Below are 143,620 nucleotides of genomic sequence, written 5' to 3' on the forward strand. Positions count from 1 at the left end.
ACTGAATTGCTGTGATTTCATCCTTTGACAAATCGGATGAAGAAACATCAGAGTTCCCTCCTGGTGCCTCCATTGCCCCAGGGTCTGCTCCCAGTATGCATAGAGGGCACAGAGGTCTCCATCCCAAGAGGTTTTAAGCCAGCAAGTTTTGGAGTGGTTGGCTTCTGGAGGAATAGGTAACTGAAATGTTCTTGCTCATCAGACTATTGGTCCCCTCAAAAGCACAATGTCCTATCCCTCTGGATCTCTGGTCCCAGCCCAGGGCAAGGTAAGGAACAAGTGCTCATCAAATATTCCTCAAATGATTGAATGAAACCCATCAAAACTCATGTTCACCCTGAGATAGAATAGATTTATTAGCAAGAGGTAATCAGGAAACATATATTTTTACAAAAATGGAAATTTCTTTTTCCAAACAAGCTGTAAGTTGAAATATTTTAGGACTTGAAATAGAATTCTCATACCACTAGGTATTGCTTACAGCAAAAGTTGTCTGTCTGTTGTAGTGGAGCATGCCTGCCACTTCTGAGTGAACCTGTGTTCTCTATACTGTACAATGTAAAAAATACATGGTAATATTCACAGAATAAGCACTACGTTACTATATTCCTGCTAGAAGGCGTTTAGACAGGACTACAGTATATGCAATAAAAACACTTGGTTATTGATTTCCTAATTCTACAGTGTGGTACTAATTATCACAAGGTATACAGACTTAGAGCATCTCAAGGTAAGCTTGTAGTGACCGTCAAGGCGGCTCAAAGAGGAAAAGTGACATTTTTGTGTTCCTGACTTCCAGTGAGTGCTGGGCAGCCGTCGCCAAAGGTCGCGACTTGGTGTTGTGACTTCCGTTTTCCTCGGGAAGTTCTAGGGCCTTGTCCACTTTGACTGAGACTGCTTTTCATGCTATCTAGTGTTAATCCTAGAGCAAGGAAGGATGTGGCGCCTGAAGTGGCAGCGTTGGTGCGGAGGCGTGGTTCTCAGCGGAGAGGACTCCCTTCCAGCCAGGTTACTGGGGGGACTTTTGAGACCTGCAATTTGGGGCTGAAAAAGCAGCTTTGGAAGTTGGCATCGCCGTCAGCGGGAAGAGTTGTCAATGACTGGACTTGAGGGTATGGCTCCCCCCCTCCTCCCCCCACCCCCCACCCAGTTACAGCGACTACATGGAACATGCTGGGAGGGTGCCTGGGGCGCCAACCCCACCCAGGGGCCCGGCCGGGAAGGACGAAGCAGGACCGGAGTGTAAGACTCGTGTTGGCGGGGTTCTGTCTCCCCTTCCAAGAGGGACTGGGAGTACAGCTGTCTGGGGGCAACAGGCACTGCAGGAGAGGGGTGGGGCGGCCGAGTCTTAAACGGTGCAGAAATTCATATTCCGGTTCTACAGGAATCTAAGAACGAGAACGGATTTGTATTCTTGGAGAAGCACATACGGAAGAGGAAAATCCAGAGAAACCAAACGAATATGTACAATATCATATAGCACGTGTCCAGGGCAGCGGCTGGGTCCCCGCTGGGGTCGGCCTCAGGTGGGGAGTTTTGGTTCTATGCGGAGAGAAGACTCGTAGAGGCTTTCTTCATCCATTACAAAAGATTGGTCCAGTAAGTATTGGGTTACCTGAGGGGAGAAAAAGGACAGCAAGGTTATGGGACCTTCATGATACTATGACTGGACACTGGGTGTCTCTTGGGGCCGAACACTCTTTTTTTTTAGAGATTGAACTCAGGGTCACTTGACCACTGAGCCACATCCCCAGCCCTATTTTGTATTTTATTTAGAGACAGGGTCTCACTGAATTGCTTAGTGCCTCGCTTTTGCTGAGGCTGGCTTTGAACTTACGATCCTCCTGCCTCAGCCTCCTGAGCCACTGGGATTACAGGCTGCACCACTGTGCCCTGATTCCCAAACACTCTTATAGGGGGTTAGGCACACATAAGGTAAGAAATGTGTTCAATAATGTTTTATCTTAACATAATCTTAGTCTCATATTTAACATTGGCTTTTTCTGTGATTAAATCCCTGGGTGCAGGTACTGTGTTCAATTCCCCAGCACCACATAAAACAAAACAAAACAAAACAAACAAACAAAAGCAACAAGAAAACAAAAAAGGAAACTTTAGAACGTTGTTAGAATTTAAGAAACGCCAGTGAGTGGGGCATGGTGGCCCACACCTATAATCCCAGTGACTCAGGAGGCAGGAGGATCACAAGTTTGATACCAGCCTCAGCAACTAAATGAGGCTCTAAATGACTTAGTGAGACCCTGACTCAAAATAAAAAATAAAAACAGGGCTGGGGATGTGGCTCAGCAGTAAAGTGCCTCTGGGTTCAATTCCCGGTACCCCCTCCCCCCAAAAAAAAATTGCCAGTGAGATTTCCATTTCTCAGGTATCCATCAGGTTGTTAAAAGTCATTGAAAATATATATTAATGCCTTGATTTTCCTTAGCATTCCCCCTTTTGTTGTGGTGAAGAACACATAACACAAAACACACTATTTAAACCATTATTAAGTGCACAATTCACTGGCACTAGGTATACTGACAACTCTTTGAGTTATATGTGTCAATATATGTGTATATAATGTTTTCTCTTACAAAGGATAGTATTAATTTATCAGGATGCAAGTTTTGAGATGCAATTGTTGAATCTTAATGGCAGGTGGATGAGTATTCACAGTCCTTTCAATGTTTTTGTTGAAAAGTTTCCTAATAAAATGTTTGCAAACATTAGGATTATGTAGTACTGTGAGATATTCATTCCAAGAGAGGCAAGTGGAGACCGAGCTGCCTGAGCGAACAGCCTCCATTTTTTGACCTTAATGTGACTCACTCTGGGGTAAAGTGCTGGAGTGTAAAGTCAGGAAGAGTCACCCTTGTGAATTAGGTTCTTCTCTTCCCTTCTCCCTCCCTACCCACTCTTCCTCCTGTACAGCAAGAGAACAGAGCTTAAATCTTGTGGGCAGTCCCTGGCTCCAGAAGGTATCTTTCCAAGATTCATTTGTGAGTTGTTTGGAGCCAAATGTGCATCCCCTCCACCCTCACCCCAGAAATCCAGAACAGAAAGGAAAAATAAAGTACTTCTTATTACACATTTGAGAGTCTTCTGATAGTCAGGAAAGTCAAGCCTTGTGACTCTTGTCTTGGCCAACTGACTCTGCCATTGTGAAGGTCAGAACCAGCCGTCTAGAATGCTGATTAATAGTCACAGATGAGATGACTCTTAAGTCTGCTTAGGAGCTCACTCCCAGCACCTCTAAGAAGATGATTTTAGATGTCACAGTCTGGTTTAACCCACACCCATGGATAAAGATATGTTGATTTACCACCATGTTGAAGAGGCTAGTCTTTCAGCCCTAGCTAGTGCTCCTGGGAACAATCCTTTCTTTAATATAGTCCTTTCTTTAATTCTCTATGTTCCCAAACTCTCTGGGGTTCAGCAGACTGATTAGTTTTTCTCCATAATGAGCATAAAGATAAATTTCCCTCAGATGTTTTCCTTTAGTGGGACACTGGCTGCAGATACCACCCTGGCAAGGCTGTAATGAAAGAAGTTTGAAGAGCAATAATATTTACTTGTATATTAGAGCTTGAGGGCAAGTTTAAAGAAGTGGCTGGAGACAAGAGAACTCTGAAATTTTGTTTGTGAATTCTGAGACTTTCAGGCACTATGTGTCCACAGTACTTTCTAGATGTAGCCCCTGTTAGTCTACATGGCAATGCTCAGCTCCTGGGCAGGATGAACACCATTAAAGTCCCCCAAACACTGCTGATTACATGGAATAATTTTATTTTATTATATTACAGAAGAAATGATGTGGCAATATTAAATATGCCCCCCCCCCCCGCCCCACACTGGGGATTGAACCTAGGGATGTTTTACCATTGAGCTACATCCCCTGCACCTTTTATATTTATTTTTAAATTTTGAGATAGGGTCTCATTAAGTTACCCAGGCTGGCCTCAAATTTGTGATCCTCCTGTTTTAGCCTTCAGATTCACTGGGATTATAGGTGTGTACCACGGTGCCCTGCTAGCATAGCATTTTTCAAAAAGAGATAATTAGACCCCGTATCTCTTGCCCCTGGGGGAGATCAGACACAGCCGTAACCCATTCTTTGGGAAGTCAAATCAGAAAAGAATCACAAGATGGGTCTGATTTGAAGAAGGGACAGCTCATTTCTGACCAGGTGGACAGGGAGTAGGGACACCTTTCTCACAGGGATGGCTTTTGATCCATGAGGATTTAGGATGGGAAAGCTGGCAGGTGTGGAGGGAAATGGGCGGAAGGCTGTCCAGACAGTGCCACTGTGAAGGAGCCAGCAGATGGGTAAATCTAGCAGCTTACCTTTGCTTGGTGCTCTATTTTGTAGGCAGTTTGTTGAAATTGGCGAATCTCTCGGATGATATGGGATATCTATGGGAAAGAAGGAGAATTTTAGAAGACAGTCTGCTCTCTTAGTGCCCCCCCACCCACCCCTTTGCAGGACTGAAGGGCATTAATGCTCTCTGAAGTCAGTCTCTTCACTTCATTCCAGTTGCCTCTGGGGGGGTTCCACTGGGGTACCCTGTGGCTTTCCCTCCCTCCCTCCTGCTTCCTTTATTTTTTTTTTTTCTTTCTCTTCCTCTGTCCATTTTTCTCTCTCTCTCTTTCTCTGGTGCTGGGGATGGAACCCAAGGTTTCATACCTGTCAGGCAAGCTCTACCACAGAGCTACACCCCAGCCCACTTGTAGTTTTCTTTCTTTCTTTTTTTTTGGTACCAGGGATTGAACCACCAAACCACAACCCCAGCCCTTTTAAATATTTTATTTAGAGACAATCTTGCTCAGAGCCTCACTAAGTGACTGTTCTCTAAGTGGCTGAGGCTGACTTTGAACTCATGATCCTCCTGCCTCAGCTCCTGAGCTGCTGGCATTACAGGCATGTGCCACCACACCCAGCTTGTAGTTTTCTTTAAGCCAGCAACCTGCTTCTGAGAGTAACATGTGTCAAGACTCTATAGACTGATTATGTTAATAATTGAAAGGAGGGGAAAAATAAAAAAAGCCTCCTTCAATCAGTGGCAAACACTTCCAATATTGCTGTAGCAAAACCTTTCAACTCCAGCAAAAGTCAAAGGGATCTAGGTGTCACATGCGTAAGACGCTATGTGAAAGCTCCCCTCACCAGGATGGGGCTTCCAATACATGTTTGAGAGAGAAACACTTTTGATTAAATGTGAAGGCCCATTTTACAGGAGAGGCCCTCTGTTGAGGGGAGGGGAAAAGCCGGAAGTCCTGCTCCTGCTAGGGAAAGTCTCCTTGGACCCCCTCCCAGGTCCTAGATTTTTTTGGAGAAAATTTAGGAGGCGCTGCATAAGTGACTGCTTTAGCCACGTAAGGCAAGTGTTTCTATGAACAATAACGGATGAGGTGTGAATGAAGTCGCAGGATTTGGAGTCAGATCTGGGCTGCAGACCTGACTCCGCCTTTATGAGAAGACCTTGAGCTGATCACCTGACCTCACTGAGCCTCAGTCCGCTCACCTGTACAGTGGGGAATAATAAGAGCACCTGCCTCTCAGACTCAGCACCTTCCAAATGCTATCTTGCTTCTTATTGGAGCAGTCCACTCTGCTTCTGTTGGGGACGCCATGTGGAGCAGGCTGGACTGGGGGTGGAGCCTGGGTGGCCCCAGATTGAGTCTGGGTTTTGGTTCCCCTCCCCTTGCTTCCCCTCCCCAACAACCACACTGGGAAACACACCATCCTCATTTTGGAGAAGTTGACCAGGCCGTCCTCCGTGTAATTGGGCGTCCCCTCCTCGATGAAGGCCAGGTCGGTGAGGTACATCCCCAGGTAAGGGACACAGGGTGGGTCACAACTTAGAAGCAAATGACATTAACAAAAGTTTTTCACTTAATAAAAGAAACTTCTAAGAACAGCACACTCTCTGCCCCCCCCCCCCGCATATTTTGCTTGCTAGAGGAAAAGGGTTTCTCTTTAACAATAATAATAGTACATAATAGAACTGTCAGATAATAGAACTGTCAGGTGGGCCTGGGGTCCCTCCTCTGGAGGAGGTGGTGGGGTGCTGTTTGGGCCGCTTGCACAGGCTGGGCTGTCTCAGTTGTTTCAGTGAGTCAGAAGGCCCCCTCCACCTCTCTGCCCTCTGTCCCAGTCAAAGTCCTTGGGCTCTGTTGCCAGCTTCCTCCTGGCTCACCTTTGCTGTCTTTTCACTACTCTCCATCCAGATCCTACCCCTGAGTCGCCTCCCAGAGGGCTCTCCAGCCCCTGCCCTTAATTCTTGCCAGCCACTCTGTCTAGCACCCTGTCCCTCTCTGCTCCCTGACCTCCATCCTCTGCCTCCACTGGGCTTGGGTTACCATAGCAAGAAACCTTGGTCCTCTGAGTTCACTTTCCTGGAAGTAGCTTCTGGGTAGGGTTTGGGTGATGTTTCTATGACTGGGGACTCTTAGAGGTCTGGGTTTTCAGGAGATGGGGCCCAGGTGCTCATGGGGCCTTTGATGGAGTCCACCAGCCACTAAGCTCTGGTAGGGCTCCCTTTAGCTTTTCAGGGACTCCTCACAGAGTGCTCTCAGCTCAGCACACAGATAGATGTTGGTGGAATTGCTGTGAGTGATGTAGGTGACCTTCATTTCCAGCCCATCTCATTTGTCTCTTTGTGGCCATTTGACAATACTGCCAAGCTGAGGAGATGAGGCAGGGAAGATGGCAGAGCAAGAACAGAAACTCAGTCCTGTTCCTTGCCTGCATGCTGTGTGATCCTGGGCCTGTCCTTCTCCTCTCTGGTCCTCAGGTTCCCCATGTGCAATGGCACTGATGTCAGCTAAGACAATTTTAGGTGGACCAAGAGTTTATTATTATTATTTTTGGCACTAGGGATTAAATCCAGAGGTGCTTTACCACGGAGTTACATCCCTAATCCTTTTTATACATTTTAAATTTTGAGCCAGGGTGTTGCTAAGTTGCTTAGGGCCTAGCTAAGTTGCTGAGGCTGACCTGGAACTTGCGATCCTCCTGCCTCAGTCTCCCAAGTGGCTGGGTTACAGGTGTGTGCCACTGCAGCTGGCTCTGGGAGTTGATTATAAGTGATGTGTATATTAAATAGCATTGATTCACGTGGCAAGAAACGTGGCAAGATTTTCCATTTTTCCCCTGGTGCTCCAGAGGAGCCTCATTTAGATAGCATGTCTTTGACATTTTCAACACTCATTTCTTCTCCCTGCTTTTTCTCCTTTTTAAACAAATAGTAGCAAGTGTCCGTATCAGAGTATGGGCAAGTATCAAAATCCAGACAGAATTAAAAGACTTTTTTTTAAATGTATTTATGCTTTATGGTGACCTTGTGTTCACAGCAAAAATGCTGGTTTTTCACTGATTGTTACAATACACAATTATCTTACTTAAGTTTATTTTGTGGAATAAGTAAGTTCAAGGAGACTATTAAGTCGATGTGAGGACAGCTGGCACATGGGCATGGCAAAGCCATGATGGAGGCAGAACCCCAGTGCAAGGGGAACAGCAGAGAGGGCTTTCTGAGTCTTTGTCCTGTAATGGGGGTTGAAATCAACTTAGGGTGTAGACTGGATTGAAAAAATGTGGAACAGATAATACCTGAGTTGACTGCATGGAATAAAGGTAGATTTGTTGTTGAATTTTTGTTCTTATTATGCAATATACATTTGTATACAGGATTGTAATTTCAAATAACACACACACACACATACACACTTGCATACACACACTTTTTTGGGTGTGTGATGCTGGGGATGGAACATAGGGCCTCATGCTTGCTAGGCAAGTGCTTTACCACTGAGCTTCATTCCCACATCAAATCTATCTATATATATATACATCTATGTCATCTATATCTCTATTTTTAACTGGGCTATGATAAAATAAAAGCAAGGCTCATCCTGGCCCCTGGAGGATGATATCCTGGGTTCTTTTGGCCCTTCTAGTGGACGATTGTCAGGCGCTCAGTCTTTATTTTTCTCTATCTATCATACTCAAGTCTGAGGACTGGGCTTATGGAGCTGATGTAGAAATAACCCAAAGACCTGAGATGTGCCTTGGGGTTGGGAGGCTGGGGCATTTGACTGTGTGCAGGTTCCATGGGGTGCTCTCCCCTCCACTGGTCACCTCTGCATGCAACAGCAGCCAGGTAGCTCTGGGATGCTTGAAGGAAGAGGGGAGAAGGGGGTGGCTAGGAGATTGCCAACTGACTGTGAATGATCTAAAGATTCAGAGGATTTCTTTCTAAAGCCTTATAGGGTCTCTGACCACTTGAAACCAGAGAAAAAGATTAGGGGTAGATTTCCATGGGGTATTTATGAGGGCACAATCCAGTTGTGGGAAGGTGACTGACCTGCAGTTTAATCATTTGCAAGGGGTGCCAGCAGCCCTATCAAACTTCGTCTCTATTACTATCTCATAGTGAGGGGCCTTGAATGAGGGGGCTAGAAAACAATCTTTCTCTCTCTGTCGTAGAGAGCCCTGTAGATAAATGTCTGGGGTTGCCAGAGGGCTGGTGGAGAGCTCCAAAGGCACCATGCCCCGGGACTGAACCACTCTGAGCTTCTGAAATGACTAGGGAATCATTTTGGGGGCTTCGCAATGACAAGATATCTAAAGACTGCCTATTCTGAACCTTCATGTGGGCTTGGTCTCAGATGGGATCTAGCCTTGCCCTTGGCCAGGGTTTATCCAACAAAGCTGACATGTGGGATGCTTCCTCTGTTGGCAGAGCTCTTGTGTGCCTATAGAAAACGTTTTAGGGGGCAGAGAGGGAACATGCCACCTCCATCCTAAGAGCTGTAGCTGGTTCCCTGGGCGATGCCTCCTGGTGGCACATCAATGCCTGGTGACACCTGGCATCTGGGCCTTGCCTTTGGTCATTCTGAGTCCCTAGACTTGATATTTGTTTCTATCAAGAAGTTCTTGATGATGTCAAGTGGAATAATATAACAGATCAAGCCACCGAAAGCAAGGTGAGGCTGCCCCACCTGCTCAATGCCAAGCCTCAGGAAATAGGCTCATGATAAGCATGGTGTCCCTCTCCTTCCCCCTTCCCTACACCTTCTTCTTTCTCTGCAGTGCCCCGGCTCTGGGTTGGGCTACTCTCTCTTACAAGTCTCTGCTGGTGTGGTAGGGCACCTCCTCTCCTCCCATCTCGAGGCCTGGTGAGGGGATTCAGGGAGGACTTGAAGGGTGCTTGGAGTAGGCTGTGAGTGCTATATCCCTAGGGTTCAGGATCCAAGGGTCTAGCATGTGTTTCCTTGGACTCTGCAAGTAAAATATTACAGTGTGGTGGTGTAGAAAGCCCTATCTCGCTTTTTACCACTTAGACACCAACTGCTTTGCGGTAAAGGCAAAAACCAAGATAGAAATAGATACTTGACCTTGCTGGAGCCTCCAAAACTCCGAGACTCCAGAACATCAGCCTTTGGATTCATGGTATCCACAGAGATAAACAGATTTTTACCTCATTTAAAGAGTGTAGGGGGATGGCCTGACAGTCAGCTGGCTGTCACATTCCTTCAGGGTAGTTTCCTTTCTTAATTTAGGGGAAGAACATACAGGCTGTCCTCTGTATTTCTCTAAATCAAGGACTTCCTGTTCAAATTTAGGACAAATCGTGCAGATATGCAAATGGGGAAGTCAAAACCGGAAGTGACCAAATGTTACTGCTAAAATTTAGTTCATAGTCAAACTTCTGTTGCATGGAGCTATTCTGATCACTGAGAAGGTGACATGCGGGGACAGTCTTGTGGGCTTTGCAAGGGTGTAGGTTCAAGGAACGAGAAGTGGTGATAATGTCGTCTTGGGGTGCCTAGGCAGGGAGCTGAAGGTACACATGAAGGTTGTAGGTGGAACAGGGGATACTTAAGAGCTTGGCTGGGAGGCTGGGGTGCAAGATTTGGGAGTGAAACCTTGGCTGGTAAAGGCAATAAGTCCGTCCTCCAGCCTGGTGCTGCACAAGAGTGGAGATTTTAATGACGGGACCTAGGAATGGGGCCGAGAACCCACCCAGTGAGGCCCATCCCAGGGTCCTTGTCTGGGTGGATCACTGGCTATGCCTGCAGACTGCTAACTTGTTTCTTCTGCCCATTGTCCCCTGCCTGATGAAACAGGTTCATGCAAAGTTGCTCTACATGAAAACCTTAGAGCCTTAGGAGAAAGGGAGCAGCGAGGTCTTGGCCCAGGCTCTGATCGCCTCCTTCCTCTGCACGGCTTGCCCTCCAAGGCCAGAACCTGGTTTGCATAAGGGTCTTAGCTCCCAGAATGCCCAGAGATCCCCTCCGCCCTGTGCTGCAGGCAGCAGAGGGGCCTGGGGGAGGCACTTACACAGGCCCACAGATAACCTGAGAGAGGGAAGACAGTCAGGATGGGGACTCAGACAGAATGGGGGGCCACGGAGGCAGTGGAAGTGGCAGTGGCTGCGGCAGACGAAGAAGCCATGTGAAGGAGGCGGATGGAGCAGCGCCCCGGGGCAGATGGACAAGTTGCCGAATGCACGGTGGGGCTTTTCCCCATAAGCACAGTCCACAGGGGCTCCAGGGAGCCCGGGCGGAGGAGAGACGGCCGGACAGCACAGATGGGTGGAACATCTGTCTGAGGACACAAACAAAGTGGAGATGGTCAAGGCAATGGCACACGGAGCTGGCGAAGGACGGAGGACAGATCAAGTAGGGCGGGAAGGAAACAAGAACAGGAGGCAGATGGGGCTGGCTGAGTAGGAGTGGGCCGGGCACCAAAGCCACTGTCAAGGGCTGGCGGCTTTGGCTGTCCCATTCCCAGGTGCCAGGGGTGGTGACCTCCAGTGGGACCCCTATCGGCAGGGTTCATGAGATCCCTCATAGAAGGGAGGAGAGGATTCTGGACTCTATAGGGAACCAGGCCACTCCGGGTCTCCCAGGGTCTCTTCGAGTTCCAGTGAGTAGCCAGTCAGGTAAGGAGAGAAAAGAACACTCCATCAATGAAAAGAGGGCAGAGCCAAATGGAAGTCTGAAGGAAGAAGCAGCCACTGGCAGCGGCACATGCAAAGCCCACATTTCATGAGTGTGTGGCCACAGTGCGTACAGGTGGGCTGAGCCACTGTTTCCCTGGGAGAGGCTGCCCAGAACCTCATGGGACACAGTTCGAGGGAAACCTCAGAGCACTGACCTTGGAGGCCAGTCTGGGCCAAGTCTGGCCTCCAGTGCCATGGTCGTGTGTCCTTGGCACAGCCACTAGCTCCTCAGCTTTTGTCTGGAAAAATGGGATGGGAGGAGCTGCCTTAGGATAGTTCTCAAGAGAGGCAATTGCAGCCATGTCTGGAGACATTTCTGGAGGGTGCCCTTAGCATCTTGTGGGTAGAGACCAGGGATGCTGTTAAGGATTCCACAGTGCACAAGACAGTCCCTACAACAAAGAACTATCCTGGTCCAAGTGACAGGAGTGCTGGGTGGAGAAACCCACCTCCCAGGCAGTGTGGAGGGGTAGAGAAGACTCTTTGTAAACTGAAGGTGTGATTTTTGGTAAAACTGTATTTCTTTGATTCTGTGACGCCACTGTCTGTAATCTGCACTCTTGTTTTGATGTCTCATTCTCAAGAAAAAAGGAAGACAACCACATTAAACACACTGACTTGAAGACATACTTTGAGGTCAGAGTATTAAAAGAAAAAAAAAAGTGCATTGAGAATCAAGGAATTGGGCACCACTATGTCATCAGCATAGCCACTGTGTTTCTGGAGATTCCAGTGTCCCTCTTTTGCTTGTCCTAGGACATGCTACCAAACCCTGGATTTTCTCTGGTGGAGGACAAAGCTGACCCTTCTTTGGGGTCTGGGAATCCTAGGGGTCTTGTGGGTAGACAGAGAGACAGACAGATGAACAGACCTCCTGCTCTGGCCGGCATGTTATGTGGATGCCTCTGCAATGCGGGTCTACAACTTTAAATATAACAGTGACAAAATGACACATAACTTACTTTTTCAGAGCTTCTCTGAGATTCTTAAATCTGCCCTCTGATGACACAAGCTTTTGGAGCTTGTCAATCAAAGCTTTTGTCTAGAAGGAATTAGAAGGATTTACTAACACACAGCACACATGAAGGCCCATACCTCTGGCCCACACTCCAGCATGCTGTCCTCCAGGCCACCAGAGCTACATTTGCTTTGGATTTGGGAACTTCCTGTTCCCAAAGGTCTGACAACCTTGCCCCCCACCGCCTTAGGAGTCAGGCCTGGGTCCTTGCTACAAATGTTGGTCCTTACACACATCTCTCAGAATTTGGAAGTGGGTGTGCGAGGCCTGACTGCTATAGCATTCAGAAACACCACAGGATGCTAAACCAGGTGGTCAGAAGGATTTGGTAGGTGACTCAAAGGAGCCTGTGTTTCGAGCAGGGAATGGGTGATTTTCCATTATCATACTTCACATGAACTCTACCCAAAGGATGTGACCGTCTTCTCACACCTTCACTTTGATGTGCCAGGAACACTTCCCAGATTAAAGACTCAAGAAAAAATACGGAAGATGAATTGATCATCAAAGAAGAAAAGACCTGGGTGGAGAAGAGGAAACTCCAGGTTGAAGGGTTGCCACATGATCACCCCAGGCCTGGCAAGCCCACCTGTCAGCTGGGGCAGGGTTCCAGAGGCTGGAGATTGTCTGAAGAGACCAGATGCATTCCATGGAGGGTGTGCTGTGTTGGGTCTGGCTTGCACCCCTTTCCCAATGTGGTCCAGAGAAATCCCTGCACTTCTGGGGTTCTCATCTCTATCATTTATAAAGGGGTGAGATGATTAGTGACTTCCTTTCTGGCACTGGTCCTCAAAAATCCAGAAGGTGGCTGAGAAACTATGCTGGAGAATGGCCATGTGCCATGTGACCAGAAGCACTCGTCAGTCTGGAAGGGGACGTGGCCATAGATGCACTCAATCTTTGGTGAAGATTGGGAAAATTTCATGGCCTCCCAGCCCATGCAGCTCCTTCCTGGATAGATCCAGATATTTCCTAAGAGCATTGCTAGTTCAGATATTGTAGAGTTTTGGGAGACACAGAGAAGATAGATCAGAAGGTCTTGGTGGCCACATAGTTCTGGGTGAAGTGTCATTGAGCACTGAAGGTCATGAAAATGCACAGAGGCTGTTGTGATGTGTGGTTTTTCTGTTTTCACCTGGGAACGCTATGTCTCTGAGCTTAGAACATTTTGATTTCTTTTGTATCCCTGTGAGGATTGTGTGTGTCTGTGCCTTCTATCCAGGAAGGAACTACATGGGCTGGGAGGCCATGGAATTTTCCCAATGCTACTTAAAAAATGTGTTTCACCCTGAAGCAGCTGCCATCCTTTGATGTTCCCTGGGGTACCAGGTCCCTGATCTTGGGAATTTCTGCTGGAATATGGAAGCCAGTGGGCAGAAATGGGGCAGGGATTTAACTATGCCATTGAAACCAGGGATCAAGGAAAGACTCTGTCTTGGAGGTCGTGTCAGGAAGATGGCTATATGGCCTCCTAAATACCATCCCTTCCCGTTCAACAAATGAAAGACTTCTGGTGGCCAAGAGTGTTTTCTCCCAAAGAGGTCAAAATGTGATCTTTAGCCAAAGAGAGGCTTTTTGTCTCTATAAATACAACCATACTGGGAACAGGAAACAAAACCATGTCAGTCTATGGAGGATCATCAGATTCTTTTCTGAAGAAGCATAATTGTTGGCAAAGAGGATGGGGCAAGGGGTTGAAAGAAGAGAGGATAAATGAAAAGTATGCTTGATGACTTGATTCTTGTCCAGGACTGGACTGGACTTGACATGATGCTTTTCGGCTTTGGGTCAGCAGATTTAAGAAAGTGATAAAAATAAGCTGCTTAGGCTGCTTCAGGCCTCTAAGAAATGTGGCCATTTTGGTGGGTTACAAGTGTTCCTGGGAAACCTGTAGAGATACAATGCATTGCCCCTGGTTGGTGCTGACCAGGCCATGGCCAGGGATTCCCAGAAGCCCTTGGAGCTAGGCATTGTGCAGATGTACAACCACTGCATAAAGTGAAGGCTGGGAGAAGCTGCCACAGAGGGTGGAGGTCTGGATACACTGCTAGAGGTATCTTTGGTTTTTAGACCAGCTGCTGAATGACATCCTAGAATGCAGGCCAGGCTGAACACACTGACCACACTAACTTCCCTTGATTTTCACTCCTGGGAGTGAATGGAAGATTTCAGGATGGCCAAGGTGGTTCCCTCCCAACTCCATGAGGAGAGTGATACTGGAGAATGAGAGGCCAAGAGATGTAGAGTGTAGGTTTTAGGCAGATCCCCAAGGGGTGGGAAAGTGAAGCCTGGCCTGAAGAGCCCCTGGAAATGATGGCATAATCCTGTTACTACAGAGCAGGAGGAGAAAGATTTTGATCTGGAATGAGCCCCCCAGACCCTGTTGCCTGAACCTTGGCAGGCCAAAAGAGCCCAGAGGATGTGGTGGTTCTGCAGAGCTCAATCCCTGACTTCACCAGTTTATGAAAGCATGTGCCACACGTGACTGGATGTGGCTTGCATTCCCAAGCTCTTCTGTCCCCAGCTTCTGTTCTTTCCTGGAACCCACTAACAGTGATGGTATCTTTCATGGTCCTTATGCTGATCTTGGCATCCTCATGTGCCAAGAAGCAAGATATCCAGCCTCAACAGGATGGAAGGGGTTGTCCCTGCACACTCTGCAGCCCTGCTGTCATCAGGGGCTACAGCAACTAAGGCTTGGGAAGGGCACCAGAGATGTCCCAGGACTTTCCTGAGTTTGGCAGCTTATCAAAATAGGAAGGATTTCTGGACCTGCTGCAGGCTTGGTAGGTAGGATCACAACCTGCCATTGACATGAAGAGGGCAGTGAGAGCAGGTGATAGAGCAGTGAAGGGGATACAGTAGGCAAATCCAGAGTGGTGCAGATGAGACAGGCCCCCTGGAGACACCAGGTCCTGTGTGGCCCACCCATCTGAATGACCACAGACACTGCTGCCAAGGTATCTGTGCCTTTAAAGGCTTCCCCTATTCATGGTGGTACTTGTCCAGCCTCCTGCAGACATGCAGGCTGGGATTGGGACATCCACCATGTGCACCAGGTAAGTGATCCAAAGCCTCATTGCATCCTCCTTTAAGGACAGTTGCCCTCTCATAACCCTTTTATTTTTGAGAAGGAATTCATCTTATGGTTTTTCAGAATCATGTTCTGATGAACAAATACTAAACTCACATTTAAGATGATGAATTACCCAGTGGGTAACAGGGACCAACTAACTTTGGTGGCCAGAGGGCTGGTGAAATCAGAGTTCTGACAAGGATCATCTACCATCTCAGCTGCACTGAAGCTCTGGGCTGAGCTATCCATGAGGATACCACTTTTGTCCCAACCCAAGAAAAAGGGTGTGACTTCTCACTTCCCACTTTGGGGTATTAATTACTCATGTGAGAAGTAAACCTCACAGGGCCCACTCCCATATCTGTGGGCCTGATATCTGGCCCTGGTTGACATAGGGGAATATGACTGTCTGTTTTGCTGGTGAATAAAACATCCCAGTCCTTCACCCACCTCTGGATGCCCAGTGGCCAGCCCTCTGGTCTTTCCATCCCAACCCCAGCCCAGCCCCAGGTGGCGAGTGCCAGCCTCTTGCCCGCACCTGCTTAGAGACTTTGAGCCATGTCTTTTTGAGCCGGAAGATTGCACTCCGGTTCATGGAGGAGGTGATCTCCAGCACAGCGTTGTAGTTGTGTAAGCAGCGGCATATGTCGGCCACAGCTACCCACTTCTCGATGGCACTCACCCTCGCATTGATGTCCTCATTGCGGATGATTTCTGAAGCAATCAAGTTACTGATCTTTAAGCCAACGCAATAAGACAGGAAAAAAATAAGAGGAAGAATTACTATAAAGATGACAAAACATTATTTGCAGACACAATTGCCTGTTTGAAAATGCTAAAAGAACGAAAAACAGATTATCTTCAAAATAACAGTGGGGATTTGTAGTTACCTAGGAACTTAAATTTAAAATCGTGTAGGATGTTACATGGGGGAAAGAGATATCAAAGGGTGTAAAACTCTTGAAAAATGGAGAAAGAGATCAAGTTCCCAAATGGAAATATAAATATATAATTTTTCTCAAAATAAATACATGAGTTTTAAAGTAATCAATTAAACACCTTGTGGGAGTTTTCTCTAAAACTTGACAAAGTGATTCTAAAGTCCATCTGGAAGAATCAATAGTTATAAAGGGCCAAGCTCTGAGGGAATCTTCCTCTGTGTGGCCTGCTTGGACAGACATAGAGTTTGAGGCTTCGCTGACCTCACATACACAGTAGAAGAGACCTTAACTCAGCCAATAATCACTTTCACACAAATAATTCAAGTGTAGGTTGTATCTTGAGTAGCCAGGGGTATGGGAAACTGGGGCCAGACATCAGGAAACTTGAATTTCAAGGAGCTGGGGCAACATGAGGTACCAACCTCCTTGCACATTTCTTTGCAACTTTCTATGAATATAATTATTTTAAAATAAAAGTAAAAAGGACCTCTTATTTTTTAAAAAAGGTAATAAAAGAATATTTTCAGGTGAATAATAGTTGTAGGGTTTTACTACCAAAAAAACCTTCTCAAAAATAATTTCTTCAATTTTTTTCCAAGCTGGAGATTTAATGCAGGGCTTCGCACATGCTAGGTAAGCTCTCTACCACTGAGTTACATCCCCAGACCCAAAATAATTTCTAAAGATTTCTAAAAAAGGTACTATGCAACTACTTAAGGATGGAAAACTACTCGAGAATAAGGAGAGAATGATAACACGAAACAGTGCATGTATTATATCTCCTAATTAAATTGAGGTAGTGGTTACTTTTCCATCAAGAAAGCACTAAACTCAAAAACAGTTTTACATAAAAGTTACATTAATTTATTTTATTTTTAATATTTTGGTACTGGGGATTGAACACAAGGGCACTTTTTTTTTTTTTTTTTTTTTTGGCCTCGCCTGGCAATAAATATTTTAATTTGTTTCATTTTTATGATGATAAGTTTATTTCCTTTTTTTGTTTGTTTGCTTAAATACAAAGCTAAACCACAAACAGGTACAACCAAGACATTTTATCTCACGTTTAAATACTCCTGTCGGATCCTCCTCCAATTTGCTGACCACTGACCAGGCTAGTGGGGGTGGGGGGAAGACTTTCTTAGGTAGCACCATCATGAGGCCCAGGGTGGGGATAAGGATGAGGACAGGTTCTCACACCTGTCTCCATTCACATTTACCTGGGACCAGGGTGGATAGGAGCCCCAGCCCCACGGACTGAAGGTGGGCAGTGCGTGAGAATCAGACCCCTGGGGAGGGAAGAGGAAGCCAGCAACCCCTCCTGCTATCACATTCAAGGTGAGACCTGAGCCGCGCCCTTGCTCCCTGACTGTGGGCCCTGCCCACTCCCTGTGCTCGGTCCTGAGCTCTAGGCTCACAATTCGAGTTATGGCTGCGCTTTGCAGGAAGGACACCAGGGAACACAAGGGCACTTTATCATTGAGCTACATTCCCAGAACTTTTTATTTTTTAATTTGAGACAGGGTCTCACTAAGTTGTTGAGGCTGGCCGTGAACTTGAGATCCCCTTGTTTCGGCCTCTTGTTGTTGGGGTTACAGGTGTGTGCCACCAGGCCTAGATATACTAATTTTTTTAAGAAGAGAGAAAAAGGGAATACCTGCCAATTTATTCTACAAAGACAGCATTACCTTGTAACCAATACCAGAGATGGACAACACGAGAAAGGAAAATGACATACCTATTTGTTTATACACCACAACTACATTGGAATGGAACCACCATTTCAGCCAGTCATCCCACTCCTCAGATTATACCCAAAGGACTTAAAATCAGCATACTACAGAGACACAGCCACATCAATGTTTATAGCAGCTCAATTCACAATAGCTAAACTATGGAACCAACTTAGAAGCCCTCCAACATATAAATGGATAAAGAAAGTGTGGTACATATACACAATGGAATATTAGTCAGTCTTAAAGAAGAATGAAATTATGGCATTTGCAGGTAAATAAACAGAACTGGAGAATATAATGCTAAGCAAAATAGTACAATACCAAAAAACCAAAGTCCGAATGTTTTCTCTGATAGCAGATGCTGATTCACAGTAAGGCAGGGAGCGGAGAATAGAGGTATTCTGGACTAGACAGAGGGGAGTGAAAGGAGGGGAAGGGGGATGGGGATAGGAATGATAGTAGAATGAATCCGATATTACTACTCTATGTACATATATGATTACATGACCTGTGTAACTAAAACATGTACAACATGTGTAATGAGAAGTTACACTCCATTTATGTATGATGTGTCAAAATGCATTCTGTCATGTATAACTAATTAGAACAAATTTAAAAATATATATTAAAAATAATGTCAAATAAAAAAAGGGTGTAACTGTCATTTACCATATCATTCAATTAAAGAATGACCATTTCATATGACCATTTCAGTAGTTGGAGAAAAAAATATTTGATAAAAGTCCATATTCAGCCAGGCACGGTGGTGCATGCCTGCAATCCCAGCTACACAGGAGGCAGAGGCAGGAGGATCACAAGTTCAAGTCCAGCCTTGGCTACTCAGTAAGACTGTGTCTCAAAATAAATAAAAAGTGGGGATGTAGTTCAAAGAGTGAGGCCCTGGGTTTAATTGCCAATAACACACACGCACACACACGCACACACACACAATTTTCAACATGGGAAAAACCATGAGCACACAGGAATAGAGAGGATTAAAAACACAACACCACCTTGATGAAGAAGCAAACACCATCCTATGTGGGGAAATAGCAGAAGCATCCCCTTTAACACTAAGAACAAGGCACACTGTCACCGTTTCCATTTCACGTTGTCCTGGAAAGGATGGGGACTAGGACGAGGCACCTGAGGCACCAGAGTGACCCCCGGCCACCTTGCTGGTCTCACCCTAGGTCTGGGCCTCATGCTGGAGATCTTAGCTAGTACCAGTCAGAAGGACAAGGATATTGAAGGCAGAAGGAAAATAGCAAAAGGAACCCTTTCTGGGGGAGATCAAGAAAGCTGCCGCCATGGAGACACATGTTCTGTGTCTCTGGATGCAGAATGATTTGAACACAGATGGCCAAGTGCCAAGGAGTGACCAGGCAGCCTCCGGAGGACTGTGTGGGCTCAGAGGGGACATTCCTCTGTGTAATGTGGGGGATGCAGTTGAACCTCCTTGAGCCTCAGTTTCTCCCTCTATAAAATAATAGCAGATTAAATGAAATCATGTCTATGAAGGACTTATCGAAGCGCCTGCCAAGCAGTAAAAAATGAATGATTACTTTGTATTCTTGTCTTGTCCTACTCAGTCCTGGGCACACAGTGGGACAGCACAGGGAGGAGACAGTGTTGTGCTGCCTGGCACTGTGCGTGTGTATGTAAGGTGTGGTAGACCCAGGCCTTCAGCAGGCGGGTTTCCTAAAGCTGTCTGGTCTCCATTGCTCTCTGTCCTGGGAGACGGAGGGGTCGCCATTCTGCCCTCTGTTCACAACAGAAAGTCACCTGGTGCCCATGACTGGCAGGCTTCAGAGGGCTCCGCCCCTCTACTGCAACAGTGGGTCTTTTCTGTTTCCTCCTGGCTGCCAAGGACCCACCCCGGATGGGCTGTGTTTGCCCATCCCCTGCTGGGTTAATACTGGGGCCCCTGCAGGCAGGCGGTCAGCGTAAGTGGAATCATGTGCTTCCACCTCCGACCATTAAAGGCTCTTATGTTGATGATTAAACTCAGAGGAATGAAGATGCTGAGTGCAATTGCTCTCAGGGCTGTCACGAGGGTGGGTGTGGGTGGGTCCCAAAGATCTAAGGGGTGGAGCGAATAGGGAGAAGTTGCTGGGAGAGATATTTTCTCACATGGGCCATCTTCCACAGTGCCGGCATGGAAGGCATGTGCTGCCACACAGAGCCTCAGTTTCTCAGTCTCTAAAATGTGATAACAGCTCCCATCTCTTAGGTTTGGTGTGAGCTTTAAGTGAGATTATTATGCACATAAAGCACAGCGCTAGGCAGGAGGTAGGAACTTAGCCAGGGGCAGTTACTACAGGAAACTTTGCCAACAGTCTGTGCAGAAGAGACTCTTGCTTTAGCAGACTGTGAGCTGTTTGGCTTTTGATCTCTGCTGCTCTCATGGTTCTCTGAGGCGGGCTTCTGGAAGCCGGGTGTATGCGATGCACTCGTCTGATCTTAGTGTCCTAATCAGAGTCAGCCCAGATGCTTTGTGCCATGTACATGGGGCTGCTTTGCCATTTTGGTATTTGGTTCCATCTCTACACTTCATTCCCAGGAAAGCAGAGGGGGTGGGGTGGGGATGGACTAGCAGAAAGGGACTGGCAGAGTCAGATACCAGTCCATCCTGATTTTGCCCAGGGATACTCACAAGCTTTTGGCTTCAACCCAGTCTTGTCCCTTAGTTGCTCTGGGGTCTTTGGTCTCTTTAATGTGATCCCGGGGGGCTTGCTTGCCCGTCATGAAAAGCAGGGGGGTGGTAAGGACATCACTTCATCACTTCCAGGGCAGTTGAAACCCCTGGCCAACATTTCAGGAGGTCTGGAGGGTTCTGGGTAATGCATGTATGCATTAGAGGGAAGCGGTCTGCCATTCTGCAGCCTAGTAGTCCTTGTTTCTAGTACTGAGTTGAGGTTAAAAAATAAGAAGCACAGCAGAAGCACATCTCTTTCCTCCCTTCCTTTCCATCAGGCTCATCACACACCTGCTCTGAGATGACTCCTCTAGGAACCAAGGCTGGGCTGAGTGTCTTTCTCTGATTGCCCCTGTTAATCCTCATGTGAACTTTCAGTGTCAGCCATTTAATAGATGAAGAAACTGAGACTGAATGGAAGCAACCAGCCCAAGGTCATGTGGCTGGGGGTGGGGACACTGGAGAGGACCCAGGTGGTCTGGCTCCTGCCAGTGTATAGCCTGCCCTCCACTCAGCCCCTTGAGGGTCCTGCCGAAGAAGCTCTGGCAGAGGAAGATGCTGCCATGCATACGCACATCATTGAAGTGCTTGGTGGTTTTCATGATGTAAGGGGTCCTTTCGTTCTTCTCCAGCTTCATCCAGCCTTGTCCAAAGAACTCCCTGCAGGAAGGAAAGGGAAATCCAGGGTGGATGAGGTACTGGGGACTGAGTACTAGGCAAGCACTCTACCGCTGAGCTACAGTCCTCTTTGCTTTTTGCTTTCTCCCATTTATGGGAGAGCTACTGTCCTCGGAGCTGTGGAGAGGAAGGAACCCTGGGCTCAAGTCTAGCTCTACCTCGTTTTGGTTGTGTAGCTTCAGGCAAGCCCTTTGTGCCTCAGGCTCTGGTTTTCCCATCTGTAAAATGGGAATAACCATGGTAGTTTCCTCACAGGGTCATTGTGAGGCTGAAACAAGACAAGGCATGGGAGAATCATCCTCAACTGTGGGCACACTAGGTTTTGTCAGGGGTCTTGTTTTCTGAAGGGAGAACTCATATTTTACTGACTGAGGGGCTTGGTCTGTGGAACGGGGGCAATAGAGGCCACAAAATAGGACTGTATAGAAGGACAAGGTTGCCTTCAAGCCAACCCAGTAGCATACAGGACCTCATGGAAGCCACAGACTGCTCAGGCTCCTGACTGGACAGAATGATGAGAAGATGCAGCTGGGCAGGATCCCAAGGGCAGGAGGGAACAAGGGGAGGCAGGCTGGGTGTGAAAACCCAGCTTCTCCTCGTAGAGGAGGCATATCAGGAATAATGACGATTTCTATGACCAGGGACATGGCGGGTTTTTCAAAATGCCAACGCTCATTTAGGTGAGGCTGCACTCCTGTTGGTGAGGGCTGTGAGGGTGCCAGGGGTTCCTTTCTGGAAAGCGGAGATCAAAAGCCCTGCATGATGTGTAGCTTCTGATCTGGAGACTCCAATTTTGGAAAACTATTTTGGAACAATTGTCAGAAATTCAGAGAAATATTTGGTTACAAGGATGTTTGGTTTTAATTTCAGTTTTAAATATAAAAGTGAAAACCACCCTATGACTTTATAATGCTGTTAGGGAATTCTGTACATTTATTAAATAAAGAGGGATGCAAAATTATCTAAGCAATATGATTATCGTGAACACTGCAGATGATGACTAGAGGCCAGAGCAGGGATCACCAGGATTTGGGGTTTCATCAAAGTTCAGAGCTGTTCCTAAAGTCTGTGCCCGGAGTTTGCATGAGCACATGTGTTGCCTGTACACATGCCTGTGTGCATATTTTCTTGCATGTATATGTGCACACATACATGAACACAGGCTCTTTCTAGACCATCAGAATAGGAACTCTGAGTGAGGTTTCTGGAAAAGTGTTGTGTATGTGTATGTGGGCAGCTGAAGTAGAGAACTTTGGGGAAGGAAGGGGAATCCATACATTTTCATTCCAAGCTATGGAGAGTCCGTGCAGCTCTGGGAACCTGCTGCCCATGTCTCAGGATGTGCTAAAGAGACGCCTGAGAAGCAGGAGAGGGAGGGACTAATGCTCATGCCCACTTACTCATAAGGAATCTTCTTGAAGACGAGGTGGTCCAGCAGGGTCAGCTGTTCTGCAATCTCCAGGGCCGAGTGGTTTTCAAAGGGTTCAGCTTTCACGCCTTCTGCCTGAGGGAGCAAGGTCTTGAGTCAGGACCAAGAGGGACACCTGGAGGTTTTCTGGCCACTTCACTGAGGGACTCTGTTCAGTTCTGGTGGTGGGGGAGGCGGATGGGTGTGATAAGGGGAGGAAAGGGGATGGGGAGCAGAGCCTCAGGGTTTGTCACACCCTGTATGTGTGGCCCAGGGTTTGTCACATCCTGTACGTGTGGCCCGTGCTTCAGGATCATCCTGTGCAGTTGTCACTCACTCTGCCAGTGAGCCACCGTCACCCTAGTGTGTGACCGAGACAATGGAGGCTTACTGAGCTCAGGTCATCTGATTCCAGGGTGTGTTGGTTACTCCCTTCAGGTTCTATCTGGACCCCAAACCATCCCAATACAATTTCCTTTTGAAAGTCATTTGCCAATGTGCATTCCCAGGTAAGATTATCACCTGGGACAGTGTTCCTGTCCTGTGCCCAGAAGACAGCCATCTCACCTAGGTCCTGGGCTACCATGGCCCTGGAACCTGGGAGTCACCCGTGGACATCACCTTAAGAGGGTCCACAACCTTGACTAGGGCAAGTCCCCAGGGAAACATCAGCCAGGAGCAGTGGAGCCCATGGCTGGGCTGACAGAGGAGTGAACACAGTGGGAGGCAGGGGGCTGCTGTTCTCCAGCACGAAGGCTCACAAAAAGTCCGCTGGATCTGGAGTGCACTGGAGGGAGGGAGAGGAGGAGAGGAAAGGGATGATCTCATTGGTCTTGGGAGGAACCTGTGTTCACCGAAGGATGAGCCAGGAATGAGGATCCTCTGCATCCCTGCACCCTCTGGCCAAATGGGCCAGGCAGAAGTAGAGGGAAGTCCCTATGGCTTTGTGGGCTAACAGGGGGAACTGCCATGTACCACTCATGACTTCTGCTTCCTCATGCTCACTCCACCCTGCCCAGAAGTCCCAGTGGGCTGGACTGAGCACCCTAGACCATCTGCACTGATTGCAAGGGAAGTGGGGTCCACGCACACCAAGGGAACAAGTCATTCCTCCTAGACTAAGTGTTTTCCTCCCTCCACCCTTCCCATTTTTCCTCCAAACACTGAGGTCTGCATTGCCAGGCTTGTGCTAGACATGGAGAAACACAGACTTGAAAACACAGACCCTGACTTCAGGTGCAGGGTGCCCATCATGTGGACAGAGCAGGGATGGTGCAGGAAAACAGCCTCTGTGTATGTGTATGTGCTAGGCAGTGGGTGGGTGGGATTTGCCAAGGATGCTTCCTGCCAGAGTCACCAGGGCAGGGAACAGAAGCCCTGCTGCAGGAACACAGGTGTGGGGAACACAGTGCCTTCGGGAATAATGAGTTCTTAGGAAGGCTGAGGGGATGAAGGCAACAGGGGCTCTGCGCTGCCCTGTTGCAGGGCAAGGACACTGCATGGGACCTTTCCGTGTGTTCACAGGGAGGGGGCCCCCAGCCTCTGAAGCAGGTGAATGAATGAATACAGGCAGACAGCTCAGCCATAGTTACTCCAGAGGGGCCAGCACTAGTGTCCAGGGGCCAGATCCAAGATGGTTGTATAGTCAAGTCCAAGGGTGAGTCCAGGAGGCCAGGCTAGGGTATACCCAGGGTACTGAGTAGCCCAGAAGCTTGCACCAGGCTCTGAGCCAGGAGAAGGTGTACTGGTCACGGAGTGGCAGGTGGTCTTCTGCGCTTTAGGTGTGGCCGAAGAAGGAGGGTGACCCTGGAAGCAGAGGTCAGAGCCAACAGCCTGGGCCACATTTCATAAGGCTTGTGAGAAACCTTATGGGGGCCCCACTCAGGCTCTGGGGTGTTTGGATGCTCAGCAGCTTGGCTGCCCTTTGTTCTGGAAAAGCCTCGGGCAGTTCACGAAGGAACAAGGGCTCTCTACTCTGAGAGATAAATGTTCCAGCCTGCCCCTCAAGGAGCCAGTGCAGAGGGGAGGGTTTGCCCGGCATTCTGGCCTCAGAGGGTCAGTCTGAGAGAAGTGGTATCTGGGGCACCAACTTCCCTGCATGAGGGAAGTGCAGTGCTGCCACAGGGCAGGTATGGGTAGGGTTCTGCTGCTCCATGGGTGGCCCCCACGTGTACCCCAGGTGGGGACGGCCAGTCCTAGGAATCAGGAGGGGGATTGTGAGAGACGAGGGGATCAGGGGTGCAGGATCCAGGGTTCTAACAGACCAGAGGTCACCCAGCCAGCCTGAGGCTGAGCCAGCAGGACACAATCCACCTCTCTGGAGGCCAGAGTGAGTCTGTCTTGAGCATCCCTGGCCACCATGATTCAGGGAACAAGGGCTTTGGGGCTGGCTCATGGTGGCATTCTGGGGTGTACATCACCACCCTGAAAGAAAAAGTGGGTCCTAGCAAGTCTGGAAGTATATGAGACTGCCGTTCCCTTATGCAGCCCGTTAGTCTATGTTCCTTTGTGGTGAGCACAGCTCACCCACTGGGGTCTTGTCACTTCTGGGCAGGTGGTGAGCCACATCCTGACTCCTGGGGATGAGTGAGTTCTTGCTCTGGGGTCAGCTAGACCTCAGTGTGAATGGCTCTCACCAGTGCCACACTCCACGCACCACCTGGGGGGGTGGGGACCCTTAAGCTTCCCAGACCTCTGCTGCCTCCTCTGCAAGATGGGGATAGCGATGTCAAGTTGCTAAGCACCGCAAGCCTAACAGTCTAACATGGCGCCAGCACACAGGGCAGCCCGACAACTTACTGACCTTCCTCCTGCCCAGGGTAGTGTGACAGAAAGAGCAGAAGGGCAAGAGGAGTGATGGGGGACAATGGGTGGAGGAAAGAGAGGTGGTGGCCTTAGAGCTAAATCTTATCCACCAGTAAAGACATGCTGAGGCCTTGGGCCTGGTACATGGAAAGCGACCTCATTTGGAAATACAGTCTTTGCTGATGTAATGGAGTTAAGAGGAAGTCATGAGGGTGAGCCCTAAGCCAGTATGACTGGTGTCCTCATAAGAAGGGGCAATGCAGACACAGAAACTGACACACATAGGGGGCAGATGAGGCAGGGACCAGGGGGATACAGCAGATGCCCATGGAGGCAGAGGGAGTGCTGGCTCACCAGACCGTCAAAGAGGCAAGGACGGGCCCGGCCCTTGAGCCTTCAGAGAGCGCTGCCTGCCCATACCTTGGGTGTCTCATGATGGCTTCTTGCCTCCAGAGCTGTGAGGGGACTCATTTCTGTCATTCTAAGCCACCCAGTTTGTGGCATGTTATCACAGCAGCCACAGGAAATGGATACAGGCCTGGTTAGGGGGTGGGGGCAGGGAGGGCCCAAAGAGCTGCCTTGGTGAGTGAGGGGGAGGGTGGCCCTGCTCACCATCTGTGTGATCTCCTCCAGTGTGATCTGGTTGTCACCTGGGTCCTCCTGGGTCAGAGTCCTGGGGAGGAGAAGGCAGCTGAGCCCCCAGTTCTCCTCCCGGGCAGCCCCACCCCAGCCAGACAGAAAGCCCTGCGGCCGCCTGGAGGCTCTTCATCCTTGTTCACGCCCTTTTCCAGGAGTCCCTCTCCCCTTTCTTCTTCACTGGCCTCTTCCTGACGGTCCTGACCCTCTTGCTGGGTGAAGTCTCCTCCTGGGGCTCCCTTACCCCTGGGCTGCCTGTGTACTGCTGCATACTGGCCCCTGAGAGGCCAAGGCAGGGGGCCCTTGAGGTTAGGGCTGTGTCTGGTTCATTCCTGTGACTCTGGCCAGGTATGCAGCAGGTGCTCCTCCGTGCACATGGAAGGAGACAACGCACGAAGGAAAGGAGCTCTAGACCTGGAGGACCAGAGCGGGCAGGAGGTACAGGGGGGCTTCCAGATGGGATACCCCCTGGAAGGTCGAGTCTGGCCTTGACCAGAGAAGGGTACACAGGAAGGGGAGGTAGCAGCATGTGGTCCAGGGGCCAGAGCTGGGACTGTGCTGAGGGGAAGCAAGGAAGGCAGTAGAACAACTGAGCTGAGCAGAGTGGCACCGGGTGGTGGTGGGAAGTGAGGGTGGGTCCTCAAAGTCAGACCAAAATGCCTTGTGACAGTACTCAGAGCCACCCTCTGTGACAGCAAGGGTAAGCCAGAGGGATGGAGCTGGGGGCAGGCTGAGAGCCAGGCTTGGGGTGTGTGTGGGAGCAGTGGGGGTCTGCAGGGCCAGTCTGGAGGAAGTGGCGCTCTGCCTGGGTGTCAGCGGTCACAGCAGGCCCTGGCAGCATGCACCAGGTTCCAAGAGCTGTCTCACCTGAGGTACCGTGCGTGGTCAGTGCACTGAAGGCCTGTGGTTCATTCCAGGGTTGCATGCTCCAAGCCTACTCTCTCCACTGCACCCCGAGAGGGAGGAGTTCAGAGCATGCTCCCAGACCCAGATGGCTGGTTCAATGCCATCAGGGGCTCAGCACACTTCTAGGGGCTTCCCAGGGAGGACTGTGAGGGAGACTCCAAAGGCCTGGGGCTGGCTGTGTGTACACATATGTGCGCATGAGCCTCTGTGTGTGTGTGTGTGTGTGTGTGTGTGTGTGTGTGTGTGTGTGTGAGTAGGGAGGTGGGTACTAAAGATGAGGGAAGTCTGAGGAGATTTGAGGACTGTGAACCTGGGGTCTCAGGTTAGGAAAGGGAAGGGTTGGTAGTGGGAAGGAGGCTGGAGACTTGGGTTTCAGGCAGCAAGTGCTTTAGCAGGACTTGGCGGAAAGTCTGGGGTTGAGACAATGACTGGGGGGCAGAGAGGGGTGGCTGTTACCGGGCACAAGGTCAGGAGGAGAGGTCTGAGCTGCCACCTGGGCTGAGCTGGGAGAGAACAGCCTGTGAGTAAGGATGACAGCAGCAGGTGGGGAGGAAGTGGGCCTGGGCTGTGCCTGACACCCCCTGAGCAACCTGCTGAAGTGCCACCCACCATCGCACTTCAGCCCCACCCCAGCCCTCCAAGCAGGTACTGTTTACCCCCTTTACAGAGGAGAAAAATAAGCCTCAGAGAAGGGACTTGCCCAGGTCATGAGCACATCAGTGGCTCAGCAGGTCTAATGAGGGGGTTGCTTGGGCCCTGACTTCTACCACGGGAGGCCCCTTGGGAGCAGAAACAAGCACAGAACAGGGACAACAATTTAACTAAGGTCAGCTGAACAGACATTCCCTGAGTCTTACCAGTGCAGTTCAACAGCACTCTCTACAACGAGGGGCATGTGCTATGTCTGCTGGGTCCAAACTGGAGTCACTAGCCATGTGTGGCGCAATATGACTGAGGATGTGAATTTTAATTTTGTTCAATTTTAATTGACTGAGACTTAAATAGCCACACATAGCTGGTATTTACCACGCTGGATGGCATGGGCTACCTAGGTGTTAGTGGTGGACATACTTGGAAAAGTAGGCATGGTTCTTGCCTCAAGGAGATCAAGGTCTGGTGGGGGATGGAGAGAAGGGAGGGATAGACACACAGACCACCCACTCCCAAGTTGGGATGCTGAAGGGAGGCTGCGTGGCTCTCAGGTGACTTGGCACTCATGTATATCCTGATGTACCTGCCTGGAGCTGTCCTTTTACCTGAGAAGGACTCTCCTCACCTCCCTGGCCTCTGGGCAGGCTGTATGAGGGCAGAGGTAAGGGTCCCTGTCCCCAGCAGGTGTCCTGAGCTGGGGGCTGTCCTTACCTGATGATGTTGGCTGCAGCCTTCCGCTCCTGAGTCAGGAGCTCTGGGTCGTGCATGACCTCCTCCAGGAAACCGATCACCTTGCATTTGAGCTCGTCGTTGGTCTCAAAGTCCTTTGGGAATATGGGATGGGTGGCTTGGCTACTGTTTTCAAGCTGCCCTGCAGTGGTCTGGGCCCAGGCTAGCAGGAGAACCACTGCTTCCGTCCCGCCTAGGGGACTGCCTTACATCATTACTTTTCCACTGACTTCGTGGCAGGGTACAAGTGGGGCTTTGAGACTCTTAGGTATAGGTAAAGGGCACTGGGCCTAGACGATGAACCCCTAGGCCAGGGAGGCAGAAGCCTACTTGTTCCTCTGCTGCTGATGGCTGTGGACAGGCAGAGGCTCTTTGTCCAGTTGAATGTCTTCGATTCCCTCCTGGAGGACTACGTGGGTCCTTCTAGTAACACTGGGGTGTGGGCTTCCTCCCGCTGCCCCAGCTGGCCATCAGCTCATTCAGCCAGCAGTCACCCTGGGAGCAGCCAGCTCCTGGAGCCATGCCTGAGGTCTCCTGTAGCCCACCCAGGAGGGCTCCCACCCACCTGAGAGTGTTTGGAGACCCAGTGGCGGAGCACATTCAGGACACGATTGGTGGCCGCTCTGCGGATCACAAACTCCTTGTCCCCATTCCTCTGGTCAGGGGGAAACCCTGGTGGTATGAGTGGCAGAAAGGAGAGAGATACAGGAGGATGAGAAACAGCTCGCTCTTGTCTGGGCTGCTGGGTGGGGAACCATAAATTACTTAACAACTAGGTTCTGATCCATAAGACAGATGCCAACAGTTGTTAGTGGACACAGTCCATGAATACCCAGCCTCTGCCAGAACTCTTCATCTTTCAGAGGCTGCTGGAAGTTTCTAGTGGCCTCCCCTGACAGGGGCCCCTACTCCGGCAGGGCCACCTGCTGAGGAAGTGGGCGGTGGGAGGGTGGGGGCAGAGGCTCCTGTGGGCTTTGCTGAGTGGAAGTTTGCCAGTGGCAAAGGGGGCTGGGTGGGGAAGAAGGAGCTTCCAGCACCAGTGGAGGGTCAGCACCGGTGGATGCTGTGGGAAGAAAGTTTGGGATGGGTGGCAACAGTCTGCAGTGTGTATGGTGTCTGGGTGGGCTTGGGATGCAGGAGATAAGCCCACCCTCCTAGGGACTTGCCAGGCAGATGGCTAAGATTTTATTCCCTTGGACAGAAGCTGGGAGGGAAGAATGAAGAACAGGCTGTGCCCTAGGCAGGCAGTGGCCGTGGCTCCAGGGGTGGGGTTTCAGGCCCTGGGTGTGCAGAGCCCCAGCTAGTGCAGACAGAAGGGGGCTGTTCCCGCATCTCCATAAAAGGAAGGGGGGCAAAAGTCAGAATCATGATGTGGGAAGCGCAGCATCCAGCAAGTGAGAGCCATGAGTTGAAGCAGGTTTTCGGAGGAGGTGCTGTTAGCAGGACCCACTGCATCCCCAGCACCACACATGAGACACTGACTGTGGCTAACGTCTCTGCCTCAGGTCACAGAGGGGCTGACCTGGGAGGACGTGTGAGCGGAGACCGCCCCACACACCTGCACTGGCCAAGGACATCCTGCGGTACTTCTCCTTGTTTGGGGTGCCCTCGTTGGCTCCTGCGGTTGCTATGGCGAAGGCAGAGGCGGCTGAGAGGGCACTGCGGTTATTGTCCAGTTCGCGACAGGAGGTCATCACCACTCCATTGTTGTAGGAAAAGAGCGGGAACTCTGTGGAGAAGAGGGAACCAGCCTTCAGTGTCCCTGGTGTCAGCCCTTCAGGCAGGAGGAAGCCTAGACATCTGAGGTTGGACTAGTGTCATGAGCAGGCAGCTCTGTCTTCATGGACCAGGTCAGCTGGTGCAGGGGCGGTGTGTGTGTGTGTGTGTGTGTGTGTGTGTGTCTGGGAAGGGTCATGCTTTCACACCCCCAGGGTTGTGCTAGGGTGGGAAGGCCCTGCCACCCTACTGCTTCCAGCCACCACCACTCTGTGGCTTCCAACCCTGGTGCTTCTTAGGCCTAGGTGGGCCCTGGTCAACTTGAGGACAACACCATGAATTATCTTGCCCTTTCACTTCCAGGGAAGTGACACACAGCTTGTCCCAACCTGACATCCAACAGTTCATACTGATGGGCTCAAGGGTCATGGATGAGAATATTGCACCTGGAGTCCATCCACCTGGGTTAAAATTCTTCCCAACTACTCACAAGCTGTGTGACCTTGGGTTAGTTACTTAACCTCCCTAAGACTCAGTAATCACCTCTGGGTAATAGGGATAACACCTGCTTCCAAATGTGGATGCTAAGATTAAAGGAGAAAACATAGATGAAAGGACTTTGTATTGGGTGAAAAGCTATATAACTATCATGGAACACTGTTAATAATAATAATATAATTATTATTAATAATAGCTTTTTTGTAGTAATAGTACTAGAAAGTGATTCCAGAAACTTTCAGTTTCATCTTGTAAGTCTCTGGAAAGCAATCTATACTTGGGACAAAGTAAGCTGTGGGGAGCAAATGATTTAGATTTAGATTATATTTCTGATATTGATCCTCCATGAGATGTGTCTCTGTATGTGAGCAGCTGTGGCCAGCGACAGTGTGCCCAGGGGAGTTTCTGGATAGCCAGGGAGTTTGTATCCCAGCTGCCCCTGGCACGTGGGTTTGGGGGCTTGGGGGCAGTGCCAGGCTAGAGGGGCTGTCCTGAGAGATGAGGCTGCATGAGCTCTCTTTCCACCTCTGGGTGTCTCAGAGCTCGCTTGGGTGTGGAGAGGTGATTTACGAGAACCAGAGACCAGGATGGCTCCTCAGTGACCCTTTAGGATCATGAGTCTGAGATGTCCGGTGAGCCATTTCATCACCTTTCAGAGACTTTTTCCTTATTTGAAAAGCAGGAATAACCTGGTTTCTCCACAAGGCCGTTGAGAAGAGAGGACCTATCACAGGGCCCAATACCCAGGGCCCTAGGAAGTGCCTTTGATCTCCCCTGAATGTGCTCTACATGTGGGGCCTTCCTGCCCCTGTGTTGGCTAGTTAAACTCAGTTTCGCCTGAGTTGGGGGTGACTTCACTGAGTGGAAGAGCAGGATCTACCCAGCCAGTGCGCTAGCACCACAGCCCCCTGGGGTTACGAAACATCAGAATAGTCACTGCCCTCAAGAGTTACTCAAAAAACACAAGGATGACACCCACTCCCTTCAACTTGACCTGTTGCCCTCTCTCCGCCTGGGAATCTGTTTGTAGTGTCATGCTGGTCAACTGTACCTGAAGAATTTTTGCTTTTGACGGATTTTGGTGTTGTGGGAGATTTAGTTGGTGATGTCTCAGTATCACCTTCATCACTCTGGTTTTGATCAACATCTGATTCTTCTCTCACAGAGACTTCTGAGCCTGGGAGAAAAGAAAGAAATACTCTCTCAATTATCTAACAGTCCGGAAATTCTGTTATCAAAGCTTAGTAGGATGAAGAAAGTTTAATAGCTTTATTTGCCACTCACATACTATTGGGCACTGTGACTCTCCAGGATGGAGTTTGCTCTACTGTGCTTCTCAAACCATAATGGACAGACCGGGGAATCTTGGTAGAATACTGGATTCTGATTCAGGTCCCTTGTGAGGCCTGAGAGTCTGCAGTTCTAACAAGCTCCAGGTGATGCCCATGTGGCTGGTCCATGGACCACACTTTGAGTAGCAAGGTCTCTCTGGTTTAGTATCTTAGGATGATCATCTGCCCTGATTTGCCCAGAATAGTCCTGTTTTATAGGAACTTCTTGTCCCATGCCCTGGTTTGGGCACTCTTGGGAGACTCACTGTGTATACACTTTGGAAAAGCAGATAAATTAGATTAAAACTTAACTATGGTATGGTAAGTTCTTGGTCAAAAATTCTGAACTACCCTGGGCCTCAGTGTCCTCCACTAGAAAGAGAGTGACTTTATACTTGAACTGTTTGAGAACTCAACAAAACACACAGGTCTTCTCTTTAGAAAAGAATACACACACTCACACACACGTGTGCATGGGTGTGCACAGACACACAGGCACACAGTTAGGCTTGAGAGCCTCTGGATCACTAGACAAGAAGAAGTCTGCTGAGCTTGCCGAGCATGCCTGAGACCCTGGATTTGATCCCCAGCACAGGAGGAGGACAGTGTTCCTGCTGCTGTCCCTCCGGGGATCCTGTATGCTGCACCCATGGGATGGCATCTGGGGGTCTCTGGTAGCCTCTCACTGTAGTTATCAACTTTCAGCCGAGAGAGTCACAGGCATCACTCATTTGTTGTATGTGATGCAAGGAATGTTGCTTGAAGAGGCCTCCTGAGGGCTATACCCCTCCCCCAGGCGTGCCCTTTGCTGCGGGTGACCTCTGTCTTCCCTCTTCTCAAAGGAGAGAGATCCTCCTCCTCCAAGCCTGGTGCTTCTGGCCCGTCCAGGGCTGCATGTGTGTGTATAAGTGTGTGTGTGTGAGTGTGTGTGTGTGTACATGTTAATCAAGTCCATGCCGGTGGTTCCTCAGGACATGGCCTGATCATTTGATATAAGACAGAACCAAACCTGATCCTTCTAGAATGGTCTGGAGAAGCTCTAGAATAGGGAGGCACTGGTCTGCCTTTGCATCCTCTCTGACCACTGCCCCCACATCCAGTGTTCCAGGTGTGCCAAACTTCAAGCTGTTCCACAAGCACACAATGCCTTTCCAAGTTCCTCTGTCTTTTGAATTCCATTCTTTTTGTCTAGAATGTTCTACCTTCCACCTGGTGAAAATCTAGATTTGGTGGGTCTACCAAGGATCCTTCTCTGCCTCCCTGATGCTGTCCCCAGCCCATCCTCAGTGCCCCTTGAGCAGTTCTCCAACACAACATGTATCACATGTGTCCACATTTCAGCTTCTGGTCTGTCCTCAGTCAGACTGTAAATCTCAGTGGGCAGGAGCTAGTCTGATGACCGTTTCTCTCCTGGGCCCTGAGGATGCAGGATGCTGCTGCTTGCAGGCAGGGGATGCCTAAACTGCTGAGGATGGGAGCTGACCCCTCAAGTGGGGTGAGGAACTGTGGCCACTGGGAACTGTGGCCACTCCCTGGCAGCCTGGCTCCTGCGCGTGGCTACCTACCTGCACTGCCCACACCTACACCGCCACCACCAGCGGGCTGGGGCCTCCATGCCTCTCCCCTCCTGTGTGCCCCAGAGCCATCAATGCTGCGCCCACACACCACTCACTCTGCTTGCTGAGAGCTGAGGGGTCTTCAGGCTTCTCAGGGGTTGTATCACCCTCATCGGGAATCTTGTTGGCGAAGCTGCTGGACACGTAGAGCTTGCTGGTGTCTAGCGTGGCCTTGCTGAAGGGTGACATGGCCGAGTACATGCTGGTGTAGCCATTGGAACTGCAGCTGAGTGCGGCCAGGTCCAGGGCCTTGCCACCTGTGATGATGGGGATGTTCAGGGACAGCTTCCGCCGGCGGCTGGGTGACGAAGTGCTGATGGACAGGGGTGGTGGAGAAGAGAACTTGCGGGTGGCACGTGGAGACTTGGGAGGTTCACCATACAGAAGTTTGTTGTTCTGGCCGCTGGCAAACAGGAGCTCTAGTGACCTGTGAAAGGACAGGGAATGAAACAGTGGTCAGAGTAGGCCTGGTCACTTTGGCCTGCTCCCCATCTCTGGTAGGGCTCAGGGTGACTGACAGCAGGGGCTCTCTTGCTCTCAGGATTTCTGAGACCTGGAGCTGATCCTCTGAGTATGGACTGTGTGATTTAAGGGCTCAGGGCTGAGCATCTATGGATGTGATGAATTGAGCGGGGGTCTTGGGGGTTCGTGGCAGGGGTGGAGTACCTGATGCTTCCTCCTTTGCCTCCCTCTGGTCAGCAGCAGTATCTGACCTGAGATGCTTAGGGCCCCCTGACCTGCCAACCTGCAAAACCTCCCTCCTTCCCACCCAGGGCCTGCCCTCACCTGCACTCTGACCTCGTCCTGATAGTGGTCCTGATGGATGCTTCGTGCATAAGAAAGCTGAGGCACAGAGACAGGAAATGACTCCTCGAGGCCTCCAACTCTAAACTCAGTGTCCCCACCATGGCAAGTGGGACCTTGCATGCAAATCCGGGTTGTGGGGGGTGGGAAGCAGGAAGTGGGGCCACCCAGCAATCCTGAGACCAGGGACCTGGATTCAAGTTCCCACTCAGCTATAAACTTCTAGGGGCCCCGGGAGTCTCTTGGCCTTTCTGGGCCCAGCCAACCCAGTGGAAGAGCTGAACTACAAAGATGCAAAAGGTGGCCTTGAAGTCAAAGCTAAGGTGGCCTGCCCTCCTTATGTTGTACCCCCACAAGTATGCCAAAAGGGGCTCCCTCTTTTCTCCTCAAAGTAGGATAAGGTCTAAACAGAGTAGCCAAAGCTACTTTCCTTCCTTCCTCCTTTCCTCCCTCCCTTTCTTCTTTTCCTGGAGCCCTAGGGCCTTATGCTTCCCAGAGGGGGACTAAGAGGTGAGAACAGGGAGGAGGGAACAATGTGCATCCCTCAGACTCCCCCCATCAGGGCAGGAGTGGAGGAGGCCGAGACTGAGGGGAGGCATCCTTCAGGCCAGCCCTCCCTGGCCTTGGGAGGGGAGGACACTAAGCTCCCTTGAGAACATATTCTTAACCCTCATGGTGGTTTCAAAATACAAATATGTGCTGGGAATAGTGGCGCGCACCTGTAATCCCAGCAACAGGGGAGGCTGAGGCAGGAAGAGCACAAGTTTGAGGCCGGCCTCAGCAATTTAGCAAGGCACTAAGCAACTCAGTGCGACCCTGTCTCAAAACGAAATATTTAAAGAAGTGCTGGGGATGTAGGTCAGTGGTAAAGCACCTCTGGGTTCAATTCCCAGAAAAAAAAAAAAAAAAAAAAAAAAAGAAAAAGAGGAAAAGAAGGGGCTGGGGATGTAGCTCAGTTGGTAGAGTGCTTGTCTTGCATGCACAAGGCCCTGGGTTCAATCCCCAGCACCGCCTAAAAAAAAAAAAAAAAAAAAAGAAGAAGCAGCTGGACTTGTCCAGTATACAGGCTCATGCGATGGCCCTTCTTCCAGGGACCCCAGGGTACCCCTGGAACACAGCTTAGTTTCCCTCCAGGCCTGGAGGGTCTGGGGGCCCAGGGGGAGGAGGGAACCTGTGCCCACCTGGCAGGGATGGCACTGATGGGTTTCTTGTAGATGGTGATGAGCTTGTCCAGGACCACGACAGCCGTGGTGAAGACACGGTAGGAGTGCAGGAAGGTGTTGAGGAAGTCGATGCTCAGGAAGCGCAGGTCTGTCAGGCGCTCCAGCAGCCGCTCCACGCTGGCGTACCGGATCTGCAGCACTTTGCAGGAGTTCATGGTTTTACTGAAGCGAATGTCAACGTCATCACAATATAAGGAGGCGTCGGATCTGAGGAAGGAGGAAGAGGTGACACGGGTCTGAGGTTGTTTGGGCCCACCAGCTGGCAAGCTCATCTCTGTCCCCACGGTCCCAGACAGGGATGGTCTTACTAAGAGAGCAGGGGATGCTTTAGAAGCATGGCACTGAAGAAGGTCCTTTCTCCAGGATCCTAAAAACATTCAGCGTATACCTAGCAGCACTGGAAAAAGATGGCAAACATACAGGAAAAAATGTGTTGCTGAACTCTTGAGACACACAGGAGCTCTGTTCACTGAAAAAAATGTGCACATGAATATCCACAGAAGCAATATCTGTTATAGCCTGGAAATGGAAACATCCAGAATGTCCATCAGCTGATGAATGGACCAATAGCATGTTACATGCACAGTGGTGGGATGTTTTTCAGTCATAAAAGGGAATGAAGCACTGACACACACACACACACACACACACACACACACACACACACACACGTATGAATGAGCCTTGAAAACATCAGCCCAAGCTAAAGAAGCCAGGCACAAGATGGGTCCTATGACTCCCTCTATAGGCGATGTTCAGAATGGGAAAATCTATAGACACACAAAGTAGATTGGAAGTTGCCAGGGGATGAGGAAGGGTGGTTTGGGAGCTGATAGCTAACAGGAACTCTCTATTGGCGTGATGGAAGTATTCTGGATTTAGATCATGGTGATGCTTGTAATCCACTAAATTATACACTTTAAAATGGTGAATTTTAAGTTATGTGAATTACATCTCAATTAAAAAATAAGTAGGGGCTAAAAAGGATAATAAGACAAATTCCCAGGGATCCAAAACAAGGAGAAATCTGGAAACCAACTGTCACTTTTGCTACTTTGAGGGTGTCTGCAGCTCTTGTAAATCAGTGTCTTAGGTTTTCACAGAAGCAGGAGACAAGGCCCGGCCTTCAGGTGTGGGGGGAATTGGATGAGACCATGTGAAGATGGACTCTTGAGGGGCTACATCCTCAGAGAAGGGTGGCCTAGGAAAAAAACCTACCCACCTACAAAAGGAGAGGGCAGGTCTTTCTGATTTGGCTGGGCTCTGGGGAACACAAAGCTCCCTTGAGAATGTATATTTGCCCTCACAGTTGTTTTGAAATACAAATATGTACCACTTTTGTGGTCTAGGAGCCTCAAACAAAGAGCAAAAAATGGGGTCACAGGAAATAATGCTCTTGGGGCAGCTGGTGGAAACAATCACAAAACCTTTCTGAAGGGTACTTCTCAACCAGTTTGGTCTAGGGAGCCTTCAATGCCAAACCAGTCATATCCCTGCTGACACCCCTCCCTATTTGGTTCCAGGGGGCCAATAAGATGAAGTTGGCTTTTCAATGGGTGTTCATTATGAAATTCCAGCTCCTGTGCCAAGGTGGGTAGACTACTCAGCAGTTTATGTCTCTTCTATCTCCTTAGTCTTTGTAGGGGAAGGCCATCCTGTCCTTGACCTCACCTTGGCTTCCTTGACCCCCATCTTGGCTGCCTGTTTAGCATTAGGCGAAATCTTTAGCCATCATCCATCAGTTAGACTTTGGTCTTTGACTGAAAGTGAAACCTTCAGGGTTGGTCAGACATGCTGGATTGGATCTATCAAAGTCTTTCATCCTGGACAAAGGGATCACTGCATGGGGTCAGAATCTGACCTAGCAACACCAACTGCCTCTCAGTCCTTCTTTGGGACTTTGCAAATTGGATCTGGTAGTAGTAAGTCCCCTTCTCAGGGGATATGGGGACAGGTGCCTAGTGCAGTTAACAGTCTGGGGGACTGAGACAGAGCAGTTTCTAAACTTCCACAGGTCTTCTCTCAACTATAAGCAAGCTCAAGATCAGTAGCCTCTACTAGGCCTGGTGGGGACTCAGCAACCACAAAGGCTGCTGTAGCACGCATCGCCCTCTGGTGGCTGAACCACAGCAGGTATATTTTAATAGTGGGATCCATCTACACTATTCAAGGATAGTTTTGTTGTTGTTGTTTGTTTGGTTTTGGTACTGGGGATTGAAGCCAGGGATGCTCTATCACTGAGCCACACCCTCTCTTGCTGAGACAGAGTCTCCTTAAGTTCCTGAAGCTGGCCTTGAACATATAATCCTTCTGTTTCAGCCTCCTGAGCCACTGGGATTACAGGCGTGCCTCTGAGATTACAGGTATGAGAGTTGCTTTTATATGCATTTAGTAACTGCCTTAGTTCTTTTGTGTTCTGGTGGGATATCATTAGAAGACTATGTAAGCAAACATACGCGCTACTGAAAGGATAAACTTGAAAATCTTATAATGAATTTACAGGAGAGGAAAAATCTAAAGAAATATGAATTCAGTCCATAAAAAGTTGTCATGGCAAGAATAAGTCTAGCATCTGTGGTATAATGGGAGGAACACAAGGTGTGGAATAAGACTACATGGGTTCAAAGGCCAGCTCTACTATAGTTTCCTGTGTGTTCTTAGACAAGGCACTTATTCTCCAGGCCTCTGTTTTATAACCTGTAAAATAAAAATAATAAGATCTACCATAAAAATTCCTCAAGAATGTAATAAGTGAATTGACTGAAGGACCTAGAACAGTACCTGGCACATAGGAGGTAACAAGTGGATGTTGGCTCTGAGTTCAGAGGCCCTTTAGAGGGTATTCCCTTCCCAGGGGTGCAGACAGAGTTTGGAGAAACAGAGCAAATGGACTTATCCTTTCACTCACATTGTTCTTACAGAACTTTTTGGTAGCCTGGGAGTGTGGCTCAGAGTTACAGCACTTGCCTAGCATGTGTGAGGCCCTGGGTTCCAACTTTCTTTGGAAACATGCCTAGGATTTGAACCATTAGTGAATCAAAAAATGGTCTTTTTTTTTTTTTTTTTGGTGATATCAGGGATTAAACCCAGGAGTACTTAACCACTAAGCTACAGCCACAGCCTTTTAAAAAATACATATATTTTATTTAGAGACAGGGTCTCACTTAGTTGCTGAGACTGGCTTTGAACTTGAGATCCTCTTGCCTCAGCCTCCTGAGCTGCTGGGAGGCTGCCTTTTTTACATGCCTTCACAATGAGCAGGGAGGTGGTGATTTCCTTTTAGGATGATAAAAATAAGGAAAAAAACACAGGGCCTGTAGGGATACCGCAGTTCAAAAAAGAGACCATCCCAAAGAAACATGAGAGATGCTTCCTTCTAAGTCAGCTTTGTTGCAAAGTATGGAATGTTTGAGAAAGTTTCTGGCTTATGCTTCTACCAGGACTTAGGAAAAGTATCTTGCATCTATAGAATAATGGAGAAATATCCACAAGTTATCTGGAAGCAGAAAGATTGCCTGGTCATGGAAGACAAGATTGCTGAACTAGAAGCTAGAACAAATGCAAGAAACAGCAGATGGGACACCCAGAAAATTCAATCAGTGACACAGTAAACAAATATACAGAAGTCCCCGAGAACTCAGGGAAGGAAAAGAGATTAAAATGAGAGCAAATGGAAGCGCCATGGGGTCAATGGAGGGAGGATCCAGTTGGTTTATTACAGATCTCAAAAGGGAGAAGATGAGTGTGGAAGAGCAACGAGCACAGGAAGGCAGGCAGGAAGGACGGCGCGCCTGCAGATGGAAAGGCTCACTCGGGGGCGTTGCTGGAGAACTGCGTCCTGCCTGGTGGCTGAAGGCACCCAGGCACAGTCTTGCCCAGAGCTGTGACTTCCCCGCGGGCTGCACTGTCCTGAGGGAGTGTGCAACTCTACACCCTCACAGATGCCCACGTCTGGCATCTGAATGGTGATCATTGGACCCCTCTGCCTCAGATTTACTTCTAGCCCCTTCTGTGGGGGCTCCTGAAGTGGGTAGAGAAAGGACAGAAAGCCCTCTCCTTCTATAAGCCTCCTTTCCCTTCCCTGTTCCAAATCTCAGATGGCTGTTGGTGGCAGTGCCTCTGGTCACTCCAACATTATGTAAACCTATTTTGGACTTCGGCTTTCCTGTCTGTAAAATGGAAAGTGTACTCAAGCAGGTGGACGGGTAGTATCTGCCTGGGGTTGTGTCCATGATTCCAGACTCGGCTGAAGAGAACTGTGATTCATAGTAATGTCTATCAGGGGCTCTGGATTCAAGATGCCTGGCTCACTGGGCACAGCGGCACACACTGTAATCCCAGTGACTCAGGAGGCTGAGGCAGGAGGATCACTAGTCTCAGCAACTTAGTGAAACCCTAAGCAACTCAGCAAGATCCTGTTGCAAAATAAAAAATAAAAAAAGACTGTGGATATGGCTCAGTGGTTAGGTGTCCCTGGGCTCATTCCCAGGTATGGGGCTGGGGGAGGTGAAGCCTGGCTCACCTGCCATCCGTGCTAGAAAATGTTTTCAGTGTCTGATAGCCATGAACATTTTCTGACTGCAAATCCATCTCTTTTGCTCCTCCAGCCCTTCTTGGTGGGACCTCTGAGAGGTATTCCTGTCTCCCAGGCATCAACGAGAAGCCTTAGCTTGGTGGGAAAGGAGTCTCTCTTTCTCCTTCCCCAGGGAGATGACCTGGCTCAAGATGATCTGTCCTTGAGGGCACATGTTGGAGCAGAGCCCCAGCACCCATAAATCTGTATCAGCTCTTGGGGATGCTGGTGGTTGGCCATGCACGGCCCACCAGCATCCATCCGCTGGAGCAGTAGAGGGAAGCCAGATGCGTTGTGCCAGGGGTAAGCTGGGTGCTCAGGATTCAGGATGCTTTTGTCTTACAGTCTGGGAACGATGCCGGATACTCAAAATGGGGACTGCGCTAGGAATTCAGTGGCTTGTGGGGGACATTTCTAGGGACTGTCCCCAGGTCGATGACTCCCAAGCTGTAGCCTCAGTGCCTTTCTCCAGCCCGGATCTCCCTTCCCATGCTCCCCATTAGAGTGGCCACCAGGGGGAGCCTGACAGCCCTACCACCTGCAGAACAAAACGCAACTCCTTGCCAACAGTGCCGCTATGTGACTCCTGCCCGCCTCCCCTGCCTATCATCTCTCACCACGTAGTGTGGATTGCTGTTATTTAAGAAAGTCCAGTGTCCTCTAAAAAACTGAAAGGAACAAGGAAGGAGAGGAAACTAAAGAACAAACAGCTTGTGGGACATGGTGGACATACATATAAACTAAAGCACACACAGACTGAACAAGGAAAGGATCAGATGGGCACTAAATAGTCACGAGGCACCAAACCGTGTAGCTGCAGGCAGGAGTATGTGCCCCTACACCTGGGACAGAGTAACACGTGCCATGGGCTTCTATCGGTCGAGTCCACTTGATCAAACTTCAGCTCTGTCCTTGCACATCCCACCAGCAGGGAGGGCCAATGTTGGGGGGAGGGGAGCGAGTGGCCTGGGTGTTGTGGGATTCAGGGAGTGAGTCCTCACTTGCACACACTCTCTCCCAACCCTCTATCCCATCCCTTCCCTCTGGCTTCTTGCTATGTGTTTATAATGGATTTGCTAGACCCTATGGTTAAGCATCTTCATTTGGTCTAAGCCTTTCTGTTCCAAGGCCTCTGAGCTAGCTTAGCTGGTAGTGCTGGAGAGCATGATTCATCAAGGTTATGGCTTGTGAGATGCACTGCCCCCGACCCCTGTAGTCCTGTGGAACTACATATCACTCCTCAAACACACTGTGTACTTCCTGCCTCTGCGCTTAGGTTCATGCTGTTCCCTCTTCCCCGAATGCCCTTCCCCTTCTATGATTTAATAAACTCCAACTGGTCTTTTGAGGCCAGCTCTGGTGTCCCCTTCTCTGGGAAGCTGTCTTCAGCTGTGCTGGATGAATCAGTCACTTGTCATCGGGACTGTCCCAGCACCACAGGGGCTGTACCTTATAGCACTCACTCACAGTTTCATAAGACTTTTCTGTGTCTCTTTCACCCACTGAACGGTGACCTCCCCAAGTGCAGAGGTCACACCCACTCACCTCTCTTCCCTGGTGCCTCAGGGAAGGAGGGCATTGTCCAGGGGCTTCTGAGAGTGAGATCAGGCTTGGAGCCTAGGGGTGAATGGGTCCTGGGAGGTGTGATTTTGTTTTAGATATTCCATTCACTTTATCACCATCATAGATCAAAATTTTACTCTTTCTTTCACAAATGAGTTTATTTTGGTTTCATCGGCTCACTTTCACTGTCTCGATTTGCCACTTCAATGTGTGGTTTTTATTTGATCATTGAAACAAATCAAGGAGGGAGGAAGGTAGGTGTGATCATGTCTCACGAAGTGAGAACCACAAGCTCAGAAAGGTTAAGTGACTTGTCCATGGTCACTCACAGAGCCAGGACTGGGGACAGGGCTAATGCCTTCAGGTCTAGCCCTTCTGGCCAGCCTCAGTGCATGTGGCTGTTCAATGATGTAGCCACTAGAGGAAGGAGACCTCATCTACAGTGCAGAGGCTTAGAGGACCTGGTGGACATGGAACTGCCCTGTGGCCGCTGGCTTTGAGTCGGTCGGTCCATCAAGCACTCCCTTCGTCAGATCGGCCCTGTGTTGGTGGAGGTGTGCATGAAGGAGGTGTGGGATTTTGGACACTAAGCACTGTTGTGTACTGTTCTCTAGCACACACGCTTGGAGCAGCAGAGAGACACAGCCCAGGTGGGATCTGGGTCCTGATGTACACGTGGTGAGCTTCAGCAGGCTGGGGACTCAGAGGCTGTGAAGGGCTGGTGGGTTGCAGGGTGGGAACAGGAAGGAGGGTGGGTGTCATGTGCGCAAGTCACTGGAGGAGAACTGTGCCTGGTGCGGGTGAGGGAAGCTGCATACGGAGGCTCAAGGACTATCCAGCAGAATCCCAGGCCCTTTTTCCTGGATGTTGCTCAAACGGGCAGTGTCCCTGGGACCTGCTGTGTGAAACGGTTTTGAAATGTTCTATGTATTCATTTGTAATTAGGAGAAGAAAAATAGTTATTTAAAAAAGAGTGCATAAGGTTTCATTCTTTTTAAAAAAATTTTTTTAGTTGTCGGTGGACTGTTATATTTATTTATTTGTTTATATATATGGTGCTGAGAATCAAGCCCAGTGCTTCACACATGCTAAGCAAGAGCTCTTCCACTGTGCTACGACCCCAGCCCCAAGTTTCATTCTCAATATGTTTAAAACAGCTTAATACAAAAATAATCTCCATGTGCAAAACAAACCTCAACCCAAACTAAGCAAGAGCAAGCATCCCAACAGACGTAACTCAGGACAAACAAGAAAACAAACATCCAAAGTCTCCAAGGATGAAACCCAGCATCTTTCAAGCCCCCGGGACTGGCCCATCCCAGGGTCCTGGCTATCCCCACGTGGTATGCGATCTCTGGGAAACAGCCTGGTGAAAACAGGTTGAGGGCACTTACTTGATCATCTGTGGCACTGTGACCTTGGAATTTTCCTCAAAGGCATTCATCATGAGTCCATTGCATCGGATGTTATCCACACACTGGAAACAGAGGGGACCCCGGGGTCAGAGCCTCAGTCCGTTCCAGGATCCAGGCCCACCAGGAGCTCTGCCATCTTAGGGGATCACACGCCCCAGCTTGATATGGGGTCCTCAAGCTTCAGGGGTTGTCCAGGTAAGGACAGGGTGGAGTTGATGAGAGCCTTCCGTGTATTTAGGCTGGAGGTCAAGTCCCATCTGAATGACCTTGAGAGATTGCCTGACTTTTTTTTTTATCCATTTTATGTGGTGCTAAGGATTGAATCCAGTGCCTCACAAGTGTGAGGCAGGTGCTCTACCACTGAGCCACAATCCCAGCCCTACCCGACCTTCTTGAGTTTTAGTTTTCCTGTCTGTGAAATGGGAACAGTGACTCCTTCCTCACTGCGTAGTTTGCAAAATAGAGACATCTGACACTGATCACTCTGTTGCCCACCTCTGAGGTCCAACATCAAGGACAGAATCAGCTCTATGGTGATCTGGGCTTTCTCTCCTGGGAGGCCTTCACACCCTCTGCAGGAAAGTGCTATGCACTATTCTCTGCCCTCTGCCTACCCAGTACCAGAGCTCTGAAGCTGTGGATGGTTTTCCACACCATGCATCAATACGTGTGGGGTACTTGTAGGAGGTGAGGCAGCAGGGTGACCCATGATTGCACATTTTCCTCAGCCTCCAAAAAATTCAAAATTGAAGTATTGCTTTGAATAAAAAATCAATCACACAAATAAAACTAAGATACATCTCATTTTTCTCTGCCCCAGGACTTCACATTTCTGCCATGACCAGGTTCCTCCTTGGCTCAGGCGCATCACAGAACCTTCTGGAGTGTATGAGTGGGGGTGTATGTCAAGGTCACTGAGAAGTGGCAACCAAAAGGCTGGCGGGGTGTCTCCAAGTCCAGACTCCTGATCAAGGTCAGTTCCCCAAAGGAGCTGTCTTGCACAGGTGCCTCTCTGACATTTGTGTTTCTCAGCCCAACTTCCCCTCTGGTCACTGAGACTCCCCTTAGTGCTGCAGACTCCAGAGGCAGTGGAGGGCCTGGGGAAATGGCCAATGCTGCTCCCAAGGGGAGAGGGGCAGGGGACTCATAACCATTGGCATCTGCGCCATTGCCAGGAAAGCACAGGACCTGTGAGGACCCTCCAGGAGAGAAGCCTGAGCCTTTGACAGTACAGCTCATGGGAGATGGGAAAGAGTTGGGCTTGGGGTTCCCAGTTTTCTCCAGGGCATGCTAGGAGCTTTGAAGACCCACAGGAGAACTGGAAAGAACAGCCCGATGCTATGCATTATCCCACCATACCTTGCTCTTCTGGAACTGTGAGAGGGGCAGGTAGGTCAGAAGGCAGGCTGGGAGTGGGTGGTCAGGGAAGCTGGGCAGCAAGGAGGAAGGAGGGAGCAAGGGAGGGTCTCTTGGTATGGTGAAGATTCTGCCCTTTCAGGGTGCCCAAACCCCTGACCTATAGGAGGTGGCACCTCCTATAGGGTTTTCTCCCTATAGGCAGGAAACACCTCTTCTTATCATCTGCTCTCCTACAACACCCATCCTGCTCTACAGAGAGGACAGCAGGTGTACTGGGAGCTGGCTGCAGGGAGGGGCTACCTGGATGCTTCTGGAGCCTGAATCCCAGTGCTGCGGACAGTCTCTTTCTAGACTCAGAATTCCTGCTCCTTGTACTTCCAATGCCCACAGACCCTCTGGGTCTGCTGATTGTACCCAGGGACGCCTGTGCTTCCTGGTTAATGCTCCAAATAGGGTAAATGACCCTGATGTTTGCAGCAGGCAAAGGCCAAAACTGAATCTTCCTCCTGCATAGCCCATACTGGGTTTAATCTTAGGAGGCTGTCTGTAGGTACCCCAGCTCCTCAGGGCCATGTCTCTCTCTCTCCAAACTCTGTTGCAGCTAACCTCCTTGGCTGGTGGTGCCCAGACTTTTCTGTGCATATCAATGATTTGGGGTGTATGAAACTGTAGATTCCCAGGCCACCCACTATGTCTTGGGGGTGGGGGAAGCAGGGCCCAGGAATTTGAAGTTTTTAAGTCACCTTGCCAGGTGACTCAGATGCAAGGTGTTCCCACTTTGCAGGTGACCCAGAGGACTGTGCAAACAGGATGCACTAGCTGAGCTCAGGTTGGCTGAGGCTGTGGACCCACAATGCAGCTATCCCTCTTTCTACCAGGTTCCCAACCAGGTTAGGCATTTAGAGATCACCTGCTCTCAGGAATAGGGGACACTGCTCACCTGGCTGATGTCACTGGTCCACGCTGCCTTCTCCTGTCTGGATGAGGCCACGAGGATGACTGTGAAGGGCGGGGAATCTTTTGGTTCCACCCCAATCTTAAAATCCAAGTGGTCTACGTCTTGGCCAGATCCTTTGGCTTCCCGTTGCAAAACATGAAATCGGCAGAGTGAATGTGGGCCCCTTTGGAATTTTACTGGTCCCTGTCTTACCCACAAGCGGGGGCTCTGTTTTAGGGGCACCAGGACACTGGCTGCTATTTTCAGATTTTTTTCCCCCTAGACTAGATGTCACCATTTCAAACATGGAAAAATAATGCCCTGGAGTGCAGAAGAGGCTTACAAGAGCCCAGGGACTCTTCTGGATGCAGAGTCTGACTTCTGGAGTTTGCCCTCTGCCCTCATTGTGCCAATGGGGAGAAGAGATTCTGAGGATTTTGCCACGCCCCTCAGCAGGGCTGCTAAACTGGGGCCAGAAGTGTTCTACAGCCTCCTGCTACCCCAAGGTGGTGTGTGGGCCCGCAAGGAACTTGGACGTCTTAAACTTTTATGCACTGGGCTGGTCGTTTAGTTTGGTTTAGAGCTCCCCAGGGCAAAAGTAAATTCTAGGTATTTTTTATTACTGCTCTTCACCTGAAAATGTCCTTGAACTCTTGAAAACTGTTCATTGGAAAGACTAAGGCTGGAGTATGATTCTTTCAATACGGCTACATTAATTGGGAGTGCCCTAAATGGGGTAGAAAGTTGTGGATGTCTGCTTCAGCTCTGGGCTGCTCTGCTGCTCACTGCCGAGTGACCTTGGAGTGCTGTCCCTGGATTGCTGGGATTCAGGAGTCCTCCTGTACAATGGGACTGGGATCCAGGTCCCTTCCAGTTCTGACACTCAAGAGTTTTAGGATCTCTTGCTGAGCACAGGGGGGCTTGGGGAGCTCGATCCGTGTGGTGACTTGGAGAACCATGTTGGCTTCTCTGAGAGGTGGGGTGTCTGTGTTGCAGGTGGGGGATGCCCAGGGACCCTCCCTAGGCCCAGGAAGGAAAACAGCCTCAGGGCCTCACAGTTCCACTGGAGTCCGGCTGTCCTGTGCGCCAGTCACGGCTGACATTAGAGAAGGTAGTGCTGGTCAGAGTGCTCCAGGTAAGTCACACATATTTCCCTTGGGCAGCCACTTAGCTTGGCCCTCAGTGGAGTTGCATGATGTGTCCTGCATGAGGGCAAGTCAAGTGGATGTGGAACAACCACCAAGTCCAAGCCCAAGCCCACGCCATGCTGGACTGGGATGCCGAGGAGGTTCAGACCCAGGCCCTCCTTGAGGAGCCCAGTGGGGGGAAGAGCAAAGAGTGCAAGTCCTGCTGGGGTCCTCCCAGGGCAGGGCATCCACAGTGTCTCTGAGTCTTGGCTGGGGCCAGCAAAGAAGGGAGATGAGGACCAACTTTGGGAGTGGGTTCCTTCTTGTGGGAGTAGAGGCCTTATTAAGGATAAATTCATCCCCCTTCCCCTATCATGTGGAGCCTTCTGCCATTTTATGACACAGCAAGAAGATCCTCACCAGAGGGGGACCTTGATCTTGAACTCTCCAGCCTCCAGAACCATGAGCCAAGTAAGTTTCATGTTTATAAATTTCCCAGCCTATACTACTCTGTTATAGCAACACAAACAGACTAAGACAGCACCCCGTGAAAATCCCACCCCACCCTTTCCACTACTGGACAGAAATGGGGCAGGTGCCTCCCTGGACCCTGTGCTCGCAGCCCTGTGAGCCCTTATGCATGTAGTACATGAGTGTGTTTAAGGGGTGTTTGCTGAGATGATGTGACCCCCAAACTTAACAGTATCAATTGGGTCAAGAAGCCTGGAAGAAACCAAGACGGTGGTTCAAGGTCACCACTGCTGGGCTCCTTGTCTAAAGACCCAGACCCTGGCCCCTCTGCATCCAGGCAAGGGGCTACCACACTTCAGCATCTGCTTTTCCTCCCAACCCAACCAGCTGGGCCGTGACCCTCCTGGGTGAGCGTATGTGTCTGTATGAGCACGCACAGGCACAGGCAACTTGCACACTCACCTTCCTCCTCTGTGCTTTCTGGGTCCTCCAGTAAGGTGCAGTCAATGAGAGATATGACTCCATTCTGAAAAAAAGCAGCAGTTGCCACCTCCAGACCTGGGTGGATGTGCTGGCTCAAGAGTCCTAGCATGTCAGCTTTGGAAGGGGCTTTATAGAGAGCGTCCACAGGTACACATACAGATGGGTATGTGTTATATGCCAAGTGGGAATTTTGTTCTGGAAGTCAAAGGACTTTGTATATTTTTTACTTTTGGCACCCTGGGTTCAATCTCTGGTACCAAATATCTCTCATCTTTTTTAGATTTTTTTGTATTTCATTTAGAGACAGGGTCTCACTGAGTTGCTTGGGGCCTTGCTAAGTTTCTGAGGCTGGCTTTGAACTCGTGATCCTCCTGCCTCAGCCTCCTGAGCAGCTGGGGTTGCAGGTGTGTGCCACCATGCCTGGCCTCAGAAGTCAAAGGACTTTATATATGCAGCCTAATGAAGTGGATGACAGGAGACTGACTCAGAGAGGCCCTCTCTGGATGAAGGCTGAGGTCAGGCTATGGGCAGAGGGACCAGCTCTGCCCTGCTAGGCCACCTCTTGCCCTTGCAGCATCTCTGAGCGTTACCTTATAGTCACATCCACAGGAGTTTGCAACTCCCTATTCTAAGTCAAAGACCCCATGTTACCAGCAGGAAGAGAGGCTGGTAACATTCTTATGGACCCATCGCAGGCCTTGTTCTCATTTTACAGATGAGGAAATGAATTCAGACTTGTCTTGTGCAAGTCACCTGGTCCATTAGCTGGAGGTTTGGGGAACGGATCCCAACCCAACATCCGTTACTCATGTCTAATTTTTAGGAAGACCCACAAAATGCCTCCCATCTTTGAGTGTGTGAGCGCCTTCTGGGTGCGAGAGCCCTTACTATTGAGGGGAAAAGTGACAGAGCCTGTGGTGGTCATAAGCTCCTCCACAGATTGCCACTCCTGCCTTCTGAAGGTGAAGGCTGATGGCCTTCCTCCTGGGTGGGGGCCGGGTTTAGTGATTTGCATCTAACTAAAAGAATAAAGCAGAAGCAATGGTGTGCTGTCTAGAGACTGCAACCTCCTGCTTGCTCTCTGGCTATCACCTGTTTGGGGAGGAACCAACTGTCTTGTGGAGGGAGGTGCACAAGGGGCCTCCAAGGATGCATCATCTCAGAACAGGGTCCCCTGGCCCAGTCAAGCCTTCAGAGCACTGTGGCCCCAGCAGATGTCTTGACTGCAAACCCATGAGGGACCCTGAGCCAAGACCACCTGGGTAAGCCACTCCTGACCGCCTGACCCACAGACCTTCCTGACCTTCAGCTACTCCACTGGGAGTAACTTGTTACACAGCAACAGATAAATAATACAATAACTGACCATAATAGAGACCTGGCATATGGCTGATGGATATCTCAAATGCTTGGGGCAGTGCCCCTCTGCCACTTGGGAGGCAGAGGGGCACTGCAGAGAGTACAGTGGACTTCCAAGCCATGGGATCTGCTTCTTGCTCAGTCCTTTGGTGGTCTTGGGTGGCTCCAGACTTGCTGGGCCTTAACCTTGCCAGTGATGCCATTGTGCTTGGTCATCTCGGAAGCTCTAACATTCTCTTACTTGAGGCCCAAACAATTCTTATGGTAGTTTTAAGTCTTGCAGATTTTCGATCTCCTCCCTTCAGAAAGGACTTAAGGTGTTCTATTTCCACCTGCATTATTTAAAGAGAGGTGACTTCAATTTCACCTCTTAGCTTTGGGAGGCCATATGGCCTATGTGACTAAAAGCATAGAATTTGCAGTAGGACTGCCTGGGTTCAAATCCCCGTTCTGCCACAGGCTGGCTTCTGTCTCACTTCCTTTGTAGGTTGGGGAAAGTAAGTGTCTGCTTCAGCAGGCCTCTTCTAGGAGTTAAATACACATAAGGATTTGGGGTAGTGCCTGGCCCGCACTAATCATTATGCAAGAGCCTGCTATTATTATTATTACTATTATTACAAGTTCATTATTATACAATTGAGTGACAATGGCTGTTACCTATTGAGTATTTATTGTGTACCAGGCATTGGGATTCCTTCACTTAATCCTCATGGCATTCTTGGGAAGTAGGTACTTCCACACTCATGCAGATAAAGAAACCGAGGCTTGGTGAAGTCATGTGATTTGCCTGAGGTCCCACTAGTACAAGGCAGTGCTGGGACTGAGCAGTACTTTGATTCTATGTTCTTTGTCAGTATGCTAACATTCCTAAACTATAAACAAATAAAACAAAAACTCCTAAATAAAATAAAATTAACCAATGTAAAAGCATGTGCTTTCAGACTTTCTGAGCAGGAAGCTGCCTCAAGGTCTCCAGTGTAACCTGTGCTTGCTGGGGAACAGACCGCTGGCCTGGACAGAGATCTTTGATCTAGAAGCTCCAGAGCTAATAAATAATGAACGCTTTCCTTGATACACAATTTGGTTGGAACTGCAGTATTCAATATTGTAAATTAATTTCCCCTTGTGCAGCCAACCAACTAATTTGTTGACATGTTAACAGAAGCAGTTTATTCCCTGAAGCCCAGGCCTGCTCTAATAGCTCGACAGGAGGTTACGGGCCAGGAACCGAGGGTCCGGAAGAACAGTTTCCCCAATGCTCTGACTTAATTAAAGGCACCTTCTGGCCCTTTCCAGGCCACAGCAGGTTCAGATTTGAAATCCAAGCTGCTTCCATGGGGATGGATATGGTGTTGGGAGAGACGGCAGCTTCACAGAAACTTGTGCTTCATAATTGAGCAAATAAATTTGTGGACACCATTGGCTCACTCACTGCTAAGTCCTCTGCACAATGCCTCTGTGAGGACAGTTGTCCCTGTTCCACAAAGTGCAGACTTTTCCAGGGTCACACCTGTGACAAAACTGGGGGCCAGCTCCTGAATTTGAGTTTGGAACAACAGGTCGAGCATGAACCACTTTGGGGAGCAAAAGATTCCGCCCAAGCCACAGGCCTTACAGCAGAGGTGGTGTTTGAACAAGCCTTGAATAACATGAGGAGATCAGCCAGGGGAGAAAGAAGGTCATATATCTGGGTGGACAGCAGGAGCAAAGGCCCTGGGGTCTATGAGGAAGTAGGAGGGATCTGAGATGCTTCTTCCCTTGCACATTTAGGGACAGACTAGGAGTTTGGCATGTGCTGTGAGATTCTGTGAAGTCCTGTGGGAGTGTGGTCAGCAGCCTCCAAGGGCCACCAGGGCAGTGTTCCTGTGATGGAGGTGAGGGTGGTTCAGAAGGGCACTTGGGACAGTCTGTTTGAGCAACTTTCGGTTAGAGATGAAAGACTCTGGGTGTTGCTCTGACCCTCAGTCAGAGGTGGTCCTCCACACACACACACACACCACATACACACAAATACGCAGGTACATTCACACAAATACACACACACACACACACACACACACACACACACACACACCACAAATACATACACACATACAAATATAGATACCCCTGGCTCCTCTGTAGGAGAGTCTCTGGGGGCTTCCATACTCAACTTCCCATTTCCCATGTTTCTTTTGGTGGAAAATCTGTGTTCTGCTCATTCCAACCCTCAGGTAAGCCGGGCCCTGTGTGCATGCTCTTGTACTCACAGGTCTCTGACACCATCTGGGTCCCCGTCAGGGTCAGTCACAACCCTGTGGTCAGGGCGGAGCCTGCCATGACTGGGGGACCCCCCACCCCGGTGGCATCTCTTACCTTGGTCAGGTGAAGTTTCCCTCCAGAACCTCGGGTACAGATAATGAGATGCTTCGAGAACAGGAAGCACTGTCGCTCGCCCTCTTTCTTTAGGGACAGAGACCCCAGGCGTCCCCGGGTGATCTTGCCCTTTTCCGACATGGGCACCTGGATGAGGGAACCTGTGGATGGAGGAGAAACGCTGAGCCCATCTCCCAGGATGACTGTGAGCCTCTGGCCCTGTTTGGAAGGCTGAGGTGTCAGTGGCAGCAGCAGTGGGACAGGGCCATCCTAGTTCCTGATAGCAAATGCCTGGGGGGTTCTCCTCCCAGCCCCTCCCCAGAGCCTGGTGTGTGCTGGGGTGGGCGCGTGATCACAGAAACTATGCAGTGTCCCTTGAACTCCCAGTCAGGGCCAGGGCCTTGGCAGCAAAGGAACACTAGAGGGCACAGCCCATGAGGTGAGACTGAAGGGCTGAGGGTGGCAGGGGCTGGACAAGTGGGGAGCTGGCTGTGGCCCCAGGGGTTAGCAGGTTCCATGCACACCTGCAGCTCCCCGCAGCCACGGCAGACATCACCCATCAGTCAATCATAGCATTAGCTGCAGAGCCCAGACTGAGCCTTATAGGCCCCACGTTGTGCACTAGGAAGCCATTACTGGGCAGAGCAGGTGACTGGGAAGAGATCCATTTGCTGTCCCCGCTCTGGTCCCACCTCTGTGGGCCTCCCTCCCCACCAGCCTTGGGATTCAGGCACTCAAGGCCCCCTGGCCGGGTCTGCCCAGGGTGTGCTTCCTAGCTCCTCTCTCGTCATTGTCTCCCACCTCTGTGACAAACTTTGTTCTAGGTCACATTGTCCAAAATGCCACCCTTGGCCTGGAAAGCCTTCACTCCATCTTGACCTTGAACTCTGTCTTGTTCTTCAGGCTCTGCCCATGCTGCTGCCTGGGCCGACTCTCCCCAGCTGTGCTTTGCTGAGTTCGGCCTCCTGCCTCTGGGATGTCCATCTGGGATGCTTCCCTGCATCTGTCTCTTCCTGACTCTGCACAGGGGCTTCTGGAAGCAGGGGCTGGCTCATTCTCTGTGCAGCCCTGGAGCCCCCCGGAGGCCTGGCCTGGACAGGGCAGGTGTCACTGCTGGCTACATGACTCACACATGGGAAAGGGGTGCCGGCTCCCCCGTCCTGTCTGCAAGTCCCTCCCCACAGTGTGTGTGTGTGTGTGTGTGTGTGTGTGTGTGTGTGTGTATGTGTGTGGCTTTGGCTCAGGTGATGGAGCCAATTCTTGGTGGGTGAGGGCACGGCCCACTCCAGGAGGGGTCACATTTTGGGTCAGTTCCAAGCCAAGCCCTTTCTGGGGTTCCTTCAGAGAGGCCTACAGACACCACGGGGGACGTTTCTTGCATAGAAAGCACCCAGCACAGGTCAGGGAGGCCAGGAGACGGGCAAGTTTGACTCTGGGCTCAGCATGTCACAGGGTGAGCCTCGGGAGGGGCAAAGGGGCCACAATGGGTCCAGGGAGCAAAACTCCAAGGACACCAGACCCTTTCCAAGGACAGTGGAGCCAGAGGCAGTTGCATGGGGCCAGCGGGAGGCTCTGGAAATTTTTCACAGTCAGAGCCCTTGGGCTGGGTGGATAGGACTCAGGTCCATCTGGAGGCAGCGGTCACCTCTGGAGTGTACAAGCTGGAGCTGAGTCTCCCACAGAACATAGAAGTTGAATGAGATGACCTTCAAATGTCTTGCAGCTCTGACGTTCCTGAGCTAGAAGTCAGAACGCTGAGCCAAGGCAAGTTTCCAGGGTTCGGAAGTAGACTGGGGTGGGCCTGAAGGCAGGGAAGCCCTTCTACCAGGAGATCCACTGTGGATATGGCCTTCCCCATACACAGAGGTTGGTAAGGAAAGGACAGGGCGGACCTAGCACCCACCTCCTCTGGGAACTGAGAATGCTCGTGACTCAAGGGTGAATCAGTATCTGTCCTCATCCCCTGTCTCATACTTTCTCCCCCCAAAGACATGTCAGTGTTTACAACAGAAACAAGGCCTTCTGGGTGGACTCATGTTTACATCTGGAGAGAAGGAAACTGTGGAAACCAATCATCTCTGCCCCTGCAGGTACAGATTCCATCATCTGCATATAGCAGCCCCGAGAGACTCCACAATCACATGGGTAGATTTAGGCACAGGCAGCCAAACCAAGTGGCGGTGTCCTCAAGTGTCACCTCCTTCCAATGGTGGGACCAACTGGGGGTAGAGTGGGGAGTTGGGGTGCAGACACCATACCTTGTCTCACGAAGGTCTGGCTGGTGTCCAGGAGGATCTCGCAGCCTTCGATGATCATGCGCTCAATAGCCAGGTTTTTCCGGATGTTCTCTGTCTCACTTACTTCGTCATGCATTATTCTGTGACAACAGGGGTGACAGGGTCAGAGGAGGGCTACCCCTACTCCCAGGGAGGAGAGAATGCCAGGTCTCTGGCCAGACGTAAGAAGAAAGGCCAGCAGCTGGGATTCTCAGGGGGCCTCTAGGCATGAAGGGGAAGCAGTGTGCATCTGCTGAGCACCCACTGTGTGCCAGGCACCTTATAGATGCCATCTCATCCTTCTGAGCCAGGGGTTCTTATTTCAGAAAAAAGGAAATGAAAGTGAGCAGCTAGGAAGCAGGCCTGCCAGATTTCAAAGTCTGAGCCATGTAGACCAGAGACAGCAGGCCCAGCCCCAAAACCAGGAGGGAGTGGGAATAAAGGGGACATCATTTGTTCATTATCTTGCCCTTCATCAGTTATTCTTCTTACTCTCATTCACAGAACAAATAAAGCTCATTCGTGTCTCAGGGCCTTTGCATTTACAGCCCCCCCCCCCATATTCTCTGCATATTTTTTTTCTTTTTAATTTTATTTCATTTTCTCCCCTGGATTGAACCCATGAGTGCTCTACCTCTGAGCTACATCCCCAGCCCTTTTTGAGACAGGGTCTTGCTAGGTTGCTGAGGTTGGTCTCAAACTTGCAATCCTTCTGACTCAGCCGCTGGACTTGGTGGGATTATGTACCACCACACCTGGCTCTCCTGATTTTTATATGGTTGTCTCTTTAATGTTGCTCAAATTCTGGAATGGCTATTTTTCTGTAGTGCCTGGTAACCCAGCTGGCTCAGTGAGAGACTGGTTCCAGCTTGCTTCCAAGGGCTCTGGCCTTTCTGGGAAGGAATATGAACCACTTTCATTTGACCCTGTTCTAACTCCTGCAACACACATAATTTCCAGTAGATGGCGCCATTTAACTGCTTTTTTTAAAACAGCATTGGCGGGAAAAGGTGGGTGTTTGCGGACAATATTGCTTTGCCTTATTCCCAGGATTCTTAGGAAAGTAGTGAGTAATTTGTGTGTGTATGTGTGTGTGCATATGTGTGTGTGTGTGTGTGTGTGTGTGTGTGTGTGTGTGTGTGTGTGTGTGTGTAGGGGGACTCTGGAAAAGTATTCTACTTAGGCTAAGAAGAGCACAAAGTCTTTTGTCTGCAGTTGACTGAAATCCTATAATATTAAGACAACCCAGGGGCAGGTTAATAAGTGTGGCTTATGGAGTTCTCGTGAAGAGGTCATCTGGGTTAAACCTCACAACGATGAAAGATGACAGTCCTTGAGTGGGATCGGTGATGCACCGAATCAGCATGACCTTGAGCAAATTGCTCAAGCCCTCTGATCCTTAGTGACCTCAACTATAGGATGCTGGGGTGAAGATGGAAGAGAGAGTATTTCAGGGACCAGCCCTGAGCCACTTGGTGGGTGCTGCAGGCAAGGGCAGTGGTCACTGTCTCTGTTACCACCAGCGGAAAATAAATATCAGTTATTTTTTTTTCCTGGCTTAGGACTTGCAAATCAGGCATAAACTCACTCCATGGTTTATCAGACTGGGGCATCAAATGGGGTCTCTTCTTCAGGACCTTCAGTTCCCTCCTAGACATGGACTCCATTTTGAGAGGAGCCAGTGGTAATGAGATCTCTCGGGGCAGGTAGGGATTTTGCTGGGACAGCTGTATTTGGTAAAACTTAAAGGGGAGATTCCAAAATAGCAAAACTCAATTTTCCTGTAGTGTAAACTGTAGCTGGTGAGGGTAAGTGCTGCCCCAGGCTGGGATTTATGCTGGTGACCCTGGGTCCTGGATGTGCATAGCGAGAGAGTTGGGGGGGGCTCCTGGGGAACTGGAAGTGATGCCTTGGGATATTAGTCAGGATATAGGGGTTCAGGATAGAAGGAAGAATGAAGGCCCAGTCCCTAGAGGGGATCAGTGTTTCTGAGCATGGCTGGGAAGGGGGTTGGCCATCTGCTGGCTTCCGGCTGGTCAGGGAGCTTTCCTTAGTGTACTATGGGGGGCAGGGAGAGGATGATGAAAGGGCTATTGTCATGGTGATATGAAAACACTCGTATGTCAGTAGGGCTGGATTCTGGGTTAGGCATAGGTGGAGGAAAGCAAGCAGGGCACTGTCCTTTCGTCCTTTCCGCCAATGGTTTTGTTCCTCTGCAGGTACACCCCGATGACATCCTGGCCCTGATTCTCCACCCCGAGTCTGGAACTCAGCTGGGTCTTGGAAAGATCAGGGTGAAGCCTGCACCTGGTCCAGACTGGTCCTCTCTCTACCCAGCTGGGAGCCTTGGTTTGATTGGTGCTTGGCCCCCTGCTGAACTCAGGAAGCTGTCGGAGGACTGAGGGACCCACCCACTGCAGACCAACCTCCTTTGCAGCCTCTGCCAGCCCGCATCTGACCGCAAGGCCCGTTCTCATGTCTTGGCTTCCACCAGTGGAGACCTTGGGGAGCCCTGGGACTCAGCCTTTGGTTCTCATGCTTTTCTCCCTAAGCTCACTCAGTCGGCCATCTTACCAGTACTGTGACTTTAAATCCCATCTCTAAGCTGATGACTGACAATTTCTCTTGCTTTCAACCCCAGTCGCAAATACCCCTCCCCCTTACCATCTGCATGTGGACATCACATCAGCATCTCAAGTTCAAGGTGTTCTCCAAGGAGGCTCCTGAACCCCCCGCCCCTTCAAGTCTGCCCGTCCTGCAGTTTCCTCCATCTCAATGAATAGCAACCCTACCTCTGGATGCTCATCCTAAGTTCTGGAATCACCCTTGACTCCAATCTTTCACTGACCTCTCCCTGCCTAATTAAGAAATCCTTGGTTCCATTTTCAGGCTACATCCAGAATTTGACTCCACCCAGCCTCCATGGCCACCACCTGGTGCAGGGTGTCATCACCTGCTGCCTGAAGTCTTGCAGAGCCTCCCTCTGGTCCTTCTGCTCCTCCTCTTGAAGACGAAGATCCCTTTGGGACTTCAGGGGCTGAGAGGGGGCCAGGTGAGGGACTCTGAATGGAGGACCAGGACCTCTGGAATTGGACAAGCCATGGGCTTATCCACCACTGTCACCACCTGTGGTTGACTGGGGCCTTGGGCAATGAATGCCTGTCACCCAGGACTCCCTCTGGGGCTCCTGCCACCACAGGATTTGAAGTGCTGATGAAGAAGAAGAAATGGGCAGAGTCTCTGGGCAGCTCCTTCTTCTGGGAGATGAGCCCAACGGAGTGCCCAGGGCCCTTCCTCAGACCCCACCTGTGCCAGGGACAGAGCCCCACTTGTGCCATCCCCACCTAGTGACCACCTAAGTTTGAGCTGCTGACCCCAAAGGACACTCCAAGCGACTCAGTTTGGAGGTGTCCTCCCTCACATCCCGACCTGAGGCCTGAGGGTCCACCTCAGCAGCGCCCCGCCCACTGTCAGGTGCCTATGGCAGGGGCTCACCTGGACAGCTCCTCCAGTTTGGACTTGGCATAATCCAGGCTGTTGCGCTCCACGTGTTCATGCGGTGTGTGGGCCAGGAGCTCGTGCAGCGTCAGGATGTACCTGGGGATCTGCGGGCATCAGGGGAGAGGACAGGGGACGGGAGGTAGCCGGGGGTGGAGCAGAAGAGCGGTGGGGCAGGCAGCAAGACACAGTGATGAAGCAAGAGAGAGACAGAGGTGGAAAGCAAGAGACGGACAGGGATGAAAAGCGAGAGAGGCAAAAACAGTCCTTTCAGTGCAGGGCGCTCCCACAAGCTGACCACAGATGCGCTCTGACCCCAAGGCGCCTCTGCGGCCTGGTCTGGGCTGCGATCTGGCAGAAGGCAAGACCTGGGCGATAGGCTGGGGAGCCAGGTGGGAAGGGCCCCTCATGGCTGTCTCCGGGGGCTGCCCCCTCACTGCCCGAGTGGACAAGCTTGCTCTCACTGCCAGGGTTGGGGGTGGCCCTACTCCATCCTCCAGCCAGGGCGGGGATGTGTGCCGAGAACTCTCTCAGCTGCAGCCTTCCCAGTGTGGCTCCCAACGCCTCCTGCTTCCCCCAGGGCGCCCCTCGACAGCAGGCCTGGGCAGTCACCTGGAACATGGGGTAGGTGAGGAAGGTCTCCAGGGTCCTCTCCTCGCAGTCGGGCTTGGCCTCGTAGTGCTTCAGCAGCTTGTCGAAGTCGCGGTTCTGCTTGCAGTGGGCCAGGATCTGGAGGCTGTACTGGTGGTTGCGCACAAACTCTTGGTAGATGTTGAGCATGGGCAGCAGGATATCGAACAGGTCAGCTGGAAGGAGGGCGGGGGTCAGGGGGTGACCGAGGGCACCTTTCGGGGGCCTATCCTGAAGGCCCTTGGCCCACCCATGCCCTCCAGAGGTCGGGGCCAGGGTTAAATCCACACTACAGAGAGATCCTTGCCCTTGGGGGTGACTCATCCCTCTGCCCTCCTCAGGACCAGAGAGGTGGGATCGCTCTGGGATCACGTTAGAGTCACATGTTTAGAGACATGGCTGTCTATGTGACACCTGTGACTGGGGGGGGGGGGGAGTCAGAGAGGGCAGGGCTAGGCCTGCTGTCAGGTGTGGCCTGCACCCCGCTTCAGAACCCAGGTGTTCAACCCCCGTGACCAGGAGTGCTGGTGGCTGGGTTCTCCTCTGAGAATCGCTTTCAGCCGAAGGAAGCTGCCTTGCCCAGGTCCTGTGCCATCCCACGATCCAGGAAGGGGTGATACCTCTGCATGGCGGCCTGGCTCCTCTCTCTGCCCGTCTCACATCCTCACTCACCCACCCCTGTCATTGCTGCGGGTGCTCCCAAGAGCCCTTCCTGGGAACCCTGCGGCCTCTGACAGAGCGAACCATTGAAGTCACGGGTGAGTCGGAACTGGCCTGGAGCTGGGTCTCCTGACTTCCCCATTCCACACCTCTTCCCTGGGTCTCTGCTCCTCCATCTGTCAGGCCTCTGTCCTAGGACCTCCCAGGGTCAATGGGTGGGGTCCCTTCTGGTCCATTCTACCTTGGGTATAGACCTTGCCCTGCTAGACCCCAAGTACCAACCAGCCTCCTTAAACCTGCCCTCCCAGATTTGCCGGGATGGGCTGGAGCCGTGTGGAATTCCCCTATGAACTGGGTGTCCTACCATGGGATCTACGGGACAGCTCCCGGAGCAGGCGCCTCACTGCCTGGGAGTGTCTGCTGCCATGTGACTGTAGGAGAGGCAGGCCCTGTCCTTCCTGAGATGCTTCCCATTTGGAACCCAGGGAAAAGCAGGGGTGTTTGCTTTTGAGAAACACAAAAGGAGTGCCTGCTGCCCCAGAGGCCTCCTGACGGAGGCTTGGAAAGCGGCGTCTGGTCTGTGGCAGTGACCTGCACAACCTTAGTTGACCTGTCCCTTCCCTGAGCTGGTTTCCTGTCTCCAGAGTGGAGATGCCTTCAACACTCACCTTTACCTACCAAATTGGGGAAATGTAAAAAAAAAAAAAAAATTAAAAAGATAATGCCTGGTGGGGTCCAGGACCTGCTGTCCCTCACTCCAGGTACCCAGGCAATGCAGTCTTCTTGGACTGCAAGTAGACACAGGGTCGAAGCCGGAGCCTTTAACATATTTATACCTTTCATTTCAGTGATTCTACTTCTGGAAACCTATTCCAAGGAAATGGCCTCTAAGATAGAGAAAACTTCATGTTCAGGGACAATTATGTCTGAAAATAACAATTTGGAACAACTCTAAAAGCCAACGACAAGAGCCAGGTGCAGGGGATGATGGTCACATTCAGGGGACCATTATATGGCCATCAAAAATCTTTTGGCATGAGAAAGCTCTTCTGTTACAATGTTAAGCAAAAAAAAAAAAAAAAAAAAAAAAAAGGAAAAAGAAAATATAAAACAACCCTGTAAGAGTCATACTCTATAATTCATCATGTATGTTTGCAATTATGTAAAATGGGGGAAAAAAACCCTTAAGATTTATGCACAGAAGAAAAACACGGGAGTGTTTATAGTGGTTATCTTTGGGAAGCAGACTTATGGGTGATATTTTTAAGCTTTTTCTACTTTTATGGGTTTTTCAAATGTTCTCAAATGGGTATGTGTACATTCTTTTTAAAAAAAGGGAAAAGTATATTACTAAAAATATATTACTTCCTCCTAGAAATCTGGCTTTTGACAACTTGTCTTTCTTCTTCCACCACCGAGGGCGTCTGGGTTTGCTGGGAGACACTCTGTGACACTCTGTAAGGACAGAGCTGCCCCCACCTCGATGGGAGGCACCAGGAGGGGGATTGGCTGGGGCATCTTTGAGGGCCGGCCACTCACCCAGGACCAGCGTGGGCCAGCTGGAGATGCGGGCCTTCAGGCCTTGGTAGAAGATCTGATGCAGAAACATGATGGTTTCACTGAAAGAGAAAGCACAGCGTGAGCCCTCAGAGCTCCTGCTGGTCCCAGCCATGTGGCACTCTGCAGTGACACTTTTCTCAAATGAGACTTTCTGTGAGAACTCCATCAGCTGGATGGACCTTACAGAATGGGAGGCCCAGTGCCAAATGAACTCAGGGTCCTTGTGAAAAAAGGACTAAGCACCTCAAGATGGAACTGCAGAGCGTTCAGCCAAGCAGAGGGTCACCCACCTGCAAAGCTGGTGGAGGTGGGGGCTGCTCTGGCCATGGCCTCTGAGTCTCCTCAGACCCCCACCTGCTGGGTGCCTCCTGGGATATTTGGAGGGACCCAGGGCTCCACAGTGTAGTGGACCCTGATGATGTGAAGATTCAGGGCGTGGGACCCACACAGGGCTCAGACCTGTCAGTCACGCGACCCTGAGTGAGGTGCTTCCTGTCTCTGAAACCCAGGTCCTTCTGGGTAAAACATGAAGGTGAAATGAAGAAGCTCCTGCAAATGACGGGGGGATGGGAGTGCCAGCATCGTAGGTGCTGGGCAAACGCTGGCCCCTTTTTGGAAATTGAAGTCAGAGAAGCCAAAAGACCCTGCTTGGGTACCACACAGTGTGCCCTGGGCATAGGGTGTTCCTATTGGCAACTCAGCCCTGGTGGGGAACAGCCCCTGAGCCCGTCCCTGGATGCTGTCCTGTCTCCCAGCAGTCTGTGCTCTGACAGCAACCGGCATCCCCAGGTCTCCTCGTCTCAGCATAAGAGCAGGCAGGGAGGTGCTGACAGAGCTGAGGCCCCGAGCTGCAGAGAGGTGGAGGAGGCTGCACAGAGGGGCCCTGGGGGTTAGAGGCTCGTGACCCAGAGGGCTTGAAATGTCCTGTGCGACCTGCTCTGTAGAGAGACTGAGTGGGGTGGGAAAGAAGGGGCCAGGAAGAGAGAGAGAAATAGAACAAACAAGAACACAACATCTCTAGGCTGAAGGGCAAAGCTAGGAACTCCACGTATTCTAGAGAATGTACAGAAGGAAAGGAAAACTTACAAGACCGTCCCCCCCCTTTTAAAACTAAGTAGAGAACACTTTTCAAGTTCTCATTTCAAAGGGTGAACTTATCATTATTGTGACTTGTCTGTCATCTCCCTAAGGTTCTAAGAAAAAAGGGTCCCTTTAGGGACAGTAATACTCAGCAAGGTTACTTTCCCTCTGGGGTGGGCCTCAAACTGGACTGTTGAATGGACAAACTTGTACCAATTTTAAGATTTTTTTTTGACCACCTGTGAAAACCTTTCAAGATCAAGACACTCAGTCAGGGATGCAGGAGAGTGTAGAGGGAACAAAATGAAGAGCATCTTCCACAATAAACAAAAGTTAAAAGAATTTACAAATAGAAAGCCTGCACTACAAAACATTCTCAGCAAAATATTTTGTGAGGAGGAAGTGAAAAGCAATACAAGTCAGCAAAGGGAGGAAAAGCCAATCAAAGGAGAAACCAAGTCAGGTTAAAAACTAAAAATAAGCCAAAATGACCAGGAATACAAATCATATCACAACAATAATCCTGAATATTAATGGCCTAAACTCAATAATCAAAAGACACAGACTGGCAGATTGGATTAAAAAGAAAGACCCAATAATATGCTACCTTCAAGAGACTCACCTTATAGAAAAAGACATCCACAGACTAAAGGTGAAAGGTTGGGGAAAAACATACCATGCGCATGGACTCAGTAAAAAAGCAGGGGTTTCCATCCTTATATCAGATAAAGTGGACTTTAAACCTAAGTTAGTCAGAAGGGATAAAGAAGGACATTTTAGACTGCTTAAGGGAAGCATAAATCAGCAAGACATAACCATCATAAATATTTACGCCCAAAACAATGGAGCATCTATGTACATCAAACAAACCCTTCTCAATTTTAAGAATCAAATAGACCAAAACATAATAATAGTGGGGGACTTTAACACACCCCTCTCACCACTGGATAGATCCTCTAAACAAAAACTGAACAAAGAAACTATTGAACTAAATAATGTGATCAATGATATAGACTTAATGGACATCTACAGAGTATTTCATCCATCATTGAGTGAATATACTTTCTTCTCAGCAGCTCATGGATCCTTCTCCAAAATAGATCATATGCTATGCCACAAAGAAGCCATTAGTAAATACAAAAAAATAGAGATACTACCTTGTATCCTATCAGACTGTAATGGAATGCAATTAGAAATTAATGACAAAATAACAAACAAAATCTACTCCTATACCTGGAGACTAAATAATATGCTATAGAATGATGCAATGATAACAGAAGACATCAGGGAAGAAATAAAAAATTCTTAGAGTAAATGAGAACAATGACACAACATATCAAAATCTCTGGGACACTCTGAAAGCAGTACTAAGAGGAAAGTTATTTGCATTGAGCTCATACATTAAAAAAAAAAATAAAAATTCAACAACTAAATGACCTAATATTACATCTCAAAGTCCTAGAAAAAGAAGAACAGATCAACATAAAAAATAGTAGAAGACAGGAAAAATTAAAATCAGAGCTGAAATCAATGAAATTGAAACAAGAGAAACAATTCAAAAAATTGACAAAACAAAAAGTTTGTTCTTTGAAAAAGTAAACAAAATTGATAAACCCTTAGCCACACTAATAAAAAGGAGAGAGAAAACTCAAATTACTAGAATTTATGATGAGAAAGGAAAAGATAACAACAGACACGATTAAAATACATAACATAATTAGAAGCTACTTTGAAAATCTGTACTCCAACAAAATAGAAAATATAGAAGATGTTGACAAATTTTTAGACATATGAACTTCCCAAACTGAATCAGGAAGAGGTACACAGTCTAAACAGATCAATTTCAAGCACTGAAATAGGAGAAGCCATCAAAAGTCTACCAACCAAGAAAAGCCCAGGACCAGATGGATTCTTGGTCTAATTCTATAAGACCTTTAAAGAAGAACCATTACTCCTCAAGGCAATAGAAAAGGAGGTAACCCATCCAAACTCATTCTATGACTCTAGTATCACTCTGATACCAAAACCAGACAAAGAAACATCAAGGAAAGAAAACTTTACACTAATATTCCTGATGAACATAGATTAAAAAATCCTTAACAAAATCCTGGCAAATCACATACAAAAATATATTAAAAAGATAATGCACCATGATCAAGTGGGGTTTATCCCAGGGATGCAAGGTTGATTCAACATCCAGAAATCAATAAGTGTAATTCATCACATCAATAGACTTAAAGTTAAGAATCAAATAATTATTTCAATAGATGTTGAGAAAGTGTTTGATAAAATACAGCACTCCTTCATGCTTAAAACACTAGAAAAAATAGTAATAGTAGGAACATACCTCAACATTGTAAAGGCTATCTATGCTAAGCCCCTGGCCAACATCATTCTTAATGGAGAAAAACTGAAAGCATTCCCTCTAAAATCTGGAATAAGGCAGGGATGCCCTCTTTCACTACTTCTATTCAACATCGTCCTTGAAACACTAGCCAGAGCAATTAGACACACCAAAGAAATTAAAGGAATACAAATAGGAAAAGAAGAACTCAAGCTTTCACTATTTGCCAATGACATGATTCTATATTTAGAGGATTCTATATTTCTTCACTAGAAAACTTCTAGAACTAATAAATGAATTTAGCAAAGTAGCAGGATATAAAATCAATATGCATAAATCTAATGCATTTCTATTCATAAATGATGAATCCTTTGAAAGAGAAATCAGGAAAACCACTCCATTCACAATAGCCTTAAAAAATAAAATACTTGGGAATTAATCTAAGAAAAGAGGTGAAAGATTTCTATAATGAAAATTCCAGTACATGAAAGAAAGACACTGAAGAAAACCTAAGGAGATGGAAAGCTCTCCTGTGTTCTTGAATATGCAGAATTAATATTGTCAAAATGGCCATTATGCCAAAGGCGCTATACAGATTCAATGCAATTTCAATTAAAATCCCAATGACATTCCTCATAGAAATAGAGAAAGCAATCATGAACTTCATCTGGGAGAATAAGAGACCTCAGATAGCCAAAACAATTCTGAGCAGGAAAAGTGAAGCAGGAGGCATTACAATATCAGACCTTAAACTATACTACAGAGTAATAGTGACAAAAATGGCAAGGTATTGGCACCAAAACAGACAGGTAGACCAATAGTACATAATAGAAGACACAGAGACAAACCCACATAAATACAGTCACCTCATACTAGACAAAGGTGCCAAAAACATACAATGGAGAAAAGATAGCCTGTTCATCAAATGATACTGGGAAAACTGGAAATCCATTCGCAGTAAAATGCAATTAAACCTCTATTTCTCACCCTGCACAAAACTCAACTCAAAATGGATCAAGGACTTAGGGACTAGACCAGAGACCCTGCGCCTAACAGAAGAATTTTTTTTTGATCACCTGTGAAGACCTTTCAAGACCAAGACACTCAGTCAGGGGTGTAGGTGAGTGTAGAGGGGACAGAACGAAGAACATCTAGGCTGAGGTGGGTGGCACAGCAGTCTGGGGATTTTTCAGAAGATCCTGACAGAGCCATATGTTGGATCTTGAAATGTATCTAGATCTTTCTAGGTAATTCTGAGCACTGCTACAACAAGACTCAGGGAAGTCATTCCCAGGCACATCTGGCAAATGACTGTGGAGGACACATCAGGGAGGAGATGAATCTTCTTCAATTCCAACGCTGCCTGTAGAGAGCAACAGGATCATCATAAGGAAGAACCACAAAAATATACAGGCATGCCCTGGAGGTATTGCAGGTTGGGCTCCGGATGACTACAATAAAGCAAATAGGTCAATAAGGCGAGTCAGAAGATCTTTCGGTCTCCCAGAACAACATAAAAGTTCTGTTGACACTCTACTCCCTCAAGTGTGCAACAGTATTATGTCATAAAAGTGTACATAGCCCAATTGAGCCCTTCATTGCTAAAAGATGTTCAGGGTGATCTCAGCCTTCAGTGAGGGATACTCTGTCTGCTGCTGGAGGGTCTTGCCTGGCTGGTTGTGGATGGTTTTTGGATTAGGTGGTGGCTGCTGAAGGTTGAGGCAATTTCTTAAAAAGGATGGATTTTGCAGCATAGATTGACTCTTTTTCCTGAAAGGTTTCCTTGCAGCACATGATGATGTTTGGGGGCATTTTACCCAAGAACTTTCAAGATTGGAGTTAGTCTTCCCAAGCCCTGCTGGCTGCTTTATCAACTACGTTTATGTCAGACATTCTAAATCCTTTGTCATTTCAACAATGTTCTTGGCATATTCTCTAGGAACAGAGTCTATCTGAAGAAACCACTTTCATGGCTCATCCATAAGCAGCAACCGCCTTTCCTATTACCAGATCACAGCAACACGGCCCCATATTCAGGGTCCACATCTAGGTCCAGTGGTCTTGCTACTTCCACCACATTTGCAGTTCCTTCCTCCATGGAAGTCTTGAATTCCTCGAAGTCATTCATGGGGGCAGGAATCAACTACCTCTGAACTATTAATGCTGATACTTGGATCTCTTCCTATGAATGTTCCTACTGGCATCTAGAATAGTGAACCCTTTCCTGAAGTTTTTCAATTTACTTTGTGTTTCAATCAGTTTTTGTGTCACTGTGATCAAAAATACCTGACAAGAACAACTTAGAGGAGAAAACAGTTTATTTGGGGCTTATGGTTTCAGATATCTTGGTCCAGAGGAGGTGGACTCCATTGCTCTGGGCCCAAGGTGAGGCAGCACATCATCCGAGGAGGACCCAGAGAAGGAGAGCTGCTCAGCTCATGGCAGGAAAAGGCGAAAAAGGGGCATAGGAAGAATAATCTTCCAGGGCATGCCACCAGTGATCCACCTCCTCCAGCCACACCCCACCTGCCTACGGCTACCACCCAGTTCATTCAGACTGGGACAGACTGATTAGATCACAGCTCTCACAAGCTATCATTTCACCTCTGAATAGCCTTTAGTGGATACCGCATATTCAAACTGTAACACTTTGCCCAGAGGAATCACTACTGATATCAGTATGCATTTCTTGAATAATACAATTTGAAAGTCAATGGGCTGCAGACTGGATGTAAGGTTTGCAGGTATGAAAACAATATTAATCACATTGCACATATCCATCAGAGCTCTTGGGTGTATGGCCAATGGTGTATTATTTTGAAAGAAATCTTTTTTTTCCTTCTGAGCTGTAGGTATCAGCAGCAGACTTGAAATACTCCATAAATCATGTTGTAAATGGATAGGCTGTCATCTAGACTTTGTGGCTCCATTTATTGAGAACAGATAGAATACATTTAGTATAATTCTCAAGGGCCCTGGGATTTTCAAAATGTTAAATGAGCATTGGATTTAACTTAAAGTCCCCAGGGGCATTAGCCTCTAACGAGTCAGCCTGTCCTTTGAAGCTCTGAAGTCAGGCACTGACTTTTCCTCTCCAGCTATGTAAGTCCTAGATGGCATCTTTTCCAGTATAAAGCTGTTTCATCCAGTATAAAGCTGTTGCATTGAAATCTTTTGTGTAGCCCCTTTCACGGCTGTCTTAAGTCTCCTGGATAACTTGCTGTGGCTCCCACATCAGTGCTTAGCTTTGCCATATTATGGAGAGGGCTTCTTTTCTTAAACCTGGTGACCAATCTCTCCTAGCTCTGAATATTCCTTCTACAGCTTCCTCACTTCCATCCTACTTCATAGGACTGAAGGGAGTAATTGGGGTTTTGCTCTGGATTAGGAGTTGGCTGGCTTGATCTTCTATTCAGAACGCCCAAACTCTCCCTATCAGCAACAAGGCTGTGTTTGGTGGTTTGCCTTCTTATCACTCATGTGTTCACTGGAATAGCACTTTCAATTTCCTTCAAGAACTTTCCCCTTGCTTTCACAACTTGGCTCACTGCTGGGCGCAAGAGGCTTAGCTTTCAGATTATGTCAACTTGCAAACTGTCTTCCTCACTGCTCAAGCCTATCTAGCTTTTGATTGAAAATTGGGACACCTGTGTCTCTTGCTTTTACTTGAACACTAGGGGTCACTGTAGGGTATCATAGTATCTCAAGGATCAGGGAGGCCAGGGGTGTGGGAGAGAGACAGGGCAAGAGCCATTGGTGGAGCAGTCAACACACTTCACATTCATCAATTAAGTCCACAAATTACTCAAACAGTAACATCCAAGATCACTGATCACAGCTTAGCATAACAGACAAAATAATAATAAAGGGTGAAATATTGCAAGAGTTACCAAGCATGATAGAGACACAAAGTGAACACATGCTGTTGGAACAATGGCTCCGATCGTCTTGCTCAACAAAAGGTCGCTGCAAACCTTCCATTTGTGAAAAACACAACATCTGCAAAATGCACCAAAGCACAGGGAAACGAGGTGTGCCTGTACAGACGAAGGCTCCATCTTCAAAGTGCCAATATGGTCCCTCATATTTGATTACAGGTGAGAATGTCACCTGTAATGTTACTATCAGAAATTACCACGATTACCATCCGTAAGAAAAATCATCTTTACTCACCTTGTTTTTTGGGGGGCAGATACCAGGGATTGAACTTAGGGCACTTAACCACTGAGCCATATCCCCAGCCGTATTGTGTATTTTATTTAGTGACAAGGCTCACTGAGTTGCTGAGTGCCTCACTTTTGCTGAGGCTGTTTTGAACTTGTGATCCTCCTGCCTCAGCCTCCCGAGTGGCTGGGTACAGAAGTGCACCACTCGCCTTGCTTTTAATTTTATTTATTTATTTTTAATTTTTTTAGTTGTAGATGGACACAATGCCTTTGTTTTATTTATTCTTTTTTTAATGTGGTGCTGAGAATTGAACCCAGTGTCTCACACACATGCTAGGCAAGCGCTCTACTGCTGAGTCACAACCCTAGCCCCTAGCCTTGCTTTTAAATAATCATTGTCAGTGGGTTGGTTGAACATTTTTCTTGTGCATTGACAATTTGTATTTCTTCTTTTGGGAATTGCCTAGTTAAGCCCATTTGCTATCTTCTCTTATTAATTTTAAGTAATTCTCCCTGTTAAGCATCTAGTCCACATACCTGTTGGAGACATTTTTGTTGGGCCCTTTGCCTGCTGGCTTTTTGTTTGGTGGTGGTGTGCTGGTTTTCAATTTGCTCCTGAAGTGCGCTGTTTTCTTTCTGCCTCTGCCTGGGGCCTTGGGCCTTTCTCCATTCCAACAATGCGTACACTTTCCCCTCTGTTTTCTTTTATTGTTTCTTCTTTTGAATTTTATTTTGTGGTGCTGAGGATTGAACCCAGGGCTCATGCATACTAGGGAGGTGCTCTATCACTGAGCCACAGTGATATCATTTAACTTTTATATTTAACTAGTCTGCCAGCCCTTCCTCTGGTGTATGATGAGAATAAGGGATCTAAGCACAGTCTTCTCCTTAGTTTGATGAGCCAACTGCCCAATTCAAATATGCCACCTGTTTCCTAAATTCTTATCCTCTTGAGTCTGTCTGTACTTTTAATTTTAATTTAATGATCTACTGACTACTCTGGTATTAGTTTCAGGCTGTTTCCATCACTTTATATTGTAAACCATTATAATATATTTAAAAATCACAGGTAGGAAATGTTTCACTGTTGTTCTTTTTTCCAGAACATTATTATTGCCTTGTATGCATTATTCCATCAAATGAACTTTGAAATCTTCTTGCCAGCCCATGTTTGATTCGGGGGTGGGGAGCGGGGAAGACAGGATAAGGGGAGAGAGTGTACACATGCAAATGTGCATTTTTAAAAACATCAAATTTTGGTAAGAAGATTTTTTTTCTTCGTGTTCCAGATCAGTTTAAGTAGAAACGATTGATTCTTTGGTATGCTAAGTGTATAATGACTCTAGGAGAACAAAGCACCTGGTTTTTCTACATATGCATAACCTTTAAGATGGAAGACCTAGTGACATCTTGCAGAACCAGTGTTTCACCTAGTTGCCAAGACCTCCTACTGTCAGACCTGTGGTCAGACACTGGTCTCCCTGCATTTTAGCCACAGCGATGGAAGAACCAGTAACTGTCCCCACCAAGGCTGCTGGGTGCACATTCTAGAGGGCACTGTTCACAGCCTTGTCTGTGTCATGTGGGTCAAATCTGGCACACACCTGTTTTGGGATGACCTGAGAACTCAGAATGATTTTTATGTTTTTGAATAGTTGAAGAAAATCAAAAGAATATTTGGCAATATGGGAAAATTATATAGAATTCACATTTTAGTTTTCATAGGTAAAATTTTGTTAGAACACAGGGCCATTTGTTTATGGATTATCTATGGCTTCTTACTTACTTTAGGGACCTGATGGTCCCCAAAGTCTAAAATATTTGTCACCTGGCCCTTTGCTGACCCCTGGTGTATGCGAATGATGCCCCATGAATTGTGCAGTGTGTTGCTGGTGCAGTCGTATTCCAGAACCCTATCCCGGTGAGTTCATCATCTAGTGGAGGATCTAAATGCACACACAAAAATTATTTAAGTGTGGCTAGAAAAGGGACTGCAGAGGGGCTCTTGGAAGTGTGTAATCAGGGGACAGAGATCAGTTGATGGCAAGGGGTGTGGGGGGTGGTCAGGGACATGACATCCAAGGAAACACAAGAATGAGGAGGAGATTGCCCTGTAAAGGACACTAGGGTGGGAAGAGTCTCCTGGGTGGTGTTGGTGTGTGGCCTAATGACACCGTTGGGAGGAGCTTACCTTGTTTCTTCCCTGAGGGAATGGGGGCCTGACTTGCCCAAGGTCAGTCTAAGGTAGACAGGGCAGGGACAGAGCAGGACAGGATCAGGTCTCTTACACTGCCCCTCCTCTGCATGTTGCACTCTGCCATTTACTGATGGTGGCTTCAAGTGCCTGCTCCTCTCCACACCCCAGTTCTCACAGACAGGAAGAATTGCTGGGGCATGTTTCTCCGGGGAGCCTCATCATCCTCCCAACCCAGGGCTCTAGGCAGACCCTGTCAACCAATCAGTGTGGCATTGAGACACAGGCCCCTACCCCCGTAGCCCTTAGTGATGATGATGTTAAACAGTTGTCAAGTTTGCAGACATGGCTCAATATGCCAGAGGAGGACAGACTATGTGGAGCTCCACCAGTGCTTCCTGAGGTACTTCTCCATCTCAGGGCCCTACTGGCCCTGTGACGCCTGTGCTTACCTCAGGCCTGGGTTTCAGCGTGTCTGGGCCCAGCAGCATCAGCGGTACCTGCAAACTTGTTGGAAATGCACTTTCCTGGGATCCACCCAGACCTAGAGAAGGGTTCACGCTTGAGAATCTATGAACCCAGCTGAGCTGTCCAGGATTTATCAAGAGAGGACAGAAAAATTCCAGGTCAAAGACCCAATGGCTGGGCATGGTGGCATATGCCTATAATCCCAGTGACTCTGAGGCAGGAGGATCACAAGTTTGAGGTCAGCCTCAGCAACTTTGGGAGACCCTGTCTCAAGTAAAAAATAATAAAAAAAAGGACTGGGATGTAGCTTAGTGGTAAAGCACCCCTGGGTTCCATCCCTAGTACCAACAAAACAGAAACACCAAACGAAACCCAATGGGATTTCCTAGAGGTAATATGTCACCTGATTTTAGAACAATATAATCATTTTCTTTAGTAAATGCACAAAAGCATTTATTTCATGTTTAAAACCTGTTCAACATGCATATTAAAAAGCAACTTTGTAAGGCCCAGTGATTCAGTTTATGGAAGTCTCATGAGGCCAAAAGCTGTTCCTCCTCCTGCCTGTTTCCCTTTCTCCCTCTCTTTCTCTCTTTCTGTCCCCTATTTTGACACCTCATTCATGTCCCTGCTCCACTCCCATGACTTTGAACCTCTTCAGTCCATTCACTCACCTGGCCTCAGACCCAGTTCCGACCTGTGCCAGAGGTATCTCCCCCTGACTTAGGGTGTCCTACAGGCTCCCCAAACTTCCCATAACACCCTTGCAGGGAGATGGGGCAGAGGAGGGCCCGGGGCAGGTGTCTTACATTCCACAGAGGGCTTGCATGAGGGGCCGGTTGGAAATAGTGAATTGACCTGATGATGAGTATTTAAAAAGAAATGCAGTTGAATGAACGTCTAGGAACACCCAATGATTTACCTTAATTCCTAGATGACAATCATTTGTAATGACACTGGTTATAAGTTCTTCACTTCTGTTACTTCTATCTACTTTACCCAATTTTATCACCCAACAAAAAACTAATTTAAACCATTTAAACTAATTTAAACCATTTAAACTAATTTAAACCATTTCCTAAGACAATCTTTTAAAAAAGGGATTGACAGAAGAGCAGCCACCAGCTTCTAAAGCACAGCAAACCCCACACGGATGTCCAGAGCCACCACCTGGGAAATGGGCAGCTTTTAAAGTTGGATGGATGGTGTGACATGAAGCAGGTCTTTGAGGAGGCTAAGAATCCTGACCCTGAACCTGCCTCCAGGTCACTGTGACAGTGTCAAGGTAGAATGCAATATATTTTATTTAATTATTTTTCTCGCTTGATTTAGGCTATGATTTGCATGTAGTCTGTCCCTGCCAAAAGTCATGCTGAAGCTGGTCCCTGATGTGATGGCATTGAAAGATGGTAGGGATTTTGAGAGGGGGCGCCCAGTGGAAGGTGACTGGGTGGTGACCTCACTGGTGAAGGGATTAATGCTGGTTTCATAGAGTGGGGTCTCCCAGGAGTGGACTAGCTCCCACCGGAGTGGGTTGTTATAAAAGTGTGAGCCTGGCCTCTCCCTGCTCTCTTGCTTCCTCTCGCACGTGACACTGCTCTTTTGCACATATACCTTCAGGTGGAATCATTGCCATGAAGTCCTCACCAGGAACTAATGTTGGTGCTGTGTTGTTAAGCCTCCAAAATCATGAGTGAAAACAAACTTCTTTTTAAAAAGGTAAGTCCTCTGCCTCAGGTATTGTGTTATAGCAACACAAAATGGAGTAAGACAATAACTCTTGAACGCTGAAACCAAGGCTTCTTAACTAAGGTGCGATTTTAAGTGGAGTAATTCTTAGTTGTGGGGTTCCATCCTGTGCATTATAGAATATTTAGTAGTACTCCTTGGCCATCATTCATTAGATGCCAGTAGGAAATTTCCCCAATTTGTGACAATTAAAAATACCTCTTCTGAGAGTCTCCTGGGGGACAAAACTGCCCCAGTTGAGAGACACTAATTTAGACATATATTATGCAATATCAACCTCCATTTGAACTTCTGCCCTGGGCCCCCAAATTGTTAGGGCTATTGTCTTCCTGCCACAGACCTTGGGCCACTTCCTTCCTCTCTGAACCTCAGTTTCCTCATCTACCTTTGGTGAGGGCTTCTGTTAAGTTTGGCTTAGTATTGGGACCAATGCTTGTTGCTTTCCTTTTTCTCTTCTTGGCCCACCCTTGGGATGCTCACCTGTTCAGGAAGATGCTGCTGACATCATCATGTGTGATGGGGGGCTTCTTGGAGCTTGCGGCCATACGCAGTGGACGCAGGAAATTGTTGACAAGGATATGTAGCTGCTGCACGTACTCCGCTTCGGCCTCCAGCATGCTGAACACCACCTGGTTCCTCTTGCGCATGCTGTCGGCATGGGGCGATCGGATGTAGTCCTGGATGATGGTCTTCCACTTCCGCCGGCACAGCCAACCCCGCAGGAAGCTCTGCACCTGGGAGTTGAGACCAGTGGGGAGAGGCTCCTGTTAGACAGTCTCGATTACTCTTGTCCTTCCAGGTCCTGAGCACTTCAAGGGTAATGACCGAGGTTTTACTGGGGATATGGGGACAAGGGCTAAGACATGGGCCAGACCTGCCTCTGCTTCCTGCATGGTGCTGAGAATGGTGAACAGTCCCTAGGAGCCAATTTTCCCATCTGTAAAATGGAATTGAAGAGATGATGGCTGGACTAATGTGGACCGCAGACTGGACCAGAGTCTCTGGAGAGTTGGTTACAAATGCAGATTCTTGGGCCCTGCCTCAGACTTTTGCATTTCAACAAGATTCCTGGGTTGCTTTAGAGATACTTGCTGAAGGAAGAAAAAAACGTGGCCCCAAGTCTCCATATGAGAACAGAGGGCTGCCAGGCTGTGCCTGGACCTTACACTGTGTAATGGATCAACTGAAAGTCCAGAGGTTTCAGTGAAAGCTTTTGGAAACAGGGTGATTATCAAATTGAACAGAACATGGCAAATTAGTTAATGTCATACTTGGGCCTCAGCAGTGGCCTCTAAGCCCTGCTGACTGCCTGGAGCCTCTTCTAACTCAGTGAGCACAGACACTGGACTCAGTGGCTTTGAAGTCAGGCTGTGTGGAGTGGCCTATGTTGCCAGGAACTTAAAAACTTGATTTGTTTACACACACCCACACCAACATAAACGGTTGTTTTAAGATGCACAGGCGTCCACTCCAGGGGCCACCCAGGGCCCTGCCATTCCTGTGGCTGCACAGTGTGAAGCTCACAATCCACAGAGGGAGGGACAGAGGGCAGCTGAGCAAGGGCACTGGGCATTCTCTACTGAAAGGACACTGGCCACGAACTACAGGCCCAGTTGTGCAGCTGCAGAACTGCTGGCTGGCCCTGTGTGTTGTGGGGACCGGCCTGATTCAGGCAGCGGCTACCTCTGAAGGTGGGGAGGACTGTGGGGAAAAGCGGGTGGCTGGGAGCCTGGAGGCCCCTGGAGGGGCAGACAGCCCTGGGAGGTGGCTCTCAGCTGGTGCATAACAAATGCCCCAACCAGAGAGGCTGCTCGAAGGGAAGGGGTGGGCTGAGACATTCCAGGGACCATGGCAGAGAAGGCCAGCCAGCTGCCTGGGTGGGATGTTCCCAGACCTGGGCAGCAAGTCCCAGTGCCCATGTGCCTGGCAGGTTCTGCAGACGCATGTGCCTGGCTGGGCTGGAACATGATGGGCAGTTCCTCCTGCCTGTTGCCTTGTGTGAGAGGTAGTCTGGAACTGTTAGACGTCCTGTATTTTCAGGAAGCAGTGTGTCCCAGTCCTAGTGACCAAGAGTGTGGGCTCTGGAGTTTGAATGTGTGTGGCCAGGGTTTGAATGTTGTTCTGAAAATACTTTGCTGTATCAACTTGGCAAGTTACTTTACCTCTCTGTGTCTCAGACTTTCTGAGTGTAAAATGGAGATAATAATAAAATCTTGGGGGATTTTAAAGAAGATCCACTTAATCTGCATGAAGCTCCTAAAATAGTGTGTACCACATAGAAAGTGGCTAATGAATGTTAGTTATTTTTATTTTTGAGAAAACAGAAATTCGGATTATTTTTGGGGAGAGTGGTTACTGGGGATTGAACTCAGGGGCACTCGACCACTGAGCCACATCCCCAGCCCTATTTTAGAGACAGGGTCTCACTGAGTTGCTTAGTGCCTCGCTTTTGCTGAGGTTAGCTTTGAACTCATGACCCTCCTGCCTCAGTCTCCTGAGCTGCTGGGATTACAGGCATGTGCCGCCACGCACAGCAGTCACAGACCTTTTTGAGGGGTTGGCCAGAAATTTGGATTTTGGAGTGAGGTATTGAGCTTTTAAAGCACTAGCAACAAATACATATATACTTGTTTTTATATGTTACATACATATTTTTTATTTTATTTATTTATTTAACAAAAACCACAGTGGGCTGAACACCACTAACATGCTGGGAGGTTGAACTTGGCTTGTGGGACACCAAATTGCAGTTTCTGGTCTAGAAGGCATTGGGTCCTTTTGCACTCTCAAAACCAGGATTCTCTAGATCTTTCATTCTCCTGGGGTGAGTCAGGCTCCCCTGCCTTGAGCCTGCAGAGCTCAAACATAAGCCATGCTCCTTGCCTGTGCCAGGATGTCACCACCCCGGCCATTGGGAGACCCTAGGGGTCTCCTGAGATCTACTCCTGTGAACACTAACAAGGTCAAGGCAATGGGGCCCACTGCAGGTCCTATAAAAGCCAGGCTCCCTGCTGAGCTTTGTAGGGCAGTTGAGAGAGGTGGTGTGTGGGTGACAGAGGGGGCATGCCAGGGAATGATAATGGAGAAGTGGCCTGGGAGTCTCGGCGAGGCTGTCTTGCAGTGGGAGGAAAGCTCTTAGCTGAGACTCTCAAGGCCTTGGTTCTGGTCCTGGCTCCATCTACTCCTTCCTCTAGTGGAAACTCGGTTTTCTCATCTGCAAAATGAAGTGGAACCACCCTATCCCTCAGGGGTAAATGGAAGAAATGGCTTGACAAGCTGTCATTTGTGGGTCAGGAGATGTTGGTTCTGTCTTTGGAGCTGAGGCGAGAACGTGTGTGGCGTGCCCTGGGGACACGTAGGACATGGCCAACCCCAGGCTGGCTCTCTACAGACCTTCTTGATTTTCTTGATGTCGCTGTCTTCATCGTTGGGGGTGACAGTCTGGGTGGACTGGATGCGCTCATTGTCCTTGAGTAGGGACGCGATCTGCAACAGAAACACAGGTCAGCTAGTGGTAGAGAGGGGCACTGATGGGTGGCAGCTGAGCACCTGCCTCTTCTTCCCCAAGAGACAGGGCTACACTGGCTTGGGTCCTTTGCTCTGTGCATACAGGTCATGGGACCTGACTTGCCCTGGGCATCTGGAAGACAGTGAGTGCTGCACCAGGGAAAAGTCCACCGTGGTTTGGGGCCATCAGAGTGAACTTGGGCAAGGCCCTTCTGCTCTCGGGGCTGTAGACTTTGGCTTAAATCTGTGATTCTTCTCCCAAGTCCCCAAACCATCAATCCCTTTATTGCTAAATTTTTATTGTGGCAAAATACAAACAACATAAACCTTCTCATTTTAATGAAGTGCACAGTTTAGTGGCATTCAGTACATTTGTAATGTGTGACCATCGCTGCCATCCATCTCCAGAACTCCTTTGTCTTCCCAGACTGAAATTCTGTACCACTTAAACAGAAATTCCTTATTCTCCTCTCACCTAGACCCTGGAAACCACCATTCTCCTTTCTGTGTGTGGATCTTAGTGGGGACCTCACATAAGTGGAATCATACAATATTTGTCCTTTTGTGTCTGGCATATATATATACACACACACATGTATTTTGGTACTGGGGATTGAATTCAGGTGCACTCATCCACTGAGCCGCATCCCCAGCTCTATTTTGTGTTTTATTTAGAGACAGGGTCTCACTGAGTTGCTTAGCACCTAGTCATTGCTCAGGTTGGCTTTGAACTTGTGATCCTCCTGCCTCAGCCTCCCAAGTTGCTGGGATTACAGGTGTGCGTCACTGTGCCTGGCTGTCTGGCATATTTTATTTAGGATAAAGACCTCGAGCTTCATCCACAATGTAGCCTGTGTCAGAATTTCTTCCTTTTTTAGTTCGAATAATAAATAAATACAGTACAGACTGTATTTTATTTCTCTCTCATCTACCTGTGGATATTTGAGCCATCCCCTTACTTTTTCAAGCAAAACCATAAGCTGGTTATAAATCAGATCAGAGCAAGTAGCTTGTGGGAGGCCCTGCTGGCTTGGCTATCCTCTCCCTGGGCAGCCCTGAACTAAAGGTCTTCACTTTAGTGCCACTTCAGAACTAAAGGTCTCTTTGGGCACAATCTGTACTCTGCTGGGCACCTTAAGCTGCACTGTGACCAGAGGCTTCTGGGACTACCCTGCAAGATAGGCCGTCTGGGCAGGGCTCATTCTAGCACCTCAATTCTGCGGTCCCTGGTGCAGGTCCTGTGCCAGGGCTCCCATAGCATGATGATCCTTCCTGTCAGGATGCTGCAGCGCCCAGGTCCCCTTCCACCTCCTGCTGTGAGCTCTGTGGGGAGGGGGCTGGACCTGCTTCATTCATTAATGCGCTCCAGGTGCCTGGCATGGGGCTGAGCCCTCAACCCATTCTCACTGGCTACATGAATACATGAATTCAGAAAAAAAATCAGAGTCACAGCAGCCACCAAACCCCCGGCCAAGGGAAAACCCGGCAGGAACTGAGCCCCACACATCTAAAGATAGCAGCTCGGGGGATTCTACCAACACCATCGCCCAGCCGGTGCCGCTCCCTCTTCAGAACACGTGGCTGTGTCCCCTCAAGGCCACTCGCTGAACCACAGAATGAATGGGCTCTCACGATCCAGCAAATGCTGCACTTTGAAAGCAAAATGGAACAGTTGCTGGCTCTTCACTCCCTGGCTGCTAAAATTACCCCAGTCCAGGCTTGGAGAGCGGCTGGAAATATCTGACTGAGAAATGTGGAGCGTGGAGGTGGGCTTTTCTGTTCTCTCTCCTCGCCTGTTCTCCCCACCTCGCCCTTTCCTGATCCTTTGAGAACATTTGTACGTTGAAATAAAGACCGACTCTTGGATCTGTCTCCTAAAGGGCTAAGGAGTGCGCCTGTGCGCGCGCGCACACACACACACACACACACACACACACACACACACACACACACACACAAAATGAGCTCTGGGCAAGCTCAGAGAGGCGGCACACCTGGTCAACACCTTCACCTGGGCCTGATGTTAATCGCCTCCAGGCCGGCACACACTCTTTAGGCGTGTGCATGTGTGTGGTGTGTTGTGGGGAAAGGCGGGGCAGGTAGTCTGTATTTAAAACTGATGCTGCTTTTCTTGCTGAGAGACAATTCAAGGGATCTACTCAGTGAGGACCAGGGCAAAAAAATAGATGTAATCAGGTCAGACACTATGCTACCTGCTCTGGCGACACTGGCAGCTTTGGAGTCTTTATTTAAGGATCAGTTGGGTGGATGAAGCTCCAGAGAGCTAAGGTTGAGGGGACCCTGCAAAAGTCTTGGGCTACAGTCCAGTCCTGCCAGGAGCCCGTATGGGGATGATGATGGCAGCCACAGGCTGCTCCTGGAGGCAGCCTTTCTCCAATCCTAGGATGGCCCTTCTGGAAATAGATTTGCTCTGGACTCTGGTTTGTTGGGTTGACCTCCAAGGCCCTCTTGATGATGCTTTTCAATGATGGTCGTTGGGGATGGGACCTTTGGCTCTCTGCCCTAACTGACAGCTTGAATCCTCACTTAGCTTAGTGCCTGGTGTATCTGCTAGCCCCTTCCCACCCACCTGCTGCGCCCTGCAGACGGGTTTTGCCCATCAGAGGCAGACCCTGGCTCACCACCTGCCAATGGGCACTGTGCACCGTCCCTGCCCCACCCTGTTCTTCTCTTTGGAGAATGAGTTCAGTCAGCATGGTACTTGATCGTGGACTGAATCCAGATTTGTTTTTGTTAGTGACCTGGGTTTTATTAAAGACTGCTGCATTTCCTGCTTTTCAAACAGCTGCCACACAACTCAGCTCTCCCTCCCTCCTTCCTGCTGGTCCCTGGTCCCTTCCAAACCCAACAGGATCCCACCTCAGTCTATTCTGTGCCAACCTTGTCAGCAAACCCTGATGCTCTCTCTGTGTTGGACACCATGCTGGGCCCTGCGGTGACACAGAACTGGATATGGATGAGCCAGATCCCTTCTCTGGAGGTGTTCCTAGCTCTAAGAAGGGGTTCAGACATTCACGGAGGTAACTTTTTCTCTTTTTCGGGTATACATGGGATTTAACTCAGCTATGCTTTACCACTCAGCCATATCCCCAGTCCTTTTCATTTTTTATTTTGAGACAGGGTCTCTCTAAGTTGCTCAGGGCCTTGCTAAGATGTGGAGGCTGGCCTCGAACCTGTGATCCTCCTGCCTCAGCTTCCCCTATCGCTGGGATTACAGGTGTGCACCACCACACCCAGCCACAAATGTAATTTATAGTCCAACAAGATAGGGCCAAAACTGCTTTGCGAGGGCCTTGCCCTGGAAGTGGCCAGGGTTTTCCAGAAGAGGTTTTGAAGGACAATTAAGTCCAAAAGGTAGCCTATGGGAGGGAGGGAATTTGAAGGGAGGAAATGCTGTATACAGGGCTACGAGGTGTGATAGGGTGTCATGTGCCAGGCCAGCAGATGTGAATGCAGGGTGGGTGGATGGCAGGAGGAGAGATGGGAAGCAGGGCCCAAACTCTGGAGGGTTGCCACTGCTGAGGAAGGTGCTGGCTGAGGAGGGGTCAAGACACCCCCTCCTATTTCCCCAGAGCAGGCTTCTCCCTCCCCTATTTTACATACTGGTGTTCCATGTCAAATTTTATTTGTAAAAATGATTCCAAGGTTGTTTTTATTTCCAACCTTAAAGATAAGATCCCTGCAGTTCCTCCAGAATCGACCTTCTATGAGTTCGAGTACTTCCACACCAATAAAATATTATGACTATTCGTAAACTTCCATCCTGTCCTTAGGGCCTGTCCTAGTGCTCCAAATTTACTTCAATCATAAATAGGAGAAAAGAGCTATTCAAAACGAAATAGTGCCAAACTGGGCATTCTAGGGAAGGAGGGATTCTCAGAGGTACTGGTTCCCTTTGTTTTAGATGGCTCCTTGATGGGTCTATTCAGTTGTGAAAGTGAAGGTCTATCAGGATTGTTCACATGGAAAAGAAGAGCCTGAGACAAAACTGGATTATTTTACTTGATAAAGTGACAGGTGTGTGGGCACCATCTCCTGTTACCTACAGAGGGAGTGACTGGGGAGGGCACCGCAGGATTGGAGGGAGAAGAGACAGGCTGGCTTCATGAATGAGTGACCCGTGCATTTCCAGAGAGCCCTGGGCTTAGAAGGACCCAATGCCTGCTTTCAGCTTTTGTTATTATTGTCTTGAGATTCAGCAAGCCCCCCCCGTTTTCATTTTGCTCTGGGCCCTGCAAATTACACAGCTGATCATGAAAAAAGAGGTAGACAATTGTCTGTCCTTGGAAGAAAAACTGATGGGCAGTGTTTGCCAATTCCCCTAGTGCAAAAGCTCCTACCCTGGCCTCCTGCAAACTATCAAAGGTCGGATAACCAGCTAGCAAAATTCTTGAAGATTTAATAATTGGCTCTTGCAAGCTGGTCTGAGCTGGCTGCAGTGCTTCTGTGGATGCAGGCGAAGGTCTCAGTAGAGAAAGAGATTATGAACAATGATGACGAAATGGCATGTGTGAGTATGGGGACCGAGTGGGAAACTGCCTTAGCAGAAAAGGCTGGGTGATGTGAGGGCAGGGATGTCTTCCACTCATTTTAAAGTTGATTTCTGAATTAGCAGAGAAATGCCATTGTATCTAAAGCTTTCACAGTCTGTGCCACATGGCAACCTGTCATAGGGCTGGGGACTGAAGAAGGAGCCACCACTGAGGAGCGATTGGGTCTTTTGTGGATACTCCACTTCTCTTTCTTCATGCATAGCACTATAGGGGACCGTATTTCGGAAATCTCTTGAAATTGGGTATAGTCACATGATTTGCTTTGTCCAGTGAAATGTGAGACTTGTCCAGTGTCATTTGCCATGATCCTTTCCCCTTTGGGTGGCTAGAGAATTTCTTCCTCATTTTGCTTATTTTTTTTAAAGATCGATGAATTATACTTATACATCATATTGGGATCTGTCATTACATATTTGTACATGCACACTATTGGATTTCTTGATGGCTGAAGGTTCTTTGGCCTGTGTCCCTGTCTCTAAGGCAGGTGGGGGGCGGGGGAGAGACAAGAAAGAGAGTGGGGTGGGGGAGGGAGGGAAAGAGAGACACTACAGCTGGTCTGGTTTTTCTTTCAAAGTCATCTTTTAAAACATCTTTTGCCTCAGAGGGTAGTGCACTCAGTTGGAAGTATTGCTCCAAATTCCCAACAAATGGGCCTCTGCTGCCACTTTGAGACACACTTGCGTGCGCACCCGCACACACACACACACACACACACACACTCCTGACTGACCTCCTTTCTGTTCCCTAGCACCAGAGGGGGCTCTGCCCTTTATACCTACACCTTCTCTGGCTACAAACCCCTAAAACTTTTCCAGACCCTGTGCGCATGAACCCAAATCCTCTCAGGCTGCAAAACCTTCACTTCCTGTGGTTCCCACCACAGCTTTATGGCTCTGATCACACCCCATCACCACCAGACCTGAAAAGCAGAAACTTTCATATCCCTGGTGCCTACCACAAAGGAGGCACCCACTCACTCATCAAGTCCTTAAGGAGCACCTACTATGTGCCAGGCAAAAGAGAAGAGTTAAAGGACAATGCCCTGCCCTCAAGGAGTTCCCTCCCAGTGGGTGGAGCAACAGACACACCTGAGCCTGTTCTAGGGCTGTGTGCAGAGTTCGGGAAAGTCCAGGGAGCAGACGGAAGAGAGCGCGCTCTGGGTCTGGAGTTCCAAAGGAGGAGGTCCTTGAACTTAGTAGGATTTTACCAGGTGGGAAGCGTGGGGATGAGAAGGGCATTCCAAACAGAAGCACCAGCACGTGCAAAGGCCAGGAGGTGGATTTGCCAGGACGCAGCTATGAGGCGCTTGACTGCTGCCCCGAGTGACTGCGGGGCAGGGGCTTGGGGAAAAGGGTTAGACTCATGGTAGGTGATCTCTTCAGTGAGTGAGTGAATGAGAAACGACACTGGACTCCCTTGGTCACAGAGCTAGTCACTGGGTGCTGGGGGCCACACTCCTTCCCTGACCCCTTATAGGAGTCGGTTTGGATTCAGGGATCTGTGTTGGACTAAGATAGACTCCACAGATTCTCTCCAGAGAGGAACTGATCTCAGAATAAGTCAGGTGGGTTGAGAGGGGATGGCCCTGAGCTGGGTTCTGGGAGCCTTGGGGGACGAGGATCTGGGTAGAGTGGAAAGACTAGCAGGTAGGGGACCTGGGTACTGGGTCTTGGGTGTGTTGCTTCCCAGCTGAGTGAGCTTGGACAGGTGACTTGCACGGTCTGAGTGTGGTTCCTCATGTGAAATGTGGGTGACTGATCCTATCACCATGGCTGTGGAACAGATGAAGGAGGTGTCTGAAGGTACCTGCCACTGGGCTAGAGAAGGTGTGTTGAATCTGAAATACTTTTGAACATGAAGTTTCAAGTTGATGCTACTACTAGTTCAGAGCTTTGCTGCTGTGGGACAAGGAGGAATTGGTGGCTTTGGGTCTTTGAGCGTTCAAGGCAGAGCTGGTTCCATGGGCATGTGATGGGGTTCCATGCACAGAAAGCTCTGTTTCAACGACTTGAAGTTCTTAATAATTTCCTCTTTGAACTGTGTTTTGTAAGAGGAGCCTGTTGGGACCATGGAACACCCTGGAGGCTAGGAGCCTGCCTCAGGTTCCTGCCTCTTACTGCTCTCCTCCCTTCCTGGATGGGTTCTTGCCTGCCAGTCTCCACACTCTGCCATCCTGGGTCCCAGGACCTCTGCTACTCTGCCCAGGAGAGCATATGATCGAGCCAGCTGGAGGAGGCTCATGTCTCATCCTCTGAGGGGGCCTGGGTATAGGGGAGGGTGGGATCCAGTGGACACCCTGCATGACTCAGAAGACCAAAGAGGTGGGTCCTTGTGTGATGTGTCCAGATGGTTCTAAGCATGCTGGTAAGGTGAGGGGTGAGAGGGCATTAGATTATTCAGTGATGAGGGGACCACTAGAGAGGGCACTAAGGGACCAAGAGCCAGCACTTCCCAAGAATTAATGTAAATAGAATCCCCCTGGGATGTTGGTTAAACCCAGGAGACCTGGGGTGGGAGGATTCTGCATTTCCAGAGGCAAGTTGCCTCCTCACTGAGGACGCAGCCAGTAGCTGGGCTCTCGGGAATGCACCTGCCACAGCAGGGCCAGACCGCTGCCTGGTGAGTCTCTGAGTCAGATGCCCTCATGGCAAGCATGGGAAGGGGCCACCCTGAGACTGAGCTCCACGCCCACACTAATGATCTAACAGGGACCCTGTGCCCTCCAGAGTCCTGGCTGAGGTGCTGGATGCTTGGCCACTGTGATCCTACTCAGTCTAGGAACTTGCCCACACATAAACTCACTCAGCCCTTATCACCTTGAAAGGCCCTGTTTTACAGTGAAGAACCTGAGGAACAGAAGCAGAGGGACTTGCTCCAGATGGCACTTGGTAAATGGCGGAGGTAGAAGCTGCACCTGGCCTGACCACAGGACCTTCCCATCTGCCAGCAGCATCACCGTATTTTACATTCAGAGGCTGGAGCCAGTCCTGCTCCCATCACGTGCTCCATTCTGCAGGAGCCTGGACCCTGGCCAGCCCCCTCAGATTCCCCAGCCCGTAGTCACCTCTGCTTTCAGCCGCTCAATCTCGATCTCCCCATCCTCAATCTGCTGCCGCAGCTGCTTGGCCACCGTCTTCTCTGTCTCCACGATCTGCAGCAGGTGCAGGTACTTCTGCATCAGTGCCTCGTGCTCGGTGGCCAGAGTCCTGTAGCTGTGGATGGAGGGACATAGAAGATAAGACACTGCTTCCCTGAGCCCTGGTGATTGCATAGGCCCCTTGCAAACCTGTCTGTCACTCCAGGTATCTGAAGAAAGAGCACACACACAACTCCCTGCCTCTGGAACTTTGCACAGGTAGGCCTGTCTGAACCTGCCTCTCTCTCCTTCCCTGGGTTAGCTCCATCCTCTTCCCTAGGCTAGTTCTGGTCCCAGGTGAAATGCCATCCCCAGGAAGCCTTCCCTGGTGGCCAACAGACAATGTGAGGTGTTCCTTCAGCACTTGGGCTCCTACTACCATGGCAGTGGCTACATGATGGTGATGGAGCCATATCTGTGTTATTTGCTTCTGTACCCCTGGGGCACCATGTCTTTTCCTCAAAGGTTCTCAGTTGCATGGAAGGAATGTTTGGGGGATGGTTGTCAGACCCTGCAGAAGAGTCAGGCACATGCCTTTCACTGTTCGGGGACATGTGAATAACCTACACAGTGCACCTGGGTGCCAAATGTTGAGTCACAGGCTGTTAGTGCTGTTGGACTGGAGGGGGCAGCAACAGCACTTGTAATCAGGTAATACTCTCGGAGGAGAAAGCCACCCCAACTTGGACCGGGGCTTCTGACTCCAAGCCCAGTACTCTGGACATACACACTTTGGAAGACAGCCCTGGGTAGAAGACTTGGGTTAGTAATTGGTAATAGGGCTGGGTAGTTAGGTGGTGCTGGATCAGAGGACACCCCAAAGGATAAGCAGAGGGTGGAGGAAGTAGTCTCAGCATTTGTATATAGCAGGCCTCAGGTGTGTAGAGGTGGAGGTGAGGGGCTTGGAAGGTCAGAGAAGTGTAATGGCTTGTATAAGGTCACCAAGCCCCTAAGGAGAGAACCTGGTCCACTGTGTTCCAGTCCTGGGCCTCTCCCTGATGCCCACAGCATCGATGGGGTCATTTGAGGGTGTCAGAGCTGGGGAGGAATCTGATTCCAGTAAAGCAAATGAGAAAAAGCTCTGAGAAAGGGACCTCAATATCCTGGGGGATGTGTCTGCCCACAGGGGCCAAGGCCAGGGGTCTTGACAGGCAGGCATGTTTCCTGACTGGGAAGGAAGGCTTAGAGCTCTTGGGGCATAACAGGTCTGGGGCTTAGGCTCTTTGTCCTGCTCTTTCTGTCCCCCACATTCGTCCTCCCTGTGTCTTCAGCTCCACCCGCCTCAGAGCCACCCCTTCGCACCTTCTCTCCCATACCCCAGCTTCCCCCTCACCTTCCCTCCTCTCCTGCTCAGCACAGCTCTGGTTGGCCCCATGTCTCCCTTCTCAGTGGTGAGGAGCTCCCCACTCCCCACCTCCCCCATCTTGCCCAGATTCAGCAGGGCCTGCAACGGCCTGCAACGGTCTGCACGTCCCTGTCAGGGCCACTCAAGGCCCTCTGCCGGGTCTCTGTCCTTCCGATGCTGCCTTCTCCTCTGTATCAGCAACCGCCCTGCTCCATGTGCCTCTCCTGGCCAGCACACAAGGAAAGGTTCAAGTAGTTCAGGAAGCTCCCCTCTTAGAACATGACCGGCTGTTCTGGGCGTCCCTGACTCTCCCATCTCTCCTACCTTCCCAACGCACTTTGTGGAAAGAGGGCCTCAGGGTCCCCACTTTTTCTTTTCCCCTTGTTGGTCTGGCATTTGTCCCCCGCACTCACAGGAGCTGGGTCCCTCTGTCTCCCATATGTCAAATTGAGGGTCCTTTCCCACACTACTGTCCAGCTACCCTGGACACAGCTAGTGAGTGAGGGCCAGGGGAGGGAGGCTGGACTTTGCCCTGGACTGGGAGCCAGTTGCATAAGCTCACTAAGCCTCTGTGACTCTCAAAGCAAAGCAGGACAATGACAGCTTCCCTACAAACCCCAGGTTTGAGGGGAGGACCCAGAGGGCCTTGGCGGGAAGCAATTTTACAATAAAAGTGCTGCACCGAGGTGGTGATGGGACCAGGGCAGCGGCAGAGTCCTGTCCCCTGATGGTGTCAGTAGGTGCTTTCTGTGGGAGAGGGGAGGGGTGGGGGAGAGCTGCAGCTGTACCCTGAAGAGGGGGAGGACATGGACCCCCAGGCCAAGGACACCTGGTGCAAAGACCTAGCAGTGGGCCTGGGCAGGAACCTGAGGAAGGAACCCGATCCAAAGCGCAAACCCCTGTTCTTGCCATCCCATCCCCTAAAGCTGTAAGATAATCCTTCGATCACAATACTATCTGACTAATATGGGAAATTTTGTGCTTCTCTTAGGAGAATGAAGACCAGTTGTTAAGGTTTTTCTAGTTGCCCAAGAGACTTAATTGTCTACTTGCGAATGAAATTCAGCAGAGCATGGAGTCTGTTCCATAAGGTCAGGCTCCTGGACCTGGGCACGAAAACCTGCTTCATTAGCCTGGTCCCACTAAGGGCACCTTGGAGTGATTCAGTAGGAGAAGCCTCCTTTGCAGGGTGGTCTGCTTGCTCCTCCATTCTCCCCCCAGCTTGTCCTCCCTCCTCCCTCCCCATGTCCATGAAGAGCCACTGGGCGCCTCCTCCTGCAAGTACTGACTTTACAGACTCATGGACTCTCAGAGCTAGACAGGAACCCAGGGATCATGAAGGGCTGACAGAACTGTCACATTTGATAAAGGAAGAAACTGAGGCCCAGGGAAGGGAAGCAACAATGGGTCAGTGTCAAAGCTGGTGCTGGCTTTCATGCCTCTCCCGCCAGGTGGTCTGGTTTGGGATCTAGCTCCTCACTGAAATGCAGACTATGAAATGCAGTGATCATTCCATTTTATAAATTGCTACACACACACACACACACACACACACACACACACATACCACCGAGGCATCCCATAATATAAGAATGCTATATATGCATGTGAGAGAACATTGTCTCTACATGATATTAATATACTACAGCGTTTATTTTTGTACATAGAATGTCTATTAAGTCCATGTAAATAAAAACTAAATTGGGAATATGTAAACACACACACACACACACACACACACACACAAACACACATAACACGTGAGGTTTGAGGTTAAGCAAAGCTTCTAATTTTTAGTGTCCCCTCTAGTGCCATCATCAGCTGCCTAGGTAACCTTATGAGAAGCCTGATGAGAAGGCTTATGTTGCCTCAGGTGCTGCCCAACAGGCCTCAGCCGGGCCAGTTTGGCTGACGAATAGCTCAGGGAAGGTGACTCAGTTTCCCTTAGCAGTGACCATCACATGCCTTCCCCCAGTCTGAGTGGGAGATTTTTCTCTGAGGCTGGTGTGCTGGCCCGGACTCCAGGACTTGGCAAGCAAAGACAGCTTCCAAAAAGACGCAGCTTCCGAAAGATGCAGAATACAGAGAGGTTTCCGTTCAAAGGTAGGTGTGTCCCTTTGCCTGTCTGCTCCTTTGTGGGAGGGCAGGCTTCTGGTTTGGGTGGAATCTGCCCTGCCTGGGAGTCACGGAGCCCTCAGCTGTGAGTCAGGATCTGGGGTACCATACTCCCCACTCAAGCAAACCCCCAGCTCCATGTGACACTGTGTCTCAACTGTGGATCGAGGGACCCTCCCTCTGGGTTGCTGTAAGGAGCACATGGCACTCTGTGGGCAGCGCTTTGCAGATTCTAGAGGATCATACTGGAGACACACTGTACAGATGGGCTGCTGGAGGCCCAGACTGGCCTCACAGGTCAAGTGGTTTGTCTTTATTCCATTGGCTGCTTGGAGCCAGTTTTCTCAATTCAGTGACTTGCCTTGCAAATGACTGTCCTCTGTAAGTGGCAGGCAGGATCCTAAGACTTCCTGCCCTGCCTAGTTTACATGTCCTACGTGAGCAGAGTGGCTTTTACATGAGCCTACTGTCACTAGGTTGTGTTGATATGGCCCAGGTAACCTTAAGACAGGGAGATTATCTAGGTGGGCACAACTTGATTACATAAGCCCTTGAAAATGGGGAGCTTTGTCTGATGAGGGGTAGAAATCTGAGGCTGAATAATCATTGGCGTGAGGGTGGAGGAGCCCATGTGGTGAGGAGTGTGGGTAGCCTCTATTTGCTGAGCTCCACCTTGGCTGACAGCCAGCAAGGAAATAGGCGCTTCAGTCCTACAACCTCAAGGGACCAAATTCTGCCAACAAGAAGAAGGAGGCTGGAAGTGGATTCTTCCCTGAGCCTCCAAACAGGAGCTCAACCACCAACTCCTTGATTTCAGTTTCTCAGGGCCCCAGGCAAAGACCTTGGCCAAGTACTGACTTCTGATCCAAAGAACTGTGAGATAATGAAAGGACACTGTTTCAAGTTGCTAAGTTTGCAGTAACTTGTTATGCAGCAATAGAAAATTAAAACATTCTTTTTCTAAATAAATCACATCATATTACATATAGTTCTTTAAATATGCATACTGTGAAAAGCATAGTTTTTTTTTTTTTTTTTTTTTTTTTTGGTACCCGGGACTGGACCCAGGGGAGCTTCACTACTGAGTCACATCCCCAGCCCTTTTTTATTTTATATTTTGTGACAGAGTCTCTCTAGGTTGCTTAGGGTCTGCTTAAGCTGCTAAGACTGGCCTCAAATTTGCTATCCTCCTGCCTCAGCCTCCTGAGCTGCTGGGATTACAGACATGTGCCACCATGCCTGGTGAAAAGCACAGATCTTAACTACACAATTTGACTAATTTTGATGAATGTGTAGACCATAATCAAGATAATAAAAATTTCTACCACCCCAGAAAGTCCTCTTATGACCCTCCCTAGTAAGTCCCCACCCCAGAAGAGAATACTGTTCAGATTTCCATCATCCATGGCTAATTTTGCCTCATTGAAAATTTTATATAACTGGAATCGCATAGCTTGTATTATTATGCTACGCTCATTCAGCATATTGATTTTTAAATTCACCTGTTGATTTGTTGCATTTAACTCTAATTGACTCCTTTTAATTGCTCAGCAATATTCCATTGCACGGATATACCAATGTTTGCTTACACATTTGCTTGTTGATAGACACGATGGCTATATCTAGTTTTGGACTACTGTGCATAAAGCTGTTAAGGACATTTGCATATGAGACTTTTTGTGGACATTTTTCATTTCTTTTGGATAAATACCAGGAAGTAGAATTGCTGGGTAATAGCATAGATGTATATTTAGCTTTTTAAGCAACTGCCTAACAATGTTCCAAATTGGCTGTGCCGTTTTACACCCTCTTCAGCACTGTGGAGAGTTATCACAGTTCCGTACACTCTCCAGCAACTGGTATTGCCAATCTTTATCATTTTAGCTTTTCTATCTTACAGGTATTGATATTTCATAGTCTCTAGAAAATTTTTGTATTAATTGATATTCTAAGTCAATGTAGTCCTGGTTATCAGATTGCACAACAAATTAGTATTCTATAATGCTTCAGTACTTACAAAGGCCCTTCATGTAAATAATCTCATTTGATCCTCAAATGAAATGTTTTGACCTTTGAAACATCTCTGTTATTGGTTCTACTTTGATGTTGGGGAGACTGATGTCCAATTGTTCTTCCTGAATCTGGTTTCTCCTTCACTCAGTTCTTTCCTTGACAATGCCAGCAATTTCTATTTCAAATCATAGCTCTGGTCATGTTACTCCCCTGGCATAAAACCCTCAATGGCTCCCACTGTTCACAGAGGAAAGGTCAAACAACTCAACAGGATGTTAGAGATCACTTATGGTCTGATGTCTGCTGACTGTTCAACCTAATATGCTTTCTAACACCCAAATTTTGTCTCTTCAATAGTCTTGTAATTATCTTTCCTGTATCACTATTTTAAGTAAAAGACACTTTACTTAAAGGTTTAAATGCTTATATTTAAACCCATCAAGTCCACTCTTCAGTCTTCCACTCAGGTCAGATTTATCCTATGTCTGCCTTCCCCACAGATTCCTCATTTCCCTGCAGATGGAAGTCATGTTTCTTTCTCATAGTGTGTTATACTTAACAAAGCCTTGATACCCCAGAGATATTTGTGAGTATGTCTAATATCTTTCTGACAAGACTGTGGCATCTCAGAGTCATTTGTGTTGTATCCATCTCTGTTGACCCAGCACCACACACAGGGCCTATCTTTATTGGGTCATGTGTTAGTACCTGATCTCCAAAGGCTGGACTCTGCTGGAGGACAGAAATAGAGATGGCCTAATTTCAGGGCTGAGGTCATTGTTATGGTCATAATAAGGGTTTTTGGCTAACTAGCCTGATTCAAGACTCAAAGAAGGGTCCTGGGATTCAACCATCCATCCATATGTCCATCCATCCATCTATTATCCACATACACTTTCAATACTCCTCCACTGATCATCTATCTATCCTCCATTCACCTATCCTTCATCTTCCACAATAAACTCAACATTCAACCTTGCATCCACTCTCCATCCATACATGTATCTTTGCATTCTTCCAACCCATGTTTTCTAAGAACCATTTCTATGCTTTTATCAGTCCCCAGAAATGCAAAGAATTACACCTGGTCCCTGCCTTTGGTAACCTGCATTTTATAGGAAGACATCCATATCTAAATTGAGTCAGAAAGATCTACTGCCCAGAGGGAGAACTTGGGTGCTGCTCTTTTCCAAGCTCAGCTATGATAGGGATTGTTATTTCTGGAGCTACAAATCCATCATTTCCCTAGGACCCAAAAAAGACTCAGTCCAGCTTGGAGCCCCCACATTTACTGATATTGTCATTTGCCTGTTCTTTCCCCCAGCCCCGAGCCCAGTGAACCTCCCTCCAGAGAGGGACAGGGTACTGCCGAGAATGGGTGGAGAAGCAGGTCTAGGAAGGCTGACTGTCAAAGTTCAGAAAGGTGTAGAGAATTTCAGTATCTAGATGAGGAAACCAAGGTCTAGGGAGAAAGTAGGATAGTTCATGATCACACAGCAAATTAGTGGTTGCATCTGGGTTAGAACCCAGATGCTTGATTCTTTGGAAGCCAGAAAACCCTACAACCAAACCAAATCATACTTGGTTCCCCTAACATTAAAACAGGAATTAGTTTGGTTAGAGCAGGTTGAGAAGCCATGATGCCATTTCTGATGGGCTCTCGTTCTCTGTGGTCTGGAGGTGCAGGCCCTGAGGGTGGCCCATGCCAAGAGATGCTTCTTAAAGCAGGCAGTTTCTTCTTCTCTCCTCCTTTTCCACACCCTCCTCTGCCTGGGCGTGGGTTTGCAGAAGAACAGGGTGCTTGGTTTGGTCTCTTCTGCCTGGACTGTTGGGTGGGGGGCTTCCTGCCCTGGGGGTGGGGCAAGACATACCTGGCATGAGCGATGGCTGCCACCCACTCATCGCAATCCTTCGCATCCTCAGTCCTCAATTCCAAGGCTTTCTGATTCTCATGGGTGAAGTTCACTGTGAAGTAATGCTGTGCCAAGAAAAGAGCCCAGTTACCAGGGTGTCCACAAACCAGCGACGTCTCCTGCTGTCAATCTAGCTGTTTTGCCAAGCGTTCACTGCTGCATAAGCCAGGCACAGATGCATTATCTGTGGCTGTTGGAATGTTATTCTATTTAGTGGTTTCATACTCTTATTAAAAAGCCTTTTATATGATGTAACAAAACCTATGCTTAGGATGTAACAAGGAAGCAAAACCCACAGAACCCTATTTGCTAACAAATTACAAAAAAGCATTTTAAACCATCAGGCATGCTGGAGGGAAGTCAGGGAAAACACCAAGGGAACATTCCCTTTGGGAATTGGGTACCAATTCAATGCAGCTTGCATTTAATTCACTCTGTGAAAACTGACTAAGCACTCCTCTGAATCCTGGGGTTAGAGTAGTGAATCAACAGACACGGCCCCTATGAAAATTCACTGAAAGTCACCTCTGTTGGGTGCAGATGGACTGACTTAGAGCTGAGTCAACCGTGGGGCCTGCCTGCCCACCCATTAAGGTCGCAGGGAAGCGGAGGAGCCAGACAATAGACATGCATCTACAATATTGTTATGTGAGTTAAAGACCCACAAAGCTCTTTGAACAATGCCTGGCACTTAGTAAGCACTATCCAAGTGTTTGCTATAATTAATGCAGTGTGATCACTACTGTACTGGAGATAAGAAGAGCCACGGGGTGCAGAGAACGCCACCCACTGACTTAGCCCAGAGAAATAGGAGAGGCCTTCCCAGAGGATGGGTCATGGGTCCTGGTTCTATTTCAGTTGGCTGGAGGATTGAGGGTGTGGCATGGGTACCTGGAGCCCATGGCATGCTGGGACTAGGGGAGTGGGAGGGGTCCACTTTGCAGGCAATACAGAAGGGATGGCTGAGGGGTGCCTGGGGTGCGGAGTACTAGGAGTGCACGTGGGAAGAGAGCAGTAAGGAAGACTCCCAAGTTTTTGCTTTGGGCAACTGAAGGGTGGGGTGCCATGAACTGGGGTCCATTGGCAGGATGACAAGCAAGTTTTAGGGTGTAGAGATGGGGAAGGGGAGTGGATATGCAGACTGTGAGGGTCACACCCTAAGAGGCAGCCTCAGGGTGGAGAGGATGGCTGGGAGAGGGGTCAGTCCGAGAGCGGGCAGAGGAGCCAGTGCTGAGGCACCCTGCGGCTGTCTCCTGGGTCTGGCCTTGGTGGTGCTGGGAGTAAGGAGAAGTGGGGGAGGGGTTGCCAAGAAGAGTCCACCAAGTGCCACTTGGTGGGTGCACCAAGGGCCAGGAACAGTGTCCAGGGGGCAGGGAGCAGCAGCTCAGGAGGTGGTGTGCCAACTAATTTTAGCTTCTGCTGACATTTACTGTATTTTTGTTCATTGTCATCCTAGGTGGCAGCTATTGTGTGAGTGTGTGTGTGTGTGTGTGTGAGTGTGTAGGGGGGAGATGGGGAGAGAGACTTGTTGCAGAGTCAGTGTCTCTCCTTGTTTCCTAGGAAACAGATAACTGGGGCTGTAGAATGAAATGTCAGCTACAGCCTCAAATAACTGAATTTGAAGGTTCTACTGGGCACCCGGCCCCCTGTGAGAAGGAAGCAGGTTAAAAACAGAGCTGCAGGTGGCTACCTAGCACCTTCCTCATCTCTGGAGGGATGAGGAACAGCCCAATGCTCACCTTCAATGATCTTGTTTTTTCCCATATGCAACAAGTGGTATGGGTATTATCTGTCTGGCAGTGATAAACCTGAAACTCAGAGAAGTTGAACTAGTTGTTGAAGGACACACAGTTGGAACACAAAGGAGGCAGGCTGATAAGCCTTTCTGGACATCCACTCATACCCTGGGCTTGGTTCTAGGGTGCAAAGATGAAGAAAGCAGTGTCTCTACTTCAGGGAGCATGTAGGAGGTGACTCAGGATCCTATCTCAGACCAGATGGTGTGTTCAGGGTGGTATGGCCTTAGGTGGGGTCCTCACTCAGAAACAAGGCATGCTCAGCTCCACACAGCCACAGCAGGGTTGCTAGGCCCCTTTAGAGCCCCCAGGGGACATCCCAGGGCTCTATGGGCCCATTGTGGCTCAGAATAGGAGTGGCCCCTTCCCCACTGGACTGCCCTGGGCTTGGTCGAGCACCCCACCCACCTCCTAGAAGCTTCTTCCTAACCAGTTCTGCTTCAAGGAGAAGCAAATGGCTCCGCCGCACCATTGAGGAACCCTCCTTCTGAAACGTCAACCCCTTGGAAAACTAACCATGGAGAAGCAAGCCAGGAAGACCCCCAGGTCTGAACCCACCATCAGAGCCCTCTGGCTTCTGACAGGGGATGGCACTCAGCCTTGGGCCCTCAGGCCAGCACTGGGCTCCTGGAGGCTGCAGAAGGCTGTTGCAGGGCCTCACAGACATCTTCCCCTTAGCCTCCCCGTTGTCCTCACAGCTAGATGTTTGTCCACCCATCTGCCTATCTGACTTCTGTGTGACCTTGCTCCATCGCTGTAACCACTGATCTAGGTAGGCCACAGTCCTAGCCAGTGTCCCGCAAATGCTGTCCTCCTTGGAGATAGTACCAAGACCCAAAGTGACTGACAGGCTGAAGTTCAGAGCCCCAGTGAACACACGGGCCAGAGATTCAGACATCGGGGGAAGGGTTTTTCTGGATCTCAGGCTGGCCTGGTTCGGGCTGGTGGGGGCTGTCTGTGGACACCCCCTTTCCCCTCACTCAAGGACTGCCTTCTCCCTGAGAAGTTGCTCCTGCCTTGGGAACCTCACTGTGTGGCTGACCATGACCTTGGACTTCTTAAGGCCATGGCCTGGGTCTGCTTCATCTGGGGTCTCCAGAACCCTACATTGTGCTTGGTCCCCAGTGAATGCTAAGAAATGGTTGAAGAATGAGGGAAAGAACAGACACATGAAAATTTCACCCTACTCGAGGGTTCTGACATCTCACTCAGGTGCCAAGGAAGTTGTGGTCCTTCTGCTACCACCCTCACTAAGGTAACAATGACACTAAAAACAACCTTTCTGAGCATCTGCCACGTGCCAACCAGGCTGCTGGTGTGGCTGCCTCTCTATGGGACAAAGGGCCCTGTAGGGAGGGCAGGACCTTGAGTTTGTTGCCTTTAATTAGTGGGGATCTGGGATCATTTTTTCAGTACCAATGAATCACCTCAAGTAACCCAGAGCCGGGGGGGGGGGGGGGCACCGTGGGTGACAGAATTTTCTCTGTGTGGACCTATTTCCTGCACAGAACAGAAGAATTGGGCAAACTTCTCCAGGGGAAGCAAATTCTGTTAGTTACAGTGAGAGAAAGGGGACATTTTTGTGATGGTGTGAGAACGGCAAAGGTTATGGATATCTTGGGGTTTTAAAGGTAAGGGAAGAGGTAGAACTGGGGGGAAACGGGACAGAGGAGGGACTTTCTATTGCCTCTTACTGGACCCTCAAGGCCCCTGGTCCTCACTCCCTCCCCTCTTCCTGCTAACATTTATGGTGAAGATCTTGAGCTGTCACCAATGTTACAAGACTTTTACAGTAAAAATCCACATATATGACCACCTAGAGTCCTCCAATTACTCCAGACGGAAGACTCCCCAGCAGGGGTTGGCACAGACACCCTGAAGGCTGTGGTAGCCACCTCCCCACATCACAGGACGCTGCGCCTGGTCCCTGGCTGGAGCAATGCCCCAGCCACCTGTTTCCTAGCTCAAGTTTGGTTCTGTTTAACTGTTTCTGATCTTCCACAGGCGTGAGGCTGGGTCTGCGACAGCTTCAGATAGACTGTTGATTTTTTGGAACTTTAGAACGGAGACCTCCCAGAAGGCTTGTGGTTGGAACGATCCAGTTTCATAACCCAGTTTGGGCCAAGGATACCACACCCCACCTAGCCTCGACCCCGGGAGCTGCCCTGGCTGCTCTACTTCAGTCCTGATTTCTATGTGGTGCTGGAAAAAAAGGGGGGAGTCTGTATTTGGAGGAATTTTATTTCCTATTGAAATAAAGAGGTGGGCTTAGTCATTGGGGGAGGAGGGAAGAGGGGGAGGTTCATCTTTCTGTTTTAGTTGACAGCAAATGAAAGGCATCAGCACTGTGTTATTTGAGAACTATTGTTGGTGCCACTTGTTAGCTGGGTGACTGTGGGCACATAGCTTGACGGCTTTCAGTTTCTTCATCCAAAATGAGCAAAGAAGAGCCCCTTCCTCTCATGACAGCTACAGCTGTGAGGGCTGACTGAGAAAATGCCAGAGCCTAGCAGCTAGCGAGCACCCCTGCATGTTCACTATACTTCCTATTTTATTAATATATGGATTATATTCTTCTTGGCAACCTTGGATGAACAGGAGAGAGGAGCCTAATTCAAACCACAGGTGACTTCTTGGCTGGTATATTCTGCTGTGGGCTTAGGGTAAAAATCTGCAAGGCCTTAAATCATTCTAGATGTTTTGGGCAAAGCTTGGGGCAATAAAAAAAAAAAAAACAAAACAAAAAACAAACAACAACAACAAAAAAAAAAAAACAGTTGCAAAGTTGTGGAGGGTCTGAAATGCCCATCTCATGAGTTCCTGGTGGCTGCCCAGGAGCATGTGGAAGTCAGGGCGTGCCCTCCTCAGGGTGCTCAGAACCCCTCTCATCCTCTCCAGGAGGGCTCATGCCGGGTCCTGCCAGCATGATGTTGGTGCTGACACACTTGAGATGGACTCGCTGTCTTCCATGGTGACTTTGGGGCCCCAGGGCAAGGCTGTCTCCCCTCTACAGGGAGCGAGGCTGTCTCTGGCTTGGATGAGCTAACATTCCAGATAGAACCCACCTCGTGTTCTTTGAGTCTGGAAAGGTATCATGTCCATCCCTCTGCTATTTCCATGGCTCTCTGTCTCTGTCTTTTTTTGTGTCTTGGTTCCAGTCCATTTCCTCTCCACCTGCACCTCAGGTATCTCCTCCCCACTCTAAGTCAGTCTGGGCTGCATCTGCTTCCCCTCCCATCTCAGGATAAGCCTGGGTTTCTGAAGTCCCTGGTGCTAATATCAAAGAAACTTCCATCTCCGAGTCCCAGCTTCCTCACTGCCCAATACGCAGGACTGTAACACCTGTCTTGACCAACTCTACACAAGTGGTGTTAGTAGTGAGAATTAAACTTTTCACATCTTTTTCTGAGTGACTGATCATTCACTAAGTTGACCATGATGTATTCAGCCTCCAGGAAAAGCCAGTTTGCCTTCTGGCTTGAATGACAACATGCACACCATAGGGCGAGTACTTCCAGGAGGGCACAGGTGCTCCTCCTGACCAGCCCTTAGCTTATGTCCCTCAGCATGGCTTAGGCAGGCTGCCATGGGATCCTGCAGCCCTGTCCATTCCCATCAAGGTCATCCTCAACCTCAACTTTCTAAGTGTCTTTGCTTCTGCAGTGGAGTGTCTGCATTGTCTGCACATCAGTGATAGCTGAGAACTTAAAGAAACACTGATGCTTGAGGGCCTCCTCAGACCCATGAAAGCAGAGTGGGCAGCAGGACGCTGACATTTCTCCAAACCCCCAGCTGGTTCTGATGTCACCTGGTGCCCAGAGCCCCTGAGGGAGGAGCATTGTTTGGCACCAGAAACACAGGTACTTCTCCTCCTGCCCCTGTCACCCTCTCAGAGACCCACAAACCGAGATACCTGGAGACTGGATGGACTGGCTACCTGGAGCTGTGAAAACATGTCCAGGGGTCACCCAGCCAGGGGCTCCTGGATTCGGGAGCAGTGACATGGAGAGATCAGCCCCGGTAGCTGTGAGTGCTGAACTCCAAGTGTGAGGCAGACAAGAAGGAAGCAGAGGGTCTCAGAGAACATGCAGAGGGGAGACAATGCCACTGGAGAGATGGGTCTCAGGTGGGGCAGGAGGGTTCTTTGTCTGTTTGGGTTCCATTAATTACTGTGGTCAGTATTTTGCTTAGGTCGCTTTGAGTGGGCTCATGTTCCTTTCAAAGAAATGATTTCTGACTAAGAAATACCTCTGACGCCTGGCACCAGGCCTTGGCCTGCACATAGCAGCCCTTATTTGACGAATGGGTTGCCAAATGCGTGAGCCCAGATTATTAATTGGCTCATTAATAGTTAATAGCATAACCACAAAGTAGATGGCATGAATTTGTTCCTCAGGCATGGGCAGTGGACTAAGCTGGAATGGGGGCAGGGGTGAGCTTTTCTTCCTTTCTTTGTATTTATTTATTTATTGTGGACTGAGGATTGAACCCAGGGGCACTCTACCACTGAGATTTTTATTTTTGTTTTTAATCTTGAGACAGGGTCTCACTAAATGGCTGAGGCTGGCTTTGAACATGCAATCCTCCTGTCTCAACCTCTGGAGTGGCTGGGATTACAGGCGTGGGCCCTGCTCCCGGCGCCATCTGTTCTGTAAACCCTCTGAACTCTGTGTCTTCCCCCAGCCTCGCTGCCACACATTGTCTCCTGCCTGGACCAGTAAACAGTCCATCCAGTCTGCCTGCTCTTTCTGTTGCTGTCTCCTATTCCTCCTGCCTTTGGGAATTCAGACCCACAGTTTGGGGCTCTGCTCATTGCATTCTCCAGGAGGAGGGGTAGGCGGGGCCTGGCTGAGGATGGATGCCATGGCTTTGGGGCAAACACACCCTTTACTAGGTCCCACTCCATTGCCCTGGTCAGGTAGGGCCAGCCTCTCCCCGACCAGGTCCTGGCTTCTTCCTTCCTAGTTAACTTTGGGCTGAGGCCCCAGCTGGTCTGGCTTCAGCCAGTCTGCTCTGCCAGATGCTGCTTGATGTCCCAGTGCAGACAGCAGCTGTGTGACAGGGAACCTGGTGTTGTGTGTGTGTGTGTGTCTTGGCCTGGAGTTCACCCTCATTTTCCTTCCTTCAGAAGGGGCATCTATCCAGGAACCCCGCCATGGACTCCAGTTCCCTCTCCACCTCCCAGGAGAGTCACCAGTCCCCTGGCCTTGCAGGCTGTCCTGGGAGCATCTTCTGGCCACTCCTGCAGCCTCTGCAATGCAGTGCAGGCTCATCGGTGCTCACTTGCCCTGTATGGCTGCACCCACCTGCCACTTGGAACACCACGGGGATCTACCTGGGGGGTAGGGTTTCCTGAAGGGCATACTTGATGGCAGTGTCAGTTTTCTGGGTTCCATGGTGCTCCCACACCAATCCATGAAGGACCACCCGCCCTGCCACTCACCCCTGTCTCACCTGATGTGTCCTCAGGTGGGGTCAGGAGCCCATCTCAGGACCTTCTTCCCAGCTCCCAGTGGACTTCTTTCTGTCTAACCTCTGCCCCTAAGTTCTCAAGTCTGAGTCTTCCAGGGCCTTGCTTGCTGCACCAAGACCCCTGCTTTGTCCCCAAGCTGAGTGCCTGCCCTGGGACCCTGCCAGATCCTTGGTCTCTTATGGGGTCTGAACCATGAGGATGGAGGCCTGCTACTAGGGAGTGGCCTCCCACATGCCATCCTGTGTGCTCCACTACCCTCCCTGCCTGGTCCACTGGGAGTGGAGAGGACCTGGGATGTAACTGCAATGTCAGAGCTTAAAAGCCCTGTGACTGCCTCTCCCTTCAAGCAGCCTCCAAGCAGGCCCTGTTGGAGCCAAGGTCTGTGCACCCAATGGTCTGCTTTAGTGTATAGTATACGACTTCGTGCCCTGAACCCATGGCCACCGATGGAGTGGGTCCTGGTGGCTATCATACTTGGCTGGTCCTGCACAAACATCTTTCAATGTATCACTGTACCCCAGGCAGGTTGCCCTTCACCTTCCTACCAAACACCTTTCCATATATTTGCTGAATGAAGCTGAATGTGTCTGCCCTTCAGTTTCTGCCAACAACCTGGTTAGGAATGACCTATGCAAAAAAGTGTTTATTAATCACAGCTAAGTTTACAACATCAAAAGACTTTAAATTATCCAAATATCCCTCAAGAGGAGATTTCTAAAAATCTGTAGCACAGCCACACAATGGAATACTATTGCAACTGCAAAAAGGAATGAGGACGATCATGTTATTCTCATAATAATCTCCACCATACAATAAGAAAAACAAGGTGTAGAATAGTGTTTTCTGTATATCACAATTTGTATAACAATTATGTACACATGCATATATATGGGCATATATTTGCATATATATGCTCTCCGGGAGAATGCACAAGAAACAGGTAATGATGACTACCTGATGAGGGTAGGTGGGAAGGAGCATTGTCACTGTATCCTTTCTCAGATCATTTGAATATTGAGTCATGGGAATGTACCTTGAATTCTAAAATTTAAAATAAATAGAGGCACTGGCTATTTGAGTGAATGATGGACCCGGAGCATCTTCTGGCGACTCTCACAGCTTCTCACACTCCTGTCCATTCCCCAGCCTTCAAGCTGCACCCTGCACCATCTGGTCACCAGGACACTCTTCATTCAGACCCCATCAATCTAGCCGCCTGTGTTTTACTAGTCTTCACTGAGTATGCTCAGCATGCCCTGAGATCCAGCAGGAACAGTGGACGGGGGCGGGCCCCTGCATTTGCAGGAGCTCTGTCCTCAAGGTCATTTCCCTGCGGGTCCTTCTCATGCAAGCCCCTAGGATATAAGTACTCTTGCTCACTTCACCCATGAGGCAGTGAGAGTCTAACTAGTCTGTTTTCCTCTTTGCCCTGGCCACCGGGAAGCTCTCAGATGTAATAACTCACCTGTCCTCACCTATGTCCTTACAATACTTAACTCTCCTCCTGAAACTCTAACCACTCTCCCTCTGCCAGTTCCCACTGCCTGTGGCTCTGACCAGAGGTGAAGGGAGCCCAGGTGTCAACCGGTGTAGCTGAGGGCAGGGAAGGCCTATTCAGGGAGGAAAGGGGATGGAAAGGCAGTAGTGGGTTCAAGCAAAAGGGCACTGGGCAGGCTGAGGAACTGAGGTGACCAGCTTCTTCCAAACGATTTCACTACCTTAGTCTGCATAAGAGCCCAGGAAGGTATTTAGACAAAGTTGGTTATATTTCTCTGTGTAGTCTGACAGGCAAAGTTAGTCTAGGCTGGGCTTCTCTGCATTTCTAGATGGATTTTTGGAATACCAGCTAAGGTTGCTTAAAAATTCATCCATTCAGTCTTTTAAAGCCAGTTTTGAAAGGCTTTGATTTTTAAGATCTCAATTGGATTTTCCAATTTGAAGAAAATCAAAGTTCAACTAGGAGGTATCTTTTGGAAAATAATTATCTCATTTTCCAAAGGAAAGAAACTGCATTAGCCCTGCGGGATTAATAAGATCTAGTCTTTAAGTAAAAATTGCTTAATATAACAATCAGCCTGAAAGTCCACTGACCAATCAACTTAGAACAGGGAGGTCTGGTTCAAGTTCTGAGTCTGACATTTAGCAGCCAGAACACTAAACAGACCCTCCGCAGCTATAGGTGGGGAGAGGGGACTCCACTGATCTGAGTTTCCTCTGCCCAGTGAAGATTATGTCTTTCCTGAGTGGAACTGCACTAACTGCACGGTTTCTCTGCTGGTTGACGGAAAGGCTAACTAGATGGACTTTGCAACCTCAAACTGTGCATGGCCGGCTAAGAAGCTGTGAAGGCAACGTCTTCCCACAGGATGGGCTCTTGACACTCCCCACCATTGCCCAAACCCAGGCTGTGGGTGGCCCCAGAGCACCTGGGGCACAGCCTCCAGGCCCCCGGGCTCTAGATGGTTTTAGTGGCTCAGCACAGTGCCAAAGCCGAGGATTGAAAGGTGCATTCACAAGACTTGGGATGAGAATGACAGGGGGGCCTCTGTCACTGCTTGGTTCTGCAGCCTCTGCTTGACGGCCTCCTGCTCCTGGTGGATTTTTCTCCCGTTCCCTCTCACCTCTCACTGCTAGGGACCTTCCTAACAGAGATGGGAGCAGTGCCCCCTCTGCTCAAAGCCCTGGCGACTCCCCACACAGAATGCAGAATGGCACACAGGCTTTGGGGGTGGTTGTGGCCTCCTTCCTACCTGTAGGGCATGTCCCTTTCTTCATGGAGCCTTCTTGATCTCTCCAGCCTGGGGAAGTGCCCTGACTGGATTCCCATAGTCTCCCCTGCCCCCACCCCTGTGCTTTCCTTTGCTCCAGCTGCGATTGCACTGCCCTGCCCTTATCTGTCTCCCACCTGCCCCTTACTGGATGGTGAGCTCCTCCAGGGAGCCCTTGCCCCCGTCCTCCCAGCGCCTGGCTCCTGGGAGGTACTAGTCGATCTCCGTTGAGCAAACACTACCAATGGAGTGTTAATCTCAGGAAGACAACCCAACCTTAAAACCCGCTTCCTTGTTAATTCCGGGGAAGCCCAGTGGCCAAAATGCTTCTGTGGCACTTGGTCAAGGATGACAGAGTCCCTGAGCTTAATGAAAGGAAAGCAGGCCTGGCAAGGATCCTGTCCCTTGAAGCGTGAGCACAGTTAACTCTGCACATTCTCTGCCTCCTCAGTAACCATCACGAGGGCTCCTTCGCCTTTCTCTCCAGCTGCTGTGTGCGTGATGATCAGCTTTGTGCTTTAGGAAAAGTGTTCTGATTGCAGAGAGGACAGTGAATTGGGAGGACATAGCAGGAGATGGCAGATGCTAAGTGTGCTCTTGGGATTCCTGGTGCTCTACTCTTCAAGCACATGGTAGGTCGGCTGTCCTTGGATATAAGCCTTGTCCAGTGAACTGTGCTCACAGTAAATCCCTTCTGGTAGAAGCTTTAAAAGCGAAAGAGAGATCTGCCACATTCCCTCCCTGCAGCTGAGGTGATTGTGGGGGCTGGTGTTGGGAGGTAACCTCCACCAACCTGGGCCCCTGAGCAGTCACCATACGCATACTCCTCCTGCCAACCTGCACTGGAGATAAATCATGAGCAAGAAACATCTTAGTTGTGTTCATGGAGATCTGGGGCTGGTTGTTAATGTAGTGTAACCCAGCTTGCCCTGACCAGTACACCACAGAGGAGGCTACTGTGCAAGAGCAGATGACAGATGGTGGCATCCTAAACTAGGGTGCAGGAAGAGAGGGACAAGAGTGGATGGATCAGACAGCTATTTGGTAGGTAAAAGGATAGGGTTGGTGGCTGCTAGGAATGTCGAAATCCCCTGCAGCAATCATCTTTCCTGGTTTTAGAGGCATAGCTTGCTCTGACTTTTTCAGGAACTCACAGGTTCTCTGAGCTAAGATTTCCATCCTATCTTTATATTCAGGGTCAGGACTTGGTGTTGACTTGCTTCATACCTGCCAAAGACCCAGGCAACCTGGGCCATTGCTTTTTTGAGGAAAAGTCTTGCCATCATAAAGGCAAAAGCTGAAGCTCTAACTGCAACAATGTGCTGCTTCTCACACAGAACCCAGTTTAACACAGAGATGGGGAAACTGAGACTCAGAGAACTTGAAGACCTTCCTAAAACCAGAGGTGACAGAGCCAGGATCCACAAGTGGGGGACCGGAAACCCACAGCTAGAACTCCCTCATGCTGCTTCATCGTCAGAGGCAGAGGAATTCCTCAGTGAAGGGGCTGGGGTTGGAGATGGAGGCTGCGCATTCCTCTCTGAGTGGGGGATGGGGTGTGGGGGTGCCCGAGCCTCCCAGCTGCTCCCTGCACGACAGTCGCCCTCACGGAAGCACTTGGGCGTTGGCAGAGTTCTGGGCCCCTGTCAAGTCCACACGTCACCAGTGCTCCTGCATAAACATCAGGGGGCTGAGTTCTGTTCTTGGCTGCGTCTACGCGGGCACCAGCTCCAAGCTCCCACGGATTCCAGGGAAACCGGACTGTGGGGTGTGGATGGCTGCCTTGGAGTGTTTCCCCTTGATCATGGGATTCAGAGTTGCAAGATTTCCACCCAAGCAGAAACAAAAGCCGCCTTCACAAGTCCCAGGAGTGGATCTGACATATTTTCACTTGCTGTTGATTCTTTTTTTCTCCATCTATCCTGGCAGAGGATGGTAAGAGCTAGCTCCCCAGCAATCTTTACGCTGTCTTTGTGGTTGAAGAGCATAGATTCTAGGATTGGGCAGACTTGGGTGCGAACTTCTCCACATATTTCCTCTCTAACTTTGAACAAATTACCCAACATCTATCAATTTTGTCATTTTGCAAATGGGGTCACAGTGCTAACTTGATAGGGCTGTTGGAATAATTAAGGGAGCAGCTGTATGTCAAACATGCACTCTGGTGCCTGGCACATGGGAAGGGCTTAATAAATAGCACATATTGTTGTTATTCAGTATTTTTGGTCTTATGTTTTGAAGAATTCTACTATAAAATCAAATACATTTAAATCTGCATTCATAACATGTCAGAACTGAAGAGCATTTAGTAATAATTCTAATGAAGTTATTAATGCTTTTAAAAATCATTAATAAAAAATGAGTTCTTAGGTGGAAACCTAGTAAATAAACAGTTAAAAATGGGGCTTCTCTGATGGAAGCAGGAAACTCACGGGTCAGGGGAATTAGACAACCTGTCCACAGCAACAGGGAGGGAGAGAATTTCAAACCCTACTCTTGATGCCACTGTGGCAAAGCCTCTGTGCTCTCTGTCCTCCCCTGGGAAGTGGGAGCCACAGTACCTGCCTGCCAGGGTTGAGACACTGAAATCGAGTGTGGATGAGCCAGGAACCTTCCCAACACTGACTGCTCTTGGAGAAGAGGAAGCAGGGGCTCACGGACAAAAGTGGAAGGCAGGCAGGCCCCAAGGGACCAGGTGAGGCTCTGCCCAACTGACTCTGAACTGGGCCAGCTTGTGTGTCCCCTGCTGGGCACCTGGTGGCCACATGGCCTCATTCTCTGGCCTCTGGGCAACAGGGCAGCCACCTGCCAAGCCTCTGAACAAGCCCTTTCATTTGGTCCATCCCCCTCAGCACATATGCTACTTTCCTCATGGGGTTGTATTTGACTCTGTTAAATACCCTCATAACATCTGCCCTCAAGTTTCTCAAACTTGACCTTCTAAGATGGGACTCATCATCTCCCACTGCCCCAAGCCAGCTCCTCCCCTGACCTTTCCCTCTCTGCCACAGTGTGCCTGTCTGGTGGCCTAATGCAAAATGTGGACGTCAGGGTTCCCAACATCTGCTCTATCTCATCCAGTGGGACCAGAGGTCCTGCCAATTCTCCATCTGAGCATCTCCTGATGAAGTCTTTATCCTAGACCCCTGTTCCTTCTTCCTTTCAGGGTTTCCACACCTGTCACCTGGACTCAGTTACATTAGTCCCTGATGTGCTTCCTGCCTCAACTGCCTCATGCTTTCCTGATGCATAGCCTAATTCTACTGGGGAAAGGGCCATTTGAGTGCATGACATCATTGTGGATTGCTATGACATCATCATCACTGCTGTGAATGAAGAAGAGAGGGCTATACACGAACTCAATGCAGGAAGCTGGGGCTGTGCTGGGGCTGTACCAGCTCTGGGGTGGCAGGAGGAGATTTTCAGACCTGCAGAAGACCTGCAGAAGGAGAAGGGGCTGGCCATCTGAAGGACATGGAGGCAAGGTGAAGATCACTCCAGGCAGAGGGAAGAGTTTCTGCCAGAGAGGCAAGGAAGGGAAGGGAAGGGAAAGGAAGGGAGGGGAGGGAAGGCCTCAGGGAGTTGTGGATACAGGAGGTAGGGGAAGAAGCAGAGGACTGGCAGGGTTGGACCAGAGGGGTCAGCAGGCTGGATCTCAAGGGATTCTCCAGCTTGTGGTTGGCAGGAGGGAGGAATCTGAATGCACTCACCATAAAGAAATGATGAAAGTTTAAGGTGATGGATATGCTAATTACCCTGAGTTGATCACCACCCAATGTATACATGAATCAAAACATCACATTGTACCTCATAAATATGTACAAATATTATGTGTTATTATGTGTCAATCAAAAAATTTTTTAAAGGATAAGATGATAATAATAACAAAAGAACACTCTGGCTGCTTGCTGCCTGGAAAGGGAACTGGAACTGGGCAAGGTGGGATAAGAGGAAGCTCTTCAATAAATGGAGCAGGACAGCAGGTCGCCCTGAACTCCTAACCAAGGAGGGGCGGGGGACAGTCTCAGGCTCTTTGGGAGGAAGTGCTCCGTGCACTTGGAGCTTATTGTAGGTTGAGACTAGAAGGAGAGCATCCCACTCAATCATGGGTGCTTGGAGGATGAGGATGAAGTTCTCTTCTCTGTGCCTGGGGACCTAGCCCAGGCCTGGCACAGAGAGCCGAGCTGTGCACTGCATGAATTAATGACAGTGAGAGTTTAGCTTAGGCTGATTTCCTGAACTTCGCCCCACCGACACTAAGCAGGGGGCTGGTTAACAGGTCTGTCTTTGTCATTTAAGGCACAATCGGGAAGCCTCTTCAACCTCATTTCTCCTGGGGAATGGGGTAGGGAGATGAGTACCCTATACAATTAATCCTGGGCCCCATACCTGCTGGAATGGTGGGTGCTCTTGCTGGCTTCCTATAGGTGCAAGCCCTCTAGACTGAGCTGTCGGCACCACCATTTGCCAGTGTCCCAGTCTTCCATGTCCTGAGGGGTGATGCTTTTAGAGCAACTTATTCTACATTTGGGTTTGCGTATTTCCTTTTGGCATAGGACTTGAGCGTGTTCCAGCTCTGGGAGGTATGCTCTGTGCTGAGGCCAGCACAACTGCAGAGTGAGAAAGCCAGAAAATGAATCTCAGGTCTGCCACTGCTGTCCCAGGTAGTCACCAAGGAGATGGTTTCCTCATCTGCAAAATGGGCATAGTCATACCCTCCAGGCTGCTGTGGGTCTGATTTGCCAGACCAAGTAGGACAGTGTCCTATAAGTGATGAGGACAGTAAGTGAGGCTTCATCTCTTCTCCAGGAGAGGGTGGGTGGATGAGAAGTACTAAGAGGACCCCAATTTCCAGAGCCTCTGTCCACATTGGGTTCTGAGACCCTGGCTGCTGAGGTTTGCCATGTCCCCTCTGTCCCAGGTGAATCTGCAAGAACCTGATGTCCACACTTTGATCTCCATCTGGGTGGGAGAAGTGAGGGGAGTGCTGGGGTTGGTTGGGTTGGGTTTTGCTACAAAGAAATTGGGGCTAGAACCATTATTTCAGGGAGCTTGGAAAAGACAGTGTGGCATGATTCCACTCTACAGCAGAGTATGGAACACCAAGAGCCAATTTCTAAGGAAGCTGAACACAAATGCTAAATCCATACGACCGGGCTTTTGGTGTGTATGGGTTATAAGGTTGCAAGGAAAGGAGGTCAGGACTGAGCAAGCTGGGCCCAGGCCAGGGAGCTGCCTTGTAGCTGTCATGGGAAATGGGGAGGGCATGGCTGTGCCAGTCTGACTTCATGAGACCCTGGGATCCCAGGCAGAAGCAGTCAGACCAATCTGGGTGCAGCCAGGTGGGATGACATTAGGTTAGGATGGAGCTGGTACTCAGTGCCTGTCTCAGAGCACCCTGCAAATCTCAGAAACAGAATACCTTCTTAGGCTGAGGTACTCATTCCTATCTGTATTTATCTTCCTCAGGTGCCCAGGACCTATGACAATCAACTTCTTAGGCCTCCCAGCACAGGACCCAGCACCCAATCAGTTCTCAGGATATAAAATATGGAATTAGCATAGAATACACCACAAGTCCAGTTTAATCAACATTTCCTGTGCATCTACTATGTGCTTCATCCCTGACTCTGCCACTGACATTTGTAGGTTCCCAGCTAAGACTTGGTCTCTCTGCCTCAGACCATTCTTGGTCCTTCAAGAAAGAAGCTGTCTGTTTGGACTTGGGTAAAAATGATGCCCTACTAAAAGCAAGTCTTCACCAGATATTAGCTAAGTCAGTCAAACTGATGGTTTCTTTGAGACCTATTAGCCTCAGGCACTCCACGGCAATCCCAGTGGGTTTTGACTCAAGGATTCTTGTGAGCTCAAAACTGTCACAGGGTGGCCTGGAGCCTCTCACATCAACTCTGTAGCTTGTGCCATGGGACACCCAAGTCACAGAGAAACATGGAGCTGATGCTGGAGCCATCAATTTTACTCAAAGATTTTGGGGGAAAAGTTGTGAATTTTTGTACAGGTATGGGCCAAAGGAGCAGGATCTACTTTCCCACGTGTCAAACTTTCTCTAGAGTCAAATGTCAAACAAAACACTGTTATAAGCATAGGAGATGAAGCATGAGTCTTTAACAAAACTCACTGGACTACCACCTGCTACTCCCAACCCTACTCTCTTCCCTGTTGCTGGGAGGACTCCTCTTGGGAACCCACCTGAGGATTTCTGTCTGGCAGCGCTCTGGGGAAAGGGCTCTGAACACGTGTGCATATCATCAATCTGTTTTGCACTCCAGTCCCTCCCATGATCCACTGCCTGAATGATTCAATACCCAAACCAAGAAAGAGTTGGGTGATCTGGAATCAATGTAGTGTCTAATTTTTAGGAATTCTTAGACATCGGGTGAATTCTAGGTCTGATCCTGCTAGATTTGATCTGTGATGTTGGGTAACTCCCTCCCCTTTTTTGTCCTCAGTTTCCTAGTCTGTAAAATGGGAAGGGTAGGCTATGCAATCTCTGAAATTCCTTTCAGATTTAACATCTAATGACTTAAATAACCCTGCCCAAATGGATATAATTCATTCAATTGAAATTTATTTAGATCCCACTAAAATGTATTGTGAGCATCCTTTCATATACATTATTTAATTTAGTATTCTCAAAACCTCAGAAAGGTCTGTACTATCTCCATTGTATAGATGACAGATTACAAAATAGTTTCAGACAATTTTAGTTTGTTAACTGAAATCACACAGTCAGGAGATTATAGAGCTGAGATTCAGTCTCAGGTCTGGCTCTCTTCATGTCCAGGAAGACAACAGATACTGTGAGCCCACATCAACTTAGCTACCCTGCCTCTCCCTCCCTGCCAGCCCAGGAGCTCAGCTCCAGGCTCTGGTCTAGGGGACTGAACCATGAAGGGAGGCCCTGGTTGGGGCTGGGGCTCTAAATCACTGGTAGATGCAGTTGTACTTTGGCCAGAGAGGGGCAAGTTAAGAATGGCTGAGAGCCAAGTCTTTGGCCCAGCCTGGGTTTCTTTCCTAGGTGAATCCTTTCCCAGGCTCTATTTGGGTTTAGCTTAAGAAACTGCCTGCTCTTTCCATGTTTTGCCATCTGGCTTGACATCCCCAGAGGCCCATCCTCAAAAATACCTGTCCACACTTCCCAGTCCCCAGAAACCATCTTCTAACACCCATGCCCTGAGGGTTAAGAAGGAAGATGTGCCAGAGAAATGGAGTTCAGAGATCTGTTCTGATAATTAGGTGGGAGACTTCAAACAATGTTTCTATTTCAGCCAGTTCAATTGCCACCAGTCTGCATGCAGCAATGGTTTTTGCGATCTGATCTGGATATCTTCTCAAAACCTTGCTGTGGTATCAACTCCTGCTATGCCACTGGATAAGTGAATCTCTCTTTTTGGGCCTCAGTGTCCCCCAATAACCTGCTGATTGGGCTCCATGGATGTCAATTCCCTCCCAGTGGTGACATTTTAGGACCCACTATCATTTACTTTATCTTCCCAGAGTCAGGGGGGACAAATGCATTTGGAGAGAACCTCTCTCGCGCTGAGTGCTCCCACTTGGCGGCTGCCAATGATGCACCCCTCTTGGCCCAGGCCCGGACAGATCCAGGCCTGGCCCTTAAGCCTTGCAGCTCAGGAAACGCGAGCGCAGCGCTATACCGGCGACTGCGGCGGCGGCGCAGGGGGCGGGGGAGGAGAGAAGCGCCCACTTTTCCAGCTGCCTCCGCAGCAGCCCTGGCCCTAGCCCCGGTGCATTAGCGCTGTCTTTGGAACCCCTAGGTTTGTTGCTCTGGCCAGGGGCAGCTGGGAGCCCACGATCGCTCGATCGTACCTAACCGACCACTGCAGCCTCGCAAACCCCCAACACCGCGGAGCTAGCGCAGGTTGCTCTTGGCCCTCAACTGCAGTGAGACAGGGGCCCTTGGCACTTGGATGCCTCTGTCTCGCCCTCCCCATGCCCAAGCATAGAGAATTACACCTCCCCGGGTCTAGGAAAGACGATCGGGTCTATCAGGGTTGGGGGATGGGGGCGGGGACACCATTTTTGGCAGAACCTGGGTCCAGATTTACTGTTTCGGTCTGGTCCTTCGGACCCCAATTCCCTCTGTATCTCCAGGTCTTGGCCCCTCTGACCGCGCCTCCCACAGCGCTCATCCGGCGAAGAGCAGCCGCAGCCCACATCTACTCCCTGCCCGCAGTCCCAGCCCCCTCTGCCCGCCGCAGGGGCACCCTTCCTCCCACTGAGGCACCCAGAGCGCCCAGGGCGCGGAAAGTAGAGGGGCCAAAGTTCAGCCACAATGGCTGGTAGAGGCCCTGAACCCAGGGGACCGCGGTCAGGGCGCTGGGAGGTCAGGACGCGGCGCTCATCTCACCTGTTTCTCCAGCGGCTCCTTGGCGGAGAGCGTCGGCTTGGGGGAGGGCGCGCGGTCGCAGACGCAGCCCTCCAGCAGGTACAGCCCAGAGGGCCGAGAGCTGGAGTCGCTCTCGAAGTAGAAGAGCAGGTTCTGCAGCAGTGCGAACCACTTGGTTTGCCATTTTGTGTTGTCCGAACTCCGCTTGCTCAGGTAGCCTTTGCGCGTGCCGTCCTTGCGCGCCAGCAGTCCCAGGGACGCGACGTGGCCATCGTTCAGCCGGATCCCTTTCTGCATGGTGCTCGGAGGCCAGCGATACCCCACGCGCTTACATCTTCTCCGCGAGGCACCCTGCAACCCCCAGTCCGTGCGCGCCGCGCTGCCTCTCTCAGGCTCTCGCTCGCTCTCTAGTTCCCTCTCGCTCTCCCCTCCCCCCAAATATCTACACTCTGGGACCTAGCGCCGAGCTGAGGCTTCTTCAATCTAGATGGATCATTCCCCGTGGAATCTCTTCGCTTCGCAGAGCCGAAGGTGCGGGAGATACTGCCGGACCCTCCCCCGGCTCCGGGCAAACTGAGCGACTGGCTATCTGCTCGCTGGTGAGGGGCAGGCGGAGTCATGTGACGCCGATCCCTCGAAGAGCCGGTTTCAGCAGCGCGGACAGGGACACACGCACACAGCCCCGCCGAGGCGCAGAGCGACGCGCAGGCTGCACCTTGGAGCCTCCTCCCCCTCCACGGACACACACGCGCACACGCACTCACACAAACACTGCCCTCCCTCTCCTGGTTTCCCCTTCTCCCCTTTGGGTGTTAAAAAGCAAATCAGATCAATTTTCGTTTAACCCAATGGAACCCCGGAGGCTCGCCATCCCGGGAGTTTGCGTCTTTGCGCCTCGCCGCGGCGCACTGTAGACCTAGGGTTAAGTCCCAGTTGTCATTTTCTCCTTCATAGGCTCTCCCCGGTACTTATTTTTCTAATCCAAGGTGCATGGAGGAAGGTGGATGGCGAAACAGATATGATAGAGCCTTCTGTCCTGGTTTTTGCATAATCAGCCGGGTCAGATAAATTTCAGCATCCAGCCTCATTCCAGGAGGCTTCTCCAGAGACCTGAGGACAACACAGGGGGTGAGATGCGGAGGGGGAAGGTGAGCGTATGTTTTATTTGAGCGTTACTATAATTACCGGCGCCACCTCCTAAGCCCTGAGGTCTGGCTGGCAAGTAGCTGCTGGGAGTTTTCTGCAAATACCCCCCAAAGCCTGAAGGCGGGCTTCAAACGCAGGCGCCGGGGACCATGGGAGCCTTCAAATAGCTGCGCTGGCGCAATGATACCTTAATGATAGATTTTCCGTTCTTATTTTTAGCTCCCATTCGCCTACACAGTTACACGGCATTTATCCGAGAACGTCACAGCGCCCGCATGCTGCACCGGGAGAGCGCGCAGGCTGCCGGGCAAGCGGGGTGCTAGATAGGGAGCGCGCACCACGGTCTGCCGCAGAGGGCAACCGCCTCGCTTGGACTCGCAGCGGCGCCAGGCCCGGCCAGTTTGCAACTGGGATGGGCCCCCGCGCAACTCTTTGGAGGAAGAAAGGAAGGACACCATTTTCCGTACGGAACCAGCGGGCGCTCTTCCCTTGAGACACACACACACACACACACACACACACACACACACACACACACACACACACACACACACACACACTTCCTGGTGTGGAGCGCTAGAGAAGGGTTTGGCAATCAGGTAGCCCTGGGTAGTTCAAAGAGAATCCATAGGCTTCGCTGTGAAGGAATGGAGCTGTCCCTGTCTTGGGCACAATGGCTCAGGCCTGTGTTCCTGGGTGATGCTGATTTTTCTAAACAAGTAATGAAAGAGGGCAGATGATTAAACCTCTTCAAGCAGTTTTAATTTTCCCAAAAGGACCCTACCCTGTGATCTCCCTTCCTTCTTGTTTGCACTCGGCGGAAGCGGAATTTCCAGTATTGAGGGTCTTAATCTAGGCCCCTTTCATCTAAACTGTTATTAAAAAGCCTGTTAGAAGCCAAGAAAAATTAAGGGAAGAGACAAGGATCTAAGCGCTTTAGATGATCTTTCCCTAATCAGCCCATTTATTAAGACGGGAAACAACAGTATGGAGGGGTCCAGTGACCTGTTCAGGGTCACTCAGTTAAGAAGCGGCAGAGGTGTGAATTGAACCAGGCTGAGGCTAATGTAGGACTGAGCAAGTGATCCATAGGTTGCAGGTTGTTAAGTTTTTATCTTAAGAAGGGACAGGGTGGTCAGGGAAAAGGTCTCCCAGGGGAAGCAGAGCCAAGGTTGGGACTGAACAGGGGCAGGTGTAATACACAGACCTACAGTACATGGGTCTGAACCTGGGTTGCCGGTTCATGCATGGGTAATACACTTCCAGGAGCAATTTGAATGTGCAGTTAAGTTGGAGAAGCACAGGTATATGGCAGAACCAATGTTGGGCACATGAGTCACCTGGGAATATAAAAATGCAGATTCTCATTCAGTGGATTACAGACAGAATCTGAAAATCTGCATTTCTAACAAGCCCACTGGGTGATGCAAACCTACAGGTCTGCAGATCACACTTGGGAAGATCTCAGGTACTCAGGAGATGGGAGAGGATGGGATTCACTCACTTACTCACTCATTCATTCATTCACTCTTTCATTTATCCACACACATCTTGTTCTACTGGCTGGGCCACTGGGTTCACAATGATAAACAAAGTAAAGGAGTTTCTTCTCCATCTAGCCTTTAGTGTAGCTGAAGGAAAACCACTGTATCTGGGGAAGAGATTCTGATGAGAGGTGTAAATCAGGAGAAGAACTGAGCCCACTCCAGAGGTCTCAACCCTTGTGCACTTTAGAATTCCTGGAGAGATTTAACAAGTATTTGTATTCAGGCTATACCCAGGTCAGTGAAGCCAGAACTGGGACCTGGCATCATATTTTCAAAAGCTGCCTAGGATATTGCAGCATGCAACTGGTGTTGAGAACGATTAAAGCTTGAGGCAAGAAAATCTCCTTATAACCTCCTCCCTCCGCTCCCAGCATTGAGGAGGCTGAGGGACCCACTTTTGCTAGTCTTGGAGTTACGGGAATTCCTGATTGGCCAGGCCACGTTGAAAGGCTGAGCTTGGCTCAAAGTCTCTGTGTTAGAGAGAGAAGGGTGCCAGTGGCCTGGCACTTCAATTACTTCAGTCTGGGCTGAGTGCATATTGACTTCTCTCTAGTGTCCAAAGGCAGAAACCTGGGGGGAGCCTCTCTGCAGTCATTTGCCTCAATTCCACCCAAAGTTCAGGGCCCTTGGAAGGCCCTTACGGGAGTTGGCCAAGAAGATAATGGTTGGCGCACTCCTTTAATCCCAGTCGCTCAGGAGACTAAGGCAGGAGGATTGTGAGTTCAAAGTCAGCCTCAACCACTTAGGGAGGCCCTAAGTAACTTGATGAAATCCTGTCTCTAAATGAAAATATAAAAAGAGCTGGGAATGTGGCTAGTGGTTAAGCGCCCTGGGTTCAATCCTTGGTATTAAAAGAAGAGGAGGAGGAGGAAGAAAAGGAGGAGGAGGGGGAGAACAAGAATAATGGTTTCCAGACTGGCTGTGCTTGGACTGGGTGGGGTGCAATGGAGCTGGTAGGCAGGCATTCCTTGCCATAGCTGGCAGACGTGGGCAGGGTATCTAGCCAAGGCATGCACTGTCCAGCAGATCTGAGGTCCACTCTCCCCTTTGGGGAAGGGTGGAGAGGATGTTCACAGGAGAAACAAAAGTGAATATGGGTTTTGCCTTGTTTTGTTTCATCCTTCCAATCAGGGATTTGAACAAGGGTTAATAATCCATTTCACAGATGGAAAAGGTGAGGCCCACATAGTGTCCAGAGTCTTAGGGGAAGGTTCTGATTACTCATCTTGAGCTCATTCCAGAGGAACTGCTTTTCCACCTTCTGGGCTGAAGTCTCTGCAGATTGAAAAAAAAAAAAAAAAAAAAAAAAAAGAAGAAAGAGAATTAGGGAATATTTTGGTGGGTTTGAAATCTGCATTTAGAAATGGCCAGTTAATGACAGGGATGCTGCCTATTCAGAATCTTATGGGGGATTTCTATTAGGCTTTGAATTGGAGAATTTAGGCATTTATTAACATGGGCAATCTGTGGATCTGTCTGCCCTTCAGGCTCCAGCTAATGAGGAATTTGGTGTGTGTGTGTGTATAAGTTTGTGAGTAGCATAGTGAGTATGTGGGGTGTGTATATGTGTGCCTGTAACACTTAGAGAAACTTTGCTTTTACGGCTGCAAATTTCAAAAGAGAAATGTAGCTTCCGTGTAGCTTTAAAAATGAGGTCTTAAGTATATGCAGACAGGAGCATTTGTGGAAATGGAAACTTTGCCCTTGGGGGTTTCCTACTCTAACTTTGGGCTCAACTGGTCCACTTTGCCTGGCATCCAAATGTGGACACCAGGGGTTTACACCTTTTCTTTCCAGCCAACAAGAAGAGCAATATTATTCCAATTGATTATAAATGTAGATGCAGGTTCTTTGTAAAAAAATTAAGAGAATGTAGAAAATCTAGAGATAAAGCCTCCATTTTTTTTTTTTTTTGTTTAGGCTATGTGATCTATTTTAGTTTTTTTCTATGTAAACATATTTACCAAAATGGGTTTCTCAATCTTTTTATTTAATAATATGTGGGGATGTTTTTTCATATCACTATAAATTTAACTAGTTAGGTAACTGATGTTGGGCACTTAAATTGCTTTCTATTCCTTTTTTTTTGAAATAAGGTTATAGTTAATATCTTTTATATACATTTCCCCTCAGGCTGAATTCCTTCAAGGGGGCATTTTTGGGTCAAAGAGATGTACTTTTTAAACTCTGACATATATTACTCGTATTCTTCACGAAGCAGCCAACATTGGGTGAGAAGCCCAATTTCTTTATTTACCTGTTAATCTTGGTTCTCCCTATTGTCAATCACTCAAATATTTGTCCATTTTGAAGGGTAAAAGTAATATCCCTTGTATTAATTTTCATTCATTTTATTCATTCATCATATTAGTTTCTGAATGTTCACAGTTATTCTCTTCTGAAGTTTTCATTTATATTAAAATATTTTAAATTTTGCAGATGTGTTTCTTTTTCTTGTAGAGTTACCAGTTTTAAATATGTTAGAGCTTGCCTTTTGTTGTTATTAAATGGCATAACATACCATTTATATCTTAATTTTTAAGTGTACAGTTCATGATGTTGTGTAACCATCCCATGATCTATCTCCAGAATTCTGTGTATCCTGCAAAATTTAAACTTGTACCCATTAAACAATAACTCCCGACTCCCTCTTTCCTGGTCCCAGGGAGTCACCCTTCTGTCTGTGGATCACACAGTATTTGTCTTTTCGTGACTGACTTGTTTGTTTTTTAATCCTGTATTGCTATGTCTCCATACTGTGTATGTTTTTATATGGATTGTTACAAATTTGAAATTTGGGTGCAGACAGATCTTTTTTTAATGGTTTCTGATTTAGTCACCCTCCCCGTGCCAGTTCCTTCAAGACTGAAACCTGCTTTTCCTTGCTTGCTTTTATGTTTTTATAGTTTCATTTTTCCACTTTCAATCTTAATTTGTTTAGAATTTACTTCTGAGAATAGAGTGAGATTAGAGTCTGGTTTTATTATTAATCGTTCTGAAATGGTGAGCAAGTTGTCCTGAAACCACTTATGTCTGAATAATTCAAACTCTACCACTGATATGGAGTAGCATCTTTATCAGATTCAAACTTTGTCTATGCTTGGGACTACCCCTAGATTCTACTTTTTGTTCCATGGTCCTGTCCATCTGTTTTTATACCAGTGAAATGTGATTTTGTTTCTATGACTTTATCACGCATTTGAAATCTGCAGATTCAATGGATTGCAGAAACGCCTCCATTACTTTTATTTTTTTACAGTGTTCCTAAATATACTCATTTCATCAAGTTCCAAAAAAGGCTCATTGAGATTTTGGCTGGAATTGCTTGGACATATTTACTGGAAGAGTTAATACTATTTTGGAAGAGTTAATAATGTTTTGTCATCTTATTCAAGATAAAAGTTTTTCCCTCCTTCTTTATCCTTAATCTCTTGGTTGTAATTTCCTTTATACATATCTTGCACATTTCTTATCTAATTTTTTTCTGAATATTTCACATTTAATGGTTACTATTGGAACTATGATCCCTTTTCCTGTATTTAAAAATCCGGACATTGTTGGCTTAAAAGAAAGCTATTGCTATTTATATATTTTTAAAGCTACTACTGCCTTGAATTATTCTCATTCCTAAAGTTTTAATTCATCTGCTTGGATTTGCCAGTTAGACAAAAGGAATACATTAATATGTTTCCCAACATTGAGGCATGCTTGTGTTTCTTAGACAAACTCCTATTAGCCAGGGAGGACTTTTACATTATTATTGATTTATTTAGTCTGTGTCTTTTCTAAAATCAATTTAAAGTTTCCAAGATCATTTATTCATGTTCTCCAGTTTATTACATAGACTACCAAAAATTCTTTCTTCCCATCTGTGTTATTTTCCCTTTTTATTTGTTTTTTACTTTTCCTTCTTAAAAGGTGCTGATTTTGTGTTATCTGTCTTACGAGTATTTTAATTATATTATTATTGTTATTAAGACTTTCATTTTATTAATTTCATCCTTTCTTTAGAGCATATTGTATACCTGTATCTTTATTAAATTCTCTCTCTTGCTTTCTTTAGTTTTATTGTGTTGTTTCCCCCAAACTTCTTGAATGTATAATTAATTTATTTTCATTATTTCTTATATAAATAATGAGAGTATTTAAGACTATGACTTTTCTTTTAAGTACAGATTTTTTTCTAGCACCAATAGAAATACTGCTTTAGAATTTAGAAATAGAAATATTGCTTTATAAATTTCTGATGATCACTATGGTAAAATGTCTGAAATCATTTTATTTTTAGGTGGGTAGTTATCAAAGCTTAACTGAATGTTTCCTGGATTTCTAAGTAGACCTTTTGTTTGCTTTTTCTCATTTCTAGTTACATCTCCTTGTGCTCAGAGAATGTAGTCTGTTTTTTTTTTTTTTTTTTTTTTTTCTATATTTTGAAACGTATTGCTGTTTTTGTTGTATTCTATAGCTGGTTGATTTTGTGAGTAATCCAAGCACATCAGGGAAGAAGACATGTGCTCTGTTCACAGGGTGTAGAGTTTGACACATATCAAGTAGCGCAGTTTAATGAAGTTTGGAATTCAGGAGCAAATCTCTGATAGTGACCCCTGCTCAGGATAACTGGCAGCTGTGTGTAGAAGCTGCAGATTTTTGAATGGTGTGGACACCAGGGCTGGGAGACGCTGATGTTCTCTCCTCATACAGTCCAGTGTCCCTGTGGCTCAGGGACTTGCTAGAATTTGAAGCTCAGCAGTAGACCAGGAAGCCAATATAAAAGGTCTCCCAGTAGCCAAAAGGGCACCAGAATGCCCACGGGCTCCCAGGCTCCCAGGTCACTGAGTCATGACCCCTGGGCCCTAATTCATTACCTGCCATGGTCTGAATGTATGTTCACTGCAAAACTCAGGTTGAAATTTAATTGCCTTCATTACACTATTAGGAGGTGACAGGTTGTGAGGGCTCTGTCCTCATGAATGGATTAATGTAGTTATCATGGATTAGTGGGTTAGTCATCAGAGCTGTGAGCTCCTGGTAAAAGGATGAATTGGACACATTTTTCTGTCTCTGTCTCGTGCATGCTTACTTGTCCTTCTGCCATGTTATGACCAGCATGAAAGCCTTCTCCAGACACTGGTCCCATGATGCTGGACTTCCTTCCAGTCTCTAGAACCACGAGTCAAACAAATTTCTGTTGTTTCTAAATTACCCAGTGTGTGGTATTGTGTCATAGCAGCAGAAAGTGGATTAAGACATTGCCTCCTCATTTCAGTCTACAGTGCCTTCAGTGAACTTGGTGATTGGGTTTCCTAGCCCATCAAGTGTTGGGAACAAAAAATTCACAGGTAAGTGAGCCAAGCATATGATTGACGACAAGTGAAGAAAAACAAATGTGCATCCTCCACAGGCATGGCCGAGAGAGTGCAGTGCAGCAGTGCATGGCCAATGGCTGCCCCGGGCGGAGGCTGTGCACTCTGTCCAGCCTGCACTGGGCCTGGGAAGATGGTAGCAGGCCCTCGTCTTAAAAGGATTAAGGTTTCTGGTTGGGTTTGGCCTAAGATCTGTGTTTTCCTGGAGGGAGAGAGGAGAGTGAGGTTGGTGTCACATCTCTCCTGCCAGGGCCCCTTTTCCCCTCAGCCCTGTTCCTAGGTGCCAGTATCTAGTAGGGGTGGTACATACTCCATGGAAGTGGCTCCTCTCCCAGTCCAAACCTCTGTAAAGAGTCCCTTTATTATATTCTCCTCCCAACTTGAGCTTCCCATCTGTTTCCTGTTGAACCCTAACTGATACAGAGCTGGTAGAAAATTCAGGAATCATTCAGTCCAACTTTATCATCTTTTGATTTAGAAAATGATACTCAAGGTCATAGGGAGTTCATGGCTGGCTGGGACTAGAATCCAGGATCTTGGGATCTTAGTCTGCCATTCTTTCCTCTCCAGTATTCTCTCTTTGGATCACATTTTGTCATATATAGAGGATTAGGGTTGACTTATAGGATGATATGAGAAAGAAGTCAAAGAGTTACCACCCTATTCATTGGGATCAGGCCCAGCTAATCTGATCTTATGAATCATTTTAGGGGAGTGGAAGGAGGGTAGACATAACATGTGCGCTGCTTCTCATTTAGATTCAATGTTTTTTCACTTTGTTTCTTATCTGTATTTGCCACTCTTTGTAATAAAAAGTTTCTATAGTAAGAAAATAAGACAAGAACATGCAAAGATATTTTAGAAATGCTTTCTGTGAAAAACTTCTGGTGCTTAAAAGAGGGAACAGATCTTTTTTTGAATGTTCATTTATCTATAATGGTCTAGTTCTGGAGAGTTCTAGAGTGTCCTAGAGAAGAGATTTTTTTCTGTGTTACTAGATGGGGGAAAAACTGGTCCCAGGTCCTCTATGGATTCTTTGGGGTAGGTTTGTTGCATAATTCAAAATAAGAGAGACTTTTAAGAAACGGAATTCAGGAAGTTTTTAAAACCCATCTATTATTGTTAGGTCAATTTCAGTATTTTGAGTAAAAAAGGGAAAATCAGTGAGAGTTTCTTACTGAAATTGAGCTGCCCAAAGTGGAGAGTAGCTAATAAATAACTTTTGAGGTTGTCCCACCCTTTGACCTTTATACTTGCCAATTCCCTGAACACAGGGGAAGGAAGATGGCCCTTTCCCAAAGCCAAAATGCACAAGAAGCAAAGCCCCTCCAGCATCTCAGCTGGCACAAGCGAATGCAAAATTTTATGTCTTACATTTGATGGAAGTTTATTTCTCTTAAGCCCAGCAGAATTTTGTTTATTAACAGTCAGGATAATTGAGTGGTATCTCTCCACACAGTGACTCAGGGATCCAGGATTCCTTCATCCTGTGGTTCTGCTATTCTCTAAGCTTGTACATTATGCAGGTAGATGCTAATTTTGGCAGAGGAAGAGTGTGGAGAAGGCATCCCTTTTTCTTAAAGCTTCCATCTGAGAAGTGGCACAGTCCTTCCTGCTCATATTCCATTGGTGAGAATTGGGAAGCTTGGAAATGGAGATTAGTCAAGTTCCTGGGAAGAAGGAGATAACAGGTTTGAATGGAAACTGATTTTCAAAGAAATTAAAGAAACTGCCAGGCGCAGACCACTTATGCATGGTAGGGTCAAATTGATGTGATTCTATATTCCACGTGTTTTTCACTACATCACACTGCTTCTTGAACACTCGGATAACTGAGAGTTACTCTTAGAATAAATTTTAACTCACCAGCACGGTACTGAAGGCTCATCCCTTTCCTGCTCTGCACCCTCTGCTGTGTTCTTGCTGAGCCCCATGAGGTTCCCTGTCTCTCCTGGGCTGTCCATGCCTCTCGTGTTTGCACATGCTGCTCCCTCTGCCTGGAACACCCTTCCCTCTGAGCATAAATGTAGTCTTTTACAGCAATTTACTTTATTTCTCTTTGACTCAATTTCCTCATCTGTTTAATTACTACCTTTGCATTCTCATAACGAAGTCTCATTTTAAGGGCTGACATCTAAGCTGGATGCTCTTCTGCTGTGTCAAGCTTTAAAGACACAAGAGTGGGTTCCTTTCAATTGTGAAGTTCAGAAACAGCACTAGGTTTTGCCTTGAGTAGCCCAAAGGGTCACATGAATGGGCTGTGTGTTAGGTAGGATATGGTAGGAATCAGCATGCTCTGAGTAATAGGAGAAATTTTAATAAAAGAACTATTTAAAAAGGCATGTCAGGATCAGGGAAACCATGAGGGATGGTGTAGCACCCTAGGGCCAACAACGCTGGGAACTGTTACCACACAGGCTTGAAGACAGTGTGTGGAGAGGTTTCATCTGACAGGAGCTATGACTGTCACCTCAGAGACACAAAAATTCCATGGTGACCTGGCAGGTGAGAATAGGAGGATTCAATCCCAAATTCTTCTCTCTGAATCTCCCTTAGGACAAGCCTAATCAAAAGGCAGAGGGCCATAAAGAGCCACCTCTTGGTACATGGATCAGGATGGGGAGTGGATCTGGTGGAGATCTAGTGTCATTCATAAACCAGATCCATAGGATGCAGGTCCTGCCGGGGAGAACCCTATTGCACAGGGAGCTCGGGTTGTGAGTGGTCTTGGCTTGGGGGTTTGGGGAAGGGCAAATGCCTAGTGGAAGCCATTTGGCGGTGCCCGGGCTGGAGGCTCCAGGCCTCAGGGGTAAATTTGCCAGGTATAGACATTTGATTTGCAGAGGGGATCACAATGATGTGGAGAATTCTGTTCTCTCTGAGGTGGCTTTGTGTCTGCTATCATCGCCTTTTTTTGACCTTGCTCTTAGGCTGATGTGATGGGTAGGGAGACTGCTGGGAGGCTGCTCCCAATTCTGAACACAGGCGCTTTTGCCCTCTTTGTAGGTAGGGACAGCAGGGCTCACCTCTCCGCTCTTCTGACTTGAACCTCACACCAGGGTAGGCTGAGTGGCCCATAGGACTTCAGAAGTCTAAGATGCCAGAATTCTAGGTCTAGTGGCAACATCATACAGAAAAGTAAGGGCCACCCAGAGTTCATTCCCTGTTCTGGTAAGAATACCTCTGCTTTCTCTGGGGCTCTTCTTTTCTATGTGCCCACAGGGCTCAGATGAAAAGTGACTCTGCCCCAGCTCCAGCCCTGACCAATCAAAGCATTACATCCCCACTCACTTTAGTGAATGGATTAGAGATGGTCATGTGACCTAAGTGAGGCCAATCAGAGTCAAGAAACTCAATTCTGAAGCCCCCAGGGAATTTGTATTCTTTTCTCTTGGGGATGCAAAACTGCCTGATATAAGCCTAGAGATGCTAATAGCCAACCAAGTTGACAAGACTGAAACCATCAGGAGAAAAGCAGAGATAGTGAATGAAAGGAGAGAGGCTAGGTTTTGATAGTGTTGTTCAACTACCTGGATCCAACTGAGCCTAAATCCACTTTGTAGTTAACCAATGAATTCCCCTTTCTGCCCACGTCACTTGGAAGTTTCTAGCACCTGAAAGAACCCTGGTTAGTACAGCTGTAAGGGAAGTGAACTGAGTGACTTTGCCTTATGGATTTGCTGTGTTTTCATCAAGCATCAGAGTTACAGGCTCCTTTGGAGGTTTCTCTCTCTGCCAACCCCACTTGACAAATAAAGAAAACAATGCTCAGGAAGAGGAAGTGACTCATGGGTGCAGCCACATGTCACTCTGCAGCAGGTCTGGTACAGACATGGCAACTTGAGAGTGTCCACAAAGCGTCTGTGCCAGGTGCTCATGGCCACCCAGCTAATTCCTTTCTCCACATCTGTTGGGTGTGACATCTTTGAGGATGGTCCCTGGGGAGGAACTTTAGGGTCTTACAGTGGGGTGATTTGTCCTACTCTCTGAGGATAGATATGAAAGATGCATGTGAGGGGCTACAGTGTGAGTACAGAACTCGGAGTTGGGTCAAAGTCTGAGCTCTGGGTACATCTGTATTTTGTTCTGGGCCACTGGTTGCCATCTGCTGTCAGCCAGTGAAGGGTGAATGTACCAGGGAATTTTTTATAAGCTGGGAGAGCTGATATTTGCCTGGGCTTCAGGAATTCCTGATCTGTAATCAGTTTCTTCATCAGTCACAGGTCTATGTGGCAGATGAGAGGCTTCTTTTAAATTCTTTTGAGTTTTCCTAGAAAGAATTCTGGCACACGCCCTCTTAAGAAAATCTCAGTCTTTCTCTTTTAGGGTCCTGAATCTTAGGGTTTCTGGATGTAGGTGATGGAAAAGAGGGCAGATGGGAGCCTTGTGTTCCCTCCAGGGATCAACACTTTCCCCCAAGGTTTATCAACTTCTGGAACTCAATTCCTAAATGGCTTGATATGTTGGGAATGTCAGGGTCTTCCCACTGTTGTGATCTTTCTTTCAACCAGGGTCTTCTCTTCCCTCCTCCTTTCACTCACCTCAGGGTCACCTAAGTGGGTGAGAACTCTGATGTTTCACAACTGAGCTCTCTAGATTTCTTTATTGGTCATTCTGTCTCAGGTTGCCAAGTGACAATGGCAAATTTACATTCAAATGAGCACAGCAGTCCAACACTCAGGCCATAAGCTTATATATGAAAGCAATGTATTTTCCTATAATTGAGCTTCATTTCTATTTTGAGCCCAATTCTGACAGGAGGCAGACAGTAAATCCAATTGGTTCAGGTTTTCAATTTATTCAAGGTGTCACTTCTCTTTTCTTTCATGTTGTGTTGGTAAACTGTAGAACACCAAGTACCCAAGAGTGGGTGCTTTATTGTGTGGTGGTTGACATTGGCCACTTGAGTGTCTACTGAGAGGCTCTTGTCCTGTTTGGACCTTGATCACCCATACACGAGGTCATCGCTCTGCTTGTCTCATCCCTGACTTGTGCTCTTCAGGTCCTTCTTTCTCTCAGTGGCTTCAGTGCCAAATGGGGATAAGGAACTTTCAGCTCCTTTGTCTGCCGTTCCATCCCACTTACTGGGGAAAGGAAAATTCTGAAGCTTCCTTAGACCATTGTCTAGACACCCTAAGAAGTCAGCCCTACCCTACTGCCCTAGTGCCGGACTGCGTGGGGGAGAAACTGGGAGATGTCCATCTTCCTGAGCTCCCCATGTGAGATGAGACCTTGGCTCTTTTTGCTATAGGCCCCCTAATAGCTGAGGAGTTTCTGCCATATCCCTTTCCATAGGGCTCAGCTTCTTAGGGACCTGCTGTACCTTCTAACTCTCTTGATTGACATCTGACTCTTCCCCATCTTCCAGTGGGGATTGTAAAATAGGAATTGTAAAATAGGAAAAGAGATGGAAAAAATAAAATAAAATATCTTGGATGATAGTGATGATAGCTCTTGCTAGGTTTTTAGTCCTTGGGGGAAAATATCTAGGCTTCACCTTAAAGGATGAAGTTAACTATAGGATTTAAAAATAGATATTCTTTATCAATTCAGAGAAGTTCCTCTAAATTCTTAGTTTTCTGAGAGATTTGGTAATGAAATAATAAAGTGTTGAATTTTGTCAAATGCTTTTTCTGTATCAGTTTATATGAAAAAGTTATTCTTTTTAGCTTGTTAACATGGTGGATTATGAATTCATTGCATTGTTAGTGTGGCTGATTAACATATGAATATTAAATGAACCTTGCAATATTGGAAGAAACCCATTTAGTCCTGGTATACAAAAAAGTTCTAGTCTTTTTTACTTATTGTTGAATTCTATTTTTTAATATTTGATAAAGATTTTTTTGGTCTATATTCATGAACAAAATGGTTGTAGGGTTTATTTTTTGAACTGTTTGTCTGATTTGGCTATCAGGGTAATACTGGTCCCATAAAATGAGTTAAAAAGTGTTTTTTTTTTTTTTTTAATCTATTTTCTAGATGAGATGTGTAAAACTAGTGTTAATTTTTCTTTAAATAATGCAACATAGTACTGGAAGTCCTAATAGCTCATGAGGCAAGAAAAGGAAATTAAAAGACATACAGATCAGAAAGGAAGAATTAAAACTGCACCTATTTTTCTATGGCATGATAGTCTATTGTAGAAAAATCCAAAGGAATCTAAAAAGGAAAGAAAGCATCCTAGAACTGAGTTCAGCAAGTTTGTAGGACACATGATCAACACATAAAAATCAATTGTATTTCCACATAATCACAACAAACACTAGAAACCACAATTAAAAATACTATACCATTCATAATTGCTCAAAAATGAAATTTCTAGGTACAAGTCTAACAAAATATGTACAACGCTTGTACACCTAAAGTTTACAGAAGTTGATGAATGAAATAAAAAACAAATACATGTAAACAGAACTGTGTTCCTGGGCTGGAAATTTCAATGTGACTAAGATATCAATTCTTCCAAGTCGATATGCGGTTTTAATGCAATTCCTACCTAAGTTCCAGCACTGTTTTTTTTATAGTGTAGACATAATATTTCCAAAGATTATATAGAAAGACAAAGGACCTAATAGCTAAAACAATTTTTTAAAAAGAGCGAAAAAAAGAAGAAAGTGGGAGGAATCAGTCTACCTGATTTTATGATATTGCATACTGCACTATGACAGAGGGAGGGACAGTTACATAGACCAATGGAACTGGAGAAAAATGCCAGAAAGCTATCTAAACAACTATGACCCACTGATTTTTGACAAAGGTGCAGAGGCAATTCCATGGAATGGTAGCCTTTCAACAAAGGTACTGGAACAATCAGATATCCATAGGCAAATATGTGAACCTTGAGTTAAACCTCACACTGTATGCAAGAACCAACTCACCATGGGTCACAGATATAAATGTGACATGTAAGCTATAAAGCTTTTAACAGAAAGTGGGGGACATGACGGTGCACCATAATCTCAGTGACTCAAAAGGCTGAGGCAGAAGAATTGCAAGTTTGAGGTCAGCCTGGGCAACTTAGTAAGAACCTGTCTCAAAATAAAAAATAAAAAGGGAATCCAAATACTTTTAATACACGTGATTTAAAAAGGTTCAATTTAAATTGGTAAACTAATAGAAGTAAAATGTCTTTAAAATTAACTCACAAGTCTCTAGGTGGTCAAAGTAATACAATGTTGATGTTTATAAAATGTCGATGTTTATAAAATGTTTAACATCAATTTTTCTAGGACTTTTCTTCAACAGGAAAGAGACGGCAAATACTGTTGGTACACTTGTCTGATATCTTGGTTTTTTTTTTACAATAAGATGAGTGAATTAGAGTTGACATGTATGGGATTACTCAAACGTGTTTGTTAGAGACATCTGATTGATTTACAAAGTTATTCCATGGAGTAACATACTTAAAAACATTATTCTTTGAATATTAAATGTGTTCATATTTTCCAGGTGTACAAGCCTTTAAAGCAGAAAATTTATCAAGCTGCTATTCTTCAAATTAAACTTGTCTGTAATGGTAAACCTATCATTTAATTTTCTATTATAGGACCTGTCATCCATCAATAGGGTATATGTAAAATTTGTTAAATGTATTTCTAAAAGTTATTGAGAGCCTGATTTGTTTAAAGGTTAAACATGAAAGGTTATCACCATTTTACAGGTGAAGCACAAAGCGGCACGGTGGGTCTCCAAAGGTTCATGTAAGCTTGGTCCCCAGGATGGTGGTGTTGAAGCAGTAGAACCCTTAAGAGGTGGGACCTAGTGAGAGGACTCAAGATTCAAAAGAGGAGATATTGAGACGCTTGGGACCAACTCAAAACAGCTGGGTGACTCTCACCCCTTGGGAAGGCGTCCCGGATGGGACGGTGGTCCCGGAACGCAGGAAACTTTGTGAAGTAGAACTGCCGGCGAGACGCCCCTCCCCCCGCTGGAGCAGTGAACTCGGACAACTAGGAGCATCGTAAAGGAGGCCGCTCGGCACAGCGCTGGGACTCGGAGCAACCAGTGGGGCTCCAGCGGCTGCCCAGGGGAGGAGTGGCGAGGAGAGCTGTGTGGACTCAGGACACCGGGGCCTGCCCTGAGGAGGAGGAGGAGCGTGGCCGCTTGGATTCGGAGTGACTGCACCAGAGCTACAGGCGGTTGCCAGAGGAGAAGCTGCGCGGCGAGCTGTTTGGACTCAGAACGACGCTTCTGAAACCCGGGGCCTGCCCTGAGGACGAGGAGGAGGAAGAGGAGCGCGGCCGCTTGGATTCGGGGTGACTACACCAGAGCTACAGGCGGTTGCCAGAGAAGGGGCTGCGTGGTGAGCTGTTTGGACTCAGACCACTTCTGAACCCTGGGGCCTGCCCGGAGGAGTAGGAGTAGGAGGAGGAGGAGCGCGGCGGGTCGTTTGGACTCGCAGTGACTGCATTAGCGCTCCAGGTGGCTGCTCAGAGGAGAAGGCGAGTGGTGAGTTGTTTGGACTTAAAGTGACAGCTCCTGAACACAGGGGGGCTGCCTGGAGGAGAAGCGTGGTGGGACGCTTGGTCTTGAGTGGCCACACCAGAGCTCCGGGCGGTTGCTCAGAGGACCCGTGCAGCGGGTCATGTGGACTCAGAGCCACTCAGAGCGACCGCTCCTGAACACCCCGGGGGTTATCTGGAGAAGGAGGAGGAACGGGGAGGGTCACTTCGACTCGGAGTGATTGATTGCCCAGGGCTACGGGTGGTTGGTGGGTGGAGGAGGCACGCAGTGAGTTTCTTGGACTCCTAGTGACCCCACCGAAATACTGGGCGGCTGTCTGAAGGAAGAGGCGTGTGGCGGGTCTCTGGGATTCAGAGCGATTGTACAGGGCCCCAGGTGGCTGCTCAGAGGAGGGGCCGCATAGCCAGGCGATTAGGTGCAGAGCAGGGTCCCAGGATCTAGGAGGCTTCTTGGTGGAAGAGCCGCACAGAGACAGGCTTAGGGCGGAGCGAAGGTTCCAGGCCTGCGGGCAGATTCTCTGAGGAGGGGAAGCCTAAGGAGATTCATCTGCGAAGGGTGAGGCTCCCAGGCCAAGGAGGTAGGGCCGGGCCCCTGGGAACTTTGCAGAGGAAGGCAGCCCAGCCCAGGCGGTAGCTGTAAATTGAGGGGAACCTCTAGGAGGGAACTGACCAGCGAGACCTCCCCACCGGGTGAGTCTTCCCTGCCGGGTGAGGTTTCCCCACAAGGACGGTAAAACCAGAGACTCAGGCCCAAACAGGCCTTGTCTCAGCCCACAGCCTAGGTCCCCTTTGGATGACCATTGGTCAACAAGTGGAGGCACCTCTGCCCACTAGCAGGGAATATACCCCACCTGAAGGCCACCACTCCTAGAGAGGCAGCTTCCTTGTGGAGCACCGCATTATCAACTTCCTCCAAGACTTCAGCCTACTGAAGGCTAAGGGGGGATATATATAGAAATCTTCAGGGACATTGTAAGTCAATAGAGGAAATCTGCAATATCTCAGCAGTCCTCTGATACCTGAACAATATGAGAAAACAAGGAAAGAAAATGCTGCAAACAAATCTAGATGTTACATCAATAAAACCCAGTGACAGCATGGCAGAAGAAATGACAGAAAAGGAGTTCAGAATGTACATAATTAAAATGATCAGAGAAGCAAACGATGAGATGAAAGAGCAAATGCACGCACTGAATGATGAGATGAAAGAGCAAATGCAAGCATTGATTGATCGCACCAATCGACAGTTAAAAGAGCAAATACAGGAAGCAAAAGATCATTTCAATAAAGAGTTAGAGATATTGAAAAAAAAACAAACAGAAATCCTTGACATGAAGGAAACAATAAACCAATTTAAGAACTCCATAGAAAGCATATCCAATAGGATAGAACACCTGGAAGACAGAACCTCAGACATTGAAGACAAAATATTTAACCTTGAAAATGAAGTTGAACAAACAGAGAAGATGGTAAGAAATCATGAACAGAATCTACAAGAACTATGGGATATCATGAAAAGGCCAAATTTAAGAATTATTGGGATTGAGGAAGGCCTAGAGAAACAAGCCAAAGGAATGAACAATTTATTCAATGAAATAATATCAGAAAATTTCTCAAATCTGAAGAATGAAATGGAAAATCAAGTTCAAGAGGCTTATAGGACTCCAAATACACAAAATTACAACAGACCCACACCAAGGCACATTATAATGAAAATACCTAACATACAAAATAAAGACAGAATTTTAAAGGCTGTGAGAGAAAAGAATCAAATTACAGTCAGGGGGAATAAACCTTTAGCCACACTAACAAAGAGAAGACGAGAGAAAAACCAAATCACTAAAATTCGGAATGAACAAGGAAATATCACAACAGACAGCACTGAAATACAAAACATAATTAGAAGCTATTTTGAAAATCTATACTCCAACAAAATAGAAAATTTCAAAGACATCAACAGGTTTCTAGAGACATATGAATTGCCTAAACTGAACGAGGAAGACATAAACAATTTAAATAGACCAATTTCAAGTACTGAAATAGAAGAAGTCATCAAAAGCCTACCAACAAAGAAAAGTCCGAGACCAGATGGGTTCTCAGCCGAGTTCTACAAAACCTTTAAAGAAGAGCTCATTCCAATACTTCTCAAAGTATTCCATAAAATAGAAGAGGAGGGAACCCTCCCAAACTCATTCTATGAAGCCAATATCACCCTGATACCTAAACCAGACAGAGACTCATCAAGGAAAGAAAATTTCAGACCAATATCCTTAATGAACATCGATGCAAAAATTCTCAACAAAATTTTAGCAAATCGCATACAAAAACATATTAAAAAGATAGTGCACCATGATCAAGTGGGTTTCATCCCAGGGATGCAAGGTTGGTTCAACATCAGGAAATCAATAAACGTAATTCACCACATTAATAGACTTAAAGTCAAGAATCACATGATTATTTCAATAGATGCAGAAAAAGCATTTGATAAAATACAGCACCCCTTCATGCTCAAAACACTAGAAAAAATAGGGATAGTGGGAACATTCCTTAACATTGTAAAGGCCATTTATGCTAAGCCCATGGCTAATATCATTCTAAATGGTGAAAAACTGAAAGCATTCCCCCTAAAAACTGGAACAAGGCAGGGATGCCCTCTTTCACCACTTCTATTCAACATCGTTCTTGAGACTCTAGCCAGAGCAATTAGACAAACCAAAGAAATTAAAGGGATATGAATTGGAAAAGAAGAACTCAAACTATCCCTGTTCGCTGATGACATGATTATATATTTAGAGGAACCTGGAAATTCCACCAGAAAACTCTTAGAACTCATAAGTGAATTCAGTAAAGTAGCAGGTTACAAGATCAATGCCCATAAATCCAACGCATTTTTATACATAAGTGATGAATCTTCAGAAAGAGAAATTAGGAAAACTACCCCATTCACAATAGCCTCAAAAAAAATAAAATACTTGGGAATCAATCTCACAAAAGAGGTGAAAGACCTCTACAATGAGAACTATACAACACTAGAGAAAGAAATTAAAGAACACCTTAGAAGATGGAAAGATCTTCCATGTTCTTGGATAGGAAGAATTAATATTGTCAAAATGGCCATACTACCTAAAGTGCTATACAGATTCAATGCAATTCCAATTAAAATCCCAATGATGTACCTTACAGAAATAGAGGAAGCAATTATGAAATTCATCTGGAAGAATAAGAAACCCAGAATAGCTAAAGCAATCCTTAGCAGGAAGAGTGAAACAGGGGGTATTGCAATACCAGATCTTCAACTCTACTACAAAGCAATAGTAACAAAAACGGCATGGTATTGGTACCAAAATAGAAAGGTAGATCAATGGTATAGAATAGAGGACACGGACACAAACCCAAATAAATACAATTTTCTCATACTAGACAAAGGGGCCAAAAATACGCAATGGAGAAAAGATAGCCTCTTCAACAAATGGTGCTGGGAGAATTGGAAATCCATATGCAACAGAATGAAACTAAACCCATATCTCTCACCATGCACGAAACTAAACTCAAAATGGATTAAGGACCTCGGAATCAGACCAGAGACCCTGCAGATTATAGAAGAAAAAGTAGGTCCAAATCTTCACCTTGTTGGTCTAGGATCAGACTTCCTTAACAGGACTCCCATAGCACAAGAAATAAAAGCTAGAATCAACCACTGGGATAGATTCAAACTAAAAAGCTTTCTCTCAGCAAAGGAAACTATCAGCAATGCGAAGAAAGAGCCTACAGAATGGGCGAATATCTTTGCCAATCATACTTCAGATAGAGCACTAATCTCCAGAGTCTATAAAGAACTCAAAAAACTTTACTCCAAGAATTCAAATAATCCAGTCGACAAATGGGCTAAGGAAATGAATAGACACTTCAGAGAAGAAGATCTACAAGCAATCAACAAACATATGGAAAAATGTTCAACATCTCTAGTAATAAGAGAAATGCAAATCAAAACCACCCTAAGATTCCATCTCACTCCAATTAGAATGGTGATTATCAAGAATACGAGCAACAACAGGTGTTGGCGAGGATGTGGGGAGAAAGGTACGCTCATACATTGCTGGTGGGGCTGCAAATTAGTGCAGCCACTCTGGAAAGCAGTGTGGAGATTCCTTAGAAAACTTGGAATGGACCCGCCATTTGATCCAGCTATCCCACTCCTTGGTCTATACCCAAAGGACTTAAAATCAGCATACTACACAGACACAGCCACATCAATGTTCATAGCTGCTCAATTCACAATAGCCAGACTGTGGAACCAACCTAAATGCCCTTCAATTGATGAGTGGATAAAGAAACTGTGGTATATATATACAATGGAATATTACTCAGCCATAAAGAATGATAAAATTATGGCATTTGCAGGCAAATGGATGAAATTGGAGAATATCATGCTAAGTGAGATAAGCCAATCTCAAAAAGCCAAAGGACGAATGATATCGCTAATAAGTGGAGGATGACACATAATGGGGAGGAGGGAAGGGTTAGTGTTAGGGTTAGAGTTAGGGTTAGGGAGGGTGGCAAGTATGGAGGAAGGAAGTACTGTATAGAGGGTAAAGAGGGGTGGGAGGGGTGGGGGGAAGGGAAAAAATAACAGAATGAATCAAACAACATTACTGTATGTAAATTTATGATTACACAAATGGTATGCCTTTACGCCATGTACAAACAGAGAAACAACATGTATCCCATTTGTTTACAATAAAAAAAAAAGAAAAAAAAAAGGTTAAACATGAAAGAATTTTGCCACTTTGCCACACAAAAGGACAGTTAAAAGCTCTCTCAGCTTTTCTTTAATTCATGTTTTAGATATAATGTTAAATTGTGTTAACTAATGTTCATATAGACTCAGGAGTCAATATATGTAAACTTCTTAAAATGACATTTAATAAAGAGTGTAATGCACAATAGCAAAAATGGGACAACAGTGACTGAGACTGGGGTCTCTGACCCCATGACTGTGGCATGCCTGGTGCCTGGGAGTGCTCCTGTGCAGGTGCACAGATGCCTAACTGCTATGGCAGTACATTGATCTCAGGCACACAGCTCTTGGGCAGGAAGGAATTCTTTTGCTAGATAACCAGTGTTTCATCAGCTCCCTTCTCTGGTTCCTGCCCACCTTACAGTAACTTTGGACAGTGGACTTCCTTGAGAGCTACACAGAGCTCCTAACATTGCACTTTGCAGCTGTGAAAAAATTTAAGTAGATGTTCTAGTCTCTGTAACTTTCCTGAAAACAAAAAATAATGCTTACACAGTCTTTAACTTAATAATAAGACATATATAAAGATCACCAACATAACTCTTTAGATCTGCATTTCCATCAGAGAATAGAGCTCCATCTAATCTCAGCTTAATCTTCAAAATCTGTGTTTATAAACCTTTATTTTCTAATACTCCTTTGCTCCTCACTGAACTTAAGAATTTGGTCATGCTGGTCATGGCAAAAGAGGAAAAATTAGCTTCAGGATTATAACATTTTACCCAAGATTTGTGAGAAGCCCCACCTTACCTGAGATAAGGCTTTGCCTCACAACCCTGCTGCATGTTAGAATGGCTCCAAAGTAAACCAGACTTTAACTCATTTAAAGTTGTGTTCAAAAGTTTGATGTTTGTTGTAAAGATTACTGTGATCTCAAACACAGATCACATATAATGAATATAATGAATAACTCAGCCAAAATTCAAGATAGCTATTGCACAAACTGAATGTTTTACTGTTGGTGATTCCATTTTGTATTTTCCTTGTAAACTCTAACTGTTGCCTGATATTTTGCAGAAGTACACTGTAGATTAATTTGAAAAGCCATCACCTATAGGACAGATAATGTAGACCCCAATTAGATAAAAGGGGTAAATAACTGTAAAGTTATAGACATTGAAGTTAAAGCCCAGTACTCATACTTTATGACTGGTGAGACTGGCTTGCTTGGTGGTTAAGATCAAACTTAGAAATTGAGATTAAATACAGAGGTCAAAAGAAAAGTCCATATTTGGGTCTTTCCCTCAAAGTCAGCCTGAACCCAGGGAACAAGAGGACTTCTCTAAGGAGCTTTGCAACTCTGGGTGGGTCACACAACCTCCTGATCAAGGAGATTGATGAGGCCACTAGAGAATGAAAAGTCAATTAGTGCACCTGCTGCAGAGGAGGGTCATGGAAAAAGGGAGACACCCCTAATGCTTCCAAGGGAAGCCACCTCATCGAGGAGACCCTGCGTAACCATGGCACTAATGGAGCTAAGAAGCTGCTCTTAAGTTCTCTATAAGTGACCCCTGTGGGAACTCAGCTGACTCTTTAACAGACAGGAACAGGTCACATTGACCAGCTTGATCTTAAACATCTAACAAAACAGTTAAAATCAAAATATAGCCATTCTTGGGCATTTAAAAAAATAATAGTTAAATGTAACTTAATATGTACACTTGTGTTAGCCCGCTAGAATAAAGACTAAAAGCTACAAAAGAGAGATTCTTAGGCAAATGTGTCTGATAATTATCAAGAGAAACTGCCAGAGTCATAAGTTTTTAGTTTAAGGCCTACAGACACAGGTAGACTTAATCTATGTTTGCTAATATCTCTACTAAATGTTGTGTTTACATCCTGATAACCTAGACAATGTTAAAGTTCCCAAATAAAGGCTTTGTCCTGTCCAGCCTTTGCTAGGTCTTGTTATGGGAACAACTCAGTTCTTCCACCCCCTGGTGAGGAATTACTGACTTCTGTCATCTTTATGATAGTCATTGGTTTGTTTCAGATTCTGCAACTTTTATATTAGTCTCATTTCAGTACTCATGTCTTTTTGTTCTTCTCTCATAGAAGCAGCCATCCCCAAATGCCTTTACAACCTGCTCTTCCCCAACCAGACTTCTACCATGGACCCCTCGATTAACCTGATTTCTAAAAAGGGAACTCCAAACTGCTTGCCCCATGCTGCCCGCTTCGACCTTGAAGAAGCCAGATCGGTCATCGCCCCCCTTTCCCTACAGCAGTAAAGGAGTTCCTAAAATTAGAGGGGTGAATGAAGCCAGAATTGGGGACAGGCAGTTAGTGTAGAAATAGGGGATCAGTCAGGTTGAGGAAATGAAGTCCATGAAGGCCATCTGCCTCTGGAAGTCTGGAAGTTGAAGACTGCCCCTGGGAGAATGGACATCTCACCAGTCACTTAGGCAGGAAGGAGAGAGAAAAAGGCTTCAAAAAGAACTGGAGAACAAAAGATTTTCTTATAAAAACAGAAATGGGGGAATGTAATGTACAAAGCTGCTCTCCCCACCCTTTCCGTTGCAGCTATTTCCCCACCTCCCAACTACTGTCAGTCTGTGAACAGCCTAGCTAGCTATTGGTTCATCAGTCAGCTTGCAAGTATCCTTCTCCACTATTGGTCCCCTGTTAGCAACTGCTTAGGGGTAGCTACCCTGCTATCTTTTCTCTCTTGCTTTTCTCTCCCCCTGACTTACTTTCTTTCTCCTCCTCACTTTTCACACTCTTTCTTGTGTGCACCCTTTCTCTTTCCCTTTCTTTTCCTCTCATTTTCTCTCCTACCCTGCAGGGAGACACTCTGTTTGCTTAATAACTCCCTTATGTAACTTCCTGTGTCTGGCGTGGTTTTCGTAGGATTCCTTACAGTTGGGGTGCTAACTCCGTGGTAGAGCACCTCTGAGTGAAAACAACCAAAAAAAAAAAAAAAACTTTAAGAAGAAAACATAGAAGCATAGAGGTATAATAAAGAAAGAATGATTAAAGAAAAAAAATCTGTAACTCAAACTTTAAAAATGACCTTGTCAAGAGGATAAAAAAGCAAGCTCTAGATGAAGAAAAAATATTTGCAAACCACATATTTGACAAAGGAGTTCCTATCTTTTTATCTTACTCCAAAACTCAAGAGTAAAACAACAAACAATTCAATTAGAAAATGGACCAAACCCAGGAAGGGACAGGGATGGCAGATATGCATGTGAAAAGATGTTCAGAGCCACTAACTGTTAGGGAAATGCAAATCAAGAACACAATGGCATCACTTCACACCTAATAGGAGAACTTAAAAAAAATAAAAATAGAAAGGAGAATATGACAATGCTAAATTTTGGCTAGGCTATAAAGAAACTGGGGGAGAATAGAAGTCACTGGATTAAACAAAGGGGAATGAAGGGAAGGGAGAGAGGATGGGAATGGGAGACAGTAGAATGAATCAGACACAACTCTCCTGTGTTCACATATGAATACATGACCAGGGAAACTCCACATCATGTACAACCACAAGAATGGGACGTTATACTCCATGTATGTATAATATGTCAAAATACACTCTACTGTCATGTATAACTATAAAGAACAAATTTTTAAAAAGGGTATAAAGAAACTGGATCTCGCATACATTGCTGGTGAGAATGTAAAAGTGTACAACCCTTCTGGGAAAACAGTTGGTCAGTTTCTTACAGAACTAAACCTGGGCTTACTATAATACCCAGAAATCATACTCCCGAAGGAAATGAAAACTCTTTTCCACATAAAAACTTGTGCAGAAATAACAACAGCAACTTAATTTCCATTGTCCTCAGCTGGAAACAACCAGAATATCCTTCAATAGGTGAATGGCCAAAGCAGATGAGATCCAGCCATACCATATTGAATGGTGCTCAGCAATAAAAAGGAACCAACTTTGGCCAGTTGAAAGCTTGAAGAAACTCCAGGCTGTGATGCAGTGTGCCAGTCTCAAAAGGCCAGGTGCTTTATAATTTCATTTATACAACTAGAAATATCTAAACAATCGAGATGAAAACAGATGGATGGTTTAGGAACTGTGGGGTAGCAGGAGAGAGAGGTCTTTGTAGTGATGGAATAGTTCAGTATCTTCCTGACCATGGTTTTTCTGTGGATTTACATGTATGATAAAACGGCATAGAATCAAACACACAGGCTGTGACCGCGTGTCTCCTGTGTTGATTTTTGCTAAGTCACACAGATGTGACACTGGGGACTGCTAGGTCGGAAATTAGGCGACTGTAGGGGGCACAGCTGAGCAGCTGGAACAAAGACCAGCCCACCAAAAGGTGACCAGAAAGTTCGCAGCAAGGTGGATGGAAAGTTCCACTGACCCTTCACACCCACCTGTCACTCAACAGGACCCCCTTCCCATCCCAGTCTATAAAAACCCTGGGCAGCCAGGGCCACGTGCGATTTTCTCCGAGTCCCTATACCCCTGGGGTCTGGGAATTTTGCCGGAGAGCCAAGTTCCAATAAAGCTTGCTCCGGCCACTTTCTGTCCCATTTTATTTGACCACTAACTGTGCCCACCTAGCTTATATTTGGTCCCGCCGCTGGGACCCGCCGAGCTTACAGAGACAAGGGGGTAAAGGGTGTATGGACCTCTCTGAACTCTTTTTGCAACTTCCTGTGCAAAACAATCCATCATTGCTTCGAAATAAAATGTTAAAAATATACGTGGGATAGAAAAAAATCCACTCTGACCAATCATAAATGTTTTCGAAGTCTACTGTTTGTGCCTTTAGGGACTTGGCTTTTAACAATTAATTAAGACTTTGTTTTATAAATTTAAACATAACTTTTTATGATCAATAACAAATATAGAGCCAGCAACCTGTAATCCCAGCGGCTCCGGAGGCTGAGGCATGAGGATCTCGAATTCAAAGTCAGCCTCAGAAAGGATTATAGGCGTGCACCGAGTGCTCTGCTTTTGTCCTGGAGTAGACAGTGTCCTTTGCTTGTCATTTGCCTGCTTTTCTCTGTACCCATGGTTACAGATTTTCTTATATGCTCCATCTCCTGATAATTCTTTGTGGCTCTCCAGCATTGGATCCCCTGCTTCCTGGATCCTGTGTTTTTCTCCTTCTTGTTTTACACTTGTGACCTAAGCAAAGGTGTGTGGGAGATGGAATATTTGAGTCTTTGGAGGTCTGACGGTGTCTGCTATCCCTCTTGACTAGTAATTTGGCTGGCATAGGCATGTAGGCTGCAAATGATTTTCTCACTAAATTTGGAGGCTTTGCTCCACTGTTTTCTAACAACTTGCTCTTGGGTACCCGGAAGTCATTTGGATTTTTCTCCCTCTTTTGTTGGTTTTCTGTTTTTGCTCTTTGGAAACTTGTAGGGTCTTCAGCTGATTTGAAATTTCACAGTGGTATACAGTCCTCAGGATTCTGAAATTTAAAAAAAAAAAAAAAAAGTTTTTCTGAAAGTTGTATCTTTGTTCTGAGTTCCAAAAGTCTATTTTGCAACACAAAAGCCACGATTTGGCTCTTCTGATTTTTGCACATTAATTCCCAGGGGTCATTAATGCCATTGACTGGGTGAAAGGCTGGGAAGCAGAAGAGCCCAGGGGTGAAAGAAGGATCTCAGGTCTCTGGACTCCACTGCATACCACTGTGTTATCAGGAAGAGGCTCATGAGTGACAGCAGGGGAAAGAGATCTCAGAGGAAACTTAAATCCTCAGAAACCTGACCAAGCAATTCCAGAGCTGTGATCTTTCTACCTCAGTGCCTTTGCCAAAGTTGTTCCTTGGCTGGACTTCTATTTGGCTGCCAGCTCTGGTGATCTAAAGACATAGGGGGAGAGGGTTATTTTTTCCTAAAAGAAAGTCTGAAAATAGGTGGTCCAGGGTGGTTATGAGGTCCATGCTCATGAGGGACCCAGCCTCTTTCTACCTTTCTGCTCCAACTTCACTATCATGTTGCTTTCCTCTTCAAGGTCACAAGATAGCTGTTAGCACATTCAAGTTCCAGGCAAGAGGAGAAACAGAAAGAAGCCTGCCTGTCTGATTTTTTTTTTTTTTAAAGGAGCCTTCCTGGAATTCCATCCAACAATCCCTGCTTAACTGTATAGGCCTTTGGGAAAGGGATACTGGCACTAATTCCTTAGTTGGAGATACTGCTGTCCAAAGTGGGTTTGCATTGCAAAGGAAGGAGGGGAGAATGGATACCGATGAAGGGATGCTCTGTTTCTGACCATGTCTTTGCCTCTTAGACTATGCTCCAGTACTGAGCCCTTGTTGCTCTCTGTAAACCCAGATGAAGTGTACCTCCATTTGCCTGATGACCCAGTCAGAACTACAGCCAACCCCATAATACCTCAGAGACCTCCTACTTCATGTTTATATTGTTGTCACTTCTGTCCAAAAATGTATCCCTCTCCCTGCCCTTGACCCTCCAGGTTTCCTTCCTTGACTTCCCAGGCCCTGGCTCAAGTGCCTCTTCTCCCTTCTCTGAGTTCCACAGCGCTCTATGTAGCTGCAGGGGGCAGGGGATGAGGGCAAACAGGTGTTCCAGTTTGACTTAGGTGCTTGACACAGGCACTCCATGTTAAAGCCAGTTCTGGTTTTCCTGGAATTGAGGAATTTCCTATGATGCAGGACTTTCAGTTCTAAAACTGGTTGTGTTGGTCACCTCTTAGGGGATGGGACATGGAGCATGAAGACAGAATACAGAAAGGAGGGTGCTGGTTTTTGCACTGGGGGGGCCACATGGTTTTGGGTCTCTTTGACCTTCGGTATCTGGATCTGTGAAATGGGACCATAATCAGCTTGGCAGGGTCATAAGGAAGTGTCCTGGAAAGCTTTTTGCAAATGTGATTCTATATAAATGCACGGCGATCTTTTCATACTGGTATTCCTTCTTTTGGTTTATGCCACAAGCTACTTGAATGCATGCTTCCTTTTCTCTCCTACAGAGAGAAAACTGAAAGCAGAGACCCTGGAGTTCTGAAGAACCCAGCCATTTCTTCATAGCAGGTATGAATTTGCATCCTAACAGTAATGTGCAAGAACCATGCCAGTATTTTATTTTTGTAAATCAAATTGAATCTGGCTGTGAGCTTCTAGTCTCCATGGTTGAGTCACTGCCTGGAGCACCCCCTCCTTAGGGTGGGCATGGGTGGCTTACATAGTCTAGAAACTTCAGCAAAGTCTGTGTTCTTCAGTCCCATATGGTCGCTGCTGGAATCTCCTGTTTAAGTCCAAACGGTTCACTCCAAGGAAGCCTAGCTCTTCTCTGGTGATGCCAAGCCAGCCTCCAAGATCTCTTGCAACAGCTCATGAGGAAGGCAGTAGAGCTTGGATTTCAGTCCCTGGCACCAGAGGGCCTCCCCATCTGAGGTCCTGCTACCTCCTGAGCTCCTGCATGGAGATGGGTGAAGGTTTCCATGGTAGTGTGCTGGAGCTGGCTTGTGAGAGTCCATCATGAGCCCCTCTTCCTGCTCAGGGTCATATAGTTGGTAGTTTGAAACTACCACCATTTACCATTTACCACCATTACCATGGTGGTAATATTCATACCACAGAAATCAGTAAACACACAGATAGGGCCCTGCTCCCACCATGCTGAGAACAGGTCATTAAGTTTTGCTAGCACAGGGCCACATCTTCCTGTCTCTGAGGGATCTGTGTCTCCCTGTGGGATGCGCCTCCTCCTGCCCTTCACAGAGCCCCTCCACATCCAAGACCAGACAACGTTTTGTGCCCAGAGCCTCGACTTTAGCAAGTAAAACCTGTCCTCTCTCCTCTGGGACAGACTTTGGGATGTAGAGTCCTCCTGGTTCTCTTCAGAGGAGAAAGGCAAGGTTCTTCTCATTTTGCAACTCTCTCTTCCAGATGAGTCTGTGGTGCCAGAGGCTGCACCTTCACCTTGGTGCCTTCAGTGCTGGGCACCGTGCTCTGACTCAGTGGAGTCGGTAGGTGGAGGGATGCTAGGTATTCATGGTGAACTGGCTTGTACTGTCAGCATCTGCCCATTACATTCCCCTTGGGGGTGGACCTTGTGGAAGCCACCCCCAAATCTGGAGCCATAGGCCCCACCGCAGGGCCTCACCGTGGCTCTGCCCTGACCTCCCAGCTTCTGTAGCTCTTTATGTAACCAAGCAGTAAATGTTCCATCAGGGAGGCTGGCTCCAAGGAATTTCTCATTTTCAGATATTTACGCCTTAAACTGAAGACCAAATACTGCAGGTTCTTGTCTCCTGTCTCCTCATGGCATCATTAGTACTTTTCAGGAGCTGCGTTCTGTAAGTGAATCTGCCAGCTTGTCACTGGTGAGTTCTAAGTTACCAGTGACACTTGAAGAAATGCCCAGAATAACTCCAGCCATCCAGCGATGCAGAACCAGGGAGACAGAAGCTCAGATGCACGCCTCTGTGGAGAACAGCGGGGATCTCATCTACAAATCCCCGGTGAGAGCGTGTGCCTTTTTCCAAGGAGAACAGATAACCGCTGTTGCTTCCCACCCCCTTTCCAGCACTCCCGTGAGGAGGATGAGAAGCAGGCTGGTGTTTTCATGTCCATCGAGGGCAGGCAAATATGAAAACCCAAAGAAAATAAAAAAAAATGTGTCGCCAAGAGTTCCTTAAGCGAATATATATAAGGGAAGAGGTGAGATGGCAGGGAGACACTCATCTGTGCATTTATTCAACAGATTCCAGTGAGCCCCTATTTGCCAGGCTCTTCGCTGGGATGGGGAGATACGTAAAGAATAATGACTCAGGAGCCACATGTCTCCTGGAAGAAGCAGGCCCTTAATCACCTCACTTCAGTGTTGTACATGTAAGGCCATCATTTACAGTTGTTCAGGTGCTTTACTGCACAAGGGTGCTAAACTGAAGGGCACACGGGGTCTGAACTCTGTTCTTTATTCTGCTTCCTGAGTCTTTGCCCTGCTGCGGAGCTGGGTGTTTGTGAGGAAGGGGCACATTTTTGTGGTGGGAAAAATCTGTAGAGATGATTGGACTGGCCGCAGGACCCCAGTCCAGCATTTTCATAGTATTGTCTTTAGTCAACCCTTCCAGATACTCATCGCAAATGGGTATGCTGTTTTCATCAGCAGTCACCTGACATGGGCTCTGAACCTGACTGTCAGAGGGAATCCGAGCCTCTTCCCTTCCCTGGGCTGCAGTCTTCTCTTGGCATTCTAGGGCATGCAAGGTGGGTAGAAATGCCCTTCATGTGCAATTGATAGGTGATGGGTCTTGCTTTACGCCTGAGAGCCGGGTACAGGTAGAGAGAAATCTGGGATTTTAGTCAGGACAGGATAGTGCTCTGTGCCCCTAGGCCCAAAGGGTAGAGTAGGTCCAATCTGGGATGGTTCCACGAGTGGGGCAATTGAAAGTGTAGAGTAACTGGAAGGCCCAAGGGATGGCGATTGATGTGCAGAGATTAGCAGGGGGCCTGGGGCAGACTGGAATTTATAGTTTCCAGATTCTTTTATATTGTTCAGCCTGACCAAGGTCAGACTGATGTGGGCATCAAGCATAGTCATGGGGTGGGACACGGGTCGGGAGGCATCTGGTGTAGCCTTCCCTGGGTCTGTTTAACAACAGTGGTTAAAGGGGTCGGGCACCTGCTGTATCTGTGAGAACCCCCATTCCATACTCAGGAGTCCACAAGTGGGAACTGCACAGAGAGGCCAAGAATGGTGGAAGCCAAGAATGAGAGGCAGGAATGGAAAATGTCTCTGAGTGAGGCCAAGATGGCTTGGTGCTGTGGGTGGAGCTTGCAGGGAGCAGCAGACCCTTGAGCTTAATCCCAGCCTCCGTACTCTCTAGCGGGGTGACCTGGGACAAATGACTAGCCCTCTCTAAGTATTCGTTTTCTCATATCTAAAATGGGCACAAAAGTCTCTGCTTTGCGGAGTGGCAGCAGCATTAAGGGGTTGGATGTGGAGCCAGATCAGAGCCTGGCTCTGTCGACTTCATGACCGTGGCTTCTAAGACTCTGAGCAAAATAAGCCGAATGCAACACCGGCTCGCAGAGGGAATGGCTCTCCAGCACAGTGAGGAGGACGTGCTGCCTGTCCCTCGGCTGATTAAAATGCCACCTTCTGCCACACCTCTGGATGAAGGGAACTGCTTCCAGCCGCGGCATGCCTCCCTTTACTAGAAAGAATCCAAAGTGAGCCCATCACCACGTTCGTCTTCTAAAGTCAGTGACAAGCCGTATCCAGGGTAGCTGGAGATGGGATTTCTATTTTGGTTGTCACAGTGTCAAACAGACACTTGCAACACTCTTTCAAATAATTGGACTAAAAGGGCCAGAAGGCTGAGCTCAGGCAGGCATTTCACACCTCTGTGAGGGGCACATCAAATAACAACCAGGGCCTATGAGCCCGGCTGTGGGGTAATCGGACCAACAGGCTTGGGGGTTTTCAGGAAGAGAGTGCGGACGATGACAAGAGAGGAACGTGTGGCTGTCACAGCAAGAGGAGTCGGTGGGAAGAACTAACCACAGTCTGCACACCACACTGTTTAACAGGCATCTCTCACTGGATTCCCTAACACCCCCGCCCCCCACCCCAGGGACAGAGACGCTGCCCCCCATTCCACAGACGGAGAAACTGAGGCTTAGAGAGGATCACTGAAGAGGCGGGGTGAGGTGGTGAGTGAGGGGTGGTGCCAGGATGGCAGCCAGAGACCTGGTCCCAGTGACCCTTCTGCACAGACCCCGTGAGCTGCAGCCTTGCCGAAGGTCAGCTGGGGAGCCAAGCTAATGATGCAGCTCTGGGTCCCCTTTCTTCATTCGTTTCTATTCATATATTTTCCACTTATTGATTCCATATGGGCTATTAGAGCAGCACGCACAGCCGCCTGCTGGAAACTGCACAGTCTTCCTGCTCCAACCAGAAGGGTCGAGCCTCCGCATAGATCCTCCTCTGCTCTGGTGGAGCCCGTGTCGCAGGTGGAATTACCGAAGTCTTTGTTCAGCGTCGTCCTCACCAGATTCGAAGCTCCCTGAAGCCCATCTCCTTCTGATTTACCCAAGGGCTTAGAGCGGTGCCTGGCACTAGTGGGACCTCCCTGGGAGGCAGGGTGGAATTTGGCCCAGAGGAGGTGGGTGGTGGCTCCTCCTGAAGGAGGAGCTGGTGCAGGTGGAAGAAGAGCTGGGATGAGCTTCCACTCCTTCCGCATCCTGTCAGCATGGAGAGCTCAGGGCCTGACCCAGAAGAGTGCCAAGAACAACTGAGAGCACGAGAGTCAAGCCACGTCCTCACAGAGCTCTGTTCAGTTCATTTCTTGGTATCGCTGATTTGGGTCTTATTGGCTCAAGCATGTGTGGTGTGAGGGTAAGAGTGCAGGAAACTACAAGCCCCAAAGGGCACCAGGCGCCATTTACAAGTGTTCCATTATCCTAATGAGGAGAGCCTCAGGGCTCTGAGACTATGATGGTGAGACCCCAGGGATCTCGGATTGGGAACTGGCTTAGAAAGATGTGAATGATGACTGGGTAGCTAAACTCACCTTCTAGGGATCTGGGCAGATTGAAACTCTCCTGTGTCAAACCTGGATTGGTCCAACAACTGGACCATGCATGCCTTGGTTGAATCTGCAGTAGGGAACTGGGTAAACAGATTAAAGCAGACTTCTTGTATACATCTGGTCAAGGCAGGCTGCCTTAAGGTGTGGGCATCAGGAGAAGCAGACTCTACTGATGGTGAGGAGAATAACCAGGTGGAGACATGTTGTGAAATATGTATTCTTACAGCAAAGGGCATGCTTTACCCTATTCCTTGTCTGCCACAGGACCTTTGCACAGAACGCCTACTATTCCCACCCCTGGCCTCCTTTCCCCTCTTGTACATGATTGGCTCCTTCTCATCCTGTGGACCTAGGCCTGTTGTTTGTTTCTCAGCGGGGCCTTCTCTGGCCACTCTACTATTAACAGATCTCCTGTCTCCCTGACTCTCTTTCTCAGTCCCTTACTTGTTGCTTTCATTATACTTGTTAGAAGTTGTTTGTTTGATAGTTTACTTGTATTTTCAAATTTTAACCATACAGTGTAGTATTGTAAGTTCTGTGCAGATGGATCATGCCTGTCTTGTCACCATCAGCAGCCATTGACATTGGTAGGATGTTTGATTGACAGAATGAAGAATTGTGCAATGGATCAAGACTCACTTTGAATTGGGCTGCCTGGAAGTCCACTGTGGAACTTGTAAGGAAGCTTTAATAACCATCAAGTCCTTAAGTTGGGAGCTTCTGTGTGTAGACTTTTAAAAAATCTAACTTCATCTTTCTCAGTGGCCCTTTTTGTATTGGCCCACATCACTGATACTTACAATTTATGGTAAGAATCACACTTTCTCCATGACTTAACACAAATGTGATCACACTGCTGACTGGACATATTATCTTTGTGTAATTTGAAGAAGATAGAACAATGTATACAAGGGCAGCATATTCTCTGCATCAGGACTGTGCCTTCAGCTAGAACTCTTCGGTTAGGCCCTGGTACCCCTTGAGCTTGGGCTTGCCAGGTGAGTCCTGTGAGAGGTGAGCATTCTGTCACAAGAGGTTAGGGCCCACAGCTAGCCTGCATGGGATTTTTGTATGAATGAAAAAAGATGCCCTATGAATAGGTGCAGCACTGTGCAAAAGGAAAAGATTTCAGTGTACTCTTTTCCTCTTGGCAGGATGCTTTTGTGTTGTAAACAACCTGAAACACTGTACTTGGTAGTTCTGAATGGAAAGGTCTCTAAGGTTGGGCCATTCCACTTTCTTGGTGATTGGACCACTCTCTGGGCCTGCCCAGCAGAAGGGCTTCCTGGGTTCATCATTGCCTTCCTCAACTATGTCAGAGTCTGCCCAACTCTTTGGGAATCTTGACTGGGAGGGAATGAGGTGTTTGGGGAGAGAGCAACATTTATCAGGTATCTAAATGCACCAGTCATTAGGTCAAATATTGGGCATAATGATATAACCTGGTTCTTTGTGGTTCAGGCGCAGTCCTATTACAGAGGGGAGCATGCTACAGCAGATCGTGGTCCTGCTTCATGAGGTGAAGGTTAGGACAAGCAGCCACCTCTCCATGTCGTGCAAGAGAAGAACATCCCCAGGAGAGCCAGGGCTCAGGAGGAGGAGGGCAGGGTTGGGAGTTAAGGGCACTGATGGTGGCAAGGCTGGGGAGGGAGCTGCAGAGAATGAATAGGGAGGTGGTGGCCAGGAGGCCAGGGCTAGCAGAGAGGCTTCCCCCTGGGATGATCCACTAGAGGCTGGCCGAGTTCGCTTCTCTGGTGACTTAGCAGTCTGGGCTGGGCTGGAGGGGCAGGTGTGGCTGAGGTCTGGCTTGTGGGAGGGAGGCTGCGCGGGTGCGGGAGACTGTACAGCCTGTTTCAAACACTCAGCCCACATGCCGCCACTCACGCTTGTACACACGCAGCCTTGCCATTTACAATGTACTCCTCAGATGGTACAGCACAGCTCTTTGCCCGAGCCACAGAGGAAAGACCCTGCTCTTATTCTGAGAAATATGGGGAGTTGTCTATAGCCCACTGCTCTTTTGACTTCTCCACCCAGAGCTCTTGAAAGCCCTGAGTGC

General features: G+C 48.0%; 1 protein-coding gene across 2 annotated transcripts; it reads right to left on the reverse strand.

Moving 5' to 3' along the window:
- Window positions 1–338: 338 nt before the first annotated feature.
- RASGRF1 (Ras protein specific guanine nucleotide releasing factor 1) lies at window positions 339–109,525 on the reverse strand. 2 transcript variants are annotated; one of them, XM_079129371.1, is made up of 28 exons: window positions 108,776–109,525; window positions 90,308–90,414; window positions 82,892–83,039; window positions 75,140–75,232; window positions 72,227–72,480; window positions 59,725–59,804; window positions 57,508–57,701; window positions 56,893–57,002; window positions 53,380–53,498; window positions 51,122–51,282; window positions 47,387–47,450; window positions 45,330–45,466; window positions 43,010–43,092; window positions 35,438–35,686; window positions 34,239–34,295; window positions 33,509–33,879; window positions 31,557–31,682; window positions 29,850–30,020; window positions 28,857–28,963; window positions 28,274–28,386; window positions 25,982–26,042; window positions 22,557–22,660; window positions 21,054–21,138; window positions 15,642–15,839; window positions 11,972–12,051; window positions 5,741–5,858; window positions 4,345–4,413; window positions 339–1,615 (listed from the first exon to the last, which is right to left on the reverse strand). In XM_079129371.1, the coding sequence occupies exons 1-28, from the start codon at window positions 109,049–109,051 to the stop codon at window positions 1,523–1,525; spliced, it is 3,828 nt and encodes a 1,275-aa protein (XP_078985497.1). In that variant the 5' UTR covers window positions 109,052–109,525; the 3' UTR covers window positions 339–1,522. The 2 variants fall into 2 exon arrangements, with proteins under 2 accessions (XP_078985497.1, XP_078985496.1); XM_079129370.1 differs by lacking the exon at window positions 34,239–34,295 and having other exon boundaries at window positions 108,776–109,201.
- Window positions 109,526–143,620: the final 34,095 nt, after the last annotated feature.

Source organism: Sciurus vulgaris, assembly GCF_902686455.1.
Source record: "Sciurus vulgaris genome assembly, chromosome: 2".
NCBI classification, from domain to species: Eukaryota; Metazoa; Chordata; class Mammalia; order Rodentia; family Sciuridae; genus Sciurus; species Sciurus vulgaris.

What these genes read in the sequence shown, in the direction of transcription:
- RASGRF1 (XM_079129371.1), bottom strand. Translation starts at nt 109,051, where the DNA reads ATGCAGAAAGGGATCCGGCTGAACGATGGCCACGTCGCGTCCCTGGGA. An exon ending in TGGAGGAGATCACACAGATG is followed by an intron (nt 22,661 to 25,981) that starts GTGAGCAGGGCC and finishes TTGCTCCCTCAG; the next exon opens with GCAGAAGGCGTGAAAGCTGA. An exon ending in CCACCAAGCACTTCAATGAT is followed by an intron (nt 15,840 to 21,053) that starts GTGCGTATGCAT and finishes GTTGGCTTAAAG; the next exon opens with ATCAGTAACTTGATTGCTTC.